General features: G+C 42.4%; 1 protein-coding gene across 3 annotated transcripts; it reads right to left on the minus strand.

The window, feature by feature from the left end:
• Positions 1 to 7245: 7245 nt before the first annotated feature.
• FBLN2 (fibulin 2) lies at positions 7246 to 116562 on the minus strand. Of its 3 annotated transcripts, none has more exons than XM_029996267.2 (17): positions 116363 to 116561; positions 86783 to 88245; positions 45203 to 45314; positions 40858 to 40987; positions 35891 to 36077; positions 34250 to 34456; positions 31603 to 31719; positions 31061 to 31162; positions 23533 to 23667; positions 21278 to 21415; positions 20811 to 20954; positions 17066 to 17194; positions 16411 to 16536; positions 15667 to 15783; positions 14701 to 14829; positions 10348 to 10471; positions 7246 to 9302 (listed from the first exon to the last, which is right to left on the minus strand). In XM_029996267.2, exons 2-17 carry the CDS (start codon positions 88161 to 88163, stop codon positions 8945 to 8947), a joined length of 3636 nt encoding a protein of 1211 aa, XP_029852127.1. In that variant the 5' UTR covers positions 88164 to 88245; positions 116363 to 116561; the 3' UTR covers positions 7246 to 8944. The 3 variants fall into 3 exon arrangements, with proteins under 3 accessions (XP_029852127.1, XP_029852126.1, XP_040974748.1); XM_029996266.2 differs by lacking the exon at positions 116363 to 116561 and adding an exon at positions 104465 to 104583; XM_041118814.1 differs by lacking the exon at positions 34250 to 34456 and having other exon boundaries at positions 116363 to 116562.
• Between the last annotated feature and the right edge of the window lie 27617 nt (positions 116563 to 144179).

The raw sequence follows: 144179 nt of genomic DNA on the forward strand, positions 1-144179 counted from the left end.
ATGGATTTTTGGATGTTTCTCTTTTTGACCTGTGCCCTTTTAAAAGGGAGAGAAGTGATGAAACAAAAACCTCCTGGCAATGGGGTAAAAGCAACACAACCCACAGGAGGCAACTACAGAAGAGGAGACGCTACAAGTGGAATTCATAAAAGGAAGAGATGAAGATTGTTGCTGGGTTAAAGGTACCAAAGTTACCAAATACACGGTGAAGTCCAGGGATTTCTAAGGATGGGAAAGTTGTGAAGCGGGGCTGACGGGGCTTTTGCAGTCTTGGGCTGGTAAATACTACACGTAAAAAGCAACTCGGCACCACACGCCAAAGGACTTAGACTCCACCCAAGTGACATGCAGATTACCTGCACCACGTACCCATGCAAGAGATGCGAACACCCACTACCTCCTTCTCTGGACGCTCCCCAGTCCAGATCACTAAACACAGGGACAAAGCCCCCAAAGCCCAACTGCCACCAGCCAAACTCCCCCCACACCATCTGCGTACAGGTGCAAGACTGGTGGAAGGATGGGGAAGTCTCACAGTGCACAGCCTGGCAGCTCTGATACTGTGTTAGTTTTTGAGTGTCCTTCCGAACTGGAGGCCTGGCCTTCACCCTCTTCTGATCACTTGATTTACAAGCCAAAAGACATTCTTTGAACTATGGTACAGGTACCTATATGGAGCAATTGTATTGTTATCTGCCTTCATTATTATATATGTCAGAGTCATCCAGGCATGATTCAGGCAACATTACAAGCGTCATATGTGTCTTTCTTCCTCTCCCCAGAGGAAAATTAAGTTATGATTAAAGCTGTGTCTTCACTTCACCTAGCCCATTCACTTCAGTGGAGCTCTGCATCAACAGCTGTTGGGAAACTGTAGAAAACTGCGGTTTTAAATTAAGTATTTTTCATAGGAAATCATTATTTTCAAGGTTATTGAGGTTGGGTTGGTTTTTTTTTTTAGCGCTACCTGAGTTAGCAGATGTGGTACACGGCACAGCCCACAACAGCTGTACGTTTGTGACACATGAGAACACACTCAGCCTCAGCCCCTCCAGCCACCAGCACCATTTCTGATGTCTGGTACGGGAGATCCTCCGGTGACAGGGAACAACCACTCAGTAGGATTTATTCCAGCCTCTAACATGGTAACAATAGATATATGACCAAAAATACTCTTATGGGGTGAAGTAGGGGGTTTACTTTATAACTCTTACACTGGATGCAAGGACACATAGGGGTTGTAACCATGTGCATCACAATTGCTTTGCGCCCAGTTTTCCATTTGGACAGAGCCCAGAACAGAGTCCAGCTCTTCCAAATCCCAGTCGAGTACTCAAGCCTTCCCAGTTAATGGGATTACTTGCATCAATAACTGCTACTTTTGTATAAATGGAGAGTGCAGACTCTTGCCTATGTGAACCGTAGAGCAACCGTTCAGAGCAGCGTTGTCTAATATACAGGAAAATACAGGAGAGTGTCTGCTCTGGAAAAGTTTACAAACACCTGCATCTCCTCCTACAGACTCCCCTGGTCTGCAAATGTAATAAGGGTTATGCTGACTTTGGGAATCCCTAAACTTTGTGACTAAACACCGCACTTGTGCCCTCCCAACTCCAGTGATAATCAAGCATGAGTCATTACAGGACTATCTTTTGCTCTTGTCAATACCACAGCACCTTCATGTCCATTTACATTGGGTTAAGCATTACAATACATTGGTATAATATTGCGTACTTGCACTAAATCTAAGTTAGACCAATACTTACAATGCGAAGTTCAGTTATTATGACATGTAGCTGGTGTTACACTAATGGCTAGGCCCAGTCCTTCCCCTACTCATAGCAGCAATTCTAGACTATACTGTATCATTACTCCAGAATTACATTAGTCAACCTGAAACTCTGTCTGAAATATTCCTGGTCAATGTGAAAGCTATTTCTTCAAGGTGCAACTGAAAGATAACAGGATAACTGTAATAGGCCTCTGCAAAAGGTCAGATTAACTGGGATTACTCTTATAAAACTACTGTGAAGAACATCCATAAAAGAAGAAAATGATAATTTTACGTTTCAATGGCTGCAGCGCCAGCATAGTACATCTTAGCTACAGGACACTCCCCAAATTTCCAATACCAGCATAGGAAGGCATATTCTCATCTACCCTGAGATGAGTTTGGGAGCTGGGCTTTACCATCCCAACAGTAGGAGGTCAGCGGGCACCTCCTCCACTTTCAAGGTTGTGTGAGCTGCATCCATTTGATATTCCAGCCAGTTAGACGTGGGAAACGGCCTGTTCAGTCTCCCAGCCACACTAAGGTCTTCCCGCTACTATGATCTTCATCCCTTGGTCAGAGCATTTGCTTTGTTACCACCAACAAACCCCAAACTTTTCATCATGGTATGTTACCTTCAAAAGGTCACTTTGTGTTAATCAGTCCTATATCACTAGCTGACATCGTTTACTCAAACTCCAAAAATGGCAATGCTCTACTTCAAATGTACTTCATTGAAGATTATCAGTCTTTTTCCCATACTGAAAGTATTCCATGTACATTTTTCTCCTGGCCATCAATGCTGGGGAGGATCTATCCTCTTTTACGGTGCATCTGGCTGCAACCAGTAATTCTGTAATCACAGTGAGTCAAAAACCCTCTCTGGACTGTAGCCCAGTGGAGTCTGTGTTGCCGTAAGGCACCCTCATCGACACAGAGAAAGGCATCTCCACCCTCCCATTCTCTCAGGGCATTTATGTCTCTACTTTGGATGTATTTTCCTTAAATTGGATCAGTTATTGTTACTAACACGTTTTGTAATTAGTTTCTAGAAATGGTGGCACAGAGGAGAGTTTAGTACTCTGCACGTTTTGCTATTATTCCAAAATAAAATTAGATTTTAGATCTCCCCCCCCCCCCCCCATTCTCCCCCTTCCCAAGGTTAGCATTCATCACTTGTTCTGTTGGGAACAATTTGTTTAACTCCTTCAGCGGCCCTTTTCATAGCATTTCTCTTCAGAAACTCGGTATTTCTCAGTGAGATTTGATTTAATGCTTTAGTTATAGACTATTACCACTGAAACAAATCTCCAGGAACCCTGGACAGAACTAGTTTCCACCTGCCTTCTCATACGTTATATGTTGACTAACCTAGCCCTAGATCACTTGTTCATACAAGGTATCATCTCAGCTGAGACCAATTCTTTACCTGGAGTGAACCCGGGGTTACCTTCCCATTGGGCTGGTCTCGGTCTGTTAGACCAGACTGCCCTTTTTGCCGCAGCAGCTCCCCCAAGCCCCGCACCACCAGTTCAGTTCTTCCAGTCCACCATTACACCACCCCAAGCGCCAAGCAACTAAAACATCCTGCTGTGAATTTATGCAGTTAGCACAGTTCTTGGCTACTACACAGAAGACTCACTAATGTACAAAGGATCTCCTCCTATCCCTCCCTCCACAATATGTAGGGCACCACAATTGCATCGTCTTCCTCTCCAACCCCAACTAAAAAAAGAAAATTCACAGCAGATGTTAGAATCTTTAACCCTGCTACAATGGGAGCCTCAGCTCACGGGAAGGCAATGTCACCGTCCTTCCCGAAAAGCCCCCTGGGCCGAGCAAGCCCCTGCATTGGGGTGCAGCTGGAAGAAACCAGTCTTCTTCGGGAGTTGGACTCGATGATCCTTATGGGTCCCTTCCAACCTGAGATGCTCTATGATTCCCACACTGCCAACAGCAACGAGAAAAGCCTGCGGGGCAGCCTCAGGACAAGGAGTGACACCGAGCTGGCCTGCTGCTGCCAGACAGCTCCTCCAGCAGCGTGTGCTGGGGGACGTCAGGCGGGAGCCCTGGAAGGGTGAAGCTTATCTAAAGGGCTCCAAAGCTCTGGAAGGGTCCTACGCATTGAGTGCTATTTGTAGAGAACTTGAAGAGAAAGCATTGTGTTTTAGAAGACAAAAGGCTCAAGTTTGTCACTTCAGTTTCACATCACTGAAACTGGATATAATTAAATCCTGGTTTTCAATAGCCACTTCAAAACGAATGTCTCTGTGATGCAGAGAACACTGAAAGTGGAAAGATACTTTTTATTTAACCTCAAAGGCTATTTTTACTCCAGAATCCTAATTCTCCCCGGCTGGAACTTTCTTTTCCTCCTGGCATGGATGGGAGCAATGGGAAGATGAAGAAAAAAAAAGAAAAATGAATGGGGAAGAACAGCCAGGGCCTCTCACATAAGCTACAGAGAATAAGGAGGGAGACAAAGAATAACCAACAGATTCCCTGCATCCTGCAAACCAGATGAAAGCAACTCCTTGCCTTGCAAAGGTCGTAGGGGAAGTACAAAACTTACCCACCCACAAAGGACACTGATTTTAATCACATACTCAAGACTTTACCCCAGAAAAACCCAAATTCAGCACCACAACCACCTATCACAGTACCAGAGAACTGCAAAATCTTACTTCATTTTTGTTGTTTTATTTAATTGTTCTTCTCCTTCACTTTCCATCTTGGGCACGCAGTTTTCAGCACTCCTGCTTCTGTCTGGACTGCGAAGAGCAGCGTTTTTCAGAGCACTACAGCCCCCGAGGCCGGGTGACCGAGCAAAGGCACGAGCACAAGCTGCCAACCAGCGGGTGCAGAGAAGAACTAGCCCCTCACCAGGGGCCCCGCTCCACCCAAAAGCTGAGCGCTGCCGGGCGCTGAGCATCTGCAAAGCCCTAGCAGCTGGGAGACACGGAGGCAGCCCGTCGGCTTCGTAATGACCCCCGCTCCCCAGGGCTGAGACAGAGTCCACAGGGGTGGGCAGCACGCCACAGCGCGCGCTCCCCATCACCAGGAGGCCGGTGGGCTTCTGGCCGGCTTTCCCCGGTGACGCTCGTCTGCCGTGGAGCAGCTCCTTGAGGGTGAAGGGAAGAGGGGTGAGGAGGAGGCGGCTCAGCTTCTCCCCTGCTCTCTGAAACACCAGTACCTGTGCTGATCGAGGCATTCTGAATGGGACCTTTGCAGAGGATGCTGGTTTATGCTCTGATGTTAAAGCCATTATTGTAGTACATCCCTCATTACAGCTTTGACCTCAAATGATCCAAACCATGAAATCCATAAGTTTGAAATCTGCTTCTGTCCTAAATCACTAGCCTAAGGAATAACTGATATAAAGGAGAAGGAAAAAAAAAAAAGTGAATTAAGTTCTGTTTGTGGGATCTTGGAGCTAATAGAAGAATTTTGGCCCATTACAGTTAACAGCTTACTCTTCTGTGACAAGTGAGCCATGCTCTGGTCCTCCAGGGTGAGGAGAAGGAGCAAGGCCCAAGCTGAGCACTCCGATGCCTTTTCTCTGCACCAGGCTCACAGAGGAATGCTAGCGCAGGCTAGTCAGCACCTGCAGTAATCCACGTACATGTATTTTTTACATACAAAGAGATTGTAAAATACTTCCTCCCTGGTGCAGAAAGGAAACAATTCAAAATACTATGTAAAAACATCTTTCTCACCCATCTACTGCTACTTCAACTATACGTTATGTAAATTCCAGTCAAAAGAAAACCTGGTTTCATTCTGTAATAGACCCATCAAATTTCCAGCAAACACAGATTTTTACTCCTTCTTCCTTCCAATGACACATTTGATCTTCTTCTGTCTCTGGGACCACTGGATCTCCCAGGGAATACAACAGCCAAGTACAGAGAGGTCAGATTTCATAGAGGCAGGAGTAAGTAACCTGCAAAGCTAAGCAGAACATGCATTGTTCAGACAGGTCACATAAAGGCCGTTTCCAATTTTGGGAACATACTAATCATCTGAGTTTTAACACATATAATCGTATGTCCCAAGTCTGCTATAATTCTTTATTAGGTTTGCAGCTGTTGTCTTCCTCATGAATTTATCAGCTTGCATAGTTCTTGGGTAGCTGTTCTTAATTCACCTCAACCAGGCAAGGGGTTGGCGGGGGTAGGGGTAGGGGATGGCCATGAATGAAGAAGCTAAGGGAATAAATAAAAGCTACTTAACTCACTTGTTAGAAATGGAGAAAGAAAAGAAAAAAAAAAAAAAGAAAAAAATATGGCTGCTCAAGAGAGAATTCAGGAAAGCTATTGCTGTTTTAAGAAAGTATAAGAGGTCATAAAGGTACAGCACAGGCCTGAACTCTTTTCACTGAGACCTCTTTTGTGTATGTGGATACACAGACTCATTCTTTGTCTAGGTTACCCAGCCAAATAAAGCAGAAGGAGCATTACTGAAGATGGGAACTGGGCCTTCTAGGAGCTACGCCAGTTGAAGGAGACCAAAATTCCAGTCCAAAGCCATTGTGACACAGCAAAAGCGCATCCTCACCAGTCAGTGGGTCTTTGGTGGACGTGTCTGTTCAAGTTCAGTCATGAGCACTGTCCTAAGAAAAAGCAAGGGATGCAGTGCTAACTGTCCCTGCACTGCAGCTCCTACTAAAACTGACAGGGCATACACTTTGGAATGGTAAGAGGTAAAAGATTCCTCTGGTTATTTTGGGAACAGAAGAATGTGAAATTATCTACCATAAGCCTTTCCTTGGCTTCGACCAATTGCACCGAGCAACTATTTCTAACCTTTTTGAATGCCTGCTGGACACAGTGCTGATGAAGACATGTTTTTTTATAACATCGCATTTTTCTTATAATAGTATGCAAAGCCTTACTTAAAACTTTCTTCATCAATTACCTGTCAAGAAAATGAAAAGTCGGTGTTACAAACTGCCAGATCCTTAATATGATTGACTATGGCTGGTTTTAGTCAGCAAAAGGTCTCCAAGTAACAAATGGCTTGTCCATTTGTTCTCTGACAAGAAAGACTGTCGAGGCTTGAATATCATTTACACTCAATCAAATACTAATGCTGATGGAAAACTCTGGGTTTTGGTGACTCTTGATGTGCCCCATTGGGGCATGGAGAAATGTATCGCCACTTAACATGTATCCTGCATAATGGATCTGAAGGGCTCTCCTACTCGTTGCTGCAGCTGCCTCTTCATCTTGCCAGGCCTGTAGCTGTAAGATATGCATTAACTGAAATGACAAATTGCATAAACATGCGTTTCTCAGTTGGCACTTCCCTGCTAAATGCTTATGAAACTGTTAACTATGGAAAACAAAAGATGGATGGAAGAAGATCACTTTTACAAAATGATTTTTATAGAAAAACAAAGAAAAGCTTGATGTATGCAAGCTCACAGATATCCCATATTTTACAGTTGGGTAGTAGCCATAATTTTTCCCTGGTAATGGGTCTTTATGATATCAGATACAGAAAGATTTGCACTTTATTACCGATAAGAGAGTCCAAATTAAAGAAGTGACTTGAAGTGGTAGAAATTGGCCTTGGGATATAGTCAATACGGAACATCTGCCCTCTCACCACATAGGTGGTGTTTACAAGACTTTAAGATACAGTTCAAACAAATATTTTACAGAATAATAAAATTGTTGATTATGGCATAAAAAGCCATAAGATTTGATTTCTCCATTTTTTTGTGTGTACACACTGGTCAAAATAAGATCAACTACAGAAAAGAACAGAATATTATTTTGCCAAGAAACACTGGGCCAGATGATCCTTGAGGTCCCTTCCAACCTGGTATTCTATGATTCTGTGATTATTAAACTGCAGTGGAGTAAACATCAATACATTGTAGCTATGTTTTTTCCTTTAAAACATTTTGCAGAATAATTATAGCTGGAACAAAGGAAGCTCAGAAAATTCCAACACTGGAGCTTTTGGGGGGTTTTTTGAGAAAAAAAAAAAAAAAAAGAAAAGAAAACAGCCATAAAGAAGTTCTGATATTCATTTCTAAATTCTGACAAATACTTTGATTATACTACGCTTTGCCACATCTGGCCTTCAACTTTGGACATCATCCAATTTCCTGTAGAACTAGAGGAAATCTAGCTCAAAACTTTGGTTGTGCTATTTTCTAAATGGCATAATACAAACTGCCAATTTAACTAGCATTTTCCTCTGCGTCATTTAGTAACGCAACTGCAGTAACCTTCCTGAAGAAGAGAAGCAACTCTTTTTTTGTTTATTTAAAATTGCAAGTGATTCCTCAGTGGCACACCCAAGCTTTAAAATAAGGAGCAGTAATTGATTATTTCATTATTTCCATGTTTCCTCTTGGACATTCCATTAAGAATTATAAAGCATCTAATCTGTACGTATAGTTACCTAAATAGAAAGAGTCTGTGTAGAGAGGAATCCCAGCACCTATGAAGACAACTACTAAAAATGGCAATGTGAGCTTTTACCCTAAAGCACGACATTCTCTTAAGGCCTTGGTCTTGCAAATATTTAGTATATGAGTAGTCCTACTAAAGCAAGACTCATTCATAGGCTTTTTCACTGGTGGAGTTTTCTTTTATTCATATATATTTTTAGGCAACATATTATGCAAGTTGGAAGGATGAAAATAAACCGGTAATATGAGGTGAGCTAATCGTCAGTGTACACGTACAGCCTTCGACACAGCATCTCAACACAGAGAAACCTCAGTGAAGTCAATGGCTAAGCCAAACCATAAGTTTGTGTAATAAAGAGAAATTGCTCAAGGTTTTTTCCCTTAGTGGCAAAACCCAATACTCCCAAGTGAACATCTTTCCTCTCTAGTGCAATACCCTGCAGATGTGACTAAACCTAAAAATAATTTCTAAGAAAAGATTCCAGCATTTAACACAACGTATGTATTGCCTTTCTAACCCTTCCTGCGTTCATTGTCAAATGATGATGTAAAGAATTGCATAAGAAAACAAAACAAAACAAAAAGATAAAAATTAACTTAATTTACACAACCAATAAAAAAGTTTAAAGCAATGATAGAAAAATAATATAAAGGCTAGATACATTAAATGCCAGTTCAACAGTATTAAGCTTTGGTAGAACAGTTAAAGAGCATAGCACCAATAAAATCCAATGTCAATACATGCTTCAGTACGCATGAGCTGTGATGAAAATGTAAATTTTGGCAAGAAAAGTAGTGTATGTTCCCTGACGCCACAGTTTCATTTCAACATCTAACAAAAAGTCTTTAGGCTCTTTCACTTGTCGCTGAAGATAGACAATGCCCGTGTACGAGTTCAGCCTTCGAGTGCTGAAGTAGTTTTCTTCATTTCCCTTGTTGATAGTAAGGATAATGTTGTCTCCAGCATAGGCAGGCGATGGTCCAATACGGAAAATATGAGCTGGGACCACGATATTGGTTTGGAAGTTCAGCTGGTAATAGGTAATGCGCACCGGGGTATTTTGGCAGTCCAGATAATTAAAACAACTGATTCGTTCACACCTCCTAAGAGATGAGAAATGAAGCACAATCAGTGTGCATGTAACAGCAGGTAAAAATATATGTATTTCAGAGTATTGCAAAACTATTAGACAAACAGGAGTCCCAAACTTCATCTGTGTAATTACCAGCTCCTTGTTCTGCTTTTACAGTGCCCATAAAGCATTTGTAAATGATGTAATTGTCAGTGTACAAAAGCGTAAGAAAAAGATCATGGGCATGAGGAGCTGTATTGGGAAGCTCCACAACGAGGAAAGAGCCAGAGTCATGCTGCAAGCAGCACAGAACTTGGAAGAGGAGTCTGTGATTCATCACTGACAGCACAAGCCTGGGACAGTGCTCCAAGAAAATAAGAACAAAACCACTTTAAAAGGTAGCTAAAACATGGGAATGGGAAACAAGCTCCTCAACTTGCAGAGCTGCTTAATTCTATAAAACAGGAAAAGTACGTTTTAAGTCATAAGCAACTAAATATGGCTTCCCAAAGCACTGGCAGCCATTGAGGCAGGAAATGGCTAGGGAGATTTTGGGGCTCCTGAGCCGCAGCTGCTGAGGAGCTGGAAGCTGTAGGGGTGTGCCATTCCCAGAATCCTGTAGCCTGGCAAGCTCGTTATCCTGCTTCCCTGCAACATTTCAACACTCTCTGAGGAACTGCAACCTGAATATTAAACAGGGAGCCCCAAAACCACTGTAAAAGTGGTGCACTGAGCAGCCTGGCAGCTACTGCAATGATATAAGCAGCATAGAAGATCTTATTTTTTTAAAACTTAATTATAAACAGAGCCCTTTTAGAGCTGCAGCAAGTAGAGCTGCAAGCTCTGATGACTGTTGTTAGAGCAGCAGTTGGAGGACAAATGGGGGCTTTAGGGCTTGGAAGATGGAAGAGGCAAAACCAGACAGAAACTCTATATGGGGAAACTCTATGTGCTCCAGGTGCTGAAGCATCTTCTTAGAGCTCTGAGCACTTAGACCCAGCCACAAACTAAAGCACTACGTAACATCCACAGCCACTGGACTGGGCTGCTGGCTTTGTTGCAATGGCAATACTTACATGTCAGATACTTTTCTGTAGTTGGAAGGGCACTCAAAGGACAGGCAGCGGAAGCTGCCCTGGATGTTATAGCAAGTCTCTGCAGCTGAACAGTTATGGGTTCCTATTGCACATTCATCGATATCTAACAAGAAGAAACACAAGGAAAAAGACATGCTAAGTTCAAAAAATAAGTAGTAATCACAATTCACGGGCTGTAATATGCTTATGGGACTCTCTGTGTGCATGAGAAGCAAGAGGAGTCTGTGGGTTCGGCTCTGCAAGCTGAGGGCACTGGTCTTCACCACTCAGTTGCTGCGTGTTACCTCTTCTGTACCCGTGCCTGCTGCCTGCAGACTAGGACTGCGAGAACCCTGCAGGAAACACTTGGGCTGTGAAATGCACATTCAGGTGAGGTGTGTCAGGTTCATCTCTCTGCACACAGACACTTGCTGGCATTTGGAGTGACAGGGTAAATCATGTTGATTCCAATTCTGCTAAAATTCATGTGTCTTCTGCGGAAAAAAATTTCCTTCCTTGACATTTTCAGTTAATAAGAGATGACTACCGCTCAGCAGTTTGTGCAATAAACAAGGGAGCCCGCTCTTCCCTACAAGCAGCTTGTGATCCTTTCCAGGTTGTTTGATAGTTCTTCCCCTGCTTGGCAGAGTGTGTGGCCAGTTGCAGCCACCCAGCGCATGGCCAGGGCTGGCTGCCTACAGCGGGGGAAGTTTGTTTCTTTACCTGTACTTTGCAAGCATTGGCACACCCCTGTGAACCTAGCTATTCTCGTTCCAAACACACCTGATGCAACACAGGGTTTAACTTTGTGAAGAATAAACATGAGAAGGAAAAAAAGTTCTCAAACCCCAAGATCCTCCTGTCTTGCCACTTCCCACTGCAATAAAAACCAAACACGAACATGTTTAGTTCAAACCAAACCTGAAGATCTACACAGAATCGCCTGTGTTGTCATATTCTCCCTTGCTCCTGAGATGTCAGAGATGTGTTGTAAGCAATACTATAAACTAGACTGAAAGGAAACAGAATAAAATAACTAGATAGCAGTAGTCTAAGGCAATGGAACCCTAAACTTCTCACACCAGCCAACCTGTCTGTCCTCGCAGCTGCTGTGTAAGCTTTCCCCAGCTGTTCTGACTGAAGATAGTTTTTAAATAGTTTCTTGATAGTGATGGGCCAATTTTTACAGCTTCCCAGGTCACTGGTACTCCCTGAACCACAGTTTCATGCTTAGAGCTAGCCTGTGTCATGCAAGGTGTTTTTAAACAAGCGTGGTGCTCCTATGCTGTTCAGCACGTGAGCACAGTGCACGCATGATAAGCTCAATAGCTGGGGGAAGCATCTAACTGGTTTCAAACAGCAGAGCATGTGCATGGACTTGTGCATGGTGTAGACACTGCGTGCAAGCGCTGGAGTATGAGGGACAGCCCTTGAAAGGTGGCCACTGCGATAAATCGCTCATACACTGCATAACGTGTGTGATCACAATGGCTCCTTCTTCACGGACAAGGCTGTAAAATGTCCACATATCCCGAGCAAACAAACATTCCCCCATCACTCAGCCTGCAGAGGGGCCTTCCCCTCCGCAGAGCAAACACACGTAATGGATGAAGGGACACCCTACGTCTGCCTACACATTAGCCATTCACAGCCTGTTGTGACAAAAGCTATCCCTCAGGAATAAACAAATCCCTTCAGAATGTAACCAACCCATGTTAAAAGCCAACAGGACCTTCTCACTGACTTTCTGAGAATTGAGAAAGCTGGTCTATGTCAGCAGAAGAATTTATCTATGCATGAAGGTTGCTCTGGATTAAAGCAGGAGGCAAATACAAAGCAAAGTAACCACTGCTGTACAGCTGCATGATCCAGGAGATAAAAGGTCCCCCAGATTATGATGAAATATGGGAACTTAAGAACAACACTTTAGAACAAGGCACACATTTTTGAAAATTTAAGTTAAATATAAATATCTCCCCATAATGAGAAGTAATGTTGCAGAAGACAAAAAAAGAACATTTAAAGCTCAAAGACTCATTATGGCCTAGAGCATAAACGTGGTTACCTAAATAATACATATGCACAAGCCCAAGCCACGGACCTTAAAATGCTGAAAACCAGATGCAATAACAAGGATCCAGCTTGAGCAGAAAATATTGGCAAAGATCTCACAGTCACATTGTGTACTCCCAAATGTCTAGACAACGCACGGAGGCTTTCAAATGAAATAAATGCTAACAGACAAACCATGTGGACTGTGTAGGGCTCTGCAGTTCTGCCAATTGTCACAGAGGAGAGAGACTCTTAGAGGAAAACTATAACCTCCCGCTCCTTCCGTTCCCCTGGGATGCGCACTGATCTCATACACTGAACTGACTTGTTTAAAAGTCTTGCAAAGAAAAGTATACAATAGGAAGTAGGAGACAATCAAAGTAAATTAAATCCCTTGCTGATTCTCAGAAGTGCCCCCAGGTGAAAAGAAAATTTCTTCCATATTGCAATCATTGCCATGAAAGCACTCACTTCACCAGTTTGGATGGGCTGCAAAATACCATATGCAGTTTCTCCAAAAAGATCCATATGTTGAGATGCTATTACACGAGATACAACTCATCTGTTTGAAAAGAAAAAAAGGTACAAAGAATGTACCACCAGTAACTCTTAAGAACTGGTCAGATGATGAGCAACTGGAGCCAGATCTTTAGCTGGTGGAAACCAATATAGTTGTCCTGAGTTTAGCGCAGCCGACATCAATTCAGACAGTTTCTCTGACCACGTTTTCAGAGAGACCTCAATATATAAGCCTGCCCAAACTTGTAACTACAAACTTTCAGAGCTCAAAAAAAAGGGCATATACCCGGTGGTTACTTCCAGCGCCTGACTAAATGCCAGCTCACCCAGCCACGCACAGAGCTGCCGCACGTGCGCCAAGTTTTGCGAGCAGACCAACTTCGCCCTCGAAGGCGGGTGCATGTACCAGGCGTCATAGATACTTCGAAAAGCTCTTCCAAGTGTTGCTGTACAGCTCGCCTAGCAGGGCTAGTCTGTACAACAGGAAGCTTCACCGCACAGGGGGAGCGTGCAGAGAGGATTTCACACCACACAAACAACGCAAGTGCGATCCATAGGTCTGTGTTGCAAAGCTTTTTCCTCCACCTCCAGCGCCTGGAGCACGCCAGGTGCCTCCGGCTCGGGAGAGCTGCGCTGGCCGATTAACGCGGTGACTCACGCTATTAACGTCCTCAGCTCAAATCTCACTGCTGGCAGAGGTGGCAACTAACATGCCAGCACTCATAGTTAGCAGGAAAAAAAACCCAAAAACCAAAGCCTCAGGAGAGTTATAGCTGCAGTTTTCTAAAGGTGACTTTTATGTACGAATTTAAATGCACATGGATATAACTGTATTCATACTTAAAAACACATTAAAAAAAAATCTTTTAAAATCTTTTCAAAAGGTTTTGTCATTTAGTCCGTTTCTCTGCTTCAAAGTCAGGATCAAGTATGCTCATGCTGTTCATGATTTACACAGTGTAAATTTACTGCCGTTACCACTGAGAAGAGAATTTAAGCATAGGAGATACATAACGAAAAGTTATGTGAAGGGTTCCTGAAAAACTAAGAGCAGGAAATGCCTGGTAGTTAGTGTAACCGACTGCAGGAATGCATGTAGAGTACATAAAGGTAATCAGATCTTCAATCATCATTACACAGTCAGTGCATCCTTTGGAAATGGGGGATTTTTTACTTCAAAAACAGACAGCTGTGCACCAGATGAAAAACACCAGACACCAAGAAGACATTTCTATGATTCTGGAGAAAAGAGGCAGGGGGGGGGGGGGGGAGGTGGAAGATACATGTCATTTACACTAACATTTACTAACACCAACGTAATTAAGCTTAGGTGGCAGACTTCTGGTTGTCCAAGTTCCCATTGCAGCTCCTACATCCACTCTCCCAGTTTTCTGGGGCAGGAAACTGCAACTCGTAATGAAGCCACAGATTTCTACATCTGGCACCTCTAAAAAAACAGATCACTTACTGCTGTGCCAAGGTGCACGTACAGCTCATGCAAGTAATCAAGTGCCCCAATTTGAATGATGAAGTGGGCTCCCTCAGGAACTCATTTAAACAATTAGTTCACATTGACAGCTGAATTGCCACGGTACTTTCTTCTAACACGGGAAAAAGTTGATATTGCAGATACCAGTATTTGGCAACTTTGTCAAATACTGGCTTTTTAACAGTGGCTAATATAAAACACGGAGACTTGATTGAATAACCATAATATCTTAGATCATTCCAAGGATTAAAGCTTCATGAGATAATCCTTTCAGTTCCTAAACTCCTCATTACCTCGACAGGTTCTTCCATTTGCTGCCATGGTATATCCCTGCTCAGGACAAGCACACTGATAACTACCAGGAACATTCACGCAGCGGAAAGTACAAAGAATGCCTGCACTCTGGGTGCACTCATCAATATCTGGGAAAAAAAACAAAATTACAAACATATGAAAAAAAGAAGAACAGAAAACTGAAAAGGGAAGCTGTAGAACACAAAGAGATTCTTATCTGCCGCATTTATAATATATTTTTAAACGAGAATGCAACCATGGAAGTTTGACATTGCTCTAGGACTGTTGGTGGTGCTTTCTGAAATGCTGAACACAAGACTGCTCCCAAACATACTGGTTGCAAGTAGCTGGGACTCATGGAAAAGAACAAGTCTAGGGCACATCTGAGTTGGAAAAACTCTCTCTGGTACCTCTGTAATTCTTCTAGGATTGCTTTGAGGGCTTCCTTGTGCTCGGAGGAATGTGGGTTTCTTCACCATTTCTTAAATAGAGACTGTCCAATATGTCAGTATTGGTAACTTCAAGAAAAGAGGTAAACCCCTTCCTTTCTCCATTCTGATCACTCTACTCCTCATTCACCCGCCACGAGCAGAAGAGCAAGCCTTCACTCAGCTGTGGCTGAGTGGAGGCTTTAATTGATACAATAGAGGTAAACGTATCTTCCCTTCTAATTTTTTCAATCATAAGCTCTAGCCCCATGAAACAATAACCTAACCAGTTCTACAGTCACACAAGTGTATTCCAGCCCCAGGTAGGAGGCATGAAAACGAACTGCATTTTCCAACAGCTGCAGTTACCTTCTGCAGCTTCTGCAGCAGGGTTAACCTGCAACCACCCTTATGTATCACCTGCAGCATTAGGTGCTGCTGAGAGTTAGACAGCACTTACTGTTGAAGAGTTAGACAGCCCTGACCGTTAAAGAGTATACACATGTTTACCTTGAGCTGACAAAGCAGCAGCCTTACCTTTACAAGAATGCCCGTCTTCCGCTAGCTGGAAACCTTGCCTGCAGTAACACTGATAGGAACCATAAACATTGGCACACTCCTGGCTGCAGGGACTAGTATCGCATTCATTCACATCTGTATCCAAAAACAAACCCACAGACATTGCCACAGTGGCTCAGAACAGCATCTTCCACTATTTCTTGCCCCTGAGAACAGCTACCACATCCTTCTAGTCAGAGTGAATAAGGATGGACTAAATTGTCCCAAGAAGATGTTTCTGCTCCCTAGGCAGAATGCCAAGAAGCGTGAGGATGTCTGTTGCACCTGAATTTCATTTCTATATATGCCAATGAAAACACATACACATACAAATACCTGTTTCAGACCTTATGTGATCATTGCCTTAAAAAAATAATGGAGAACTTAAACAATTTCCACTTAATTCAAAATAATTTTTTTCAAGTTTTGTCACCACCAAGTTTCATCTTTATTAAAATTTGAATGAAAAGTCTCCTGTTCTAACTTTGTTATGTTCTCCTTTTCTCTCATCTGGAAGGAAAGGAAAAAGTATGTGAGGGAAAGGAAGAAAGAGGAGAAACTTGTCAGCTCTCATTTGATAGTTTGAGTGTTCAGCTGAATACCTGCAAATTTGGGCACACATAAATCATGGGTTTAACTGTATTTATATTTCACCTCAACTCCTTCTCTAAAGTCCCTTAATTCACACTGCAGTTTCTTCTTCACGGAAAAAGTGTCTGGTACCTTCACAATGCTTCCCATCGTAAGACAAGCGGAAACCAGAAGAACAAGTGCAATGGTAGGACCCAGGGGTGTTCTCACATGTGTGCTGACACAGGCGTCCAGGGTAATTCCAGCACTCATTTATATCTGCCAGCATAACAAGCAAATATACAATCAACTTAGAAACAAAAGCATCAAGCAGGATGCAGGAGGATATTTTAAAAGGTGTCAGAGACTGATTTGCAGAGCATGAAATGCTGCAACCTTAGGTTTTATGCTGTCTGACTTTGCGCTCCAATTGGTGTACAGTAGTGATAAAATACAAAATACTGTATCATACATAGTCTTTTATGAAGAAACTTGTGAAATCTTCAGACAGATAAATTTCTACAGCAGCAGAAGCATAACCCATAGGAAAGTACTTCGCAGATGACTTTAATTGATAAATTGCAGCTAAACCAAACCAAGGGTACCTGGTCTGAAATCACAGCACGGAGTGGCAGAGCTCTAAATGGCCAGTCACACCGAACGACAGCTGCTTTGGAGGTGATTCCATTATCTTTTGAGGCACTGCATTGCAGAACTAATAACTGCACACCACAATGGTGCTAAATACTGCCTTGAGGTCCAAGGCTCAATCAATCAGTCATTTCATCTCATCTTGTGCCTTACATACCAATGCAGCTTCTGCTGAATGCATCGTACTGATACCCCATCTTGCAGTCACAACGATAAGCCCCAGGAAGATTATGACAAATCTGCCCTTCGCCACAACGGTGTACACCAGCTTGACATTCATCCACATCTGCAGAACCAGAGAAAGCAATTAGGTGAAATGTAGTTTGCTGAAAATCAATGTTTATGAAGAGAAAAAAAAAAAAAACCAACACAAAAAACCCAGGAATAGAAACTGTTAGGGTTGTCCCCTGGACAGAACAAAGAATATCAGTTTTTCCCACTGTGCTCTTCTCAGAGTCAGCTTTACATATCTCTAAGTCAAACTTTTGAAAAGCAATACATTATCTTAAAAATGAAAACGGTAACGGCAATGAAGCTTTCCCAGCATATTCTGCATTTCAATGTAAACACATTTTGATTCTGATCAAACCATGACATTTAAACACCCTATTCTGATGTTCTGCCACTACGTGAGTCACAGCAAGCCATTTAAAGCAAAACAAGAACTAGCCAGAAGTTCTGTTCATCCCTTCAATTAAAGCAATTGCTATTTTCATCTCCAGTTGCCCTTTCAGTCTTGCTTCTGCTGTCTACCTTTTGCTCTTTCCCAATGTTGATTTTTCTTTTCTCAATCAATTCACATTTTGATGTTCCTCATGGCCTCTCATCCAAAATCCAATACCAACAAATTAGTTGCTTCTCCACTCACATGCATCACTTCCAATCTCATTTTAAAAATCCTCAGATGAAGATGAGACTTTAAAATACACACTGATTTACAAGACTTGTAACATGACTAAATAGCTCATCAGTATCTAAGAAATCCCTGTTACCATCTGTGAGAAGAAGCATCAAAAAGTCTGATTAACCCTCAGAAACTTGTATTTCTTCAAGTATTCTGAGTTCTGCCATTTCTTAAGCCATCAGATCCTGCTTCCTTCCTATTATTGACATCTTCAGCTACTTTTACCACGCAAATCCCTGTTCATGTCATATTAATTAGGAGGGTAGTCTAAGGCTGGAGGTTCTCCACACTACCCTATTTGAAGTCATAAATTTGAGCACTATTTCATTTCAAAGGGTTCCTGGGCAGTTCTCCATCAAACAACAGCCTTAGAGAGTGCTCTGAAAAGCAGTCACTTGCTGCGAAAATGATAGGGAAGTGAGAGCAAGTTACTTATCACAGAAACTTGGATTTGGAAAAGTGGATTATATCAACCACGATAAGAGATGTTAACAAAGATGTTGTTCAGTATTTCAGCACAGATTCCCACCTACACAGTCCCTGCTGGCACCGGGGTTAGGGATGGCAAGGAATGCCACTCGCCAAGCAAAGAATTCCTGACGGGCTCAGATTTCTGCTGAAACACTGTCTCCTCATTTTCTTTTAAGATCAGACGTAGCGTCAAAACAAGGAAGTTTCTAATGTGGATACAAATTTGTAAAGTAGCAGTTTTATTTGTAATGAATTAACTAATTTCATTAGTTTGTCCAAAATCGTATATTCCATTGTGCTCAGACTTTAATTAGTTTGAGGTCATTACATCATCAGAAGTGTGCTATATTTCACAAGAGTTACAGTGGTTTTCAGTTAAGTGTAAGAGGTAGTTTTTAGTAACTAATTTACTAAATCAGAAAACATGAACTTTTTAAAGAGATGAATCCTCTAAACAGAGGTTATGACCATACAAGTGTAGTTCTGCTGGAGAAATATGTGCAGATGATGTATTTATTACTGTGAATAAATCTGAATCAGGAATCTAATTAGCTATTGTAATGCCTTAAAGAAACTAGTCTTTATCATAGGGAGGGGAAATTAGGACCATGTGCTTTTCTTTTTTCTTCTCCATGCTCTCTGCCTACTTAAAGAAAGCCAAACCAAAAAAATAGCATAAGATGTAGACTGCAGAGACAGAGTGCACACAGCAAAGACAGAGAAATCACCAATTAACATTAAACATTTGTTTTCCCAAATTAAAACTAGAGGAGCTTCTTTATACCTGCTCCCTAAAAGCACTGTCAGTCACATAAAGTAAAGTATCATCAGTAATTACAGCGCATTGTGTTATCTCATCATGCTTTAAAGATATAAATGCTCTATGAATAATGGCAATTTCCTCCTCTGTCACATATTTACACACAGTCACTCTTTTTTAGGAACAACTGGGGAAAAAAGCTGGATTCTTTCTATAAATCATCAGTTTGAAATTTAGGCATATAATTTGCCCTAGCCATTAGCAGGGCTTGAAAACAAAGGCTGTTAGCACTACAGCCAGGGCTTCTGAGCTGCTCAATGATGACTGCTGACTTGTGAAAAAAATGGTGTTCATGGAGATGTTGGCATGGTGGTAACCCTAAAAACAATTTCAGGGTCACCACATTTCAGGTGGTGCAAACGTACCTAGCCCAGCTGACTTTGCTGAAACAGGACTGATCGAAACCAGCTGAGGAACTGTGTCTTTACAGCAACTGACAGAGACAGGACTTTTGGACCTTCCCTTTGTAACAAATGAAATATTTCAGGCTGCTACGTAATAGGACAGCAAATGAGACCGCACTACTTTGCCCCAAATTTACAAAACACAACCCCCTAGAGCTGTATTAGGAAGCTTTCTCAGTTTCCTCAGTTACAGACATAAACTGTCCCCGTCTTCTGCTACTTCCAAATCTTCCCACCTTCTCACTGGCCAAGCATAGTCTGGATAGTCCTGGGGGTAAAATCATGAAGGGAAATACAGTGTAACAAAGAGCAAAAAGGAGAATGCTTAAACTTAGGCAGGAATGGGATCTTTTAGCTATACCGCTGTTTTTCACTACAAGTTGCTAGTCGTGACCAACACAGCTTCCACCCACCTGCAGCATCACAAAAGCATATTTTGTTTATTTTTTCATCCTTCCTTTTATTCAAAGGGAACATAAGTAGGAATTATTAGGATATCATCACCAACCAAAATACTGATTTGTCTTTTTTTTTTTTCCTGCCATTGTATAATTTCCTATTTCGTGTCATACAGAACACAGGGAATTCAAAAAGTACATAGCCAGCCTTGCCTTGGGCACCAAGGTCCAAGCTTTCAATCCATTTGTGCCTAGTGTGCTCATTTACAGAACAAATGCTAATAAGAGATGAAATTGCTATTCTGAGTCAGTAACTCCATGAACACATTGGAACAAATACAAATCAGTATCAAGCTGCATGCCAGCCTATATGAATATTTCAACATTCTTTTCACTAAGAAAGTAAGAATCTATCCTAAATGTACACACAATTGGATGTAAATGGGGAACACCATTCATAGCACTACAAAGAACATCCACTTAGTACTACTCTCCTAAGTCCACAAACTCAGTGGTTCTCATTTGCTGCATCCCATGGCTTCAGATCATATCGCTTACAGTAAGCGATACTGTAAAAAATAGCAAAGGATCATGGTTTTGACTGACAGCATGAGGTTAAAAAGTAACTAAATCACTACAGAACGGAAGCCAGTAAATCCCATATGCAGTCAAAACTAATGTCACCCAGCACACCCAGAGGAACTCCAGGCAGCAGTCAGACATCAGTGCAGCAGCCTGTAGTGCAAACAAATCATTGAGCTGCTCGGACAGCAAATGCATACAGCAAATTCTCATTCCTCAAATAAATTTAGGAATCTGGAGGTAACTCAAAACTACTTTTTAGAACTGTAATGTACTTTCTCCTCTGAGAGGGCACCTGACCAGACACTGGAGTCAGACCTTACCGATGCATCGGGTTCCCTCCTCATTGGAGTGGTAGCCTCTGCTGCATGTCAGCATGTTCCTTTGGCAGGTGTAAGACCCAACAGTATTGATGCAGTTGAATCCTGGTTTACATGGCTCAGGGAGAGATGTGCATTCATTAATATCTGGTGAAGAAAATGAATTAGAACAGTGAGAGAAGCTACTTAACCTTTCCGGTCTGTTTTCTTCCAGCTGTCACTTCTTTTCCTTCATTTCAATTTGTTGTGCTGCAAAGATAAGGCTGATGCAGGTCTGCTGTGGTAACACTTTCAAATTCAATATGCGAGTATGCATATTTTAAAAAGGACAGCAATGTTTAAATTAAATTCACAGCAGGATTTGAGGAAAACTACATGTGGTCAATATACACCGCTTGGACAGGCTAAAAGAAACAGGAGTTGGCCAGTGCTGCTGCACATATTACAAGCATATTGCTGGTCATGCTTACCAACACAGTTTCCCTCAGGGTCTTGTAAAAATCCATCCATGCAGCGTTGCTTTGACTCACAGTAGAATGATCCTTCTGTATTCTGACAAACGAAGTTTACTTTACAACTATGAGTTCCTCTCTCACATTCATCAATATCTGTTAATCAGATCAAAACACCAAATTGTGACTAGTTAAGCTGTAATTTTCAGTAGTCTTCATCACTAGTTAACTTCTCAGAAAGGAAGTTAGGAAGCATTATTTAATCCAGACACCCAACATTGCTTATGGGAAATCTGAGGTTTGCTCTTGGACAACCTCTTCAGCACAGGCTTCAGAATTTGTCAGGTCCTGCAGCAAATTTGATTCAGGTCCTTACTGCCTTGTTCACAGCATCTCTTGTAAACCACAAATACTGAAACATCTGCAGTTTTAAAATCCTAGACCCAAATTAAGACTAGGAATAAGGCACACATAATAAAATGTGTACCACACTCTTTCAAAAGCAAAACGGTCTCTTATTCCTCATATACCTCAGGAATTCTACATAGAAACCTACTTCCACTGAATTTGATACTAATAGGGCACCTCATTTGAACAGGGCTGGGATTTCACTGTGTACACTGGCACATGTGTGTATATATAAGTATTTATGTACACAAAACAAACACTTATCCAACTCTGAAAACTATTCTGAAAAAAATCTGAATGAGAGGTAGTAATATTACTAACAAATGCAGCTTTTTTTCTTACTCTGCAGCCAGAGCTCAACACAGCTTTCTCAATTTTTATTATTTATATGAAATTATTCCTCAAATTATGTTCACCAACTTAATGCTTGCTTTCTAGGCACATTGAAAACACTTCCTGCAAGTTTCAAACTTATAAATTTACACTCAACTGGTCTGTGTTGAGTAACTGCATGGATCAGCTGGTATAGTGGCATTGCTTCCATTTTCCAGTTGAAGAAACCCCACCTAGGAACAGAATTCAGTTTGAAATTCAGTTCCTGTGAATATTTTAAAATGCTGCTTTAACATGCACTGGTTCCTGAGGACACTTCCTATGATGAACACATTTACTAGAAGATAAAGACAAATGGAGGAAACTCCACAGTTGAGGGGTCCCCCCCCTGGGAAGAACTGCTGGTGCTTCTCGTTCTACCCTAACTCCTCAGTTAAATGTTAAGGTCATGAGGGAACATCACCAGTCTCCCAGAAGGTACTATATGGTCTTCCAACCATATTTATTGACTAAGAGAAATAAAAAATGTGGAATTCAGTATTTCATAGGCCTCTGCAAATTCAATAGTTATCTGCAGGCAATTTCCAGAGTAGTTCTGGAATTCTAGTCTTTCTTATAAGTCATTAATTTAAAGGCTACTTTGAAACAATTCATAAATTTTATAACCTGTTATAATCTAACTTTAAGACTAGAAAGCAATTTAGATTAGCAATAAATGTTAGAAATGCTATAGAAGAATCAGACAACAGAATAAGATGGTCACAAACAGCCTCTTCAAGTAAACCAAGGTTTACTTATGACAGCTGTATATAAAGTGAGATTTCTGATAATTTCTATTTTATAACCTCATATGTCAAGAGCTAAGTTCTTTCCTTAGGCATCTCTTACTCCAGCTGTCAGGAAACTCTTTGTATAAAAAAATCTAGGAGTAAATAACACTGACTTATGCCCTGGAAGGCAGGGCACATGTGTCTCTCGCATGCTCCAGTGCTGCAGAGCAACTTCTGCTGTGCTATGACTACTGACGTTACCTTCTCCATTAGACCTCTATACAGACCAAGAAGGGGGAGATGAAGAATATCTTCTTAACCCCATGACCATTCCAAATGTAAATAAATGCAGACAGACCTCCTAGACAGAGGAAGGACTGGACTGAGTAAGCCCCATGATCTATTCAGTATTCAACAGCAAACAGTGTCTATCAGCCCCTTCAGAGAAAAGCAGAGCTACGCAGAGGAGCATAATAGGAGTTTCTCCATCAGTGAGATCTCTCTCTAACCCCTTAAAAACAGGGTAAATCCGAATTCATAAGGTTTCATGCATTTTCCAAATTATTTGTAGCTATCATTAGAAAGTATTTCAAATAAATGAATGTACAGAAGGGGCTTATGAAGCCAAACATTTCCATGATGATCAGCTTTTTTTAGTTTTAATCTTGATATCACAGACCAGCAACAATAAAATGCTTTGCAATCCCTTCCCTTTCCTTTTTGGTAACAGCAACTGCATCAGCTGAAAACCACTTGTCTTACCAACACATTCTCCATCCTTAAGTTCATAACCTGGCTGACAGCTCAATTCCTGGAGACATTTGAATGATCCCATCGTGTTGACACAGTGCTCTCTCTGCTGGCAGGTATGTGTATCTGTTACGCATTCATTAATGTCTACAAGAAATAGTTAAACAACTCAGTGCCACATATTTATCAAGTGATCTGCCTCTTCCTGCTCTTTTGTAAGGAGTCAAAAGCTCAAGTGAAACCATTTCTTCCAAAAGATAGTCAGTATAGACTTTGCTACAGTGTTTGGATGAAAGACACTTTATTCCAGGATCTTTTGTTAACACAGAGTAACTCAAGACACAATTCACAGGGAGATTTCCTTCTCTCCTCTTCCCAAATGTGCAGTGGATGGTGCAGGCATTGAGGACAAGGGATGGACAGAACTCATTAAATACAGGGTGGGCAGAGGATTGATAATCAGCTTCAGATTCACTGGATAGAAACCTCCTGGACAGCTGAATGAGAAAGTGATTAATGCCTATTGCTCATTACCAGGTTTTCATAGCTCAGGCTATATATCAGTCCTGCTGCTTCATGCCAGGTAGACAGGAGCTGCTGGTGTGGAACTGCTGCAAGAGATAGGTACTGAAACTGCCTGCCTCACTGCAGGTGGAATCATGTAACATACTTATTTCCTAAGGAATGCGTCATTAGAACTGCATACACAAGAAAACATGGAGAGAGGAATCCTGAAGGCTCAATCAAGTTTGTAAATTTGTATTTAAATCTTTAAAGAGATTTGATTTCAGCAGGTGGAATAGCAGAAAAGTTCTTTTAAAAGAATCACTTAAATACCAGATCATGGAATGTAAGACACAAATCGGAAAGGAATATGCCACACCTTTAAAATTACGTGTTTTGATAGGCTTGGATGAAATAATCTCAAATTCAGGTTTTGCTTATTTTAATAATGAAAGCTAGGAATACCATGATGAGCAAACACTTAAAAGCAACATAAAGGGGTAGAGATGGGAAGAGAAACCTTTTTGCCATTCTCCACAAAATCTTACACATTCACAGTTCTATATAAAGCTAAGAAGTAATTCTAGAGCTAACAAAAGCCAAATATGACCATAACTATTACCAATCATCCAGCCTTTCTGTACATGAAGCTGTTTTCATACTACACAATAAAGCAAGTATCATTTAAATCAGATTTTCATTTTGGCTGTGGAACCTCACTCTCAGATAAGTACAACATCAAATATATTACTTCCCCTTGTGGAGCATGAAAACAGGACAGGGCATTTTAAAAGCCTTTTGTCTTAGAAAATGTATCATATTGTTTTCTACTAAACAGATGAAGACGAGCACCAAGAAATTTCCCTTCCTGCTGAAGTCAGCTAACTGGTGATGTGCACTGAGATTTGCAAGACCGGTATGTTAGCTTGGTGCCATTTCACTTTTCATTTATTTGTGTTTTCTTTTTGTTTGCCATTGCTATTCTTCACATGCTGTGTACTTGCTTTCCAAAGCCAGCTGATTAATCCACAGCAAGGTCACTACTGTTAGCTGGATATCTTTCTGCCTGTCCCACTTTATGTTTGTGTACTTCCACTGTTTGGCAGGTAATTGCCTACCCCAAAGTTTTTCAGGGTTATGTCCTCCTAATGCTCCTACAGTTTCCCATTTTCTACACATTAGCTTGAAGTGTAAGCAGCAATATTCTCATAAGTGGCCTTGGAAAAAAATCAAAACCAACAACAACAACCAAAAAAACAACCAAAAAAACCCTCATATGCTGGGAGAAGAATATGACCTGCTGTGACAGACTCCTCCCACCTAACTAGACTTAGTTCTTAAATAAAATTGAGGGTTTTTTTTAAACTTTAGAGAAAAATGGCAACGGAGAGCCACTTAACAGCATCCAAACCAGCGCAAGACTTTCTACTGATTTAAGAGGCTATACAACAGATCTGAGATTATCTTTTCTTGCAAACCACAAAAAGCCTTCTCATATAAACAAATTGTCAGCACTACACTGCATCATATGAACTTAAGTCAGTTCAGTATGATATCAAAAGAGCCACTAGGAGGAAAGCATGTTTGTCTGAAATACTACCCAAAGAACACAGGAAGTATTCCACCTGATTACCAGGTGTAAACAGGTAAAAAGGTTAAGATTTCACAGAGAAAAAAGATCTAATATAATTCCATGTTTTGTCTATATTTTTTGATTCAATTTTCAGATTTCTGAATACTTGAGAAAATAAGTAGAGGTGGCCAGAATGCATTGAGGAAATTAAAATTATGGAAACTGGAAGATTACATGCAGAATTTTTGCTTTCAATGAAAGTTTTGTGCATAAGTGATACATTGACGATCTCTAAAGTCTAATGAATGTGACCTGGGCTGAGATGCAAGGCTTAAACTATGAGCCATGCAGTATGCAAGGCTCTCCTCTGCCCTATCCAATGTTAGGGCATGAATCTCTATCTCTGATATCAGGCCAGTTGCCAGCCCACCAGAGTTTCCTTTCCATTTTATTAAGCAGACCTGCCCTTTTTTGTTCATTTTTCTAAACAAATTCCTAAACGGTCATGCCACAAAATGAGATCTCAGAAGACTTGCAGCATCCTTCTCATGAATTCCCATCAGTCCACGTCGTTGCGTTCACTATCAATGCCTACTGCAAGACAGTGTGCATCTTTGGGAATAGGGTCCCAGTTTTTGCTGGGGCAGCACACAAGCACCTGCACTAGCTCTGTTCAGCCCAGGCTGTACCTCGAATCATTTTTTGCTCTACCGTTATGGCACAAGGTAGAGGGGAGTGAGGACTGAATACAGTTTTATGAAGCAGGACAATCTCTTTCTCCTTTTTTCCTCCCTGTTGATTATCCATAAAATCACGAGGGCCCATAACCTGTCTCTCTTCAGTACTGGAAACCAACTCAACAAGTCAGTAAGACGCTTGACAGAGCACTAGGAAAAATATGAGTTATGTTTTCAGTTTGAAACGAAGTTAATTCCCAACATTGGACAAGCCGTAGTCTTCATCCAACACAATTAAGACTATGATGTAGGGCAAGATTATATTTATAAAGAACCAGGAATAATTCAGTAATATATTAAAAACAAGTCATACAGTCAATTTTTGAGAAATCTACTAGGTCTATGTGTGTGGCAACAACATTCCTCATTTTATGTCAGTAAAAACCAGAATGAAACGTTACTGAGAAATCTCTCTTTTTTTATCCTGGAATTGTTGTTGGGAACAGCAACATATACATGATCCCTGAGCATATCTGTTGCATCTAAGAAGCTGACATTTTTGCAAAGGAATATCAACATTTACCTACTGCTATTTTTTTCAACACATACTTCAACATTAAAATATTTTTTTGCATGTTTTATAAAAATGTGAAATGCATATGTACTTTCTCATGATTTTTTTTTCCTCTTCAAATTACTTCAGCTCAATTTGTTTTATGGAATACATCTGTTTTATCTAGACCCATTGTTATTTTGCAGCCACCCATCCTGTGCTCACGCACAGTCCCTATGGTTCAGCAATAAAATGACCACTTACTGCTCATTCTGGCAGGAGGGAAAATTTAAATGGGAGTAGCAAAGAAAGTAGCAAAGTGGTCTCCCATCAGTGTGCATGTGGGTGGTAGTAATGACTTTGCCTGAAAGTCACCAGGAAAAGCAATCCACGTTAGAAACACCCAACCTGGCTCTTATCACTGGAGAACGTGGAGCTTTCAAGCCTAAAAACATTTTAATATCTGTTCACAAAGCTACACAAAGGCTGGTGCGTGCAAGCTATTTAAACAGCTGGTGACTCTTCATTGTGCATGGTTGGCTTTCAGGAATTCTGGATATCTGCTCTTGAATGCACCTGGAATTATCATCTTCCACAGTCTGACTAAAGGAAATTCAACAGATAAAAGGTTATCAGCTGTTTTGTTGCTGTGCAAAGATTGTTCCTCCCGTCCCTAAAATATGCAAAGAGTAACATCATTAAAACAACAATAATTTGCAAACAAATTACCAAAGCTTTCCTCATGGTGCTTGAGAGAGCTCAAGATGGAGCACAAAAGCAGTTAAGCTGGAAAAGGATACCTTAGGTGAATGTGGCTGCAATGAGGCAGTTCAACAAAACAGAAACCACAGTACGCTTGTGGCTTTCCCCTTTGACTAGAAAAGTAGGAAAAACGTTAAATACAGCAAATGTTCTCCAGGCACCACACACAGAGCAGAGCTGTATACATTTAGGGTGCACACAGGGTGTATCTATCTGAAAAGAAAGAGAAACTTTGACGTTTTCTAGATTATTTACAAGGATACCTGTAAAAACCAGACTTGCATTAGAGAAATACAGAGGTTTGTTATTTAGTGAGGGAGAAGAGGATCTTTTACCTTTACAAATGAGAGTTGTTATCTTTCATTTTATTAGCGATGCCTGAGGTTTATCTTATATCAGTCACAATAAAACTCGGTTATAATGTCATGAGGTAGAGGGCAGGAGAGGAAGAAGGTGAATAAAAGGAAGTATTTGGCATCTTCTATAGCACCTTCTGCCAAAGTTGCTGCCAAACATGCATTAATTTAGTTTCAAAACGCTCCTGGTAGATGTAGAAAAGGACAGATATATCTCTGCTGCATAGTCCAGGAAAAATATCAAGGGATTAAATGGCAAGATTTTCAGAAGCAGAAAGCAAGGTGAGGCAGTTCCTTCAGCTGCTCACTTACTAGACCTTATATTCAGAAGTGTGGTACATGCAGCAGGCTCTGTGAAAGCCTTGAAACACACCATGCAGACTATGGCCAACTACAAATACCATCTTCCATCTTGCAATCTGATATTTTCTCTGTAAAGGCATCCCTCCTTCCAGCGGTGTTCCCTCAGCCGTTTGATTTAAACTAAATAATTTTATTAGTTTTCCATGCTTACCAGTATCTCTGATTTAAAAATAAATAATCTTAAAAAAAAAATTAAAAATCCAATTTTGACAATTTAAGGAAAACCCAGAAGATAGTAAATCACATCTCTGCTCTAAACTATGACAGGGTATGAACTTTCCTGCTCGTGCCCTCATGCCATATAATGCTCATTAATAAGATGAGATCATAGAGCTTTAAAAGATAGGAACAAAACCAAAGCTGTGATGGTCAGAAAAACGACCCTATAAATGCAGGGAGAAGGACAGGGGGGGAAGAAGGTAAATGTATTCACACATGACATTATAGTCACAGGCACTGCTGCTTTCATTAACAACTAGAGGTCTCCAGGTGTTCTGTTTTTCCAGGCATTACCACACAACACTGCTGCAGCTCAGGTGCCTCCTAAACCAGCTTCTAGAAAAGTACCCCAAATAGAAACTATTTCATAAGCTCAGGCCTTGCCTTTTTGAAGCAAATTAAATCCTCATAAATACACTTGTAAAAATAGATTGGTTTCTTATATGAACTTAAATAGCAAGGATGATACAGCAGAATTATGATGCATCTTGGCCTTTTACACAAAGAAATTTGTGCCAGAATCAACAAAAGACTAATCTGAATTTTAAAGTTCCATCACTTTGGAATGGATCTTTTCTACTGCCTGGACTTATACAGATTTCTTGAGCTGTATTTATGAAGTTTTGTTGTTTCATGATGTCTTGGGATTTGGCAGTATTGACACTGTCCAGAGAGATCAACTGCTACGTTTTCTTAGTCCAGTTTAATAGCCATCAGTACTGCTGTGGTCATCATACCTATGAACTTTTATGACTTTTGAGTAAAGTCATATGTATCCTGAGAATGTATTGCTAGGGAAAAAGCCAAATAGCATACAACTCATGATGTTAAGCGGCTGAGCAAATGGTGCACATGTGTTTTTACTAACTCATATTGAAATGTCATATGTAGAGATGGCCAGAAAGCCTTTTAGCACAAATGGTTTAAATGCATTGCAGAGCATGAAGAATTATGATGCTGTGGTGAACGGCTTACACCTATCATCTTACCAACACATTTTCTATGCCTGTTGAGTATAAAGCCCTCTGCACAGATCACTCTGTGGTTGACACAGTAGAATGATCCCAATGTGTTCACACATAATTGTCCTCTGGAACAAGCGTGAGCACCTGTGAGGCACTCATCCAAATCTATATCAACATGTTGCAACCAAAAGGGAAAAATAGAATTCTATTAGAACAATTTCTGAAATGAAACAACACTTCCTTCATGCTAGAGATGTCCAAATGAAGTGTGTTAGAGCTACCACATCAGCACCATGCTATAATACACACAGCGTTACACTGAAAATAGGGCTGGAATAAACCCTCGGATATCATCTAGTCCTTGCTTGCACCCCTACACTTTTGTCATTCCAGAAAGAGCCATTCTTAAAAATAGGCAGTCACACAGAGGCAACACACGCTTTTTGAGGGAACCCTGTTCCAGTATACCACCACCCTTACCATCAAATACTTACTTTAATATAGATTATAAATGTCCCTTGCTACAATTTAAACTCACTACTTCCACTGACATTTCTGATTTTTTTCACCTCCTGTAGGAAAACATTGAAATGCCCCTTTTGATTCTGACATTAATTAATCAAATTACCTTCCACCACAGTTGAGTAAGCAATGCACAGTGAATATTTTATCTGGTGATATTAAATTCCCATTTTCTTCACAGACTGTCTGGAATTTCATGAAAATGATTTGTTATTCAATAAGATCTGAGATTAAGAGGGATGTGGATCACTTGTGAGCAATTCTGAGCATCAGAAGCTTCTACTTGCATTTCACTGCTGGCTGTTATTGCTCCCATACTCACAGATTTATAATTAAGATATGTCACAGGGCATTGCTTCTGACCCCCAAATCTTTCCTGGGCAAATGTATCCTTTATCACTACCCAAACATGTTCATTTAAAATTTATATAATGCGAACTCTCATGATGCAGCTTTGGAATTCAGTGTTCATCACTGTGCAGGCCTGAGCTGCAATGTCAAGTGAAACACATGGAGCTGGACGAGCTCACAATGGCACATTTTTTGTAGCAGTGAAGACTCACTGAATTCAGGTTTTCAAGGCAAGCAGAAATAAAAACAAACAGAAGAGGTGACAGGGGAGAGCTGTAACTCTGAGGGCGTTCCTCAGGGCAAAAAACATGCCCACGTTCTGCTCACTGCTCCTGTTCTCAGGAAGAAAAGCTGCATGTCCATAGCTGTGTAGACAGACCTTGGGAAGGAATGGTAGTGTGAAGAGAAATCAAGAAGGCTGAAAAAAAGCCAGGAATGTCAGAGGAAAAGAGCACAAATCCAGGCTTGCCTTCACCCGAAGTCCCCAGGTAACAGGCACACTGGACAGTCGTGCTTCAGGAGTTATCTGTGAAGCAGCTTTGGTATTCCTTCTGCCAAATAGTCTCTGTACTGACAGTTGCGATTCACAATACCGAAAATGAGGAATCCTTAGAGAAACACCTAGGGGTATGAGATCAATGAGATCTATTAAAAGTGTTTTAACCAGGTCTCTGTGGTGAACCTGAACCACTTACCTTCACAGGAAATCCCATCAGCCATGATAGTATATCCAGACAAACAAGAGCAAACAACATTTCCTTCCACAATATTGCAGACGTGCTTGCAGGGGCCATTATCTATACAAAGCAAAATTGCAAAATATATTAGCTTTCATAGCACAGATCAGCTGAAGTTACAGACCTCCAGGTCACCCCAATATAATCCCAGCTAAGGCAATGGGGAATGCAGTTTGTAAACAATCTGTCCAGGCAGCCCTAATCAATACTTACAACCCACCACAGAAACACACCTGTGCCACTCCTACCTGTATTGTTCACATTATGCTGCACAGCTGCACTGCTTACCTTAAACTAAGTAGCAGGTGTGTAATAACCCTGAAATCAGAGTAGAGCCTCAAATTACTTCCTCAGGTTTCTCCTGATAATTCCTCAGTCTTATGCCAGAGGTAACAAATTAAGGATGTGCATTGAAATCAGATTGGTGTGTGGATGTGTGGAATTTTATTCCGGCTCTCTAAACATTCCTCACTCATCTGCAGTTTACACCTCCAACATACCTTTACACTTATCCTGCTCTTCTTGTAAGGTCATGATGAGAAGAGGCTGAGAAGGAGAGGCTGCTGGAGGGATGGTGGCTTCTGCTTTCAGCCTAGTCACCTGTCTTCTGTCAGGATCTGCAAGGAAAGGGAGGCAGAGAGAGATCAAGGATGGCATCATCTCCACCAGGCACACCATGGCAAGGGTCCTGGTCCCATTCATCCCACTCCATCATGGTTTGTAGGAGGAAACATTTTGGTGACCTGGAGAACTGTCTATGCATGGAGGTGAATAGTCAGTTTTGGAAGCTGCCATCTGTTTGATACGAACAACTGTCCAACAGCACGCACACACAGAGTGCTGCATGCTAATGGAGATGCTCACGAACGTTATGGATACAGATCAGGGAGCGTGGCTGAAAATAACTTCTTTAGAGTAAAATATTATGACACCTAATGAATCAAACAGAAAGTGGTTTGGGGTTTTTTTTTAAATGCTGCTATACTGTAAAGACAGTGGCTGTCTTTCATTTGGTGTATGATGAAAAAAATGTCAAACCCCAAACAAGTCTTTAAACTTACTCTGTACATCCTATTTCAACATAGATGAAAAGCAGATGCTCACCTTTACAAGCACAGGATACTCTGGAATGACTTTTACACAGCCAAGTGGAAAACATGACAGCTGCTATCTGTCATTAAAGATTTTCAATAAACAGTAATGTTAAAGGTATCAGAATAGTTAAAAAAAAATATGCTGTGTTACATCAATAAGAGTAATCCAGTTTGTCAAAATCATCAAAACGGAAGCCTAAATCCATAAGGCTAAATTCTTCTTTAAGAGGGATGTGTCCTATTCCTATTGATTTGAGTTCAAGTGTCACCTGGAGCAAAGTGTGAGCCACCAAACAATGACAACATTAAATGACGAAGCGTGATTACAATTCAGGTTTGGGGTACGGGAAAGGCAATTTCATTTAAAAAAAAACCAACCAAACACCAAACACCCCAACCCCAAGCAATCACAGACATACAATGGGCTATGACACAGAGGCAAATGCAAGACATCTGCTTGTGGCATACCCTAAAGCAGTTCCCCAGAGAGCGTGCAGAGAAGGAAGGAGTTTTTGAAGTTTCATCAATGTATGCTTTCTCCTTGCCTCACAGAGCCACTACAAGAACATCAATTCTTCCAAGCCTCATGAAAAAGTGTGACATGTTTTAAAAAACAAAAATTAAATACAAAACCAGTCAGAGTCCAGCAAAGAACAGGAAGTGTACTGGGACAGGTACAAATACAAGAGCATTATATCTAATCACAGCAGTAAAAATTACCAACAGCATGAGTTTTAAAACTGTCTGGCATGGGTCTCCATGCACAGACCACATGACAGAGACGTGCACGTACACAGAGGAAAAATGAGAAATAAAAGGCCACTGTGCCACGTTGCCAGGCAGAGCAGATACGGTTTAGCCAAGCGTAGCAAGTGAGGTTCCCTGCCCTGCCATCTCCCTTGCCCAGCTTTTAGTTTGACCCAGGACTCCAGAATGACAGTAGCAACCCTTCCTCGCCTCACTCTTCCTATGTGTCTCATGTCTCACTCACAGTCCCCTACCCTCGTCACAATCCTCTACCTCAACAGAGCTCTGTAAATCCCTCTACACTTCTTGGCACAGCCATAAGCACTGCAGTCTTGCAGATCTGCCAAGAATACTGACTACCCAGATACAAGATGTATTAACCCAAATCCACGCTTCAACTGAGTTAGTAGTGGGAGAAGCAAAGCAAAGCAAAGCAAAACAAAACCACATATATGCTCCAGGTGAACGATCAAGCCAAATTTTGCAGTGCTAAAATAAGAACCATTTTCTTGCCTCTTTTGGATTAGGTTCCTTCCCCAGAATTTTAATATAAACAACAGAGCACACAGCTGCTGCAGAAACACTGTCAAACACATCATTGATGTAAGCACTGTAACATCATGTTGAGAAGAATGACATAATGAATGCTCATTGTTTGGCTTGGCCAGAAAGGATTTGAAGTTTAAGGAACTTTGTCATTGGATGGCAACACTTATTTTGCTTGTTAAATACCTGAAAGCACTTGTAACTAATATAAGGTTTCAACTTTTCAAGTTATCTGATTTGAAATCTTGCCATTGGAGAACTCCAGACATTAAAACAATTACAACACAACAGACTTTCTTTTCAAGGCTTCCACCACACGAGAAATATTTAGATTTTGTATCACTGAAAGATGTTAATGATTTTAGATAAAAATCAAAGTTCAGGAAGCAATGTTGCCTGTCTGAACTCAGTAAAGTTTATCTAAAGGAAAGCTAACTGTGAAATACAAAATTACTCTAAGAAGAAAAGGTGTTTCATTAACAATCTTTACAAATCCACTTCTGAAAAGTGAAAACAGTCTTGATTTTAACATATTAAATAACACCCTGATCTCATGCCACCGATACAGAAAAATAAGGCGTAATTAAGTTTCCTAAATGGTTGTTTTTCTTTACGTTATTAACCTGTTCAACTTCTACAGAAAATGTCCATGCATCAACACCCATAAAAGACCTCACAGAAACTAATGAAAAGCTTGGTAGATCAATGTAGGTGGCACAAAGACACCATCATTCATGGTGTTTCCTGCCCATTTTGTCACCTGGAGAGCAGCTGGTCCCATCATCTTGCAAGGTGAATTCTGGAAAACACGAACACTTGTAGGACCCCATGGTGTTTATACACAAATGCTGACAGAGCTCGCCACCATAGATAAGACATTCATCCAGGTCATCTCCAGGGAGGTTATTTGACAGTTCAGCTTCACTACTAATGGACAAAGCTTCCTTGTGATCTTCCGTCTCTGAAACTACAACAGAACAACACTTGCTGGTTCTCTAACAGGTGTTTTAGCATGAGGACTGTATAGTATGGAGCATTTGGTCACACAAACTCCAGATACAGTCAAATTTACCCAAAACAGTTACTCCACAGACAAGAGCAAATAAACCCAACCTGAAGATAAGACCTTTGTGCTGAAGGTCCACCACCTCCTTCCGTAAGGCTAGAGGGACAGACATTTTATAGGAGCCACCGAGAAACAGGGTGACCCTGGGAGGTCACATGCTCACATTTCACAATAACACCATTATTATTGTTATTTGAACCAAGGTGTCACATTGAAGCCACATCTGAAATTGGCCCCACTGAAGAACGACACTGAGTTCCTAATTTCAGGAGAAAACTTACCCAGTTGGTTTGGAAACTCTTTTCAACACCACTATTAATTTATTGGCTACTTCTGTAGCTAGCATTACAGACATTCTGGGACCCACTTAATAATGACATGGCTATCCCTACCTACTGCTTTTAAAGACTGGCAAAAGGACTATCCTTTCCATTTCCTGACCAAGTTTGACAAGACTTTCTGCGATACTAAAATAATTGTTCAGTGATTTTCTCATCACATAAGCTTTTCTTAAACACATACATGAAAACTTCCTTGCTCAGTGAGGTCTCAGCTAGGTCAAAATCAACCCTTACATTTGTTGGTGAGAGAAAATACACATTTAGTTCATGAGAAAAGCATGGACAAAAATTGAAACCTAGCATATGCAGGAGGTTACCATGCAACTCATGCATGACAGGTGGCTACAGAGTGATGCTGGAAGGAGCGTGACCTTGGGCTGAGGGAGGAAGCATAGCTGTCCAAACTCCAGATTTGTCATGCTCCCTTTGTCAAGCCTCTTTGGCTGCAGGGATTTGATTTAGCTCTTCAGCATCACTACGTTCATATATTGAAAGAGTGAAAATAAACTTGCAGTGCTCTGGGGCTTCTCCAGAGTGTGCTGTGAGAAAGCTGCTGTGATGTTCAGCAGTACAATAGGAAATCTATTCCCAGGACGTTTCATTGGTATCATAATCCATGGGACTACTTTGTCTGGAAAAAACTCATAATTTGCTTTATGCAGAATCTTTCAGGATTGCTTCTGCTAAAAGATAAAGACCAGCTTCAACTTGCTTCTTACCAAGGGCTAGTGGCAGGTCTCTGTACTATGTGGCTTGGGGGGAAGAAACACACAAAAAACCCAAACTACTAAAGAAGGTATGTTTTTAAGGATCAGAAACACCTACGTATTTTTTTTCTTTTTCAGAACTGTTTTAAGAACAAGGAAGTCCTACTTGATCTGAGAGGGAAGGCAACTGTGCTCCTGTAGCATTACACCTTCCAGCACCTCCCCATACGACCATGTGAGACAGAGGCCTTATCTGCAATGTCTTCAAATCATAAATGGACACTTACCCTTCTCGGGTGTCACTGTTGGCAAAGGTTCAGGATGCCTTTTTATTTCTGGATGGATAAAGTGATCTCCGCCTTCACAGCAGGACAGCATCACATGACTGCAGGGGTAGCCCAGATTTATGTTGGACTCACAGGTTTTCCCCTCACTCCTTAATCGCAGGCCCAGGTTACAGCAATCACAGCATTGCTACAAAAGGAGGAGACTATCAGTAACAAGGATTTAAATACAGTCTGCTTCAGGGATGAGCCCCTACACACACTTGGAACTGATCTGCACTTTCTTTAACAGTGGAGCATCTGGAAAAGGAGTTAGGGTTTAGACAGTTGCAAACATCAAAGCTTTATTTGTGCTTGGTTTTGCCATCCTGCACAAATGGGTCAACTGCAACCAGGCTAAACACGAAGTCTCACTGTGACAATGCAACTTCACATGCAAGGAAGCAGTGGTGCCACAGATCGTCTCTTTCTAGGTCTTGCACACAGCCATTGCTTTGTATATAGTATATTATAAACAAAATAATACAGATCTATACCTCTTTGCATTAGATCTAAAAAAATGGTTAGCTATTTGAAGCAATGTGAAAGGAATTGTAAATATCTTGCCTGGTGTCCTCAGCTGTCCTGGCTGTGCCCCCTCCCAGGTTCCTGTGAAAATTAACTCTATCCCAGCTGAACCCAGGACACATGGAAATAAGGATCAGCAGCAGCATCTGAGCTCTGTCAGCATGTCAGTAAAGACTCTTTCCTCTATGCATCACTGCCCTGCAAACCTACTATGACCTTTAATTACCTGACTGTCCTGGACAGCATCCCCCTGAGACAGTGGCTAGAGAAAAGCCAGGGTATATTTTATGCGCTATTTGCCTTCCTTTTCTTTCCTGAATGCATCTAAGCAGCAGCTTCACGGACAGGTTGATGCAACGGGGCATCCCTGAAATGTAGTCTCTTGCAGTTTCCTCTGTTGCAGGTGGCAGACAAAAACTGTGTTATGCTTTACTCAGTGACATACAAATATATTGCACAGTCAGGCCACAAAAATAAGTCAATGATATAAAATTCAAAAAGTCTATCCTGCGTATGCATAGTTGATACCTAATCAAGCAAGGAAGCTGAGGAGTTGTAAGTCTCTGCTACAGAGACATACAGGGGCCACATATGAATTGAAGATGCCTGCCTGGATTTAAGTGTAAGTGTCCTGACATCATATGTATATATTTAGATGCTTTCACTGACAGTACAGTTATAAAATGCAGAGACTGTTTCCCTCTGCAACTCCTTTGATAGTCAAGACATCCATCCCAGCAGCACTCATTTATAGTTTGCAGCTACACTGAAACAGCCTCTCTGAACCAAGAGAAGTGATTTCAGCCTATTCAAATATTCAGTCTATGAAAAGGCATCAGACACATAATTCAAACTGGCAGCAGTTAGCTATGTCAACAGAAAGTCCAAGGACGGAACAGAAGAAAACTGAACTAAGCTCCCCCTTCCCAGGAGAGAGATGTCTGACCTGAGGAGAGCAAATAAGAGAAGCAGTGTTGTAAGGGTTGGACGTGGTATGGAAATGGAAAGGAAACACATTTCATGATTAGCAATCCTAGATGGGCATTCACCATTAAACCAGAGTCTGCCTCCACTAGGGAGACAGGGAAACTTGCCCACTAACAGCTCAATCTGCAGAAACTCTTCTGCTGAGTCACCTTTTTCAAGATTCAAACACTGTGGCTTTAGGGTTTCTTGGGCATTGTGCACACAATATGTATCCCTTGCATGTTCAGCCCAGTACCTATGACTACAGCTCACATTTTATGTCCCTGCTTTCTAATCTTGTAAATCCCCAAACATCATAAATAGTAGATGTTATTCACATTTGTAAATATGCACAGCCATAAAGAGTTGCCTTTACGTGCCCAAATACACATTTGTGAAAAATTTACAGTACAGGTCCTGAAGATGCTGAATTATTTTTTATACTAAATGGGCTAAATCATCTTTAAAAAAAAAAAAAAATCTAACTATAATGGATTGTGGTCAGGCTAGAAAAGAGAAAAATCCTGTTTTCATCCTGTGGTGGTGCAGCCCCCCGGGCCACATTGCGATGTCAGGACCAGCCAACATTGTGTTCTTGCACAGTGAGTTGGGACAGCCCAGTACCTTCTCATCCTGGCTATGGTACAGCGAGTCACGACAATTAGGCATCCCCTAATTGCACCTGAAACTCCTGTTGCCTGGATCCGTACCTGAGACTACTGCTGCTTGGATCATGACTCACTGTTGTGGTTACCTGACAAGAATTATGGCTGGAATGAAATCACACTGACCAAGTCAATAATCATCTTGCGAACCTACAAACAGCGGTCCCAAGTGAGGCCCTTTGAGCTCTCCTGGACCACAGTGGGCTGCGTCCAGCATCTCCCTCTGAGGGGGACACCTCTCAGAGCTCACAAACTCTCTTGTTTGTGAAAAATCGGAGGACTGTCACCAAAAGCTGACGACAGGACCTGGGCTGATATTCACTGCTTGAGGCTCAACCTTTCGCCCATTGAGAAACGCCAAGACATTTGACATGAATATTTCACTGAACTCAAGGAGAATTTTTAACAGTTATACCTCTGTTTATCTATCTATCTATCTATCTATCTATTTATCTTTGTATCTGTGTGCATGCATGTGTGAATTGACCTAGGTATATTCAACTGAATCACTTTGTAAATGTTAAATTAATGAGTGATTAAGTGTTACTAAATCTTGTCATTTACCTCAAACTGTAAATGAGCCTCAAGCCGCTGCTACACACATAATCCCTTAGACATAAACCATTGACCAAGTTTGGGACTAGGAGTGGATCCAGCCACACCTAAGCTCCAACAGGAGTTTAGAAAGCAAGGGGGTCTCCCCAACCTTTCGGTACCCCTGATCTTTGTACAAATCATGAAAAATCAATTCTAACTCAAATTCTCTTTTGTATGTTTTTCACTTACTCTTTTACATTTACGGTCTCTATATAAATCGTTCTAGTTTGATTCTAACTTGATTTTTCTTTGTACACTTCACCCATGTATTAAGTAATAGAGCGAACCTTGCCATTGAACTTTGTGAAGTCGCGCTTTTATAAATTCCTATTAAAACACTTTTGCTAATACCTTTGACGGTGATTCTTTAAGCAGTCCAAACCACTCATTCACGACATGTCCTCGCCAAATCCAGAATCCCCAAATTCAAAATTTTATGAACTGAAAATTCTACTGTCTGTAAATATTTTTAGGTTTGGTACAATTTTTTCAGCTTCAATATGCAAAATAAAAGAAGTTAAGGATAACACACGTTTTTACTGAAGTATTGTAAAATACTGGAGTATTTGCCTTGAAGAATATGGCTTTTTTCAGTCATAGTTTTGATTCACAATTTATCCCATGTGCAGGCATCACAGAGAGTATTAAATCAGTCATACACTTTTGGGTTCACATGTTTTCCAGATGAATACAAGTGTCTCATTTTCCAGTGGAAAAACTTGTTCGTCGAAAAGTTCCTGCTAAAATGCAAAAACTTGGATATCTTGATCTTCTATTAGCTACCTTTTGAACTTCATCAGAGTTCTACCACTGATTTAATAACAAATACAACTATTTTTATATTTAACTATGTTTAGCTATAATAAAATCAGAAAGCCTTTCTTAAAGTCTCAACAGTCTCAATATTTATTCATTTTTATTTTTTTTTTTCAAGCAGTAGCTGCAATGGCTAAAGGAGCTAAAGAGGAGGGCAAAGCTGTTCCTTTGGTAATTTTACGATTTCAGATGGTGTCTCTTGAAGGAAAACATTACATTGGAACTGGCACAAGGAGCTATTCCATCAGAGTATTTTGTAACTTTTTTCAGTTCAGACAGGAATGATAAAGCTTTCCCTCTCCACTTCTTTCTGAGGAATGGCATGTATGATAAGACTTACTCTACAGCTTGTGCTCTGTCTGGCATGCAGAAGACCCATGGTGAAAACCTAAGAATAATAATTCTGTCACACTTCAGAAATATTAATTGTCTTCTCTCAAATGCACAAATTCTCTTTTTCTTCTAATGGTGGACTCTAGACCCAAGTAAATCATAGTTCTGAAAATGACAAACTGGCATAGCTAATTAAACTTTAAACTCCACAGTAGACATCCATGTATTTTGCTTTTCCAGTGAACAATTATCCACAAGATCACCAATATATAAGAACAGACAGAACTAATCAGTTTCCTGCTGAGACAACGGAAGCTGCATTTAAGCTGAGATATAGCTATGTAAATTATTATCAGAGTGAAATGAATTCTGAAATGCACCCTTCTGGTAAAAACAAGACAAGCGAGCAAGCAAGATGCTGAATCTTCAAACTGGTTTAAATTGGTTTGGCTCCACTGATTCTCATAAAGCAAATCTCATTTATATAAGCTGAGGCTGTGGCTCGTGATTTGAACCATTCGTTAATGGTCTGCCTTTATTTATGAATAAAAGCTTCCATCATCATCTAAAATGCTTGTTCCTCTAGTCCATCGTTTTGTTTAACTGAGAAATGAGGCTGCAATTCAACACCGTAGCCAAGCAAACTGTTCAGTAATGGGTTTTGCATTACATCTGCGATTAAGTTTTGCCCTATCATTTTCTAAATTCTTCTACACCATAGATATAAAACCTAAAATGCTCTTTTCAGCTACTTCCAAAGTGAGGAAGTGAAAATAACACAGCAAGTTAAAAATGAAGATGGAAATAATTCGAAACAACATTATTGTGAAGTTTTAAAAGGGGCTGCATCACCAGGCAATTGAAACCTAAACGCAAACAGTGTAATTTCCCTGCCACTTCATAATTCCTGCAACTTTATAATTTTCTGTGCTCCATAATAATGTATGAAGAAATTACTGCTAAATGCAGGAAATGAGGACACCTCATATTCGGAACAAAACCAATAGAAGCATCAGAGCAACTTACCTTATATGACGATCCTCCACAGGGATCACTTTCCTCTGGTCCACACACATCTCCTTCCTTCGCAGCAATCATGCCAGCCAGGCAGCTGTTCTCCTTTACGGTGGAGATGCAACACTGCTTCTGAGCAATTCTGCAAAGGATCACGGAGGTCAAGCGTTCACTGACATTAAGACATCAGGAGGGGATGCAAAAAACCCCAGACCTACTGGATTCACAATACAATCCACAGATTTTGTCTCTGACATGTCAATACTAGTATAATACAGATGGTACCACCGACCTTTGCAGGATATACTTTTTTCTCATTTCTAATAAAAAGATGTACTGATAAATGCTCAAGGAGTCTTGTGTTTAGGTCACTGTCTCTCAGAGTCTGGTCACCAATATCCCTTACAGCTCATCTATGTTTGTGCAACAGATGTTTCCCTCTTCCCCATGTTTTGCTTCTCAGAAGCGTTCCGAAGGTTTCAGAAACAGAAAACAGACAGAAACCTTCTTCCCTGGAAAGAGGGGAAAGGGAAATGCACCTGTACACACTTACTTCCTCACCAACCAGAGGACTGAAGCTCTGGACAGGACTTAAGGAGAGTGTCACATCACAAAACCCCTATAAAATCTCCTTTAGAGCCCTGCAGATCGTAACCCAGGATTTAAGCTTTCCTCTAACTTCAGTTATCAAAGAGAAGGTTATGGGTGACTTGATCACTGTATATGAAGTACTTTGGGAACGTACATTTCCTATATACGGCTCTTCAAATCAAACATTTAACAAGATTCACTGAAGGTTGAAATGAAACAGATTGAAAATCTAAATGGCAAATTCCTAAATGAAATTTAATAGATGTTCACCGAAATAATAAAATACTCTTCCCTACTATTTTAAAGTCTATAGTGGATTTCCTCCCCATCCCTTCAAAGAGGTATGTGCTTCTTTCATTCATATCCAAAAGGGCTGACAAAATCACACAGTCCCTTTGGCTTTGCTCCATGACCCTCTCTCTCAATCCATGCAGGATGGAGACTAGCAGTGCCCCAGGAGGGGTCTGTGTCCAGTCCCGGGGTAGGGAAGGGCCCGTATGGTGGGGAAGGGCGAGTGAGGACTGAGAGCTGCAGGCCACAAGAATTCTCCTGAGGGGGTTAAGCTGAGTACATGACCTGTAGATTGGGCATATGTGACACAGATGAACATGTTAAAACTCAGATGAAATAATACATTATGTTATAAGTAAGGGCAAATTTCTGTTCTGGACAGATTTAGTGGCATGAAGGAATTAAGCAAAGTTTTTCTTTTTCCAAGCATAACCTTGATGTCTAACTATCTTTTCCTGATGCATTGTCACAGGGCACACTGCCTTATGGGGTACCCTGGTAATGATGAATGGGAGGCTGATACATTTTAACAGCCAGTGCCTCATAGCAAAGCAATTCCGCAACAGAAATATTTGCAAGTAAACAACTTTTGTCAGTAAGATACCATTATTACTGCAATAAAATACAGTTGTCCTAGGAAACAAAACCTTTTCTTTTCTGAGCAGAATATATTTCCAATTCACAGCTTCCATCCTAATGCTTCAATTAAAAAAAAAAAAAATAAGGAAAAAGAAAAAAAAAGGAAAGGGATGTCTCTTATTCTGGCAGAAACAAGCCAGTGACAGCCACTTGGCCGCTTTCCCAATACCAATGGCCTGTTGTGTCAGCTTTACATTGATATTTTTATGCTGGATACCATAAGAGAGGTGTAACCAGGAAGCAGTGGTTTGAGTTTGATTACAGCAAAGGGATTACTACCTCCATGTGCTTTGTTTTCAAGGAAGTTCTAATCCAGTATTAACCGTCAACTGGAGAAATACAATTTTTTGAGCAATGAATGGTTACTACCCAAATACATTCCAACACCAGTAATTTAACTATTATTGCTTACATAAGACATCCAAACTTTCATTAGAAAATTTAAAAAAACCTAACTGAAAGTTATTACCATTTGTAGAAATGACAAAATGCTACTAGAATTGTCTTTATATGTGCAAAGTGTTTACCATATTAAACCACTGAAACCTCTATAGGTTCATGTTCACGTGACATTTAGCCATGAGAAATTCCTTTCATGTACGAAATACATAGTAGAAACAGTACTGTCTGGAGCGCTGGAGTATCACTGGCCATTTTTTTATTTTAGTATTTCCTTAACTATCAGCACAGCTCAGTTTCAGCTACTCTATTACCAGAAAATGGATTGGGAACAGTGTTAACCACATTCTCTTGTTTCTTCTTCACAAACCTACTCTTCACAGACCAGATAAATGAGTTGTTGGTTCAAAGAAGATTCAGAACATTCCTGCTTTAGGGAAAGAGTTAATGAGTTAAGATCAGTGAAATGACATCAATGTATTAACTGATGTGGGTCTTTAATTGCGACACAGTGTTAGCAAAAAGCAGGATTCATACTTGTACAGCCGATGTAAATGCCACACAGATAAACGCTGCTCTATTATGATAAAACACATATTAATTATGAGATTATGGGTCAGATGAGATTTCATCTAGCCTAACATCCTATCTCTGATACAGCCACTGGTACAAGCTCTGGGGTTATTTTTACATCTGGCTATCAATTGACTAAGGATTTCCCGTAACTTGTTTTATTTGAAGTTCATTCACCTAGTTACTACACGTGATCTCTTTTAGGTAGTCCCAGTTCCCATCCTGAAGTTAGTGTTGTTGGTCACTACACAGAGGTAGGCCAAGTTGGCACAGGAATGTCCAGAGACATCGAGATACATCAATAAGTAGCTTTAACGTTTAAGTTTTTACCACTTGAAAACCCCAACATGGCATATGGGAACAACAGACACCTCAATCTGCAACCTCTGTATAAACAATCTACAACCTCAGCAGACACGGGAGGCTTCACTCATTTGCCTCAGCTGAAAAAAATCAATCCTTCAGTGCAGTGATGGTCACTTGTATAACCCAAGTATTTATAGAAAACTATCCTGGCTGAACAGTAACTGATTTTTACACTTAGTATCTATCTTCTACTTTTAAAAATCTTTAGATACTGAGTTGAATTAGTGGCAGAGTCTTGGGAACTTGCATTACTTGCAGGCATTCTGGCACACAAAACAGTGCACTTGAGGTTTGGATACGTGCACAGTGACCAGCTCCGCATGCTGGCACATCTCCCAGTGGGAGCAGTAAGTTTTTGTCTATGCTTTCAAGGTTCTGAGGCCACGGATTTGAATACTTTTTCACATGAAATGTTTTCTTTACACACAATATTTACAGGTGGTTTTAAATCTTTAAAACAGGGACACAACTGAAATTTTGAAAGTAAAACAACTGAACTCCTGATCTCTATTCTTTTAAATCCCAATAGATTCACAGGGACTGAAACATTTAGGATCTGGCTTTTTCATCTAAACCCAGCCTCAGATGTGCAGGTGCAACTCATTTATGTATTGGATTTGCACCTACTTAGGCCAAGGCTGGAATTTTTTAATCTGTCTTTACTTCATAGACATGAAGTAAAGTTGGTATGTGTCAGTTATGTCATGCCAGATCCCAGGGCGGGGAGGGATTTTAATCTCCCAGTAACTTCAGAAAGGTGCAATGATACTAACTTTGATAAAACCGATTATGCCAAGCTTTTTTAATGCTGAAAATGTTGGGATCACTCTTAGAGAAATCCATCTGTCTTATGTTGCACCGTGTGAGTCTCAGATAACTTTACCTGCATCCCTCCCTAAGGCTTGTTTCAGACTACGGGGGAGGAGAGAGAGATGGGATGAATTGCAGCGAGTGTAAAACGTTGTCCACGTTACTCTGCACCCATTCTTCTTTTCTTGCTGTGCAGTTTGAATCTGGCACCCTCAGTCAGACCTGATGCTACTGATACCAGCAGCATTATCAAGGCATATGATCCCCCCTCCAGCTGAATATAGACATCAGAACCAGCAGCCATTCATATCAAACAATAAATGCATGATATAATGATATGGATAATCACTGCACTTAGCACTTGCCAAATGGAAGACAAACTCTGCCCTTCTATTTATCTGCAACTCCACAGATGTGCATAGAACTGGGAAACAAAAATTTGTGCTCTCCTCATGGAAGATGAAAAGAAACCTTAAAAGTCTTTTATTTAGATTAGATTTTGTGGAAAGGGAGGGGGAAATCCTTCTTTCTAATTTGCCGTGACTTATTGCCAGTCTACCAATAATTTATAGAATGAATGAAACAATTCCCAGTCTCCTGGACATCCCACGAACTGTACAATCATTTGATTTCTTCTAAAGGACTGCTCTTTTTGTTAATCAAAAATGCTCAGTTTTGCCTTACATACCTGCAAATATCACCATCCGTTCCACTTACAGGGATTTCTGTGCACTCCCCGTTGTCTATAGCCCACTGCTGTCCAGCTCCACAGCAGCTCTCAATCAATTCCTTTGTGGAACCTGTATAAAACATACACCCAGAATTTTTTGTATGGAATGGATTGGTTTTAGCTCTGTTTTCTTAATTGAGAAGATCTTTAAGATAAAAATAAGAAAAAGCTGAACTATTGTTTTCTTTTTTTTTCTTTCCACATTTCATTTGGTTATATACAAAAAAAGAGGCAACTGGTACCTGCAGTATCTTGACATAATCAATCACCTGGTAATGTCTTTTAGGCAGGAACAGCAGAAGCAAACTAGAGTTTTAAATACAATAAAAGACATAACTGGTTTGAAGACAACTCCAACTTTGACGTCTCTGAACAAAAAAACCCTGAAAAGTCATGCTTGGCCACTTAATGCAAGTGGATTTAATAAGTCATTATGCTGTTGTAACAGTGCATTCACTACCACTAGCTGGGCTAGCATGAAGGTGTCCAAGTTCACAACAAACGAAACACAGTACACAGAGTGTATACAAGCTTGGCATATGGCGCACACAAGCCTCAGTAGTTCTCTTATACCAAACTGTAAATATGAAGTTTCACTGATGAGTAACAACAAACTGAAACACGTTTCTTGTCACGGTCCCTTAAAGTTCTTAGTATTTAGCAAGGGTGCTTTTAGTAGGTTTGACATATGTAGCTTTAAGAAATTGTTTCCATAAGGCAGAATAAGAAATTTCACTCCTCAGAATTACCTAGAGTACATATACCTAGAGTGCTCTACAGTTGAATATGAGGGTTCAGCTGGTTTAAAACCATAATGAAAAGGGTTTGAGAGACATAACTCTGATTCTGCTAATGAGCTCATGTAAAACACTGGCAGTAAGATGTAGTAATGCTGCACTAGTTTTTACATTTTTCCTTGTGGATTTCCACTTCAGATGTAAATTTTCAGGTTACAGTGAAATACGACTTAAACTAGTGGATTTGCAATATACTGCATACCTACTGTATAGAACAGATTCAGGCCACATCAAACTGGGCAGAAACAGTATTTTTTGGAGTCTGTACAGAAGTTTACTTCATGATGGGACATTTGCCATGCTACTGGGGTGCAAACACCAAACACTAACATAAGCCAACTAAACCAATGCTGGAGTGCAAGGAGCCTGCTTCGTGGCAACAGCTGGCAAGTGCTGTGCTGTGTCATCAGGAAGATTTCTCCTGCGACTGCTCACGCAGTGGATGGGCTCCATCGAACAAAGCACGCGGTCTCCCCCTTACCAGCTAATGGGTCCGCAGCAGGGGCTGTCTGCTTTGGGAACAGTTACACAGATACCGGGTAAGAAAATGATTAAGAGATGCCATTTAATGAGACATGAGGTGCATTACAAATGCTTGAGTGCTGTGATTTCCCAGTATTGTTATACATTTCAACACACATCATAAAGATGGTATGTATATCAGACCACAGGGCTCTGCTTTCTCCACAAAGAGTCAATGGCCCTGTGCTGATGAGTTGGAGCAGCACCTGCTCTCTCCATTGGCTCATCAGCAGTGCTCCAGTTCCTTTTAAAGCCATTTATATGGATATAAGGAACATTTTGTGCATTTTATTCATACTTCCAGGCCAGCCTCTGGCATGGTTTGGTGTTACCATTAAGAGGAAAGAAGACGGAACCACCTCGAAGTTGAGTTGTAGGAGATGTGTGGGTGCAATGAAACTTCGGTAGCTCCACATCTGAGCATTCCTTGACCAACAACCAGCAACCCACACTGCAGAACAACATATTTTCAAGAACCCTCAACCAGTTTTTAGATAAATCCCACCTGAATCAGTTCTGCTTACAGCAGGAAGGGGGAACCTTTTTTTCTACAAGAATTTTAGGAAAAATGCCATTGCTGCAGAATGGCACTGCTGAAGGTGCAGCACTCTCCTGTGAAGGCTTGGCAACAAAGCTAAACATTTGAAAGCCAGCATCTGCTGGCCTGGCCTTGCACAACTTTGATCTGTCAGGGAATTGCATTCAGGTTGATAGGAGGGACTCTGCAATCATCCCATTTGAACTGAGAACCTTCTCCTCCTGCGTGTAAACAGCAGTGTTAGATGGCAGCTTCTCCAATAGGCCAGGTTTGATGAAAAAGTTAATAGAATCCTTTCTTTTGTCTGCATTTCGTATGTGGTACCAAGTAAAATAAATTTTCTTTACAAAATTGTAACACTTAACTACAAGTGAGACATTTTTAGACATGGCTACAATTCAAAACATCTGGGTATCCATGCTGCACAATTCAGAAGAAAGAGAGACAGCCTACGTTACCAGTACATTTCTGCTGTCATGTATTTACAGCAGTTGTTCTATGTTTCAAACAATAGTAGAAGAACTTCATATAGGGTCTTGTAGAGCTAAGTAGTCATTAGATATCAAGGGTAAGTGAAGTGTAGCGCTGTCTTCAATGTTAAAATATATTGGCACTTACACAAACAATACAAACCTCCTCAGCAGAGGACTATTCCTTTATACTTGTTACAGTTAATTTAGGAGATAATATTACATTTTGGAAACTGGAAAGTTCTCATCACCAGCATGGCTTGCTTTATAAAAAGCAACTAGAAAAATTAAACACACACAAAATATACTGCTTGCGATCATGAAATGTCTGCTCACGAGAAAACAACTTTAAGAAACTGTATCTAACAGGAGGGAAAAAGAGGAGCAGAAAGAAAGAACACACGTCCCATTACTGATCGAGATCTTGCAGGAGAAAAATTACCAAATTCCATTTCCTTCTGTGTTCTTTGAACCCCGATAGGGTTCATTTCACACACTCTATAGCAGTGCCTTAACAGACCCGAGTTTGATTTGGCTGAGCAGTGTTGGACCACTCCAGTAGCCAGATGAAACACAGTTTGGGGGATAGTCTTGCAATACGATTAAGCCATGGTAACCAAGGATAGGTAGGGCTGCCTCTGCCAAGCCTGAGCCACCTGCAGAGGTGAGAAGGGCTCCATGGGGGCTGCTGCCTCACGCGCTACTCCCAGCTGTGCAGCGGTACCACAGGAACTTCATTTCCAACACAGACCCCGTGTTCGTGGGCAGATGGGAGCATTAAGCATTTCCAAACCACAGTACCTGGTGAAAATATTTCCACTTTTTAATTACATTTTTCACTGAAAAGAGAAAATGGTCTGTGGAAAAATACCTTCTTCATTGCTAATTCAGATGGCTGGGTGAGGGGAGGACATTACAGCAAGCAACAAGACATGGCTTCTCACAGCTGCAGCCATGTGTGCCCAAACCAGCAGCAACCTTGTGGCCCAGAGCACCAAACCCTGCGTCACCCACCACCTGACTGCCATCCTGCCCCAGCCCTTCTGCATTTTTTGTTAGTGCACCAATTAACAGTAACTCCAAAAAAGTAGTAACAGTTTTGACAGCTGACACTAAGAGGGAGAGTTGGGCTTCCAGGAAAAAAAACCATCCTTTTTGTGCCCACAAACTCCAGTTGCGCAACTCCATTAGGTTACAAAGAGAAGGGGAGAGGCCTTACGGCAAGTGAATGCCACAGAAGAATAGTGTGCACAGTAAGGACTGCAGATGAGATCCTGGCACAGCCAGCCTCATCTCTACCCTAAGTCCTTATTTACATGTTGGAAAAAAAAGGAGCAAGGGGGAAAAGACGGTGCACTTCACACCTTTGTAAAGTTTACTTTGTTTTCTTTTAAGGCTTCGAGGAGAGTCAACCCAAACCAGACTTGAAGCCAATGCATCCTCACCCTGTGCAGTCCAGCTGCAGAGGGGTTTTGATGACCAAAGCCATTTCTATCCTCCCACATTGCCACATTCATGCTCACATACAAGGGCACATAGCACCATAACAAACTGCAACTGGACTTCAGTCTATGCAATGCTTTCATGTTATGCAGCATGTTAACAATGTTAAAATTTTCTTGAGTCTTGAAAGCTGTATTATGTGTGAGAGTTGCTATATGACATGAGAGGGATGATATACGCAGTTAAACTAGGCCAGAAATACACCTGGTACCAGATAATTACAAAACATTGCTATAAAACAGTTTTTCTACATAGTTTTAATTCAGTCACTTTGTAGAAACTCCATTCATCTTACCAGGGGCTGAAGCAACTTTGTTGCTACAGTATTGCTAGGTTTAAAACACAAGAATACAGTAGAATTTACTAATCTATATTGCAGTAATCTACATGATTTACAATTCAAATAAAAATGAATTACTCATTCCTCACTAAAGATTCAATATCAGATTGCTGTACTGAAGTGCCACACTATTAAGCAGTCATATTTTCAAAATATATGGCCTTTTGTTATGATCTTATGAATAATTAAATCTAGAATGCACTTATAATAAAATGAACAAACTATTGCATTTTATCTCAATCAGGAATTAGAAAAACTGAATAATTCATAATAGGACTCACACTCATTAGGAAGGATTTATGATATTTTGATTATACATTAGCAAGAACAAATATATACAACCAGATACATGCACAAGACTGAAGGTCACAGCTTCTACGCTGGATGGAGACTTTAAGCTATATGTATAACAGACTTCGAAATACTTAAGCATTCAAACAGAGCTTTATTTATTTGGGGCTTTCATGATATTAGCAGATTTAGAAGTAGATTTGGATCTGCTCATGGAAAACAAAGTCATTCTATTTGAGAACACTATAATCCTGAGTATCTGTTATACTGTGTACATTTTTGATACTTCATAGAGTCATTTAACAAGATACCTGTTAACAGATAATTTGCTATTTATGAATTTCTTCACTAGGACAAAAAACGTATTTTATTTCAGGCTGTACTATAAAACAGCATCATGTCTCCTCACTCGTTTTCAATTTAGTAACTTATCTCCTACAATTATCAATCTACATCACTCTAAAGATATGAACTAAAGTACATTTTGGCCTAATCTCAAAAGTTTGTGTATTGTCTTTTAGAGACATTTAGAATTCACTTCAAACATTTAAAGAAACATTTTCCCCCCAGAGAATTTTAACTCATCCTTGACTGTGCCTTAAAACATCATGTCTCAATACTTGGTCCAAACCTGACTAGCGGTGGGATGGCCTCTCACTGATTCAGGGTCACATCAAGTTTTTCCATAGCCACATGATATCCATGCAGCTTTTACATGCTGCTATGCAGGAATTTCATTTTTCAGCTAGAAAAATCTGGTGGGGGTGGGGGGGGAGTGTGTATGTATCTTAAAAAGTTTAGCTGAAGCTCAGACATTACACTGACGAAAACACACAGTTAAAGGCTACTGAATTATTTTGCCCCACTCACACAGGAAACCATAAGTTTATTAGAATAACAAAGGAGACAAAAGGGATTTTCAAAAACCCTTCTCCCCTTCCCCCCCGACAGCGTTCACAAATTATGGTTTGAGAGTGATAAAACGTCAGCCAGCTCTATGACCAGTCAAGAAGCAATAGAATATTTCAGTTTCTTGCCAGAGCTTTTTTAACATTAAAGTTTCACTGATTTCAGCTTCACCTGAATTTCCACTCAGAACATTTAAGAGGTTTAACACCTCTGATTTCACTGCTTACTGCTGTTCTCACTTTAGTTTTGCAGCTCTGCAGAACATTTGCATCCATCCTGTTGTGCAAATACCCATTCTTTGAGCAAATGTATTGGCTCACTGACTGAGCTATTAGGCATGTTTTATCCACCATTCACCTGTCCTAAATGTTTATTTTGTCTAAGCAGAACAGAGACAGACAAACCTTAAGACTTCAGCACTTCTCACGCGGTGCAAGCAGTGAGCACTGACCCCTCACACTAACCAATCCATCCAAGCCTTCCACCCACAAGTAGCAAGCGATGGGTTAAATCTTGGCCATTAGCTTTAACACTACCAAGATTTCATTCAGTTAAAATAAACAATTATTTTTATTTCTATTAAAATTATTATAGGAGCCATGATGCATTAAAGAGATAAAGACAGTAATTTTTATCTACAGAGAGACTCATGTAGGCAGACATAGTGCAGGGGCTTGGATATAACCATTTGAGCCAAGATATAGGTAAAGTTCAAAACTTACATTACTCCCAAATAAGATTACCTATTATAGCCAGGGAAAGTAGGCACACCATGTTCCAGATGAAGCATGAATCACCAGGAAGATTGGCACTTCAGAGGCTGCGTGACGTTGTCAGCCCCAGGCAGCTACATCTCTTCACTGCTGGCTTTAATTTAAGCTGTTAATTGCTGGATCAGCACTCACATGCAAAAGAGGCAATGTTCATACCTCCAAAACTGAGCTGAGCTCTTGTTCTTATGATGAAGCATGCTATTCAGTTCCTATACCCGAGGAAAATAATTTATCTTCCTCAAAACTATAGTAGTTACTTTTTGGGCTGGGGGAGGCGAACTAAAAAACAACAAACAACCCAGGATCTTGCAAGGAAATGAGTTTGTGCACTAAGATTAATGTTGATGTGGAACCTTCTAGAAATGAGGCACTCCATTAAGATGCATCTTCATTTTGAGGATCTCATTGCTCATCCACATGGGAAGCTGACAGCCATGGCTCTCAAGCTATAACATAATTTTGAAAAAAGTCACTGCACAAACTGCCCAAGTCCTGAGCCGGCATAAATCAGCCACCCCACCGAGCTCGGTGGAGTGGCCTGGCAGCCCAGCATCACCTGCATGAAGGCAGCAGCAGCAGCCACCTGCAACACATCAGGTTAACGAACCAGCCTCTGAGAGCAGTTAATGAGTCTCCCCAGCAACACCTGTGGCAGAGTATGACTTCCCAAGTAGCAAAACATGAAGAATCACTCCTGAGGTACTAGAGTACACTAGCATTTTTCACACCTCAAAAGAAAGCTGTTATTTGGTATAAAAGTTGATCCAGTGGTATAGGTTGCTTTCACCTGTGGCAACCACCCTCACCCACCAGAAATGAGCGGAGAAAGCACAGAAATGGTACAGAGCAGAACAGGAGCAGTTTCCACCACCTTTCCATGAGCACACATGGTCAAGGAAGGGATCAAAGCAGAGTGCTGCTTTTCCTGTCTAGTCAAGTGCTTATGACTTGTTTCACACTCCCTTATAAAGAAAAAAAAAAGCACCTTGAAAATATGTTTATAGTTTTACATATGTCTATCTTTCCTTTTAAAGGAAGGGGTATACAGACCTGCAATGCACCCAGCACATATATTTCCTGAGAATTATTTGCTCACACTGGAGAAAGAGGTATTGCATTTCCTTATCAAATACCTGCCTGAGAACACAAAACCATATATTATGGCAAATAACGAAGAACTTCTTCACAGAACAACGATTAACTAGATAGAGTTCTTCAAATACTGAAAAATACCTGTTTCCAGTGGGTCTTTTTTTCTGCTCCAATCTCTTCATCATTTAAAGCTTTAATAAATTAAAAAAAAAAAAAAGTCCTGTAGCTTTACCCCTTAACAGGTTGTCATTTCTTATCTTATCAACAGTCTGAGAGGCTTTATTAAATTCCCTCATTGAATTTCACCATTTGGTTGTGCAGTGTAACATGTTCTTAACTTGATTTATCTGAGATGGCTAGGAAGACATTTTAATGAGTAAAGGTAAAGAGGAGAAGAACATTTATCTTGGCAAAGATAGGGGAGGGGAGAGTGACAACACAGCCCCAAAGCCAGCTGCTTTCACTTGAAACTGAACTATCACTTACGTCATTAGGACTGGTTAAGCTTTCTTCAGGACCTGTTCCCAGATAAATTAGCGTATGGTTTATTCTGTGCAGGTTACTGCAGGCTCCTCAAAGTGCCTCAGTGTTCAGGAGCACATTTGACCCTAAATCTTACTGAAATGAGAGTGGTGCTCATGTGTTTCCATGATCAAATCCTCAGTTAGCTCATTGCTGGGGAAGGGGCTTTAACCCACATGCACTCATTAGACTTTTAGGCTCCTCTCGTTGGAAATAACGAAAAAGCAGATTGCAGGAGAAATATAGCCTGAGCTGACAGTTCAACACACATCGCATGGCTTCAATCCAGTACCTAATCCTCTCCTCTTCTCCATCATCCTCTTCCATTCCTACTGGACTCAATTTGCCATGCCATCACCACAGTAATGTGAGGTCCATCACACTTGCAGCAACCTGCCTTCATTTTAAACTTCATACAGAAAAGCGTTTTTCTACGCTGTCCTACTTCCTCTGAAGTCACCTGCGTCTCTTTAGAAATCCATCCCACCATTCATCCAGGACAAGTTCCTGTTATATTGCCTTCACTCCTTGGGAGGCATCTGCTTTCCATTTCAACCTGAAAACTCTCTGTTTCCTACATTATTCTTTTTTTCATAAATTCCTTATGCTGGCTTGCTTGGCAAAATATAAAGAGTTGTGTCTGCCCAAAGGCACAATGAAAAACTGGATAAAACAAACTGAATGTTCTCATTTTACTATGCACTGTACAATAGAGACATACATCAACATAACCTCAGCCAGGATTGTTTGGCAGATTTTGTTCAATGTGTGAATGAATAGCAACCTTATATTCCCTCTGGCTTTAGTTCTGGATAATCCTTGTAAGTCAAAACTTGTATTACCTGTGCCAGAGGTCAGATAATTTAGACTATGTTTGGTCTTTAACGTTTCCATGACAGCACCCTTTATTAGCTCCAGGTTGGAAGAAGGGGGGACAACTAAATAAATTCTTTGACCTTTTTCACCAACTAAAAACCTAAGCAATTTCTCTTCCTGCCTTTTAAAAATTTGGCTCATTTGGGTCTATCCTTCTGTCACTGAGTTTAAAGTGAAACAGTTCATACACAATCATCCTTCTATTAGCTACAATAATAACTCAAAGTAGGCATAATGTTTCTTGCCCTTCAGCATAGTCTTGGCCGTATTTTCCTCCTCAACTTTCCTTCCTCAGATATTGCACAGAGTATATTTATGCTGTCTATTAACTTTCAAAAGAGCTGAGGCTTTGGAAAGCCTGGTTCTGATTATCCTTGTAATTCCTGCCTAAAGAATTTTATCTTGGGGGGGAGCATGCTCTTTGCATGCTCCTTTTTGTGGCTAGGTAGGCTCCTTTCTTCAGAGACAGCATTTCCACCAGCCCTGTTTCATTTTAAAGTTAAAATTAAGAGGCATAGTGCTTATAGGGGAATGTATTCATGGACTGTCTGTCAGAGCACTTGGGAAATTTAGGCAGGATCACTGAATCTGATGCAACTCAAGCATTTAGTAACACAAGCTCTTTCAGTATGTTCTTAGCCAGTTACAAATTGAGCTGAGGTTGTAATGGTAATTAAATTACAGAAATAATATTCCTTTTTTTTTTAAAAAAAAAAAAAGGGCAAACAAACATAAAGAGGCAAATGGATGTGTGTGTAAGGCCTTAAATTTAGCTTACGTGCTCCCCCTACTTCTGTGTGTTCATCTACAGAAAAAAATCCATTAGTTTCACTGTGAAACTAATTTCAGACCTACACACTGCAATACTAGGGACAGCTATCCATCAAGACACGTTGCTGCTTTAAATTTAAGAGTGTAGCAGTGAAAAAGGTCTTAGTTTTGGACTGGGAACGTTGAACGAGGACAAGCCAAGCTATGGTGCCATTTTGGAGTTCAATGGCTTAACAACGCTAGACACCTTAATCATGCAATCCATGTAAATACATAATTTGATCTCCTACCAATCACAGTAGAAATTGTACTTTTGTTTAAAGTCACAAAGGAGGATTGTACATTTGTATATGAATCGAATCATCTTCACTGGGGCACAGGTTACAGGTTTAGACACCGCAAACACACTGGCAGAGCTAACACACAAGAGGGAACTGGCTACGAATAGTCAGAGGAAGCCAACCCCAAAGTTCACTCATCTTTCAGGTTGCAGTTGTGAGATTTCAGGTATTTGAGTTTTGCAACTTTAGTAACTGAAAAAAAAAAATCCCAAACAGATGACCAGTGCTTAATCTGCTTCGATCAGTACAACCGCATCCAGCATAGACTAAAAATACACACTCTTAGCTGCACTCTAGGAGAGCCCATCCAGAAATTGTTCACAGAAAAACTCATGAATCATTTGGGGGGAAAAAAAAGGCCAAGATTTTCTTTCTCTTCATGACCAATTCATGTAAAGTACAAAAACAGTAAAATTCATCAGAGAAGTTATTCACTGTGAAATGAACGCTCATCTCTGTTCAGAATATTACTGAAACAAACTGGGAAAATTTACTCACTGACTCATCCCCAGCTGCTGGTGTCAGCTTGTTTTCTCTGCTACATTTCTCAACACAACTTTCAAAGTAACTTAATACAGTACGTTAACAGAAGCAGCAGCCCTAGCCAAACACTCTTGCACACCTTGAAAACGTAAGGGAAAGATAAGATTACACAATAGCATCAGTCAGTGAGCCGCAGCACGCCCCAGGAGCCTGACGTGTTCCTGGTGAAGTATGTGCCCTCCAGCTCTCTTTGGACAGGGCTGTGGATTGCTGACCAAAAAACTCTGAACATCAGAGGAAGGAAACCTCTGAGTTTTACTGAGTTTCTAATTAGTGCACAGGGATGCTTAAACTGAACAGAAAAGTTGTTGTAGGGCTCCAGCTCTCCTTATTTGGGTATCCTACTGTACTTCTTGCTAGTTCTTGTCAGGTTTATAATCATAAATTACATTGTTTATTTATTTTATGATGTTCTGAAGAGGTCTCTCATTTCCTTTGGCTTTTCTTTCTGAAGTTCTGCAATCAGTGTTTGTGCAAGAATTTCAGCAATAATGATTGCAGCCCAGGGCATTTCCTGGATTAATGACAGGCTGGAAGAGTTGATGGCCCACAGTTCTGCCTTGATCCATTAACCCCAAGAAGGTTTAAATTCTCCAGGAAGCACCCACTGCCAGAGCAGTTATTGTGAAGGAAATTCAGTGGGATACTTTAGTCAACAGCAAGAAAACAAACTTCCTTTTATCCCTCACAAATGTAGGAGAAATATTAATTTGAATGGGCTGATAATGATGTTTAGAGTGTTCCAGGGGAATTTAGCAGATGCTAGCAGGAAGCACAGCAGGAAATTTCTCTTTTGCCATGCAGTATGCAACAGAACCAGAGCTGTTTGGAACAAGGTTTTTCAATTCCCTAAGAAATTAATGATTTGGGGTGGAAATTAGGAAAATGGAGTTTTTAACTTCTAAATGAAGCACCTTGTTTGATACTGTTACTGTGGTTTCATACAGGAGCTACTGGGTGACTCATTTTGCTCATTTCCACTTCAGACTTTACCTCCAGCTCAAACTATCTGGTGTCCCATGGTACAGCTCAGTGTAACCCCACTGGAGCCTTTGGCCATGATATACCAAGAGAAATACAACGGCATTAAGTGTTTAATTCCCTAATTCCTTCCTGTCAAAAATCTACACCACTCAGATCACACACAAAATTCATAGGTTTTGTTTCAACTCCATGTTCCTATTTAAAAGTAGCAAGTCATGCTCACATGTGTTCATCAAGATTAACAATACTATTGTATACTTGCAAGCACTGTCACTGAAGTCACCTTCAAATAAGGCAACAATTTGTAAATTATTGTAAACTATGGCAGAAGTGGATGTTTTCACCTAAAGCTAGTGTTTGAACCAGTGCCCATGGAAGCCTACAGGCCCGGTCTGCTCCTTTACTAAAAAACTAAAGCACAAAGTCTTTGAATATGTAGCATAACTATGAACATGTTTATATTTAGGCAAGTCCTTAGTTCAGTAGCATTGATAAAACTTAGACATGTGCTGAAGTCCTTTGCTGACTCAAGTCCCATGAGGCGCAGTGAGATCAAGTAAGACAGTGCTTCCTACAGGGAACGTTGAACAAGTAACATCTGTCTCCTACAAAGTATGAAATAATCATAAGGATGTTGTGAATAGATTAGCATTTCATTAGCTGACAGCTTGTATCTGTCTCTACAGAAACTATTTCTTCAGCAATCTCAGCATTTTATGCTTTTTGTAAGCTCCAGATATAGTCGCAATACTTTTCTTTCTCAAGCTCTTGTGTATACACCACTCGAAACAAGCACAAACACAACTGGAAACACAGACCAGTAGTCCAGCTTAGCCATGCACTCCATACCCAGCTAGGAAGGAGATCTCTCTCTCTCATCCTGACCAGCCAGACTGTGGCCCACTGCAGCACTGGGGCAGGCTCCACAACCCCGCATGCAGCACCTGAAACAGGCGCAAGTTAAATCTCAGCTGGAATTCAATCTCCTGCAATGGACTCTGGCTACACTTCCTACTCGGAAACTACAGACTGCAGCCAATTTTAAAGGAATTTACATTCCTGAACATATTTTACTTTGGAACCAGAGATGAAGAGAAAGAAGAGAGACTGACTTGTGAAAAGCTCCAACTCTGTAATTTAAATGTGTTTTGGAGCATTTGGGATAAGGCGACAAATTCTAATGAAGGGCGGAGGAGTCTCTTCATCTCTCTCACAAAGGCTCATTACAGTTACTTACTGCTGGAGACAGCTGAAACAGAGTAAAAAAAAAATATTAAAAGAGGCAGAGCTTTACATACCACTTCATCAATATGTTTCCAAAAACCAGGTTTTATTATTTTTATGTAAATAAGTAGAGTCCACTGCTCATGTTCTTTCTTTTTTAATATTCAACCACCAACTGGGAAAGCAATGTCCATTCACACACATCACCTGTTCAGGCTGAGGAAACAGAAGCTAGATAAGGGAGGAGATGATGGAGAACAGAAGTGACTGAAAAACAGAGCAGGGAAGCGGTTTTAGTGCTTCCTTTTTAAAGACCAAATTGTAATTGAATGATCAAAGTATCCGGATGGTTCAATTCTGAAATTTCTTATCCAGGTTTCTAGTTCAAGTCAGCCTACTAATAGCTAGTGATAGGCATACAGTCTTAGTTCTGTACTGGAGGCTGTTGATAATAAGACCCATACAAAGCACTTTGTGGTGATAGAAACCTCTTGGAGGAGCACATAAGAAAAGAACTAAATGTCTATATACTTAAAGCCAGGAAAGTCTGGACGTAGCTGCAAAAAGAAAATAACTTGCCGAGTAATCATCCATGAAGTAGGGATCCAAGTGGTTGAAACACCAGGCTCTTGGTGGCTGAGAGGTTTTGGAGCACCACCAAATTGTACAGGCCCACGTAGACAAGCACAGTGCTTAGGAAGGCTAAGGTCCTTTATTCTCAGAATTTTAGTTGTAAGCTTGACAACCATGCTCCATTAGCTGAGCTTGCCAATACCTTCAAATGGAACAGTGTTTGTTTACAATCTTAGGCTACAAAATGTTGATGCAGTCAAGCTTTTTAATGTTCGCATGTGTTTAAAATTAAAGTTTTTCTCTCATCCCTCTTGAGTTCTCCGTGGTCTATTAATTTCTAAGGAAAATGAGCAAAATCCTTGCATCTTCACTGAGAAAGGATCAGCCCATATTTCCTGGAGTACGGAAAAATACATTCACAGCCCAATAAAGCATAAATTTTATCTTCATGTACAAGGTAATTACTTCATACAGAGCTGCTTGCATGCTGAAGAGCTACAAACACAAGCACAATTCTGCTAACTACTGACACATCATTAAAAGCATTGTTTACATAGTCTGCATTCAGTCTAGAGGTGGCTTCACAGACTGAACTGTCTGAAGTGTGTCGTTACCACCTCAACCGTGTTTCAATAATCCAGCTGCATGTCCACCCTTGAAATCAAAGGGATATATTTATATCCTGCACAGAGACCAAAATCACCAGGCAGATTTTGTTTTTTTCAGTGCTTTTTTCTTCCTATGTCAGTACACTTCATGAAAAACAGATTCTTTAAATAAGGTCAGAGAGTACTGAGAAGACGAGTGAAAGATGAACTCACCCGCTCTTGGTTTTTCAATAGATCCAGGCCAAGAGGAGAAATATCTTAGTGTTATCTATGCACATTGGCTGTACTAGTTATAAACACTGACATCATTCTGTTAAAGGGACTGTAATGTAGATTTTTAATTCTGTGGCAGATTTAATCTAATTTACTTTGTTATTTATGTACACAAAGGTAAATCGGCACAAAATAGGTCTTTTATAAACTACTCCATAGAAGCAGGATTGTACGCATAATATTTGGTCCCTCCAGCAATTTTAAAATTTTGACTTCTCGCTGAGATCTACTTTGTTTTTATTTGGATTTGCCAATTACACCTTTCTATGCTGTATCTGCAGTCTCAAATGGATGTGAAATGGATCTTTAAAAGCAAAATACAACACTAGGGAGCATCCACAGGCAACCTGTAGATCTCGGTAAAGCGCCAGTGGCATCCCCTCATTTTCTTCCCCTCACCTTCCTCATCAGATGCAGTTTCTTCCTATAAACCTCCAAAAAAAGCCTCTCTTCCTGAGAAAGGCCTCTGACAAACCAAGTAGCACATCCCGCACGTCCCAGATGGGATCTTGGAGGCACGAAAGGTGGCAAGTTCCTGTGGGATGGACCCTCCTTACCTCCGCCAGGCTCCAGGTCACATTTAAACACACTAACTCTTAACCTCAGTACCTGACTAACTCATGCAAGGGGAAATCCTCTCTCTTACAGCACTAAACCACAAATGTTTTAAGACTTCAGAGATGAAACCTGATGTGATACAGACAGGAACTCCGGAATAATGTGCTTTCCGATGACACCTATGAGATGAGAGCTTTGGCATTTAGCACTAGCTGCATTTCTACAAGCTCCAGAAGTGGCTACGCCGCTTTCCACCCTCCATTGCTGCCATCACCGATAAACTGATCTAGACCTCAGTGGGAAGGAGAAAGGGAGCAACGTGCGGGACAATGCAGAACAGTACAGCATGTTCTTGGCAGTGGCTGGGCACCAGCCAGATCCCTCCCCCAGTAAGGAATGCATCCTTCTTAATCAAGGGAGAGGTTCAACTTTGAACTTGCTGCTTCTCCCAGTCAACAAACACTCTTTGTTGACTGTCAGCTGTTTCCTAATCACTGCAAGACATCAGCTTTCACATAGGACATGGGACATGCAGGGGTGAGAGGCAAAGAATTGTTCCCTTCTACCATACTGTTGGAAATACAGGGTCAAAATCTGACTTCTGGTGTGGCTTTGCTACTCTGTATAAACCTGCAATGAAAATGAAGAGGGGTGGGGGGAAGATGAGGTATATATGACTACAGCAGAGTATCGGCACATATCTTCACAGTGTCTGCAAACCAAATTGAAACCCAGAAACTCTTATCGCATCAGATAGGCGAGTCCTTATAAAAATCTGAAGAAAAATCTGAAGAAAAATGTACTTGTTTCCCACACAGGAGTGGTCTGGAAGGTCACTCACTCAACTAGCCCAAGCTGCAGGTATCCAAGACGCATTTTGATTTGAAGGATTTTCCAGTCCTTTCCGCAGATGAGATAGAAAGCTTTCTGAGGCCTAACACTGTCCCTACAGCTCTGATGTTCAGTACAAGGGCACGGGAGAAGGTCTTTCTGTAACGGCAGCACAACTAAAGGTTAAAGCTGCCATGCCAGGGGGAGCTCCAAAGCTGCTGGGAGAAGCACCCGCTCCGAGCTGTGCTCCCTTCAGCAACGATTAGGACCACCAACGGAGTTTATTGGCAAGGCTGCTTTTAGGGAGGAGTTGTTTGTTTTTAAACTCAAGTTAAATGCACTGCAACCACATTATAATGAAAGATTGGCTATCTGGCAAAAGACAATAAAAAACCTCTTGGGACCACAAGCTTTCTAGGCAATTTGTTACAAAAACTTTCCTATAAAATATGAATATTCAGCTTTCAACAACAGAAAAGTGCCATCCACACGTTTCAGGTTAGGGCCACTCTTTTGAATCTTCTTGTCTCACCCAAATTACATGGGGCAAAGGCAGTGCTGTGCACGCAGCTGTGACCATGAGCCGAGTCTGCTGCTCACGTGGCACTGTACCGTATTGATAAAAGCATCAGTAACCCAGCTGCCGGGGCAGACAGAAGTAACTATAGCAGTGACAGCCCCCTACAACACTAGGCAATGTCATCTGTGTCCAGCTGGCTTCCTGTAGCTCTTACCCTGGAAGGTTTCTCTGTTTCACTACTGGTTTTCGTCTCCGAGTCCCTTAATCTTGTCCCTTTGCTACCTGCACACATTACTCCTATTTTTCTTGACCCTTTTTCCTTATCCCCCCCCCCAATGCTCTCTCTTTTCCCACGTCTGTTTGGAAACTCTCCAACAGAAAAAAACAATCCCTTTCCCTCTATGTCAGGACACAAAACAACCACCCAGCGAGCCCACAACTACTGATGCTACATTTACCGGCCACCGCACTGCTCGTATGGTTTACGTGTTTCCCCTAGCCCTTTATCAGTCTTAAACCCTTTTGCACATTCGCTCACTGACTCAGCAAAGCTTCTGATTTCAGTCAGGACTGCCAGTGCTCAGTGTATTCAAAGTGCTTTTAAAAGTGCTATTAGCCCTGAGCTCATATTCAGCAGGTATTAAAGGTCTGAGAAGAGGAGATCCATTATACTGTTGGCAGCACCAACACATACTGTGTCTGTGCTGCACCACCCCACTGCACTATTCCTGTTTGCAACCACCTCAAGCCAATGGATGAAATCAAACTCATATGATACTTCCACTGAATTCGTACATTGGAAAAGATTTTATTCCTGTGCAGCAGTTCGTTGACTTTTATAGGACTTTTAATCTCCGGTGTCTGCACATGAACTGACTAGCACTATAACTGAATGAATAATATTTCAAGAATTTGAGAGAACATGGAAACCTGCATTAACAGTTTCATGAATTCATAATGATATTAAGATGACTTACATTTACAGCATATGAAGTATAAAGCAAAACTGCGTGGTGTAGCGTAACAATTTGTTATTGAAGGCTAATTACTTTTCCACACCATCGTCTGTTAAAGTAATGATTAGTGCAACTCTATGCACTTGATTTGTGGATTAAAGTTATTTAGTGAGGAAGTAATATTGAATACTGAAAGGTGTGAAAAGAAGCCTTCTAAATACAATTTTGCTTTCCACATTCTCTTCCTCTCTACAAATTTTCCCATATTATAGTTGCTTAATTGCCTAGGAGCAGGGAAACTTTCGCCACTTCCGGCTTGCCAAGGCTTTATGTCACTTTGTATCTATGACATAAAAAAGTTTAATAACATCAATTGTCACTAAGAATCAGTTATTTTACAAACATCTGTACAGTGGGGTTGGCACATAAAAAATAACTGCAAATAAGAAAAATACATCGGCATTACATTAGCTCCCCAAGAGTCAACACCTGGCTTCAGACAAAACCAGCCCAGGACTAGCAAGGGCCCAAATTGCCCGGTTCTCTGCCAGCAACATGTAGATCCAACTTGAACGGGAATGGTACCAACAGGTAAGACTTTCTAAATGCTATTTCCATGGAATAGTTCCAAAACACTTCATATGTTTAAGAAGTCAATTAAATTTGATATGTTTGCTTGATATCCAGTGATATTTGCTAAAAAGAAAGACTCAACATTTTTAACTCTTGATGTAATATTTTCACAATCCAGTCTGGTATAAGAAAACAAGTTACAAGTTGAACATGAACTATGTACCCAGCACCATCCATTACCAACTCTGTTGCAGGAATGCAAGCGATCTGAAATTTTACAAAGTTATACCTACAATCAGCAATTAAAAAAATGATCATTGATTATAACTACAATCACAGCTCCACAAATGCTCAGCCTCTCATAATTTTTCCCCATTGCAATGCATCCACTTTTTAAGCAACTATTTTATTGCTTTAAATTCTGAGGACAGACTGACCCGACACTAATTAGAATGATTTCAAGCTGAGGATACTTTCCCTTCAATATGGCCATAAATTTAAATCCCAGCAGTCTAACTCACAATAATCTCTCTTTATGCATATCTTGAAAATCTTCTCAGTGCCTGAAGAACTGTTTTGGCTGCTAGCATGAGGCATTGTTCCCATCTATAAAGTTATGTACAGCATGGCTGAGGTCATCTTCATTTCATACAGATCTCTTTCTCAGATGACTTTTCCTTCCTTTGTCACCCCAGATAAACAAATGGGTCCATCACACATCACCTTTACAGAATGATTTTTTTTTAAAGTAGGACCCAAGCTAGCATGCAATTTTTATAAATTTTTTAAACTATCTTATCAAGGTACTTTTCCCTTAATAGTGGTAATCTTCACTTACCAGAGCTGGCGCAATACAAATCGCCCTCCCAACCCTTCTCTCCCCATAAAAGAAAAGATTATGTAATTTTTCATGTTTTATGAAAAAACACATTCATTTTCTTTTTGTAATGGGCAGGATTTGAAGAAAGTAGGGTACAGGGATAATGACAAAAGATAAAATGCAGTGGAGCTAACGTCCCCATGGGTCCTGACAACAGCAGGGAGGGACAGACTCCTCCAGACAACTAGGCAAAATATTTAAATTGAATTCCTGCTCCACATCACTCTCTCAAGCAAAGGTTGCCAATTCTTGTGCCAAAAGCCTTCGCAGGTGCCAAGTCACATCAGCTGCCGAGCCAAAGGGAGGAGAGGCTGCAGGCATGGCTCCTGCACAGGAGGTGCCAGCAAATTCCCTCAAGTTGGACTGATGGACCGGCACACCCTGGTCCTGGGATGACCCTCCAGCACTGAATGGGAGCCCTGTGTGCTGCTCCTGGGGGCCAGGACCCCCATTGCTGGTGCCTCGTTGCAGTCCCAGTGGCAAAGGGCTGCAGGGGACTCCAGGGCCACTGGCTGGCTCTGCTCTAGAGCAGCCCACATTCCTCCATCATCTGGGGAAGGAGCCGACAGACCAGCCTCTCTACGCTGAAGTTATCCTTTGCGAGCAATCCCCAGCTCTGCTGACACCGAGGAGTTCAGGCAAAACGTGTGCATTGTTCGCTTGATTTACTACAACTGTGTAATGCATTCCCACCTCCCCTCAGGAGACTTGGCTCAACTAGCTCCAGCTCACAGGTATGAGCATTATGTTAGTTATGATTTACTTCCACATAGTTACAAGCTTATTTCAGCAGACAAAAAAAAAAAAAAAAAGCGGCCAGCCATATGTCCTATTAGATCCAGAGGATCGTACTTTCTACAGCTTAATCTGACATTTTGAAAAATTAAGATCTGCCTTGTCTCACAGTACATGGCTTTTGAATGACATTCCCAAGGATTATGTTTGTAAATAAGTCATAATTGGAGTAAACTGAAGGACACAGGTCATAAAAAAGTGATGACCTGGGAAGAAGCCAACAAAAAGTAAGAACTACATGTACTACTAAGTTTCTTTCTGGCTTCCTTGAAAATGGATATGGATAGTCACCAAAAATCCCCCCCACTTTACTTACTATTCTGTGTTTCTTTAAAACTATCTGAGAATTTTCAGTGCCAAATATACCCATGTCTGTCAAACAGAGATGAAGCTGCAATTACTTACCTATTTCTATTACCCTGACACAATACTCCTTTGTTTTCTTTTTCTTTTTTTCACAGGATTTCACAAACTGCAAATGACAGAAGTGGACTTTTTACCTGCAGGGATTGATGCTGCTTATCATAACACAGTACCCAAAGGTAAATCATTTTGTGTACATTAATTGTTCATAGGAAGACCAGCCTTAAAACTGTAATGACAATTGTAGTAGGGATGCTGAGTACATCTTCAGTCACCCCAATCTCTATTCTGTAAGCCTCATGGCAGCTTTAAGCCTCTGTGATGCAAAGCTGTTTGCTTTGACAGACTGTAAGAAGACAGAGTTAGCTTTTTCTTTTTCTTTCCTGACTGAAGAGCCTGGGTCAATGACCTTACATTTGTCCATTGTGGAGTGCAAGCAATCCATGCAGCCTTGTGCAGGCCTCCTTGTTACTCATCACTCCCTCGGCCTACATGTCATCTACAGGCTTCATCAGCAGTAACTTTTAATTTTAAATTTCTGATTAGAAAATGCAAAAGAAAAACCCTAAATGCTGTTACAGGACCCCACTGGAACAGCATGTAGATTCTCCTCTCTTGGCTTTTTCACTTTCATACCTCATGTCAAAAAGAAATGCCCCACAGAACTGCACATTACATGTCTCTATAACAATTTCCAATCATCTCATACATTTTTTAACTTCTTAGCCAGACTTCCAGTTGAAGTTGCCAGAAAGATAGCGATATCAAAGATGTCAAGCTCCTGGAAACACTGTGAGGCTGGCTGGCCCAGGCGGAGAGAGGCAGCCCAACACGGTGCCCCAGGGAGGACCAGCTTAATGCCAGGCAGGACCTCACTGCAGACACAAAAAAATCCTCTCTGGGGCATTTTTTGAAATATCTGCCCTTCCGAGACTCAGCTTGCACAACCAGTATTTAGGACAAATAACACGATATTTAAGTGCAAAACAGGCTTTGATCTTTTTAAAATTGGTAGATCCACACCTCCTCTCTCTCTCACACACACACACTTTTTTTTCAACTTAGAGAGTGGAAAAGGAAAACCAGCTTTGCTAGACTTCGAAATGCCCTCCCCCATAGCAGTTTCCAAGCTCTGATGAAAGGAACGGTTGAACTAAACTGGTTTGACCAGAATGGAGATGATATTCTTTGGATCTGCAGCAGAACTGCAAGTGCCGGACACTGATTTACTGCTTGGAGAGGTCAGGCACCAAGCACCCAGGGGCTGAATTCACCCCTTGCAATTCAGTTCAGTTCCCTCCTTCCTTCCTTTCAGAAAACTTCAGATGCACATATGAATTGTTTCAGCAGCATTAAGTTAAATCACAGCTAGTTCTTTAGTTAACTAAAACTATTTTTATTTTCCACACAGACACACCACGTTGCTCATCCCCTGTTTCAGTCACAGAAATCCTTATCACATAGGAAATACCTCTGCCTGCCTTGGCCCTCCCCAAAACAGGTATTACAATGTCACAAGCCATCCTGTTCTCTCTCCACTCAGTGGTAGGATTGTTGTATCAAACCTCTCCCAGCCTGAAAGAAGCTCTCAGGGCAGAGTCCTGCACATCAGTGGAGCCAACCCTGCATAAACCCTTCTTTACTTGGGCACAGATGCAGCGCAGCCGCAAAACTTTCGTCACTTAGCAAAGCAGCAGCACATTTACTTATTTCATAATTCTCTCAACACACATTCAAGCATTCTTTTTGATCGTGACACGGTGACATTTCACTGCTGACGCTGCCGGACCAGGCGGATTTGCACTGCACTGGAGCTCTGCTGTGTAAGAGGCTTTCTTGGACCAGACTACTGCTCAAGTCATAGGTACAGGTCCAATGATGAACAAGTTCAAAATCATTACAATAAATGTAACTCCTTAAAAAATGAGGATATTCTTAAATTTTCTTACATGACTGTTTCCTCAAGTGGCAAAAACAATGACAAAAATAACATATTCATAGAGTTGGCAATCATTTAGGGGTTCATTCTGGCTGTACCAACTCCATCAAGTATCAAATATACAGTAAAAGAAATATCTCTCAAGTAAAAGAGAAAGTTTTTTAGTCTTCTTTTAGCTAATGGGGGTATTTAAAATCAAGCTCCATTAAAACCAATAGAAACTACCACAACAGCCTGCTACCTATCCAAGAGATAACAATTTCCATTTGTAAAAATGCAGCCCTGAAGTGACAACCTCAAGTTTTAGAGTAATAGACAAACCTGCTTATCTGCTCATTAAAAGACAATTCAAAAATAAATTTCTCATTCTGTTGAACCAAATTACTAGCAAACAGCTAGCTATTAAATGCTACTAAATAAATCTTTGCAAGCTTCAGACTCTTAATTTCTTGATTGTTGCATAATAAATACCAAGGACTTGAGGTAATACAATATGCAAGAGGACTGAATCATTTTTTGGCCATACAAAGAGGAGATAATTTAAAAACTTTACATAATCTTACCAGACTGACAGCTGAGGTAACCACCTCAAATGACAGATATATCTAAAGAACCATATGAAGCATGGCACTATCCCAAAACTCCTCTGTCATCATTCATTGAGTGAAAGCTATTGTCAGTGTGCAACTTTCAATACTAGAACCTGTTTTCAGTATGGAAAGAAAACCTTTACCCAAATATGACCTAAGAAGCTTAAATAACTGCCAATAATACAAAGAGTGGAAAAGTCAATTGAAAGTAAAGATGACCTGCTATCATGAATCGCATGTACATCTTGCATTACAAGTGATAAGAGGGTAACTCCAAGTAGGACAATAGGCGTGCCGATTCAGAGCGCATAACTTAAGTAATGAAAGCACTAGAAAAACGTAACAAATTATTCACTGCAATGCGCTGTATATTAAACATCAGATTCCATTTTGCTCATAGGAGGATGAGGGTGACTTAAAAAAGGAAAAGAAAGTTTACCTGTATGACTCAATGCTACTAATGAGTTGGACAATGAACCTCCTGACCAGTAACCCAGAACAACATGCAGAGGAAATACTGAGAGGAGGAGGAAAGACTCATCTGTGCAAGCAGCCTTCACTTGCTCCTCGCACACATCCCCATCACCCACAGGACTCCTGGCAGAAACTTTTGGTGTTCCTTCAGGATCAAAAATTTGTTGTAGCTTTAAACTAAAAGCAGAGGTAAGTTTTAAATTAGTATTTACAGCCAGGTAATTCTAACAGGAGTTACACCCTTATGACACCTGCACCCTCCACTCCTTTAGACCAAATTGCAAAGTGAGAGTCATAAAAGGTTCTGCTGTACACCCCAAAGCTGACAAACATGTCACACTAGCAATACAAAGATCACGTGAGACTTGCCTGCAGCTGTACCACAGCTCTGAGGGCTCTGAATTTAAAAGTGCTAGAACGTACTGCATGGAGGCATATAACACTTCAGAGTATTGTAGCCCTCTAAGCCGTATATTCAACAAGGATTTCTTTAAGTCCTGTGGTTTTGTTGCTTAGTACACCGTCCACCGATTAGCTTTTTTAAAACTTTATATTTACCTATAAACTTCAGTAACAGAATCTCAAACCTTGTTACAAAGGTGATAGCTGACAGGCACAGGACTCCACACAGACACATGCACCACCCATCTCTTTTAACCCCTTGAAGTAAAGTTTAATTGAAGCTATAGGATGCACAGATCACATTGAGAATTTATTATACCAGCAAACCACTCGCAGAAAATCTGAAAGGAAGAAAGATTTGTTCCTATTGTAGATAGAGATAAGGACTCAGAGGCATACATTTTTGCAATCTGGGCTTCTGAGCTGCAGGTTCAAGACTTGAGACAACCTAAAAATATGAAATGTGAATTTTTAACCAAAAACTTTCTTAAAACTTGAGTTAAATTTAAAAGTGTAGCCAGCAGTGCCAGTCATTTTTAAGCTGGAAGGAGAATGAAGTCCTTAGCGAGGCATACATTTTCACAGCACAATAGCAACGAGAGAAGATGCTGATGATAAAGAAGCTGAGTCAGATCGGGAATAGACAGCTTGAGAGCATCTGCAAAGCAGAATGGATGAGAACTCTGCTGTGATGAGTCACCAAAGATATGCAGGAAATGAGGATTACTCAATACAGGAACAATTATCAGAGCAACATAATGTTTTTTAATGGGAAATTAATGTTTTATTCAAGTGATGTATGCTAGATGTAATTCCTTGTATCCAAGCAAGTCTAGAACTCCAGCTCCACCTTTAAGACTTGGATCTGATTTTTGGCTCAGTTATGAACTCCCACAATTTCACAAGCTTCTTGAATGACAGACTGTGCCTTTTCACAAGCTGGGATGCTGAATGGTATAAATCGGATTTATCATACATAACATGATATAGACGTGGATGAATGGGGCTCTTTTTAATAGATGAAAGCTCTTTGGGAACAAACATTTATCCCAGTATATGGTGTAAAAGATAAACAAGCACTATAAAATCTTCCATAGATACTGAGAAAGACTGAACTACAAAGAACATTCAGCTCCAGCCTTATCCAGAAATGTAAACAGTTTAAGGGGGCTGCTTGTTGTCCACAGCCTGCAAGTAATTAAGCACTAATTCTCTACCACCTACTGAGCAAGAAATTGGAGAGGAAATATGACACAATGTTAAGTATGTACTTTTCAGGCCAGACTCAACTGATGTATTCTGTGCATCTCCATCATCTTCACCAGACCAGTACTGATTTGCCCTCTACATCTAAAAACAGACAGATGAAACTAGAAATCTCCAAAGGCAGAAGGACAGATTTTATCTCAAAGTGAGGGATTTCCAGTGTCAGCTCAAATTGTCCCAATACACCCAATGCCACCCACAAAGCAGAAGGATAGGGTGAAAGTTTTCCAATTCCCTTAAGTGGGGCTCATTCACGATAACCAAATCCTTGACAGGACCTTCATACATTTCACCAAAACATTTTACACTTTATTTGCAGATTCTTTTTCACTGAAAGAAGATAAAAGTCTTAGTGGCCTTATCTGTAATTAGACACACATTTGCCACACATTCCTGGGCCAAATAAACTGAATTTACCTTAACAGGATGCTTTTATCCAGCTGAACTACTCTAAATTTGCTGCTGCTTTGTTGCACAGTAACATTTAAAAAATAAAAATCAAACCCAGTCCCAGGAAAGCAGCATTCCATGGCATTTTTCCGAGCTCTACAGACCTCCTGGGGCAAAAAAAGGAGGAAAACGTTTGAAGCATGAAGGATTTTTCCCTTCCCAGAGTCTCCAGGCCCATGTGAACCCTTGCTGGAGCTGCTCAGTGACGTCAAACACATCCACATCCTCTGCGGCGCGGCTGAATCACTGACTGCGGCAACGCAAGCTTCAGCATGACTCCTCAAACCCACTCAGGTTTCATCACTCAGGTCCAAGTTTTGCTTTGGCGGACAGACTAAAAGCTTGGTCCAGACCTCTATTTTCAATTTAGACAAGTATCTATGGCAACTATGATACTATTTTAAACCATTCCTATTTAGCCGCCTCCAGGTTGAAAGTAAAATAGAAAAAATACTGAGCCCACCCCATCACCCACTCCTCTAACGGCTCATAGTGTGCGACAAAGTAGGACATACCTGTCTGCTAATCTCCCTTCCCTTGCTGAAATTTTCAGCAAGGTTCTGTTTTTCCCTCTTTAGCAATTTCTGTGGGTCTCAGCAAGAGAAATGCCTTCATTTGGCTCTCACTCTGAATTTGCCTGGCTCCTCTTTGGTTCCTCCTTGCTGCAGTGACCTTCCTATGAACATGTTCCAGGTGCACACAAGGAGAGGCGCTTGGAAAGACGGCTCCCCCCACGCTCACAGCCACCCCACCACGGCCCTGCCACCACAGCCCACACTGCCCACAGAGCACGATGGCTGGGGGAGGACTGCAACGGGCTGAGCAGAAACATGTACATGTTTGAATTCTTTTAATTTGCTGTCTATTTACAAGGTGGGGTGGGTTTTGTTTGTTGGCTTTTAAACACTTGTGATTTAAGTTTTTCTCTTTATGAAAGACTGTGGCTCTCCCACTTTTTTTTTTTTTTTTTTTTTTTTTTAATCTTTTAAGTGAAAGGTGATGGTTTTGGCCAGCCGCATGACTCTGGGAGACGGGACCTTACAAATAACCTCAAATATCAGATTATTTGAAACATGTTGTAGGATTTGGCACTCCTTCCTTAATTTTGTAGGTGATGTCCAAGGCATACATTTCCATGGTGGAAAGTGCTTATTAGTCTCCTTTACAAGCATGTGTGGCACAACACTTGACGAGCAACTTCACCACAGACTAGATTTTCACTCTTTCTTGTTCTGAACATGACTTGCTGCAAAAGGCAGTAATTTGCCAAATTAATCAATTTGCATAACTGGCAGTTATGGAAGAAAAAGCCAGGCAAGTCTGAGCTGCCAGAAATGTTGCAGTTAAACATGAAACCAGGTGAAGTCTTGTTTACATGTTCTTTTTATCAAGCTACAGTTAGAAATGCATTTGCTGTGTTGTTTTGGTTTTGCAAACTAGGACTTACTTTACATTACTTTGAGGATTTTCTGAGCCTTGGGGCTCAACTCAGTTACCGAAGCAAAGGCTCCCTGTTTCACTAGGGATACCTTGCCATATGGCTTGACCTCCAGCCACCAAACCCATGGGGCTCTCTGCAGCACTACACATTTAATTGACATGAATAAAGTTTACATCTGTCTATATGATAAGTCTTTACACTGAACTAGCAAGCATTCCTACAGCACTATGCAAACCTGTGGAGTAATTTTGCTACTTATAAACTCCTGCATACAAAACTTCTATTTTCAACTACATAAATTGTGGCAACAGCCATCACTACTGCAGAACCGAACTCTCCCCTGCTTGACAGACTGATTCAGAGAACATGTTAGGAAGTATTTTAGCGTCAGACTGAGGTGGTTTTTTTAAGTATAGACAAGTAGTTAAAAGTTGCTTAGCGGTTTGAAAGTTAGTAACCAAGTCTTACTACCAGGGCATAAGAAAAGAAGAGGGCGAACAAGATAAAGGCATTTTCCAGTCTTAGCACACAGCTCCCCAGCACACAGCTGGAAGTTACTTTGCACCTTTTTTAAGGCATGTGATACCCAACGGAGTCACACACAATCTGTACATCAGTGTTGGCTGTACTTATGCATTCATCCTGCATGCTCACCGTGTGTAACTTCTGTAATGAACATCAACTTTAAATTCTGTGCTATAGCTCAGCCTGCACATCTCTGCACGAGGGTACAGCTGTCTCCTTACTCTCCACCAGCTGCACACACAGACAAGCCCTGAAACTGGTCTGCAGGAGCCCACATGTAGCGTCTTCTCCTAATTAGATCAAGATAGGGCATAGATAAAGCCTGAACTTTACCTTTTCAGTCCCATGAGAGGCACCGCTGAACAAACCTGCACTGTACCACTAGCAGTACCAGAGCAGCAGAGAGGAGACAGGTTATGAAAGCAGATAAGCTGCTTTCCATTCTTGGGAGAATGCACAGATAGGGCAACACATACCCACAGTATGGAGTGTGCCACGGGTACGACACCAGAAATATCAGTCCTCTTAACACCTGTTGCTAACTCACATTCTCCTTGCACTGCACCAACACTTGCTCCTTCTTATTTGTCATCAGCTTTGGCAATTTTCAGGTTCTGAAGAGTCTGGAGGAGATTCAAGCAGCAAAAGAAAAATCTCAGCAAGGTGGCAGCAAACAGCCAGCCAAAACAAACAAGTCGGGTTTAGAAAACCTCTCTAGTTCATCTTTGAGAATAGAATCAATCACCGTTTCAGCAGTGTGGTCTTCTGGCCTTCCAGGAAATGGACTAAATCCTTAATCTTGCAGCATATATATATATTTTTGTTTCTTGCCATTAAAGAATATAAAATATGAAAGTGCTGTGGAGATTTCTTCGCTAGTACCAGGGCCTACCTGTGTTGCAATTGCACCAAAGTAAGCCAAGATTTGCTCCAAGAACAGCAGTATTTTAACCTAGTATGAAGGCAGTACACAAGGACAATTCTCATACTAACATCTTTAGGACACAGTGCAATTACTCTGGGTTTATTGAGTAGCAAAATAATTAATTGGTCTCTCTCCAATATCTGAAAGAGAGCTATATTCATCTACAAAACTGACCATAATCCAGGTACTTATGGTCAGGTGCATGATTAACTCCCTGGGGGAGCCTGGAATTTTCTGTGTCACATTTGAAACGCAGCAGTGTGAATCTCAGTTCTATTATACGGGCATGGATGGGGGAAGCATATTCATCCATCAACACCAGCTCTTTTTTTCTAAATGAATGTGGTTTGTGATGCTGGATCAGTAGGCATCAAGCCCTTTCCTGCCTGTCATGGGAAGAGGTGCTCATTCATGACCCTCAGCACCATGTCGTCCCATGGGCTCAGTCAGTGCTATCGACTGCATCTCCATAAACATCCATTACCCAGACATTCAATTTGTGGAATTTACAAACACAAAGACAAATGGCTATAATAATGTATTTGTATAATGATCGTACGTTTTATGAGGTATTTGTTTACTATAAATTAGCTGTAAGATCTGGGAGAGGAATTTGAGTCTGACCAAAAAAATATGACAAGCAAGTTTTTTTTTGTGACTGCAAAGAAAGCCTTGTGAAATGAGACCAACTGTTGTATGTTCATGTGAGATGTATGGAGTTCTTTCTTAAAGACAGCATTTACTTTTTAGAATTTCTAATGCTTAACAGTTGCCCTTTACTATTTTAAAGTAATATAGGAGGAAGCAATACGGCTAAAATGAGTGTATACCTTACTGAAACTAATGGGGTTAATTCGGCATTGACAGGACAGGATTTGACCTTCAAAGTATTTTTTCAAGAAATGTTGCTAACTCCATTTAAAAGCCCAATAACAGTGAGGAATCTCTCTGAAATATCAGGGTCAGATTTCAAGACTGCATAAAGCTGTTCACCATACCAAAATGGGATTTAAATATTACCCAATAAAGGTCAGATCCCATAGTTTAAAGGAGTGCAGACAAACAGCAGTGCTGATGAAGCGTTCCACCTTTGAAGTCACTGATGTTACCTTACACACGAGCTGCTTGCTCTGCCAGACTGTGCTGGCATTCTGCAAGGTTCGCACTCACCAAAGTGAGAATGGGGACTCAGGACTAAAGGTTAAAGGACACTTAGTTTCAGCCCCAAAGTGTTAAACTCATTTAACCTTAGCGCAGGAGTGTGAGCATAAATAGTAAGCCTAAACTGGCCTCTCTGCCACATGCCAGAATTTTTCAGCATACCGAATTATTCACACTGCAAAGCAAATGTAACTGGTTGACTCCAAAAGCTCCTATTCATTTTAACTGGTTGGTTATATTCATCAAGAGTAAGAAAACCAGTAGTATAACTCTTTTTTTCATCTAATTGGTTAGTTTCACCTAATACCAAGGCAGTGACAGTCCGTGCCTGTCCCACAACAGATTTCTCGGTCATGCCAGAGTACAAACCTGCTCCTACTGTCCCCGGGGCCATGCATAAAGGAGAAAGAGTGCAGACACTACCAGGAAAATTGCATCCCAGGGCCATAGGCTGAGCAAGGCAAAAGTCCGTATTTCAAGAACATATGTAAAGCACATTCATTAGTTTAATGCAACAACAGAAACTTCTGAGACCAGTGCACAAGATTTTGGAAAGTCTCCATATTTATCTTCCACCTCACTTAAAGATACAAGCAAAAACACAATTTGCTTGTGACCGCAGTCAATCCAAGCTGATTGAAATTAAACATTTATGTAACCTTCTAATGTAAAACCTAGTAACCGCTGATGTTTACTATACTTTTCTTTTGATTTCAATGCCATGAGTTAAGACAATGCTTATCAACTTTGATCCAGAACCAGTGAAAGTACAAGTTTTATCATTATTACACAAGACATTACTTAAGTGTATTTTTATGTTCAATGAAAAACAGTTCCTCAGAGTAAATCTCTTACAAAATCATTTGGCTAGAATACTGTAGTTTTGAATCTGGAAATGAAAACTACTAGTAGCTTAATGCAAGGCAATTCCAACACAAGGAAAATTAATGCACGTTGCAGAGGAAGAATTCTTGGATAAGAGGGAGAACTATACTGATCTTCAGCTGCTTATAGGCCATAAACAAGATGTTTTATAGTGGTAGCTGAAGAATTACAATTCGGTCTATTTGAGCTTTAGAGAGAAATAGGCATCAACTGAAAGCTTGATAGCCAAATACTGACAGCATTTGGCAGAGTTGTTGGGTGGGTGTAAGGCTTTCCATGCCACCAAGCAGATAATGGATTGACTTAATACTCTTATCTAAAAGTCCTCCTCCCAGTGATTTCTCAGAAACATTATTAAAAAAGACTCCTTAAACACCATTAAACTAGCTGAAAGTTTCCTATTCTGCTTGTTCAATGCAAAAGAGCTGTTTAACCTTATGGAAAGAGTCATAAGAAATGACCATTATATACAGTAAGCTCAATTTTCATTAAAAAGATGTGGTTTTAGTAATGAATTTTACTTTTTTAATGACAAACTACACAAGCTTGAACACGCATCTTCTCCAAAACCTGTCCTCCCAAAACACAACACCTGTATCAGGCACACAAGGCTATCTGCTTTCACCACTAAGGTAGCTGGTGAAGACAACACGCTTTTTACTTCAGTGTTTGCTTTTCAAGAAATTCTGCTCCCCACTGAAGCAAGGTTTGTGTTTCTGGAATTTCTTTTGCGTGTGCCATGTACTATCATTACACAGTAGGTTTGGTATTAAGTATAATAAATTCTATGTAAGAAACCACTGACAGCAAAATATAATTGTTTCCTAAGTCCTTGTAGGATGTCTCAATCAGAAGATGAATACAAGAAGCACTTTTGATGTTTCACTTCATACAAGATGTATAACTCTATAATATTAATCAATTTAACTTGTGCCCTGAAAATCATTCCAGTAAGTAGCACATACAATGTCTTTCAAAACTCAGACAGAAACTAACATATAAATAGTGAGAGGTGAGAAGAAAAGGAAACTGAAGTATAGCCAGATGTTCCTGTTGCAAGAGCTCATTCATTTTCTTCTCTATTCTGTTCCCTGCATATGAGCCAGCTCCAGTCAAACTCCAGCTCCCCTGCTCCAAACACAGCTGATGATGTTGCTCACAATGAATATAAGGAGGACATGAGTGCTATTACAGCTCAATGCCAGACTGTAGCTCTCACACGGTGCTATTGAGCTTATTACTCAAAAAACCACACCAAAAGCATCTCAGTGACATACTAAGACCAGAAAATATTGTGTAAAATTGGCTTAAAATTTCTTGGATTATGTATGATATCCATGGCAAATGCCATTTTTTCTTATCTGGTACTCTTCTGTCCCTTTTCAACAGTGCTCACCGATGATCCTGTACTGAGCACTGACTTGCCCTTTCAGTTTATTTGGGTTTTTTTGTAACCTGTTGACTTCCCTAACACCACTGGAGGCACATCTTCCTCCATTGCTTTCCTACAGCTCTCCCAGAAGAGTTCCTGTACTGGTCCCCAATGTCTGGTGGCCAGCACCAGGCTGCAAAGTCCCTGTGCTGGGCCACAAAGACCCCACGCTGGGCTGCAGCCACCCACAGCCATTGCAGCAGTCAGGGGCTGCCACGTCAACTCCAACCTGCAGCTATCAGCATGCCCCAGAGTGCCGACTTCAGGTGAAAGGAAACATTTCCTTAATTGCAAAGCCACAAAAGTTGGCTCCTCAAGGGCTATGGGACGGGGAGGAGACATGCAGCAAATGAGGAGTGGGAAAATCCACAATACGTTCCAGTGACAGCCAAAAAAAAAGCAGGGGAGGTAAAGGTGCAGCACAGATGGCTAACACAGGAGAGAAGATGCAAATTCTTCTTCTTGAAATAAAATTTCTACATAGTGACCTCATACAAAATAAAGCTTATCCTAAGCACTTGCCTTTTTTATCCTTGAGACATACTCATGTGCCCAATTCAAATAACCTTAGTGGAAAGGTGTACAACACCGTATACAAACCTATTACTTGTGCAGTACCGGGGTCACTGGAGATGCAAGCAATAACTTGCCCTATGAATAATAACAGTAAGGCTACGAGGTCCCATTTGACGATTTTCGTTATTTTTAAGATGTGTATTATAGACAGAGAAACAGTTCACAAGAACATCAACTTTCATAACATCTTTTAAAAGAAGTTACTGATGCAAATCCTCCCCTTTCATGCAACTGTTTATACTGCTGAAAGGTTTTAAACCCAGAGTTGTTTGAGCCATAAACATTTATTTTAGTACTTGGTAATGCAAAACTACGGTCAAGCAACTCTGAGCCCTTCTGAATGCAATCAGCATCCCTATGGTTCACAACAGCCACACAAAAAAAGCAACCAGCACTCACAGCAACAAGGGAGAAGGAGTTACTGTTCTGTGTGTTTTTCTAAATTGCTCCTTTTCTGGCATATGAAGGGGTTGAATAAGTTGCAGCCAGAACCGCACACAGCATGACCAAGCTGCAGAGGGGCAGGCAAGGCAAAGCAGTACCTCAGCACGCTGCCCACGCACCCCCGTTAGCCCCGCGCTCCCCAGGCTGTCCGCAAGGAGCGGCTGCCTCCCTCTAACACCCCACAGCACCCACGTTAGCAACAGCTACCATCTAATTAGGTACTCCATCACCATCAGTGCACCCCAGTGATGGAGTAAAACCCAGTAATTCCACCAGGCAGTGAACGATTGCAGACCCAGAGGCTCTGTAATGTCGCTGCTTACAAATTCATTCACTGCAATGTGTTTGGTGGGTCACAGACACTCCACATGTCGTGTCAGGGCAAAGGCAAGTGGCTCCAGGCGGGCGCTGCCGCTCCCTGCCCCCCCCCCAGGCAAAGGCAGGAAAGGGGAAGCTTTGCCGTGGAGATTTGCTGGTCCTAAAGATAGCACAATTACTTTTCTTCCCTCTAGCCCTCTCTCAGACTTTGGCTTAGTGCCAGCACCACCAGTGCTTTGGGATGGCGGTTTAGGACTTTTTGGTGGCTTTGGAAGAGAATCGGTCATCTCAGGCACAGCACAGACAGACTGGGAACAGTCAGCAAAACATAAAACCTCCTCACACATAAGGGGATCTTTATAAAATTCCAATTACTTCTGGCTTGTTACCTAAGAATCCCTAAGAGGTAAGAGATATTGCTCGCTGTGAGGCCCGGGGTAATGAAATTACAAATCCTTTCATGAGTAAGCATATGCTAGAAAGCTACGTTTATTTGGCCTACATATTTGAAACTGTTCAAAAGGTTATTGTCTCGCAAAATCTGGATCAGAAATTACTACTTGTATTTGCCTTTCTCTAACAAGGAGCTATATTCAGGGTCATTTTTAATTCCTCAGTGATCGATTAGAATACTACAAACATTACTGCAAAGAAGTCTCATTTAAATTCTGTTTTCTGAAGAAGTATCAAACATGCATACAAAAAAAAGAAAATAGTCTCAGATACATCCTATAAATAACCAGCAAATGTAGTCCCCTTGAGAAACCTGGTGAGCCCAACAGCCTTGTCTTTTCAAGTGGTTAATTAATTTGTACAAGAAAACTCCCGTCTTATTTCCATAGTTTGTCTCCAGCATGTTTTAATTTCAGAACTGAACCATGGATGGAGCTAACTTTTCACAAACAATTATGTTTACCTCTACAAAACAGTTACACGGGATGGGTTTCCAAAAATATTTTGATGCCATCACAGGTTAGGTGCTCAACTCCAGTTGAATTTATTACTTCAACATATAAGATTTAAACTATCTTGGTAACTAAATCCCATGAAGTTAAGGATCCTCGCCTGTGTTCAGTGTCACTGTGGAAAACCTGTCCCACACAGACACTGCCTTTTGGGCTTGTGCCAGTGCCGCGCTCCTCCAGGGTGGGATGGGACACCGATACTGCCAATATACATTCCCCAGCCAGGTGTGAATGTTTCATCCTGTTTCGCTTTTTCTTCAAACGTTCTCTGCACCTCCCCTCGGTGCCAACACTTAACACAATGAATTTCCTTATAAAAAACTGCTCCAGCCAACTGCATGAGTAATAGTCCTTGTTGCTGCTGCAAAAAGAACTCAGTGTATAAAATGCACTATCAGTGGATGGGAAATCTGACTACACCCCATCATCGCACCAGATGCTGGGAAAAAGACCTTGCTCTTCAGAGTGTATTTAATGAAGGCAAGACTAGCAAGATCTGAAGGAACATACATGTTTGTCCCACCTTATATTGCGCATTGTACCTGCTTGCCAGGGTCCCCAGCCCCATAGCCTTATCCCTAAGATCACACTGAAGTGAGGAGCTGTTATCTTCATTTTATGGGTAACTCAGGAAGAGAACGAGCCACCACCTCAAACACCTCTAGTTACTAGATTGGCAGGTACTGGGGTTTAAAAAGAAAAGACCTCAAGACCTGAGCATTTCTGTAAGTTTTTTAGGATCTTAAAAATCTGCATACATCTGACTATGACAGGTTATACAGGCAGTTTTTAGTGACACGTGGCGCTGAAACTTGGCATTCTGCATACCATGCTTGTGCTTGCACCAATTCACAGATCTTCACATCTTTAAGCAAGGATCTTCTAAACTATTTCCTCTAACTAAAGATCATGAGCTCCTCCTTCAATATATAGCTACCACTTAAAATACTCTGCAAGAGTTAAGGACCAAAGGAGCACCATAAAAGCCTGACACAAAAGTATTGCTAACCAGGAGCTCATGACCTTTGATTAATATCTCCATTTTAAGCAAGGAGATGCACATGATGAATGGAAGAAGGTCTGCAGTGAGGAGGGCTTAGGCTCACCGGGGGGGATTCTTGCAAAGAAAGCATGATGCTCCATATTCAGAGCCCGCAGCTTTCAGAGGCACACTGAAGCCCGGCCAGCTGGAAAACCAGCAGCAGTGGTCTGACCCATAGCAGTTCCCAAAACACAAACAGGCAAGCAGCAGTCATGCAGCAACACGTCCAGAGAGATCATCTAGACGCCGTACCATCAACACTGACCCCAAAAGTATGCTCCTGGGTAGGGCAAGTCTGGATACTCAAAATTCAGCTGCTGCCTACATGCCTAGGCTGGCAGGCTAGATCAGCCCTCCTGATCTGTGCTCAAATTCCTCAAGTGGGACTATTCAAAGCACTTGATTCAGGCCTAATGCTGCATCCACTGAAAGCAAGAGCTTTGGAAACAGAAAGCCTGGCCACATCTGGCAGTCCAGTGCCTGGAGATTTGATACTTTTGGCTACTGTTTATTTCAGAGTCTGCAAACAATTAGTCTGAATACACTCCTCCATGTCGTTGAGGCAGGCTTTGTTTTTCCTTGCACCCTTCGCTCACAAATTCAGGCCACAAGCAGTGTTTAGCGCACACACACTTGAAATTACTGATCTTGTTAAAACAGAAAGTGCCAAGAGGGCCCATCCCAGCACAAGCAGTTCCCTTCATCTCACTGTCCAACCTCAGCCCCTACTTACGCTTTTAGATATTGGAAGGAAGACAAAAGACAGGGAAACACGACTGTGGCGACTACTGCACTTCAGGCAGGTTTCTTTCCAAGCCTTGCGTGCAGGGAAGCAGACCTTGCCACGCTTCATCCTGCAACGCTCCGTTCAGGCACAAACTTGAAATGACAGGTCCACTGTCAGCAGGGCTGGCTGGCAGTGGCCCAGCAGCCCAAATCTGCCAGCCGGTCCGAGGAAGGTGGCTGCGTGAGCTGCTCACAGCTTCACCACCGGCTGGGCCAGTGCAGCGGGACGAGGAGGGGGTGGCAGCCCCGGGCCATGGGCGCTGCAGTCACAGCATTGAGGTGAGCAAGGGAAGGGGTCTCGGAAGAGGTTGTGCGCTATCCATGAGAGGATCATCCCCCCACATACCACACGTGGTATTTTTTAATTAGGAAAAGGTTGCATTTTTTCTTTTTCTTCCTAAACTAGCATCCAGCTACCCTATAAGGTATGCATGCCATTTTTGGCAGAACAGATAGATCTATTTTGCGGTTCTCTCTTAAAACACTTCTTAATTTTATAGTATTTTAGTATTCCTCTTTCTATAAGTATCTCAGCCTGCCTTATACCTATTCACGCTATCTTCCTCTATTATCTTACTATCTCAGAACTTTAACTACCAAAGAGACAACTGAACACTGTCACCTGGGACCGTAATTCATGCTGATTCACACTTGTGGCCCAGAGGCTTTTTCTCCCTGCACCCTCTTCTCCCGAGGTTTATTTTTATTCCTCAGGTATCCTAGTTTGAGGGCTCAGAGCTGATTTCATCCTGTTGCAGAGAGAACTGAGATGAAGTAGACAACATAGGATTAAGCCTGAGGTAATTCAAGTAAATGTGAAAGAACACCAGCTGATACCAAAAAATACAAAGTAATTGCAAACAGAGTTTGTGTTTCTGAAGCACCATCCATAGCATTCTCCCACCTCCAGTGCATTTTATGGTGGCAGTAGGAGGTACGAAGGGTTGGTGTGCTCAGGGAACGCCGTGGAAACCCTCACTGCTGGTCCGCTTTATGGATCTCGTTTCCTGTTTGTCCTCAGTTCAGAAATTCAAGGTCATCTTTCTTCATGAGCCTCAATATCAGCAAAGGCGCAGTAGATGGGTTGGTTGAAATCTCAACTACTTCCTTAGAAGTTACACAAGAGCCTCCCAGTACCTCCTACCTGATCATTATTCACATGCAATAGATGCCATTCTCGCATCCACTGATCTCGGCTCACAAATATTTACTTGGTGCAATTTACTTCAGCTGGACGGCAATTATCCTTATCTCTGAAAACAACCACGATAAACTCATCCACAACTGGTGATTTTTTTAAAGTGGAAAAATACCTCCATTCTGAAACACAATGGTTCCAGCTAGATGCAAATTGCTATTCAGCCTGCCAAAACCAGAATGCAAATCATAAAACATTCACAATGAGGCTGTTTGCTACCTGAGTTACATTTATCCAAGAAACAGCACTCTACTGGCAGAGCATAGGGAAATGGAAAAAAGTGGAAAAATCATAATAAAACTTGACAGTAAGATCTTTAAAGATGTTTTATTCAACCCTCCCCTGTTCAGGGCATTTTTAGGATGAGTAAATAGGAAGTACAGAAATTAAAACTCCCTCTGTTTGCTGCTCTTGCAGTAAGTGACAGGATAAGATCAATGTTTGGAAAGAGACTGTATAAAGAGAATAGTCTCCATCAATCTCATCCCTTCCCTTGGTGAAAGTACTTAATTTACACTTTCTCAGCTGAGTAATTGCCTCTACTTTACACTTACAGTTCCTTTAGGAATGGTGTAATTAGTATTTGCCACAGAAACTTCAATAGGTCTGTATGTTGCTGAAGGAAGTTGCTCTTTAGTCTACATTCAGGATCTATGACAAGGGCACTCGCACACCAAGTAAAGACAAATGTTTCCACAGCAGGGAGGGCTACGGGCCAGCACGGAGCACAGGGTGGTGGAAACCCCTGAGCAGCAGCAGCTGCCCCTGCCAGAGGCAGGAAAGCATCCACTGGGCTCGAGCAGCCCTGCAGAGCTGGTGCTGTGCTTTCCACCTTCCAAATGGAGAAACCAGCTCCTCAAAGTCACTATTTTAGCGGTGGGTTTGCAACAGGGCCCATTTCTGTGACAGCAGCGGCACCCGCATCCTCCCTGGGGCCACGAGCACTGCTGCTGCCCCAGAGAGCCACCAGTGAGAGGGCCTGGCCTCACACAGCACCCAGATCATCAGCAAAACGGCTGGTTCAGGAAAGCTCAGAGCAGCCAAAAAAGGAGAGTGGAAAAAAATTCCCCAAACAAATGGCAATTTGTTTCAAACAATTCACTGGAGTCCATGAGTGAAGATGCTAAGTAGATCATCTTAGCTGGCTGATGTGAAATACAGTGCAGTATTACATCTTGTTGTTTGTGCTTGTGTCTAACAACAGCAGGTTTTTAGATGCAGAGTAATTTCTGTCCCCGGGACGGGCAGAGCTCAGGACATACCCCAGGGTAGCCTCACCGGGGACGGCACCTCTCCTGGGGACCAACCCCCGTGTCAGCGAGAAGGGAAGCAGCGGGTGCCAGCCTCACAGAGTTGTACTGAAACACGGATGAAAAGCAAAGCACAAAAGGAGAAGGAGAATCAAAACACAAAATTAACCTTTCCAAGCACCAAAGTACTCCATGTTTTTTCCACTATTAGATTACATACGAGCCATCAGAGATTTGAGAGATGAAAATTCAGCTACATATAAAACCAAAGTGAGATACATAAAATATAAGTAATGAAGCCAAGTTTTTAACCAAAGGCATCAGGGATCCAACCACAGCTGAGTTCTGGTGCCAGGATACAGCTAATAGGAAGAACAAATGCAATAGCCATCTAACTCGGGCTGAATTTTTAGTGGCAGCAAATGTTTCTGTGAAGCCTCCTATACTTTTCTAAACTCTGGAGAAAAAGAAAGACTAAAAAAAAAAAATATCTAGAATGTCCCTACAGTCACAAAAATGTAACTCTCAGTGACTTGGGAACCTAAATAAACGTATGTTTCCACAAAAAAAGCAATTAAGATGAAATGTTAATAACCAACCATACTGATGATCTCAAAAAAGGAAAAACCCAAAATAAAGAAAATCCATCCCCATACACAGACTGATGAGAAAAACAGGAAAATTCAATTAAGTGCAAAAACCCCAAGCAATCCGCGAACCCAGCTCCCCTCTCCCAGGCAGCCGCTGCTGGAAAGGCACGGCCGCTGCCAGCCCTCGGGCTGCAAACATCTTCCCCGCGCACTGCGACCCTCTGCAATCACACAGCACCCTCGGAGGCCAAAACGCCCTCCCCGAGCTGCAAGCAGTGGCCTCTGCACCCCACAGCACCCTGCCGAGAGCTGGTCAAACAAAATCCGCACTCGCTCCTTCTGGGAGCCCCCGGGCAGGGCAGGGGGCGGCCGGTGGCCTGGGAGCGCCTACTTGTTTTGGGACAGGAGCGACTCTGCACCTGCCTGAGGCCTGGCTCGCATCACACCCCAAAGAGCCGGACAGGACCTGAACCCTCTCTTGGGGCCGTCCATGTGCCGCCTCCGAGGAAAAGCCCAACTGGACCCAGAGGCGCGGCATCCCCCGGCTGCCAGAGCGGCAGCCTCATTGGGAAACAGCGAAACGGCCTCACAGGTCTTAAAAATTAGGGGATTGATGCTGTTTACATCATGCTGCTGATTCTTGAGGGGAGAAAATAAGTTATTTGGCAATTCTGGTAGATTATGCCATTTTCTAGTTAGAAATACATGCACGAAATTTATGTTTTCATTCTATATCTGAAGGCAAAATTAATTTTTCTTTCAAGTCTGACTAATATCTTCACTCACCCTCTATCACTGGCTCAGGAGTCACCAAAGAGACAGAAGATGTATGTGTTTTATTACTTGAAACATACGGATCTCCTCACATGAGTCGCAACAGCATCAATTAAAGCAACAAAACAAGTGAAAATACAGCAGTCCCTAGGCATGAGTGCTGGCGCTAGCCGCGTCAAGGGAGATTCCTCATTTTTGGAGAATGTTCCGTAGTTCCTTTACAGCCTGCACGGATCTGCTTCCACCAACTATTCCTAATGGGAATGGTGGAGCGGATGGGATGCCTGGCCAGGCCCCACTTGCCAGAGGCTGTGGGGCGATGCACGTGGTGCCATGACACCGGCGCTCACTCCCAGGACGCGCAGCAACTCCGTGGGCCAAACGGAGAACCAGCAGCCTCAGAGCTGCATCGTCTACAGCCAAACAGAGTGCTGTGCTCCCAAAGGCTGTTTATTTTCATTTCTACATCTACAATATTTAAAGGAAATTTTATAGAGACAGAGATATAACTATGTAGCTTAGCTAAGGCAAAAATAGCATCCAGTGATTTCCAAGCCTGCTTCTGTAGGCTAGACAACTCATGCCTGACATGACATCCATGACATTTTGCTCCTATCCAACAGGCTTCCCAACCTAATCCAGACCCCAACTAGACCTATCTCAGCCAAGCAGTTCCCAGGAATCACAGACTGGAAATCACCCAAGGAGACTCTAAAATGTAGTAGGTAGCTCTGCTGCTAAACACTTTCACCCCAATAGGCTTTCTTAAACCCTCTCATTGAAAATTTCAGGATGGTTCACCCTTCTTTTCTTTTTGAGAGAAAAAAAAAAAAAAAGAAGGCAACTTAATTTAAAATAGATTGGTTTTAAGTTACATCAGAAAACAGGTTATTGCTTATTAGTCCTAACTCAGACCCATGTATTGTGCACAGCCTTGATGCACAGCTCATGTCAGATTTTGTGGTATGTTGCAACAAATATAAAGAAAGTTTTGTGCTTAAGCTGCATGGTAATACTATGCAGTGTAAAATCTGACTGCAGATGAACTCAGTGCACCATGTAGGCAGATGTTTTTGCCGCTTGCATTTGCACAAAGCAGATACAGGTCTTACAGACAGATCCTCTTATTCAGGCCACACAAACTGGAAGGCTGGAATCAGTTCACTACTCCCCTAGGATAATCAACCAGTCACCCCTGTTTGATTCATCTTTCCCATAACAAAAGGAGCTAGAAGTAAAATACAACAGGCATCCGTGAAGAGAAGGTAGGATGGAGGTAAGGCTTGGAGCACATTAACAATCTATTAAATCCTTTTGAAAATCTACACTTCCTAATGGCATCTGTCTGGATGGTAAGTGTGCTCAGCTAAAGTTTTCTCATTTCAAGGCATTGTGTTCAAACACTGCTGCCTGGTGTACTCCTACAATGCAGTGAGGTTCTTCAGGTAAGACTGATTTCTAGAGCATTCTTTTGGTGAAATCAAGAAGTTAAGATCTGACTGAGATTATAGCTGCTACCACTAACCGGGAGGTCAACATTTACAATAAAAACATAAGTGGAAGTGAAAGAAAAAGAAAATGGCTACCATCTCCATTCATGGACCTCGTACATCTTTTGTTTGGTAAACAGTCATGAGGTGCTGTTTGTGTTGGGACCTAGAGTCTCAGCTCCAAATCTGCTCTCCTCCTATCTCCCTTAAACTTCCTGAGTAGATGGACTAGGCAGCTCAAGATGTTTAAGGGCTACCTAGATAACCCAGGAAGAAATATCACTATCTAGGGAGTAATCAGTATTCTCTACTCAGACTGCAAGTATTATACATCTGAGACTCATGAGAACATTTTGTGCCACATCTTGAAAAGGGAGATATTACTCTTGATTTGATGAAAAATGAATTGGAAATATGAGCTGTGTATGTGCTAATTTACAGTGATGAAGTTTGCATTCATTACAGTAATGAGCATTGCATAAAGCATATAATCAACATTCACTGCAGATGTCAAGAGGAATCCAGAGGCAGAGAGGAAATATGTACACTTGCCACAGTTGATCACAAACACCATAAACTTCCAGCCCCCAAAAAACACAAAGCAAGAGACAGTCCTTTTTCTCCCTACTAGTCCTCAGGGTTATTTGAGTGTATCTAGCAACTTCTTGTACTAACGAGCTTAGACAGCCTTCCAACCATAGGATAAATATTACAACAAGTGCTGTAAATATTTTCGTAGTAGAAGCACAACTGTTTCACTTCCTCCCCAGCAAAAGACAAAAGCTACAAACGTGATTACATTCAGTTGGTAACTGGATGATCCAAGCAGATAACTAATTAAATCCTTTTGTGCAGAGTAAGATGTTTCTCTAACATCACATTAGAAATTAAAAGCAAGTAATAGAAGGAAAAAGTTGGAGTTTAACAAATCATCACCTGAAATAAAGTTAAAATACCAGAAAACACCATCCACAGTCTGCAAAATCAAAGCAAGGTAGGCAATAGTGAAATGTTATCTATTATATCAAATGAAACACAAACCATCTTCTGAAAGAGATGAAAGAAGGTAGCTGGAGGTTTGCTTGATTTCATGCCCATATGGAGCAATAGGAAGAAAAGAACAGTGGATACGCACCAATGTTATTATGAATAAATGTCTCTAGACATCTATACTAGAAGTAGTTCTTACCTTCTGGTAATCTGGGGTTAGCGTGAATAGAGTTGGGGTCCCCATCTTCCTCAGGATGATAACGATAAAGCGTCTGTGACTGCTTTTGGGATGACTGACTACGGTGTTCCTTTAGAGCAACAGGAGGAGAGGTTGTTGCACTGAACTTTACCTTGGGGAAAGTATTTCCCTCGTCCGTTTCATGGGAAGCTTTTGACCAACTCGGCTCTGTTAAATTCACCTCTTTCAAGCCTAGATGCATGCTGTTCCCTGGGTCTTCTTTTCTGGCATGCTTTTTCATTTTAGAGTGTGGGGCTCTTTCTTGCTCATGCCTCTCTTTGTCCCCTTGCTTTCCCTTTGGTCTCCTCTCTAATTCCTCCAGGTGCTTGGGTGTCTCAGTGGTAGCTGTTGTGTGCTCCGGAGGAGCACTGGTGGTTACTGGTGCTTCTTTATGCGTCGCTTGCTGGAGGGATGCTACAGTGGTGCGGGGCACCCTCTTTGGCTCACTTCTTTCTGTGGCACTGCGAACTTCAGAGGGGACCTTAGGCACCGGTGTGGTGAGCGGCACAGCCATTTCCTCAGTGTACGGATCGGCCGGAGCCAAAGCTGAAGGAGCAATGCTGGCTGGGAGGTAGTCATAATCCTCGCTTTGCTCTTGGCTGATGCTCTCTTGCTCTAGGTGGGAAGAGTAACTCCTGTATTTTTTTGGAGACTCCACCTGGGTGTTGTCTCCTTCTGGTGCCTCCTGGTCGTAGCTGTACGGATCGTCGTAGTGCCTCTCTGGTTCGCTATCTTCAGCATCTATTGGACTTGCAGTGTTCAAGGCGAACGTGTTACAGTCTGGAAGCTGGTAGCACATCAGCTCACCACCAGCATTCGGGCAATGGCAAACCTTGCAGGGGGGCATGTGGAAGGTGTGCCCCGCTACATACTTCTGGCCCTCATGGAGGCAACCTATCCTCCCACACTGAGGACACCCGTCAGCTGGCACCACTGCATCAATGCAGTTTGGGGGCAGCTCTGGGCACAGCATGAACTGGCAGCTGATCTTGCCTCCTCCCTTGGGGCACGAGCACTCAGTGCTTCCAAAGTCCACGAAGTAAGACTGCCCTTCAGGTACTTTGCCGTTGATAAAGCCCACGTTGACACAGTCGTAGTACTGGTAGCCTTCACACGTGCAGCCGTGCTGCAGACACGTGGCACAGCACTCGCCGGGCTCCAGCACGTCCTCGATGCAGTTGTCCAGGGGCTGGCACTCTGCACCCGTGCAGTCCCTCTGTGCACGGGAAAAGCCGGTCCACAGCAGCACAAGGAGGATGGCATTCAAACAGCTCTGCTGCCAGCTCTGGTACCTATCCATAGTCTTCCCAAACAAATATAGCTCCAGTCCAAACTTGCACATTTGATGGGCTTTTTTTCCTAGAAGGCTGTAGATTCAGCTCCGAATCTGCAGTGTTTTCCCGAGTTACCTTTTCTCATAGATCCTAGAGTTATGAAAGAAAACTCTGTTAAAGACTATACTCAGCACATATCCTGTTAAACATTAGAGGTCTTTAAAAGTTGGGACAAAATCCAACATCTGGAAACCTAAGCACGAAATTAATCATAATGTCTTCCAAGCATTGTAGGCACTAAGTTTGGAGTTACATGCTCCCCCCCCACCCCCATTTTGAAAAAGAAAGAAAGAGAAAGAAAAAAAGGTTGTGACTCTTCTCTTTTGAATCTGTTCACAATGTATATATATTTCAAGAAAAAGAAGGCCTTTATACTTCAACGCCTTTTTGTTAATCTTTCTAGCTAAAAAGAGAAAGATTTTTTGGCAGATAATAAGTAAATACACAGTTCTTCCTCTGCAGATGTACATTTAAGATAATTATTCTTTATGTTTCAAAGACCCAAATCTTAAAGATCTTTCTTAGACAAAACTTAGCCTTCAGATGTGAGAATTTGTCTGTACACATGTTAACTCAAAATAAGAGGAGGGTTTTTTCTGCTTTCTTCCCCCACTTAGCAATCTTTTGCCCTTCAGTCTTCAGCATTAACAGTGATTTTTTCGCCCCAGTGCTGCTAAAATAGAACTTCTTTGTATATTGCGGTTGCTGTGTGGTTAAACATCATATTAGCTATCCTGTAATACAGATTAGAGGCCGGATCCTCAGCTCACAGAAGTTGGCACAGCTCCACAGCAGGCCTGTAGCACACAGAGGGATCAACTGACTTCACTAGAGTTACAACTGTATATGCAGTGGATGTTTATACCAACTGAGGATATGCCACCATTGGCAACCACTTCTTTTATTTTCGACACCACCAGTAAATACTTTATAGTGAATTACTACACTATGAACAGAATAAATAAATATATATATATATATATATATAAAAATTAATTGGCATAACAACACTTTGTTAAAATGCATTGAGGAAAATAAAGTTGTTTGATTTTTAACTACTAAACCCTTTGACCATAGAAAGTTTAAGAGTTAAAGTAAATCAGCTGTTGTCCTTTATATCAAAAGCATGCTCAAAAAGCTACACAATTAACATGGAAAAGTAGTTAAAACAGAAAAAAGTCTACCTATAGAATTTTATAGAATTAGTGATCTGATTATTTTTCCAGAACCCCTCCCATCATCAAAAAAATAAAGACCCTAAAACATTTATCTAGGGGGTAAAATGTAGTCACATCACCAAGAACAATAAACCACACACGCAACAGGAATCCTGCCAAAAAATCCATTCAGAAAGATTACTTCTCCCATTCAAACTGGGCTTCCAACAAGTCTGCTTCGGCACTGCTGGAAAGCAGCCAGGCTGTGGGAAAAGCGTGCCTGTTCTGATAAGATATGGACAAACTGTGCTAAGAATTTCCACAGTTCTGCCCTGGAATTTGAATTACTTCAGTACATTGTACAGAGATATAATTCTTACAAATGTAGGTTCTTCTACTACTAATTTGAGTGTATTAGTTGAGTGTGCTAAAAGATACTGATTGAAGGAAAAATATAATTGTCAGAAAGTATAATAATGGCTTGGAAGAATCTCACTTTTTCAGAGCTGCTCTCAAAACTACGGTATTTTGTATGAAGGAGAATCTTCCATATGTGGTGCTGAAATTAATTCTTCAGAATCCAGCCTGCGAATTAATAATTCATCCTACTTTCAGCAGCTTTTCCAGGTAATCCAAATCTGTAATTATTACATAGCTTTAGGTGGGAAATAATGAATGGAAGGACAATGAAAGCTTACAGAAGCTTCTTCTGTGAGGGTCCCACAGCAGGATTTTGTCACCATCCCCTCCCATTGGTACCTCCTGGCTTTAATGCTTCAGTGCACGTAAGTCCCTTGGTCAAACTCGGTACTTGCCAGAGCACTGCTGGTGGCAGCTGAGCTCAGCTCTGCCCTGGCCCGCGCCTCCCTCTCCTGCATCAGTGCTTCCCGGGCTCAGAAAGCCCCAGGACCCCGATGAGGGCCATTTGGGTGTCACAGCCCCAGGTCTGGCCAGCCTCTGAGTGCACGAAGGCAGGGCACAGCATTGCCTTGGTAATCAGCTCCTGTGGGTCACATAAAGGGCAAGCTTGTGTGCATCACCCACTTCATATCCAAAACGGCAACTGCTCACAGTCAACTACTGCTGTCCTGGTGCAGCACAGCCCGTCAGGTCAATGTGACAACGGGAGCAGGACACCCCTGTGAACGGTGTTTGCCTGCCCTGCTCATACGTTCAGGTTTCCCCAAAACAAGCACTCACTTCTCAGGCATGAACTTGAACGCCCAACAGGAAACCCCCAAATTACCTCGTCTCCTGAAGCAAGGAGCAGAAAGCCAGTCATAATTGATATCTAGCATGCCTAGAAGTTCAAGCACAGCTGAGGGTTTATCATGGGACAGTCCTGTTTTCGTGAAAGGAGCTGCTTGACTGCCCTCCCCTGTACAGTCACCTCCTCCCCTCCTCATCTGCACCCACTTTCGGTCCAAGGGTTTGTTTGCTTGTCCAGGGCACCTCCAGTTTTTCCTCTGTTCTCTCCTTGCTCCCTTGCCTCTCACCCACGGAGAGGTTCGGAGAGCTCGTGGCCCCTCTCCCACAGCAAGCCCTGTCCCCGCTCCCCACCTCTCATGCTTTCTGCTCAATGCCTTATTCAGTCCTTCTGTAACCTTTCTCTTTTGATCACTTCCACATCCCTCAACATTTGGTTTCTCAAGCTACCAACCTCAAACTGATAAAGCTGAAACCCTTATAAACCCTTTTTCTGTCGGTAACACCACAATCTTCCCTATCCTCAGGCTCACTTTCCTTCAGAGGCTGCTTGTTTCTGGTGTAACGATTCCAACAAAAGTATCTCTTCCTATTCCTTGAAACCATTGCATTTTCCCTGTACTTTCTCCATCTGTTCCCCACACCCATCGCTCCCACCCATCCCCCCCCCCCCTCCCATAAACTTGCATATCAAAGAAACAGTCTCTACTTCAGGCACAGAGAAAAACAGCTTTGAGTGAAGCGCGCAGACATGACTATTGAGCCCTACTGAGAAAAAGCATCCCTCCAAACAGAGTGTGTGTGCTCTTGCCAGCCCACGCAGCTGATGTGCAACTGCCTCTGGATCACTGCCCTTCCCCACTGCTGAAACGATGCTCTAGAGACAGCAGCTAATTACTTGGTAATGGCATCAAAAGCTGGAGCTGTGAAATAAAGGTGTCTATACCAACAGGGTAAAAAAATGCGCTATCTCTGGAGGATGGGGGAGTTTCATACCAGTAGATATTACTGCAATAATTTGTTTCCATTAACTATTTTCATGCTTTCTTTAATGTCCTTTTACGCAACTGGGACAATACACAAGGGCTTCACCTAAAAGAGAATCAGGTCATTTTACTCTCAATTCTGTCCTTCACCCACTGTTATCAATGTCATTGACTTTCCCTGCTCAGTTGGGTGAGATGTCACAACAAATTAAGCCCTGCGCACCTAAAATAAAGGTCTTTCATAGTCTCTGTTGAAAGCTTTACAGAGCTCTACAGCAAGATAACCCAACTGTCACCCCAGTCCTCATGCATTGCTTCATGACCCAGAAGACTTCAATTTATGTCCTTTGTGCGGTTTCCTAACCTGCTGTGCTGCATATCCTGATCTCCTTTGGTTCAAGTGCTAACCCTGTTGGCTTTAGTGGAGTTGTACTGGGCCACTATTAAAGTAGCTGTTGCTGGTCCTGTGCACACAGTGCATCCTGAGAAAGCATGAGTGCCCACACAAGGGAGGGCCAATGCTCTGGACTGGGACTAAGTCCCTCAAAGTCAACAGAAGTAAACCTGGGAGGTAAATCAGCAGTAAAGAGAGGATGGTCAGACCACAAAGGAGTTCCTTATTCCTCAATTCCTTCTTTAAAAATGATTCCTAGGAAAGGCAACGCAAAGACGCCTTATGGAAAACCAGCTTAAAAAAGTAAGAGTCCAAATGAACATGAACTACAGGCACACATCTTCATGGAAAAGGAAATGAGAATGCTTCACATTGCAGATGAAACCAGTATCTGTGTGACAGGACTTCCAAGGCTCACAGCAAATACCATCAAAATTATAACTAACACTGGCTGAAAAACATCATATTCCTGTCTCCTGGCAGGGGAAGTGGGTAGAACAAAACAAGATTTCAAAATGCTTACTTCAATTCAATTTAGGGCCAAAAAGTTATAAATTCTGACATTTTTGCAAAACAATATAGTCAGAGTGATTTACTTCAATCAAAGCCATAACATAAAGTCGAAAGGAAGAATGTTGACTTGATTAAAACAGTTCAGCTGTATTACTTGAAAATGTTGATGAAACCAGTGTGTTCCCACAGAAGATCTAGACATTTTAAATGTGCAACTTCTTTAAATTAAGAGGAGTATTTTATTGGGAGATTCTTTTTCCAGATGGTTTCACTTCAGTGCTGAACCAGAAAGCTTATTCTAGGTAAGCAGAGGTGACAGGAGGCTCTTTCCTTCAAAGACTTCACACGAACACCATATTTCTGTGTGACGGTTGCCCCAGAGAAGGCAGAACAACTGCAGAAGGTGTGCATGTATGGAAGAGACACTGTAGGACCAAGAGCATTCTTTCAAATGTTCATGGAATAAAAAGATCAGCCATTTATAAACAAAAAAGCAATAAATAGAATAAATTCAGCCCACTGCAGAGGACAACACCTGCATGAGAACCCGCTGACCTCCAGCTTTGAAGATGTACCTGCGATTTAATCTGCTGCAGATCCCTACAAACAGGTTTAGATAGAACAATTCTTTTCTCTATCCTAACTCTCAATTCCTCACTAAATTGCCCTTTTCAAGGATGGTAAAAATAGAAATGCTGTTTTGATATACATCTCCTTTTGAACAATGTGCAGGGCCAGATGCAAGCCTGATGTGAAAGCAGAAGGTGGCATACAGCTGTGTGATCCCTCCTGTGCCATGTACTGGGAACACACTCTCTGCTGGGTGCAGCTGTGGGGGTTAGCCACGTAGTTCATCCATTAATCTATGCCCAGGTTTCATGCATACAAAAAAACCCTCTGTCTATGCCCCAAGCTGTGAGAAAGCAAATCCTGTAGTGGCACTCGCCACCTGTGCACAAAGCAAGTTCATCAACCCACAGAGCAGCTATGAACCATTCTCCTGGTCTCCCAGTGCTACCCAGTCCAAACTGGCTCTCCAGGGTCAGGCCGTACGTAGCCAGGGACCAACCACTGCCCTGGTCTGTGACGTTGAATCTCTTCTCTATCACTTTGGTGAAAGCACTGTAAAAAGCACAGTGGTAGGCCGAAGCGCATGTGCACACCCGCACCGAACAACAAGGCTAACGTATTTCACCGGTCTGTGTATTTTAGCACCTCTCCCCAGCCAGACCTCTCTGGTCTGCTGCAGCTGCCAGCAGCTCTTAAATGGCTGCGGTCATAGTTTAGACTGAGGAAGAAGGGAGGGGATGGAAGGAAATATCAATTTAAAAACAATCCCTTTTAAATGCAAGAGAAAATGGAAATTTGTGAGAGATCTTTCTTGTACGAAAAACAGAAAAAAACACCCCTAAACCCGGTAACTCCTGACTCAGCTGTGCCAGCCAGTGGATTAGCTCTTCCTTTCACACCCTCTCAATCCGGAAACTTGTGATCTCACCAAGTGCTGGAAGGGATTGCTGCTGGCTGCTCCCAGCCCATCTCCCTAGCAGAGGTAACTAAAGTGCTATTCACCAGACAGATGAATGAAAAGTGGAGACGGGTTTCCTTTACTGCTCTTATGCAACATACAGTGCACAGAGCCAGGCATTTCTGCCTGCTAATTAATGGAATTTGAGATGACCTGAAGCCAGCCTTCTCATTCAGGGCACCTGGGTTGGGGAGAAAGAGAAGAGAGGCAGGATAAACCCCAGTGTAAATCCGAATTCAACGAGCTGCTTTTTCTTATCGAAAGTAAAGCACAAGATGCTTAGTCACTTCAGTGTTGTCAACACTCCAGTTCTTGGCGAAATCAGCCTGTTTTCAGAAGTCATAGCTTTTGCAGGCGGTTTTCCTCAGCTTTATTTTCAATAAAAAAATCAGTTACTGTTAACCCTCTTTTCATGGAAAAGCTTAAAAAATGGACATTTGGGAGTCCAGAGGATCATTACTTAATTCAACAGAGAACTCAAGAGTGGGACAAACAAGGAGCAAGCAGCACCGGATCAAAACTCACGCAGTTTCCCAAAAGCGGCTCCGATAAGACCTCCCTTCCCAGCAGAAGCGCCCCTGGGCAGAGATGCTCCCGATGCTCTCCAGGACATTCCCCACGCTCAAATCCAAACAGGAACCTGACATGCTGCAGTAATGGAAAAGCATCACCCAAGGTATTTCAGCTGAAGTAGCCAAGCATTAGCAATAGTGACCAGGCAGCTCTGGGACGTATTCTTCCAGAATGTGCAGCTTTTGAAGCCATTTTTAAAGTCCTGGAGAGTGAAAGCAGCCTTTTTCCAAGTGAATGACAGGGCAGAGCCGAGGAGGGGAGAATCGTGCCTTGGGTCTATTGTGTCAGTGCTCCCCCTCACCCCAGATCAGCCCAAAAATAACAGGGCAGGTACTTGGCTCACTGGAGAGTGAAATTCTGTGTCATTGGGAGTCGCCACTGCAGCGGATCCAAAGTGACTCAGTGGGAGGATGGCAGCTGCAGAGGAGCAAGAAACGACTCACATGGGGGAAAGGAGGCAAAGAGAAACACCGTCCCACCCAGTGCACGTGGCTGGTCCTCGTCCCAGCTCTGACATGCTGGCAGTGGAGAGCTCAGCAAAGGGGCTGTGCATGGACAGGGCGACTACGGCAGCTGAAACATGCCAAGCGCACTGCCACGGAATCTCTGACAAACCAACTAAGATTCAGTTTCTCTCAGGACAATGCAAGTGCAGTGTCCGTGCACAGGAGGCTCAGCATGTACTTGCAGCTGGGCCAGGGTCACACAGCTCTGCAGAGCCTAACTCTTTCTAGTGAAAATAAATGTGTTTGTTATTGATACACTTTTTTTTTTTTTTACATCACCAAGTTTCAGGTGACTATATATGCATCTCAAAAACACAATTAAATAATCCAGCTATTTCCACAACAGCCAAAAAAATCTGGGATAAGATAAAAGCAAACTCAGCAACAGCCACTCAGAAACGTTTCCCAAGGCACAGCCAACAAAAACTTGTCAAAGCTCATAAGTTATGAACTAATTTGCACAGAGAGAGCTCTTTTGGCAGCAGGCAAGCAGAGCGTGTCCCTCAGCTCCACAGCACCTCGAGCAGCCGCACACATGTGGAGACAGCCACAGGAGATGTGGCAGCACAGCTCCTGCCCCAGGTCCTGTCACCAGCACCAGTTCAATGCGCTGGGCTCAGGTGAACGCTGTCAATACTGGTAGCTGCTCTGATGAGTGAAGGAAAGGAGTTTTCTCATTTACTTGAAGAGCTGCACTCCTCCCTTCCCTCTCAGGAAGAAACAAATCCCTAGTTTCCACTATGCTCCCCATTATTTAGATACTTTTTGGCAAGAAACCATAAGTAACTCAAGCAGAACATACCCTTGTAGAGTCTCATAATGGTGCTCCTCGAAAAGCATCCTTTCAAGGTCCTGGATTACATTTCTCTCTCTTCTCTTTTCTTTCCCTAATCTTCCTCCAGGATACCCCAGTCCTCTGCCCCTTCCCAGTGTTTTAGAGAGTTCACGTATTTGCAGGGCTGCTGCTGACTCTCACCAAGGAAAAAAAACAGCTGCAACCTCAAGGACAGTGGCATGCAAAATCTGAGCATCTCATTTCCACTCCCTCCGCGATCCCCTCTCCCCATTTCTTCTTTCCTCAATGAAATGACTACGATGCTACTTAGAACTTCCTGTAAGGAACAGATCTAGGCTTTGAGTTTGTTTGTTTTCTTAATCCAGCCTTCTATTATGCATGAGCCCTGCCAGCACTTTGAACCCCACTGCCTTAAGCAGTGACAGTCAGTAGTACAGATCTTCTCCTTTTGTTGGGAAGCATGTTGGCTGGAGCATCTGGGTACTCTCTACCTATTTCAGGCAGCCCTTTTGGAACAGTTGAAAATGACAATTCCCCACCCCCACCCTAAAATACAAATTAGGCAAAAGAAAGCCTACTATTTAACTGACAGCTTAGCAAGTGGCCTTTCCGGCCCTGTGCACCGCCATGTGCCAATTTGGAAATAATTAACAACTGTTTTCATTGAGGGAAGACTGAAGGGAACTGCAACACAGTTTTCCACAGTCTACCTGTGAGGCAAAACTGCTCACCAGCCAGAGGAGCGGCAGTTCCTGCATCGCCTGCGCTTCAGCCTCAGAATTGAAGAATTTGATTTGAGACTCTCCAGAGTAACTCGGAGGGGTTTGCTTCAGTCTGCCAATTAATTCCAAATGAATATCAAAACAAAATGTCAATACAGTAAGCTTGTAGTAAATAATTTTTCAGTAAATGTGTCCAGGCCTTGTCATTGTCAGGATTAATAATGAAATTCTATCTGCTGATGAGGTGAAAATAACACATATTGTACAGTGAACATTTTATAGTCTCTTACTAATTTGGTTCACAGTTTCTCCATAACTTTTATACAGAGCTCTGTCAACGTACCACTTCTGATCCACAACCCATACAGTTGCTGTCTACAATCAGGATTTCCCTAGGAGTAGGCTGTGAATCTTGACATGTTCCCCTCAAAAGGCACAATGATTTTTCACAATGTGGCAAAATCCCCAGAAGGACACAAGATCAAACTCTTTTCCTTTATGACTCAACAGGATCCAAATCTGTCCCTCAAGAGAGTAAACGTGCTCTCAGCAGCCAACTGTTGCAACAAACCAACTCCTTTCATTAGCTGTGCTCTGCTCCACAGCTGAGAAAATACATCTTCCGCTCTCCCAGCTGCAGAACGCACCTAGCTGAGACTCGCATGACAGTAGGTGAACCTCTGCACACCCACTGTCTTGCCTGTACTCTGGCTCTTAAATAAATAACACTTAGAGACAGCACACAAGGCCATCAACTGTCTTTGTTCCATACAGAGAGGGCATCCTCTGCCCTATTCTTCTGGATAAAGGCTGGGGGGAAAAACTGGAGAAGGAAGACTCCTTAGCTTATTATAACTGGTGGATAAAATGCTAGCTCAAATTTATCCATCGCAAGCACACCACTGCTTGCAATCCTTTCCAGGTTTTGGAGGCTTCATTGGTGTCGTCTTCACCTCCACCTCACACTTTGAGGAAGTATCTCTGTCTTGAGTCATTGGGATTGCGTTTTCTTTGTTAGAGAAAGTGTTCTCAGAATTTTTCATTTACAAAATTTTCAGCCATCTATGTAGCCCTGAGCACATTATTACTGCTGGAATCATCCCAGATTTGCTAGTTCTTCCCTTGACAGTGATCCTGAGAGTTTGCTGTGCTCTAATCTGAACAGAGAGTCTTCCTGTTAGAAGGCAGGGACAAGAATAAGCAGCACAAGAAGAAATAACTGTCCTGACCACTACTTCTACCCATAAGGCTTATCTGGAGTAAGCCTGGCATGAACCAAAATCTTTGAGCTTCACTGCAGGACAGGTTGCAGAGGACCTCCACTGCCAGAGGCCAGTCTGTGCCTGAACCTGCACACAAGAACCATGGATACAGGATGAAATGGAGGTGTAAAAAATACAAGGGTGGATGCATCTCCCAACAGAAACTGGTACCGGTATCACTAAAGGGTCATCTCCGCTTTGCCGCCTCTCAGCCCCATTTCTTGATTTCCCAATCTTGTGGTTTTCTACAAGCCACGAAGGAGGAGATAGGGTTTAGAAATCAACTCCACAAAGACAGGCTGGGTTAAGGATCCAGCCTTGTAATTTTGCATTGAAAAAGGTCCAGCTAATTAATCTGGTTGAGTATCTGCCCAGATATTCTTTGGTATGAAGAAAAGGAACTCAGATTTATTTCTGCACTCACATACATGCCCTATCTCCACCCACGCCATGAGACAATGGACTGCAGACAGAGCATATCTGTAATAAGTGGACTGGATGTACCATGAGGCATATTGCCAATTATAAATTAATGAAGTCCAGAAAAAGCAACAATGATCGTTCCTCAGGAACAGTTTCCTCTCATATGGTGACAAAGAAATCCCATATCAGGGTTATTATATATACCAATTAAATTCTTTAGCTAAAGCAAGAAATTATTATTTTAATGGAGGAAAAACTAGAACATTTGGTTAAAATGTTCTCACAGAAATGTTAATTACCACAGGCATTAAACAAATGGAAATCAAAGCCTACCATTTGTTGAGCACTTTGAAAAGTTTTAATGCAAAAAATGTGCTGGAAAGAAACCTTCTATTTTTCCTTATGAATGAAAGCAAATCCCTGTAAATGAAGCTACATCTATCACGCTGCTAATCAGTCAGCAGCCACAGATGTAATCCATCAATCAAAACTGTTCCTGCACAAACTTTCCATAAAAGATAATGGAATGAATTTGGTTTGTTGGATACCAAAATGCGAAAAGATGCCTGCTCTGCTATTTCATCTCAGAGCCTATCATTCAGAGACAACAATAATGCCTGATGTAACTAATAGAAGTTATGCTTGCAATTCCTCCCATCTTCCACTCTGTGTTTATTCTTCACTGATCCTCAAAGACTGTGAAGAGTTGTGTAAGAGAAGCTGAGAGCTGCTGTGTGACTCCCATTTTTGGAACGTAAACTAGCCTGTGCTTCACTGGCTGGGCGTGAGGTTGAGGAAGGTTTTGCTCCTCTGCGGCCGCGAGTGCTTGAGGTGATGGGACAAGCAGGTCAGGGTCCCATGCACCCAGCACACACACACTGCCTGGGACCTTTTATTATATCTGCTGTAGCACACAATTATATGAACCAAACTTGATGCTGACCAGGAAGATGTCTAGCTCCTACAGACAGACAGAATCGGTACTCTGCCAGAGAGGATCTTGATGGGTAGTGCTTTGAGCCCTATTTATCCTTCAAGAGGTGCCAAGGCCAGTAATGCTACCTCATTTGGTGAAGATTAAAATCTAGAGAAGTGTTTCAGAGGAGGCATCATACTAGATGTTGGAGAAACTCTGGTTCGTTTCTTCAGTGATAAGACCTCTTCTCTTCTGAGCAGCAAATTTATTTATAACCAACCTGAGTTAAAGCTATTAAGAGGCTGTCATAAAATGAAAGCACTGACCAGTACTTTGAAACTCGTAAAAGCAAAGTATCTAATACTAATTCTTGCTGAAGGGTTTCAACATAAACAGATACAGAAACATAAATATACATACTTCTTTGTACTCCCCTGGAATGCTTTTGCTCTCTAAGGAAGGTGCCCAACCCTTTTGTCTGCTGCACCTCTGGAACCCTGGATCCTGAACTCCTTCCACTGATTTCAGTAGCTTTGGACCAGATCCGAACTGTCTGAGGTGCAACCTTAATTTGGAGGATAATTTCCTGGAGATAGGAGCACTGGTTTTTTTCTCTATACTGTACAGAAACTCAAACTGACATACTCAGTGATCACCAACAGATAGTTTGCTGTATGTCTAAATACATTTAGACAACTTCTGCCCTCAGATGCCCAAATGTAGTTCTTGCATTCATAATGATTTGTGGTTCTGTACCATATTTACCCTACAAACCAGAAAAATATTAGAAGAGCAAGTCTTGTTTACTTTCTAAGTTATACATTACTTTTTCTATTACCACAGAAAGCTAGTATGATCTGCTGTGTAAATATGCAACACATACTCCTGAATATTTTAAGTTACTGATCATCAACAAATACAAGTAAACCCATGATACTTGCAACTAAAGGCAGAACAGTCAAAATTAGACATCTCAGCAATCCAGAAACACTGATACTGCAAAATTTGGCTTTGCTGTAATGGGGAAGATACTATGGGTTTAAGGTATCTAACAAAATGGAGATTTTACTTTAACTGCTGCCCCGAAGAGAACCCGTGTCATCACTGAAGAAACCAACCATACTTCTCCAACATTTCTGAGAAAAAGGCAGCTCCTTTCAAATATACTGAGAAGCAAGCTAGCCCCATATTCTCATATAAAATTTTGGGGAAATGAAAACACTAATGTTAACTCTGCTTTTCATGTCAGGCCACACCCAGGTATTCCTCTGATGCTGGAGAGAGAATCCAGAGCAATCAACTGATGAGAATGTCGTTTTTTGCATTAAATGATGTACATGCAGGTACTCCCACTAACATAAAATGCTGATTGAATATTCTTATATGTTACCTTATAGAGTTGCATATAATTGCATACAATACGAATACTTCTTTTCCTTTCACAACATCTTGTTTTTGTTGAATGCACTAACCAAACAGTAAATTCAATCTGATTTTCATTACAATGAACAATACTCCATGAAGGTGGTATTGACTAGTGCACACAATTCGTTTGGTCTTGGTATATTAAAACACATATGTATGTTTTGGTCACTTTTCTCCAGGAAGGAAAGGAAGCTATTTTATTTCGCAGCTGAAGAAATCCTGCAACTATAAAGATGATTTATGCAAGGGGAAAGAAATCATTAATACAATGGAAGAAGAATGAGCTGATACTCCCTCCCTCCACGATAGTTATGCACAGTCCAGCACATGACTGGCAAGAAAAATTAAGATGACAAAGTTACTAATATGTAAAAGATAAAGTCTCCCCAAATCACAGAACATTTGGTATTAAAAACCAAGACAAAACAAAACAAAAAAACCAAACACCAAGGAAACTAAAGAAAGTGAAATGAGAGGTATTCCTGCTTTCCAGTCCTCTCTCAAATTCCTCTGTTAGTGCTTCCACAAATACAGCCTCCAAGGCCTGACTAACATGCAGCCGTCCGGCAGAAAGAGGCACCTGCAGAGAGCCTTCCTGTGGCACAACCTTGCCTCACCCCAGAATGATTTTAAACACTTTGGCAGCCCAGTCAGACGTTCACACCCAGCTGACTGATTTTGGAGGCTGGGAGAAGGAAGATTTTCACTAGATTTCCAATAATATAAAGGTACAACTACTTTGCAGAATCACTTCTAAAAGCAAGTTGCTGATACAGTGATCTTGGGTATTCAAAGAACAAGAATAGAACAAAGGGGGCCATGAACTTAAATTCTCTAAAGATCACAGGTTCAGTTTAACTTCAGTTTTCTAGAAGTTACCTCACTGATGAAGCTTCCTCTACAGTCAGTGGAGAGGTGGTTAAAACTTCAGAGAGCAACTACTCTCACTAATAATCTGTTTATGATGGATGGATTGCCCCCTCAAGATGTGAGCTTGTCTTTATGCACCATACGGGGATCTTACATGATTAATTACCTTATTTTCAAGTAGATAAAGCTGAAGAGCCTGTGATTTTTCAATTTGCAAAGGAGAACTCTACAGGGAATGTGAACAAAATTTATAGAATTGCAAGAAAGACAGATAAACTGAAGGGGATATTCCTTCACCGAATGCAGACCACAGAAGTGCAGAGGCCAGTGAAGAGAAAGCAATCATTCCCTGAGGGGCAAACTGGAAGAATCGCAGCAGAGCTCTGAAAAATGATGGATTCCATCATCCTAGCAGTTCCTGGTCATTTAGAAGAACGGAGAAGGAAAGTGGTGCAACTTCTCACAATTCTGCCAATCCTCTGTTTGACTTGTAAGACTAACTTTTATGGAGGGTGCAAGATGTGCATCACGATGGAGATGTTCTGCTTGCTTCTGTAGGGTTGGCTACATTATACACTGACATGATAAGGACTGTCAGGGTCTGGGTCTTCATTGCTTCCACACTATTCTCAGAGAGCCAAAGCTCTATAAATCAAACAAGGCAGAACTTTATTGCATGGAGACAAGATGAAGACGTAGCCAATCTGTCTGATTATAAATGTAACATACTCCTGTTATACACAGACTACTGTCAGTATATATTGACCATGTTACATACTGACCACTGCCTTCCAAGTCCTGATGTATCAGATTTCCCATTTGGGATGTTTAACCAAAATAAGCGTTCACCTTTAAAATAATGTTAAGCAATAGCTTTCCACGTTACCTTCCAATGTGTACTACCACCTCAGCCTACAGCCACTGTTCTTCCTTCAGTATAGGATTTCAAGTTGTTTGACTCTACCCCGTTTATTTTACACAAATGCTATTCCTTTCTTACAGATGGATATGATCTGTTGAAGACCTGGAACATTTTATCCCATAGCAAAACTCATTCAAAAGTACCATCTGTTCTTCCTGCAGGGGCACAGTAATGCCAGAAACTGTTTAACATTCCATAAATAAAGACCATATAATGGATAGCTCATTGTTAAAGTGAAGCAAGGAATCGTTTGGAACCTGATGACAGACATTTTGCTGGGATTTTGCCTCAAAAATAGTATCCAATGTATTTTTTTTTGGTTTGCTTCTTGAAAAACTTCACATTCAACATTAAACAGCAAAGGCGTGTCACGATCTAGACCATCTTAATGCCTGGCTTCATCCCCACTTCCATCAGTGTCAGCAGGGTCCTTTCTAATAACTTCAGGGGAAGGCTTGCACTGGGCCAATGGGTTAGAACAGATTCACTGAAAAACCAAATTCTGTTCTCATTTACCCCAGTATGTGTCTGTTGTATCTGCATGATACACTTCCTAAGAGAACAGAACTCAATCTTCAAGTTTAAAAGCCATTAAAATATGTCTTATTTTATAGATGTTATGCTAATATATTACACTCACACACACATACACACACGGCTCCCCACCCCGCGTTTCACTTATTGGTAAGAAACCCTAGCCAGAAATGAACTGCCATTTGCTATTCCTTTCTACATCCAAATGCTAAGACATGCAGATGTTTAATCAATAAAAAGGCTGGACATAAAATCCTGCTATAAGTATGTATCATTTGAGTCAACATTAAAACAGCCTTCATTTGCCATTCATACAGAGAAACCACAGATTAAAAAAAAAAGTCTACAACAAAAAAAATAAAACACGCACAAAAGAAATCAATAGTGCTTAATTGGAAATAAATGGCATTATAAAATCCTCCACCCAAGAGTGGGACTCAAGTGGCACTCTGCCCGGTTCTCTGGGCTTCCTGGGGACAAGCAGTCCTCCCTAACATGCAACTCTCGTGACACGCGCTGGGAGCTGCGTGTGAGCTGTGCTCCAGCAGCTCAATTCAAAAGTTACACTTCTTAAATCAGAAAACTACTATATACCGGTGCGTATCAAAACCCGCTAGTGAAACAGATAAGCAGATGACACACGCTCTAAGTGATAAGAATTATCATCTAAAAATTGAGCTATTTAAGCCCATAAAGTCATTATTTAAGACTATGTATGTAAGCGTATACAATTACTATCATCTCTTTGTGAAGCTCTCACACTGCATTATTGCTATAATAAAATTTGCAGAAGCAAAGCACTTTTAGCCCAACCATTACTATTCCCACAGACAATGCATATATTTTTCCATCACATCAGATCCTGGATGGTGGGGGAAGGGCAGGAGTGGTAGGGAGGGGGAAATGCAACTTAAGAAGTGGTAAGTGTGTCAAAATCTAAATTACTTGGAGATATTTTGCAGCACAATCATCCTTTATGCTTGTGCAGCTCGGCTCATATGGCTCACATTCAGCCTGTCACACTGAATCATTGCTACTTCTTGACTTACATTAACAAAAACAAACCTAACTTTCGCTTCAGTACATGAGGTAAAATGCTCTCTGAATTCCCAGTCAAAAGGCCAGAAGCAGCATTAAAAATAATTGTTTTTGTAAGAAGCTCACTTCTGAGGAGAAGATAAAAAAAAGTCCATGAAGATCTGACTAATAGCACAAACACATGTGTTGCTTATGGAGTATTTTGTGAAAAAAAATCCGTACTGCAAAAAGCTTTGTCCATGAGCAGAGTAGACACAGCTTTAGCAGTCTTAACTAACAAAGCAAATCCGTCCCTATCTACTTAAGTCTTTAAACTCTATCAAACAGAAGATATTTAGCAAGAGCTTTAGAGTCTGATGAACAGTTAGAAAGTAAATCTGAAAACAAAGTACAAAATCAAAGAGAAACACAGCAAATACAATCTTTGCAACTAGCAGAACACAAGGCACAAAGCAAAGCCAGCACTCAAACAAAGTTATTTTACACTTCTCCCAGTAAATTTGCAACAAATGTCCAGTTAGGAAGGATTTCTGCTGACCTGTGGATGTGCAGCAATGTAGATGCAGTGAGTTTTTCTATCACCTTTTGTTCCCAGCCATGTCAGCTGTGCTCTGCTCCAAGTGCTGCTCACACTCCCAAATCCCCTTTTCCAGCTCTATCTTAGGAACTGCCCAGATTTTGTAGTGTAATCTGAGCAGGGAAGTACCATGTGCCTATGATATGGTTAATTCACTTTTTACCCCCCGCAAAGCCTAAGGAAGCTGCTTCACATTTCAAAGCCGTGCCTACAGCCGCCTGACCCAGGTACAGCCCGGGCAGCACTGGGGCTGCCTCCTCCACCCAAACGGGGCTGTTAAACAGCTCGCTCCCACCTACCGAACCCTGGGATGGGGTATTCACTGGGCCGCTGAGGCTGTTGTCTCCCTTTCCCTGGGTGCCCAGCGCAGACGGGACTACAGCCCCCACATCAAAGGAGGCCAGCCCTCCTTGCTCAGGGCCACCACCACCACAGGGGCCATCGCCATCCCCATGGCCACTACCAAGGCTCCCCACTGAGATAGCTCTGGTAAAGCCCAGTGAGGCCCCTTGAGACCCAGCGAAGCCTGGGCATCTGGTCCGGGATCTTTGGCAACAAAGACATTACATGGGTTGGGCTGCAAGACTCCCATCCGTTCCTCTCCAGTGTTGCCATTAGCTAAGTGAGAAACAATCTCAGGTTTTTTCTGCTAACGGAAGAAACCTTTCCACTACTACTACAAAAAAAAAAAAAAAAAAAAAAAAAAAAAAAAGGCTCTAAACTTTCTTAAATTAATTCTTCCGTTCTATTGTTATTCATCTATTTCTGTTTTGTATTTGCTATCGTCATCACGCTTAGTGATGAGAAGACTACACTCCAAAGAAGGAAATGCCTCTTCTTCACAAATTCTGCACAGGTAAGAGTTAAACCAGTTGCAAAGCTGCATACACCAGAGAAGGTGCAGAGAAGAAGGGGTATAGTCCTCAAGTCCTGTCACTCCTGCTCATCCAGCCCCAATCACACCATCACGTCCTAAGTGCCACGCACCAAAACCCAGGTTATTAACAACTAGCACCAACCTGGCGTAGGATTTTTATGAATGTTTAGGTCTTGAAAAGGGCAAAGTGCAAACTGTCAATGGTTGTGCTATTCCCCAACTTTCTTGAAAGCAAATTCCATGTAATGCCAATGTCAGTGTTGTCAATGTCTCAAATGCTGCTAAATCAAATTATGCAGGGAGGCTGAAGGAGCCCCACTTGGCAAAGAAACGGAAGGTTTCTATTACTCTCTCTGCCAACCCTAGGCAGATAGGGGGAACAGCTATAGCTGCTTTTAAACAGCTGAGAAAGGGGCCCTAAAAGAGATTAAAGGGGAGCAAGAGTCAGGGATCTTGGAAAAGGAAGGATGTAAGACACAAAGATGGCAGAAAATAGAGAAACTTTGCGGGCACTTTTAACTCTTGGCCAGAAGGCGGCAAAGCAATTTCATGTGAGAAACCTGCTTTTTAAATTCTTGGCCTTGTGAGTAACACCTGCAAATGCCTTGTGTGGGATTTCTAACAATTGCATTATGCATCTGTGGAGTTTTCCTTTCTTCAAACCCCAGACCTTTATTCTAAAGCAAAGGTGCTGGTTGCATCTTCCCTGTTGCATAATTTACTGAAACCAGTTACCTTTGAAATCAGCATGTCTGTAAAGTAAAACTTGAAATAATGTACTATATAGGAATATTTCAGAGAAAAATATACATTCTTCAATAATGAATTCAAGATCTCAGCTCACAAATTTTATCTTGATCAGTTATAATGACAATTGCTTACAAAAAAGTAACAAAAAGGAAGTGAAGTGATCTCAAAGGTCAGGAATTGCGGCCAGCAGACGTCTCTCTTGCTGGCTGTCTGCACTTATGTCCACAACTCGTACCGCTGCCAGGCACAGGCATCATCTCCATTGTGCCCTGAGCAGTGCTCCGTGGTCCTCACCCCATTAAATGGGACTCTACGCTCCTCATCCCTGATTCGTGTCGGTGACCCCTCTGATTTCTGTGCACCTCAAGCCCTCCAGGTCAGGGCCAGGCAGCGAGGGCTGCACAGCTAAGGCAGGTTACAGCTAACTGTAGGAAGCCAGCTCTTCGCTGCTTAATTTCATTAGCCTGTAGAACAGGCTATAATTTGCTGAAATGACGATTAATCAGATCTTATTTTTCTCTAAGGCAGTTAATGAACAGCCAATTAAGTGTCTCCGTAATTCTGAAATAACAAAGGAATACTTTTCAGAGTGACAACTAGCAGCTACTTAACAGCGCAAGCTAGCATCACAGTAAAAGCCAGTCTGGCTGAAAGGGCAGAAGAGACGTGACTAGAAGGTGCTTTCACCCACATAGTCACAAAACCACCATTTTTTTCTGGTTCAGACAGTCCCTTAGAGCTCAGAGGCCCTGTACTGGGCTGAGCACGCCAAGTGTAGGCGCACCCCCACACACACACTGCTTGTTCCCAGGGCTTTGCTTTTTCACCCCCCTTCCCAGCTGCAGCTCTGCAGAGGGAACCGACCACTGCCTCCAGCCCATCCCCTGCGCCCATTGCAGCTCCTCAGGCCTGTAACGGTGAGGAAGGCCAGGGAGCACTCACAGTGCCGCACAGCCAGGGCAGGGGCGACTCCGGCTGGGATGCCCGGGAGAGAGGGCAGCACGCTGCTATAGCAGCCCAACATCCAGCTGGAAGAGCCTGGGCATCCAGAGCCTGCAAACTCAGTAGGGCAGCGACTGTCTATCTTGTGGTTCAGTTCGTATCTTTAACAGACTCCAAACAAATCCATGAATGCTTAGGTTTGATCATATGAATCAGGATAAGATTAAGATATATAAACACAACTTAGTGCAGTACCCAAAAAGCAAGGAATGACATTTTTAAAAGAATCCATAATCTTGGTTTTTGAAGAATTTCTTCAGTGGGAATTGTGCTGGAGCAAAGAATGCAAAACTTAGAAGCTTCCAAGAGGGGGTCATGTGAAATTACTCTACTTCAAGATTTTTCCAAATCACTAACATTTTGATTCTGAAGAATTTTTGTAAGAATCTGCCAACAAACCGTTTTTCACCATCAAAACAGACAATTTTTTGCAGTTTCTAACTGTCCTTCTTTTTCCATGTTTAAAAGAAAAAGATTTTGTAGAGAACTTATGCAATTTCTATAGAAACTTCTGCAATCCACAATGACATTGCATATTTTTTCAAATAAAAAGCAACCCCCCCCACAAAAAGAACAAAGAACATCCTTTGTTTCAGACAAAGAATTTCAGGAGAAACCACAAAATGTTCAAGCAAAACATTAAACATTTGATTTTCCACCCATTTTGCCAACAGTCTAAGTTTTCCCATAGTTCTAATATCAGTGTCAATAAGGAGGGGAAGGGAGGTATGTCAGATGGACAACACTCACTCTGCAACTTAAAATATGTGCTAATTGAATGAGGATGAAAACAGGATGTGATTTGCAGAAAGCATTTTTCTTCTTCAACTTCGCTTTTCTTTTAATGAGGAAATGAGACCTACTTAATCTACCCATCAGGAAAAAATGCCATTGAAAAACAACTAGAAGTTGTTACTAGTATTATTACACAAATCCTGGGCTCTGCTCCTGCCCAAGTGCTTGCCTGCAAACACCTAGCTCTTCACCCCATCCTAGTGACTAATGTGAACGTGACATGCTTTGCACTCTCAGGGCTAGGGCCCAAACATAAGGATGTTACTGATGGCAGATGTTTCGTAGTCTCTTTAAATGAGCTTTAGAAAAGAATGCTTAAAAAGAAACATTTCATTTAAACCCAGGGGAGACTATTTTCTTTAAAACACACACATACTTGCCTGACACACTTCACTGCCTATTTTAGTGGGTTTTTTTCCAGTGCAAAGACATATCACAATCATGGCAGCACGTGGAACTTCAGCAGCATGTTAGAGTACAACAGTACTGCACAAGCATGCAATAAAATGCTATTTCTAGCCTCAGAGACAAGCAACCACAAACTATAGAAATGTAACCACGAATTAGAATTAAATATATGCAACGGTCTAGTCTAGAGATATGCTTCATTTTCATGATAAACACCAAAAAGTGCTAATTTATTTTTCCACTCTTTACAGAAGGAGAGATTTTAGTACATGTAAGTATATACCAGTGAGTTTCCTTTTTGATTACTAGCATCTTAGTTCATTCTGTTTAAATGTAGGAATAAAAGTGATGCACTCAAGTTAACCTGTTTGCCCAGACAGAATAGCTATTATTATGTTCTTGTTCTTTTACACATCCTAAATATTCAGACACTTGTAACACCCCAGGGTACAGTGTACTATGTCAACACTTCGAGAAGAATGAAAAAATCTTAATAAAAAAGAAGAGAGATTGCTTATCATGTGCTCCTGCTATTAACGTCTGCATTTTAGAAAAGTCCACAAATTATTACAGACACTTCCCATGGGACATATCCTTCTGGATATGCAAGCAGCCATGCCAGGAACCAAATGGCATGTCACAAAGCAGATCGCATTTTTGGTTCTGCTCTAAAGGCAAACTAATGTTTGAGAGCATACTGCAGTTCCCCTTACTGAGTGGATCCATTTACACTACTTACCAATTTGGAACTCAGGGGTAATCTCCCAAATCAATCTGCTCTGTACAGTATCAGATTATATCCTTTCCAAGTGGCCATCCAATTTCTATACATTAATCATACCCAGTCTTTCAAGATTATCAGACGGTATGTTATATTGATTATATGACAGAGCTCCATGCATGAGGCTGATTAGTTTAGAATATGAAAACATGATAGGCTACCAAATATAAGTGTTCTTGTTACAAAAATTGAGTAAGTAAAAGATAAGCGTCAACAGACCTGGTAGAGCCACTGGGCATGCCTCAGCAGCTCAGTAAGAAAGATGTTCTCCTTCAATAATGACTTGATTAGGTTGTTAGTAAGTCCATGGTGACTCTCTGCCCTCTCGGCTGCAGCTGTGCTGGTGAGGAGACCCTCAGCTGCCCGTCCTTACACCCAGCAAGAGCCCAGCTCCCTTCAGATGCGGCTGGTCAAGCAGCCTCTCAGAGTCCTCCCTAATTCACTTCAGGAAGGAAAGAGACAAACCCCAAAGCCAGCAGGATTATCTTCAATAGTCTAATTAGTGGCTTGAGATAATCCACTTGATTTTGCCTAAAGCAAATTAGGAAGTGCTCATGTGAACTATGCAACTAGCAGATAGGACTTACATACTGCCAGGAGGCAGTGACAGCGATGGGAGGCAGTGACCAGGCACAGCCAATACCAGAGGAAAAAGTCTGGTAGCGGTCAGAGGGGTCGGATATCTGCACAGATGCCCACCCTTGACTCCATCCTCAAGGGGTTTCAGAAGAAGGTGCAAGCCAGGTCCAATAACTCTGCCCAGTAGAGTTGCTAGCATCTTTTCTGCCAACTCCATTAAAAACCAATAATACATTCTGCAAAGCAAAACTATATTAAAAATAAAACAAAATGGGGCTTTGGTATCAAAACTAAAATCTGGTAGCCTGTTCCCATGCAAAATCCATCATGAGTGATACATTTGTGGAGGACAGCTGGAACAAATCCATGACATTTAATGACATGGTAAAAGCAAACCTTGAGCAAACAACTTTAAATCATTTGAAATACTACTGTGAATAGATGAAACTTTACAGTGCTCACATGTTACAATAATTAATCACTTCTAACAGTGTTTTTTAATTCTTAAAAAAAAATCATCATTTGCAGAAGTGATTTTTTTTTCCATTCCGGCCATATATTTAAAGGAGCATTTTCCTGTGAAAAGGTTTCAGGCTAAAAAACACTTCAGAGTCTTAAATGTATTCTGTTTCTCTCCTATCTAAAGATTCATGACACCAGCAAAACAGTGTTTTTCCACTTTCCATCTTCTTTTTTATAAGTAACCTGGCCTCCAAAGCCCACTGCACAGTACAGAAAAGCAGAAGTCCTAGAAGTTGTTTCTATAAAACACTTGAATGGGATTGTCACAGAAACACAGACAACAAATTGCCTTTTAATTTAAATGGGAATTCAAATCTCATAGGCATCCTCTAAGTCTCTGTCCATGCATGCATATCCAGTATCATCCTAAATGGTTCGCAAATCCTCGGGTAAAAGAACAGGTCTGTCCTTCCACGGGTAAAATAGCTGTTCAATCTGAACCACACAGACACCCTTAAGGAGTTCAGCTGGTCCCACTCCTGATGGCTGCTGCAGAGCACCAGTGACCTGTGAAATTTCCCAGAAAGAACTGTTAATGGGACCTGAGCTAAGAGCTGGGGGATAGGTGCCAAGCCGAAATGATTTAGGACAGCATGAACGTGAGTGTAAGGGGCACATCTTAAGCTGATTCTGTCTGACAAACGTGGTTAAGTTGATATTGAACAAATGGCTCAGCTCTCATTTAAGTAATGCCTGGGGGACACACAGACGGTCTCTCCTGGATGTGGCTATAGCAGGAGTTGGCCGAGGACCAGCAGCTGGCTGGTAGTCCCCCACCGCATGTCTGGCAGGAGGGACAGAGAGAACATTCACTGTGCTACTGCAGACTCAGCTAATTTAAGTCAAAAACAAAGGTGGTTTGAGCTAACCTGGCTGACTTTGCAGTGAGGTGGATTAAGAACACCCATAAGACCCCTTCTGCCAGCTATGTTGGGGATATAATCTTTGCTGGTTATATTTTCTACTTCCAAAAAGTCATGTATCTATGCCCCAGGAATTGCTTTTTCTCTCTTTCTCCATGACAAGTCTAGACACAACCACATTAAGATCCTTCTTTGACTATACATGTACAGGTCTAAGGGGTTAGCAGTAACTAAAATGTTTTGTGGATATAGGAAAAAAAAAGCTCCTTGTCTCCAAAGTGTGTTCACTGAATAAAGTCAAGAGTAAAAACCAGAACTGAACTAAAAGAAGTTTCATGCTAAGGATCAAAAAAAAGAAAAAAAAAAAAAAAAAAAAAAAAAAAAAAGACATTCCTACCAAAATAGGCAGGAAAGAGTCTGTGAGGTGAACAGGGACACTTTTTAAAACTTCACGTCACAAAAAGGAGTGTGTGACGTACTTCTTCATGACTTTTTCTCTCCAGGGTCCCCTGAGCCCAGACCACCTCCAGACCACAGAAACAGCACGGCCATCCATCGCATCTGGGGCTGGACATGCAGCTGTACCATGGTGGGATCGCCAGCGCAGAAGCACTTCTCACGCTCCCGTCTCCACCCACGTCTCTACAATACCGGATTCCTGGCACTGGTTTGGACAGCTCGGCAGTTGTTGCCTGCCTTCATTCATAAAAATGAGACCACACTGATGAAAGCCACAGGCTCTAGTGCACCCAGCAATAAATGTCAGTGACATCTCCTGATCAAACATTTACTTCCACAGCCACCCCTACGCGGGAAGCCTGGAGGTCACATCTGAACAATGAAGTCAGGGAGAGTTGCATGCATGGATCTGTGACAGTGCTTAAACTTCTCCCTGATTTTGGATTCAATCCACAATATTCATTAGCAAACAAGACAGACAGGAATGTATGTCCTTCTTAAAGCAGACCAGGAGATCTAATTAATGCAGCTTAATTTTCATGAATAATATATTAGGTTTTTAACACACAAGAATGAAAAGGTAACTCAAAGGGTCTGGTCTTGCTCTGATCATGTTCAGCAGAAGGAGTGGATCCAGGCCACAAGTGAGCTGCAATTTCTTCATATCTAAGTGGGATATATGTTTTTTTTCAACAGTTTGATTTCTTACAAAAAGACCACAATAATGTAAGCAAGAGAAAACAAACCACTTTTTGGAAAGCCCCTTTCAGAAGTCTCTTTCTTTTAGCTCCTGATCTATATGAACATGGAATTGGAAAAGGACCTCTTGGGATATTAAATCCACGCCCCTGTTATTAAAGGCAACATGTCACTTCCAGCAAAAAGAAAGGTTAATATTATGCCAATGAGCTGAAAGGAAATCCAAATTTCTAATGCAAGAGAATGAGGGGAAAAGCTAAACAAAAGTGAATGCATGAGACCGTATGACTATATAAGAGCCTTATTCTAAACACACGGGCTTTTGGTACATCTAAGAGGAGATAAGAGGCAGAATAATTAAGAGTCAAGGTTCTTTCTGCCACTAGGGATCTGCATACAACTTAGAAAAGAAACACCTCAGTACAGTTCAGCCCTGGGACAGAGGAGGAAGGGGAGATCCCAGCACGCACAGCCCTCTCCCGGGGTAGTGTGAGGCCACCTGAGATCATGGTTGCCTCAAGGTCAGAGGCTCATGGAAGAGGCAAGCAGCCCCAGCACTGGTGGGCCAGCTAGCAGCAGTCTGGTTTCTTCAGAGTATGATGCTGAAAAGCCAGAAGGCAGCTGTAGGAAAGCATGTGCCCACGGTAAGTCTTTCAGCAGCCACAGAAATCTCTGGATAGTTTAAGGGACACTTCTGGTTTTGCCAGAAGCAGTTAAATCCCACCTCTTACCCACAAACTAGGAGAAGAAATTCCCAGGCATGGAAAAATTTCCAAAGAACAGCTTGGAAGAGAAGACCAACACTGTAAACATTTGTCATCTCCCAGAATAAAGGAAAGAAGGCAGCTGTGAAAGGCATGGTTTGGTTTGTAGGCTTGGTTTGGCTTACAGGGGATGCAAAAAAATCTAAGGGCACAAGGATGACAAGGAAGGACAGCTGAGATAGCCTCCATACCCAACAGTCTCCATGCAGGCTTTGAGAACTGAGAGCAGATACCAGACACTACAGCAATGAGAGCCATAGGAGCCCTTAGAGGTTCCAACACACACCAAAAAAGGCACAAAAAGCATAATTTTTAACATGGAGTGAAAGCAGGTCACAGCCTGGTGGTGGGATGTAACTACTTGGAGTTACTCCCACAGCCTGGAGAAGGATCCGGGGAGACCTTATAGCAGCCTTCCAGTACTTGAAGGGGGCCTACAGGAAAGATGGGGAGGGACTCTTTAACAGGGAGTGTAGTGATAGGACGAGCAGTAATGGTTTTAAACTGGAAGAGTGTGGATTTAGATTAGATATTAGGAAAAAATTCTTCACTGTGAGTGTTGTGAGACACTGGAACAGGTTGCCCAGAGAAGTTGTGGATGCCCCATCGCTGGAAGGGTTCAAGGCCAGCTTGGATGGAGCTTTGAGCAAGCTGGTCTAGTGGAAGGTGTCCCCCCCATGGCAGGGGGGTTGGAACTAGGTGATCTTTAAGGTCCCTTCCAGCCCAAACCATTCTATGATTCTATTCTATACTCTCTGCTCCTGTGAATCCAGAGGAATGGACATCCGCAGGGCTGGGGCAGTTCTGGCAGCGTGGAAATGCCCCAGCACTGTCCCTCCTGTTGATGAGGAACTGTCCAGCAAAACACTGTATTTACAAAAAGTGTAGTAACAGGGCTCAGTACCAACCAGAGAGATAGCATTCGAGAAGACGCCATTTCCTCACTGTGCTGCTGCTCTATACCAATCTACCACCAGAGCCAAAAGCCAGCCTGGGATGTCTGGTGGGCTTCACCTCGCGCATATGCAGGAGTAAAGCTACACTCATGAGCACTCCAGTGCAGACTCCTGTGTGCTCATGGGCCTTTTCCAGTGGGCCAACTGATCCTCAGCTATGCCCACCCAACCAGCCCTCAGGTATGTGGGTTTTTGTTGCTCTCCCATGCTGCGTGCCTGAGTGGGACAGAAGGTGCCAATGGCACCGGAATGTCACCTTTAATGCCACCAAGCACCATGGGACTCGCTGCCCATCATTGCCCCTGAAAGGCTACCTACCACTCAGTGCACAAAATTGCCTAAAGATGGCTTCTTCCAGCTTCAAGTAGATCAGATAAATTTAGAAGTATATAATGCCACATTATCACCTAATGCAACTGAAAAGGTGTTAAAGTGGATGCACGGACAGATGGAAGGAAAAGAGTGAGATCTCTTCAGTCACAGAAACTGATTTGAATTAAAAGAAAAAAACATTTTTCCTAGTATTTAAATACACTGCAAGGCTAGCATTCACCTATTATTTATCCCAGTATAGCTTGCAAATCAGCTTACTGCAATATGCTCAGACCAGCAGTCCCACAAAAGTGGAACCCCCGAGGAGCTACCAGGACTGAAGGCCTCAGCTGCTCTGCCATCAGTTTCTTGTCTTTACTGGAGAAGGTAAAGCACCAGCCACCACACCGAATTCAATAAATCCTGCTCAGAGCCTTGCTTGTGAGACAGAATACATGGATACAATTAAAATAATATGGCAGTTGAAGAATAAGGCAGTGCTGGAAAAGGTTTGCCAACACAGTAATGCCAATTAAGGGTGTGATTTTTGGATGATATTTTTACGCCAACACGAGCCCAATTAATGCTGGTGTAACTGTCTTCAAAGTGATTTTGAAGGTCCAGATGACTCCATTTGGGAAAAGAAGCAGTTAAAAGATCCTTTTTTGGCCTCTGCAGGCCCCATTCTGCCAGTAGAGGAAAATCTTTCATATTAAAAATGGTTTCATCCATTCCATTAATAAGGGTGTTTTATGTCTAGAAAGCTGTATCTTTCTCAGATAATTTTACACCCATTAACTATATACCATAAGCCGTAGTTTTTGTTGTTAAATGACAGACTAACCAAGTAAAGCCACGTTTATGGGATGTGCCCATAGCCTCCCTCTGCAACTGAAAGGAAAAGGATGCCTAAAACAAAGATGTCCCACGAGGAGGAGCAGGAAAGGAGAGAATCCAGGTGCTGGTGTCTGTTAGAAAACCCTGGGAACAGATACACTCTCAAGCACCACCCCTCTACTCATCACCTATGGGTGCAAAGAAGCAAAACTCAGTACTAATATAACTCAGCAAAAATAACCTCTTTTCCTTCAGTACCAAAGGCTTAGAGAAAAAAACTCAGTGCCAGTGTGGCGCCAGTAAGCTCAAAGGACCTTCCTGCAGATGGTACAGACCATGCGCCCAACCCCACCACCTCTGGCCTCCTTCCCCGCCGGTGGCTCAGCTCTGGGCGGACCGAGAGGCTCCAGCACAAGCCTTTGAGTGACAAGAGGAAGAGATAAGGTGAGGGGAGGCATGGGGACAGAGAACAGGCTGGTTCTCGCTCAAGCCCTGAACATGCCGTGGGCAATTCTGCTGCTAGCGGCTGGATTTCTCCACCGATCCTGCAAGCCTGGTCCCCCAGATCTCCCCGACACAGCCCCTTGTTCCACTCTGCCAGGGAGACAGCCGGCGAGCGTTCACACCCAGAGCTGCTCGCTCCAGGAAAAAAAAGCACACCAGCAAAAGCAGGCAGAAAGCACTTTTCTCAGTTATCCCATGTATTTTCTCCTCTTCCTTTCAAACTTCCCCTTGGTTTTCGTTAAGCTCACACGAGGCGAGCAAGCCTGCACAACTTGGAGAACGCATTTATGGAGCAATTTTGCCAGATTTCCCCCCACCTCCAAATGACATTTGATTTGCAAACACTCCCACCGAACCGCAGCCTGCTCTCGCCTCCACCCAGGGAGTTGTTTTCAATAAAGCAACAGCTCTGAAACATCCACGGCAACTTTTTTCCTTTGACAACTTGCCACTTTCAGAACAACAAAAAAAAAAAAAAAAGAAAAGGAGAAAGAGAAGAGCAACAGCGTAAGGAAATATTTGCACATTTGTCCCAGTAGCCGGGAAAGGGCTCTGGATCGGGTCCCCCGCACCGAGGGGCTGCAGCCGGCTCCGCTCCGCCCGCCACCGGCACCGGGACCGGCGGGCGTCCCGGGACCTTCCGCCGGGCTCCGCGAGGGCGGCTCAGCCCTGCACCTCCGCGGAGCGGAGCGCCGGGGGCCGATCCGCGCCCGGGGGCTCCGCGCCCGCGCTCCCCCACTGCCGCACTTACCGCCCCGCTCCGCGCCGCGCCGCGCTGCTCCGCTCCGCGGGGGAAGGGGCAAGGGGACCCCGGGAGCCAGAGGGAGGGGCCGGAAAGCTGCGGCGGGGCAGACCGGCGGCGCGGGGTGTTTGTCTAACCTGACACCGGGGGCTGCTGCTGCCGCCGCCGCCGCCGCTGCTGCCTCCGCACCGCGCTCCGCAGCGCGGCCAGCGGCAGCCCCGGCGTCAGCGCGGGCCGGGCGGGAGGCGAGTGCCCGCCGTCCCGGGGAGCCCGCGGAGCGGGGCTGGACATACTGAAACAATGAGATCGGCTGTTTTATAACGCTCACGTGGAGGAGAAAAGTCTGCATCCTATTTCCTGGGGTTTGCAATTCAAAAAAAAAAAAAAAAAGAAAGAAAGAAGGGGGGAAAAAAGCGGGGGGTGAAAGCCGAGCCCCGTGCCCGCCGTGGGGCTGAGGTGCTGCACCTCCTGGGTTTGCCCAGGTTAAGCCCGCTCACTCGATCAAAGGTGGCTTCGAAATTGTGCAAAGAAGCGCTTTCAATTTTCTTTTCGTCCCACTGCTGCTTACTGAGATCTAAGTGGCCCCAAACTTACCTCGCCATAAGCCACCACGGAAGCATTTGGTGATTTTGATCCTAATCTTTACATCGAGAGGGTCCCGTTGTCACATTTATATGACAATAGAGACTGTTTATAGCAACCCATCCTGGTATGAATTAGACACAAGTCCCTGGGAAGAACAAAGTCACTGCAGCACTATGTCATCAAGAAAACATCCCTCAGAGGGTCTTAAGAATAACCCAGGGTGCCTTCTCCCAGCCAGGCAGCAGGGACGTGCCTGCAAGCACAGGGGGCTCGCTCAGAGGGAGCCTGTCTCACGCTGGATGGGGAGCTCTGGGACCTCCCTTTGGGGCGCCAGGCTCAGCTCCCCCCTGCATTTCTGCCCCTTCAGCACGAGCCGTTTCCAGCCCTTAGCCTGGCTGTGGGGCCAGCCCTGAACCTCTGCAACAAGCGCCTGGGGCAGGCAGCACAGGGAGACCCCGCTGGGCTGTTTTCCCACTGCAAAGCTCCTCCATCTTCTCGGGCATTTACTGATGGGAGAAAGGGACTGGCCAAACACTCCCTGCACGTCCAGGCCTCGCCGCTGATCCTGTTTGATGCCCACCAAAGCTGTTGGCAGAGGGCAGCTCTGCCCAAGCCTGCATGGCACTCATCAGCCCTCAGCAAAATGGCTCTGCACCACCAGCCTGCCCCTAGCACAGGCAATGTGGACAGCTGCCTGGAGCAACCCGCTGATGGACGTAGCAGAGCACCCGCGGTCTGACTGCTGGCTTTGCCTCTCCCAGCAACCAAGGGATGGAGCAGCATCTACTGCTGCAGTCAGAGGTGGTGGCTCCCTGCGGTGCTTGGTCATCTTCTCCTGTCACTGCCACCCTGGGGGAGAGGTTCCTCGTCATGCCCTCCTCCTCCTGTACTCTCCTCTCCTCCTCGCAGCAAATGCAGCTCAGCCCAGTCTGTGACAGTAAAAAAGCAACATTATCAAAGAAACTTTTGGGCTGCCTCTGGCTCTCAGTAGCTCCCATTCACAGGCAAGTTTGAAATCTGCACAGACAAAATGTGCGTACAATTAGGGAAAAGTAGCAGTGTAAGAATTTCCATTTCTGAATACTGTGGTATCCTGTCTCTGACACAGCCAAAGCTTGGGAAAGTGGGACTGTCTTACTGTGTGATGTTGCAGCGTGTGTGGGGAGGGGGTTTGCTGCTGATTGCTGCTGGACACCCTCAGGGCTAGACCAACTACACAAAATTATTGTGTAACTTTAGCCAGAGGGAAAAATGCTGTTTGCTTTGTGAGGAAACAACCAACCCTCCAAAAATGATCCTACCAGTCTTGAATTTCATCCGAAGGAAAAAAGAAAGCATAGAAAGAGCAGAGGACTCCGATTTCTCTCCATTTCTGCTAAGACGCAACGTGAGCATTGCTGCTCTGAAGGTAGCGTTTACAGTCTCCTTAAATCATCTGGTGACAGCCCATGAGTGCCGCTTGCTGTCACCCGGCTGTGCCATGAGCAGATGGGAAGCAGCAGAGCCAGCAGTAATGCTTCATCTGGGCTTTGCACTGGATTTGTGGCTGAACTGGGAGCGAGCCCATGTCTGCCAGTTCCACACCCTGGGGTCTGAGTCACGCGTGTTTGAGGAAGACCAGGAGAGACCAATGGAATCAACCCCAGGACTGTGATAAAACTAAAATGGAAATTACACGAGACTCCTGAAATCACTCCAGCAGTTTTTGCTGTTAAAGCCATGATGGCCTCAGCAAGCAAAGTCTGTAGGTAGGGGTAAAATCTCTCATCAGACCAGTTGATGCACGTGGAAAATATTCAAGGAGCTTTCAGGCACACAAATCCTTCCCCAGATCTAAGAGGGGGGTGCAAGCTGCACCCCTGACTATGGTAGATCTTCAAGGTGAGGTTTCATCTCCCTGAAATGCCCACTGACTTATCACCATTTTTGCTCCACCAACACAACCAACACAGCCAGAGGCAGCAGGAGATGCCAACAACCAGGCCCCTTAAAGACAGAAGTTAAAAATCCTTCTCACTACTTGTACAATAGCATCTCTAATGTCCTTGCTATGCTCAGACCTGAATGTATAGCAATGGGGGGGGACTTCAGGAGGAAACATGACCGCAGACTCAGTGTTTGTTGCTGCACCTTTAGGAGGGGAGGGGTGTGGGGAAGTCATGCACAGGGTCTCAGTCTTGTGTCCAGCAGCTGAGGACTGAGCTGAAGGAGAGCAATGGCACTATCAGGGTGGATAACTGACACAGGGAACAGACTCTACCCTGCTCTGCCAATGATCTCCTGCCATGCCACTAGGACAAACCAATTCATCCCTCTACATATGCATGTAAAACAGCAATAACAGATGCAACATAGCCCCAGAGGACCTTACTGTAGAGGACAGAAACTCCTCAGCACAGCAGAGCAAAATGGCTGTTAAGAACCTGCCAGCTCAGCTCTGCTGCGCCTCACCACGACACCACTCACCTGGATAAACCCAGGAAGCCCTAAACCTAAATCAAAAGTTGGAGTCCTATGCTGGTGGCCTGTCCTCAGGCAGTGCTTTCACTCAATTTGCCTGAGTAAAAATATGGCTCAGAAAGAGAGTAATTTTTTTTAACATCATAAGATCACTCAAAATATTTTGCTTTGACTTCAAGTGACACTGAAGAATTAATACATCCAGGATTTCATTAAGTGAGGCTAAATGGAAATATCCATCATTTCTGAATGAAAGAAAACTGACAAAAAAAACATTGTTTGGGGACTGAAAGTATAAGGCAGGTCATGTGAATCCACACAAAGATACAGAGCAGTCATCATCGTTGGTGGGATTAGCACATACCCACTCAGGGACTAGCTTTGGAAAGCAAAACTAACTCTTTGAAAGTCTGACTTAAAGAGGAAAAATGTTCTTTTGGACTTTCATCCAGCCATTTTTTTGCATCCCCAGCACTCCTGAAACTCTGAGCTCTCCATTGGGCACCGAAGGGGAGAAGGGTAGCACTGCCTCCTTCCAAGAGTCAGGTAGGAAACCAGAACACATAGAGAAACCTCTGTACATGGTGTAGTTAATCCTAGAGAACTTGATCCACTTAGAATCAGCTGGAGCTTTTCCAAATAAAAGCCCCAAAGAAGAGGAAACAAATCAGGAGAGAGAAGATGTGACATTTTAGAATTCCAGGGCTAACACAAAAAAAGTCTTTAGTGTTTCCTAAGCAACAGTTTCCTAATTGCAGACCAGTGGGAACCACACCACCAGTGTCCTCTACTCCTTTTTTGATGCCACTGTAAATTGTAGGAACTCTTTTGCCACGTCTCTTCCATGACTCTCTCTTCCATATGGCTACAGCATTCCCACTTTAAAGCAGTGCAACTCTGGTTGAATAACCACAGAGCAGAGCTGAACAATTGTCAAGTGCGGGCAGACTCAGACTGAAATATTTCCTCACACGTCCTCATCCAACCACAGTTTTTCAGAATTTGGGAAGATGTCACAAAGCAACAGAAAACAATGCCTACTTGGCCAAAGTCAGGCCATTCAACAGCATGCCTTTTATTGCAGTGTACAGTTGAGAAACATAAGAAAAGTAGAGCTCACATAGGAAAAGCTTTTAGCAGATGTTGCTGCTTTGAAATACCAGAGAGTCAATATTCTAACACATTTCAAACAAGAGAAAAATTGCACACTTTATAGACTACCCCAATCCAAACAAATCAATTACAATGTATGTCTACTCTGAACCCAGTGGAGAAAAGCTCATACTGTTCTAGAGATTTCTAATCACCAGGACTCGCAAAGATTTACTGTGACCTGCATGGTTGAATGCTTAACAGTGGAAAGTTAAAGAAACAGCCTACAAGAGAAGATTCCTGTGGTGCTGGATGAATGCAGTGTGAGAATTACCTACCTGGACAGTTTAGGAGGAAAACAGCATCGCCCTTTCTTTATCATCAACCAGTTTTTCTGCAGTATTTGGTCAGATTCAGTACTCTGCTATATTTCCTTCAAGAGCACTGAATCAGTGAAGTCACGCATGTGTAACAGAGTAAAGCATAATTCTTTGAGCAAGGAGCAAGTGTGCCCAACAGTAACTTGCTGTTAATTTAATGTACTGACAAACCAAGATCACTTAAAAGCAGCATTTGATAAGGCATTCTTTCAGATTCTGACATTTTACTGCAAGTGCCTGAGAAATGTACCCAAATCTAAGATCAAAGGGCTCTTCAAGACAAATGGCAGGAAAATTATCTCTATCTTGGAACCTGACTTGAAACTATTCCTTGTTCTCAAACTTTTTCACCATCAATAAGTACATAATGGAAAGCATGGCTCAGAAATCAGCACTCTGATGCCAGCAAATGTCACCTCATCGATGAACTTTTGGACTGCAAAGGCTGCTGAGACAAATCCTCTGCCAAGGCAAGCTCTTCCTTTACCCCATAGCCATAGAAATGGGTACAACATGCCCTCTTCCAGCGCTTGTTACCTTCATTTTTGTCACACATTCCCAAGAAACCCCAGCTGAGCATGTCAGACACACTTTAGTTTGGACTGATTTCTGATTATGCAGTAGTGGCTCAAATCTGACATCCATACAGATATGCAGTGAGGAGGTGCAGTTGCATTTCTCCCCAGTCGCCCCTGTTGGCATCTCCCATTTCCTCCTGGCCATCCCAGTTCCTCTCACAGGATCTTCAGTACCTGAAGATTTTGAGAGTGACGAAGTTGAGGATGCAATGGGAACAACGAGGGGGCTTTATTGTTTTCTTTTTTTGAAAGTGTTCAGTATTGACCTTCAAGTTTTGAAAAACAGATGAAGCTCTAGCTCTTTTTGTGGTGGATGAGTGACTAATGCAGACCGTTAAAGTCCACTTCAGATTTGCTGCAGCAAATTGCATACAGGTTGTAAACAAAACAAAACAAATATCCAAGATAAGAATGACCGCCAACATGCTGCATCACGTGAAGCTACCCTCCAAGTAATGCTTTGCATTATGATTCTGAAACATGCTCTTAATTTAGAAAGGATAACAGTGTTGAAATGTCATTTCAACAGAACATTGCAAATACTTAAGGTTGCCAACTAGGACCCAGAGCCCACGGGCTCTTTCTGTGTGGGCTCTTTTTATGTGGGTTTTTGCACCCACATACAACTCTGCTAGCGTCAGCAGGGTTCTCTGTGGGTGCAGAGATCTGTCAGCACTGCACCCAGCCTTGCTGGATATAGCAGTAGGTAGGATGCAGGAGAGCAGCCACTGTGAAAGCCAGGATGGCTACAGGTTGCAAGAAGTAAGCAAGCAATGGGAAGCCGGGCAGCCAGACCGTGAGCAGGGCCGAAATGCCCTGCGAAGCTGTGCACGCTCTACATTAGTGTTCTTGTAAAGAGCCACTCCAGTTTTCAAAGTCTGGAGACCTCTTACAGTTTTGTCCCCTATTGGTGCATGGAACAAATTCATGTCACAAGACACTAATTTGTCTGGAGAGGACTTACTGACAGGGCAAATAGGTGGCATTGCCCAGAGCTATTCAGAGCAAAGGAGGAATTAAGGATTAGGGCATCTCCCAAAGGGCACTGACCGTGCAACTGGCAGGCGGTAAAACCAGGAGAGGGACTGACAGCAAAGGAAACGGCAGCAAAGGGCCCCTGTCTGGTAACATTGGACTGTTGCTTCTCTAGGTCCGCTTAGGAGCTGAGCACGGACGCAGGGTGCTCCCAGGGGAGCAGGACTGCCACGGCTCCCTGCCCTGAGCAGCAGCGCCCGACAACTGCACAGTGAGGAGGAGGAAGGGCAGCAGCCACCTGCCAGGGAAGGGGAAGGGATGAAATCAGAGAGGCTGCAGGGGCATGCAGCCAGCCCCAGGCAGGGTGGCAGGGATAACTTTAAGTTCTCCTTTAAGTTTGTGTGGGCTTTTTTTTTAATCCCTTTGCCCTTTCAGTGCAAGCAAAGACTTGCCAGGCGTTTAACCTGAAGTGTATCTTCTGTCATTCCTTTACTAAGATGTTTAGTTTACATACCTCAAAACTGCTGAATTTTACCTGCTCATCTTCTACTGCCAGGAGCTTTTCCCTTTGTGGAAATATTTCTGGTCACAGCAGTGTGGTGGCTCATACTTGTATGGCCACCTTAAAATTAATAGTTCTCGCATTTGCTTCCAAGATGAGCACATATCCATCTTATGCCACAGTATCCTGTAGCTATCAGGAGGAGTTGCTGCTGCTAGAGTCAGCATCTTTGCCCCTGTGCACACTGCCCGCACCACAGAACTCCCCCAAAATGGCCTATGTGTGTTCGCCACAGCACAGACAGCGCTGCAGGCTTGTTCTTGTGCACTCATATTTCTGCTCTTGTAAAATCCAGGGTTCACTCCCACGTCCACAACATTAGTTCTGTGTGCTTTTCACATGTACCAGCCTATGTGGGATCCCCTTCTTTCCTTTCCAAACTATCAATTAATTTTGTAAAGGTTTCATTCTGGGCCTGCACGTTCCCATCTAGATTCCAGTCGCAAGCTTGTCATCCCCATAATACGCTCCATTACCAACCCAAAATGGGAAGATTGTGTCTTCATCCTTGAAGCAAGGTCTGATTTCCATCTGATAATTCTGCGTTTCACTGCATGGGAAGTATCATTTCTCAAGTTTCTGCTTTGCTATCTGGAGTTGCCCACCGCCTTTGCCCACTCCCCGAGTTACCAGATAATTGCCAGAAACATGCGGCCCTTCAAAACTGCTAGAATCATAAATAAGTCTACATCTATCTCATCTCTAGTGCTCACAAATGCAGAGGGAAACACTGTTTAAGCCTTCCACAGTTCTCTACTCTCCAGCAGGATCTCAAATCCCAGCAGCACTTTACATCATGTTGTTAACCCAGGCTGTTGCTTTGTCTCATCTGGTCCAGATATGGGTGTTGCTCAGTCCTCACATGTGACTCACACACAGGAATCTCTTCTAACCAGCACCTGAATTTTTGTAATAAGCCTGGTGTAACCCCAGCCACGGTGACATACCAGACTAAGGCACAGACCGCCACTGCTGGTGAGAGGTTTCTGGCTCAGCCCACACAGACAGAGACCAGCTGCCAACGAGCACAGGTCACTGTCAATAACCTCTGCATTTGGGAGGTACAGCATGGTCCCCTTTGACAAAGAAGTGCGTAAACCCTTATAATTACTTGACACAGATCATTGTTTTCCTCTGGTGGATAGCTCAAATAAAAATGTTTTCATTGAGGCCAAGAATGCAGGGTAACAATCTGCCCTAGTAACATCCTGCATTCATAATAAATACATACTATACAAATAAACCACCTGAATGGCTATTTCCCCAGATGTCACAAAGTTACCCCATACACAAGTTGCTGTTTGACACTGCCTGCTATCCTGAAGGAGCATGACGGGCAATTCCTTGCCATAATACTTTTCAGTAGATATTACAAGCCATTATCATTAAAACATCCAAGAAGCTGCCCTAGTCTGGGTGTGGATCCAGCCACGAGGCTGGCAGAGCTGTGCCACACTGCCTGGCTCTTCCCTCCAGTAACACACCAACGCGGGGATGGACTTGGCACAGGCTGCTGGTTTTACCACTAAATCTGTCTCTTGATCCCGCCAGGCAGTGGTGGCCACCACCAGAATACTCATCGTCAATTTCTTTTTCCCCCAAAGCTATTCTCTAGTAAAAGCATCAGCCTCAAGCTTTCAGCAACTTTTCCACAGAAAACTAGACTTATGTTAAAATAAACCAGTTGGGTTAGAAACTAACCTACTGTTATTTAGTATGCAATTGTCATTGCTGATTTCCTTGCTTGTTTTAAAATGCAAATGATCCAAAGAAACAAGTAAAATTGTGTTTTGACTGGTGTGGGGAAACGGGTGACTGTCACCAAGTGCTGGCAGACCATACCTCTCCTCCAGCCAGGAACAAGGCCTCATATTAGAGGCTTCCCAAATTGGATAAGGTGTGGAGCTAATAAAAACTTGAATCAGCCTAGAGACCTGATGATTAAATCTTGGAAAGCTGAAGGCCATGTGAGCCAGTTAGTACCGACTTCTACCGTGATGGATCTCTAACAACATGTGAAAGTTATCATCCAGTGAGGCAAAACATCCCCGTTGTTGGGCAGCGCAGACACACAGCTAGCCAAGTTCTTAGCAAAACCATCTCATGAGCCCCACAGGGACTATTTGGAGATATCATCCTGCACAAATATACCTAGCTCACACAAAATCATCTCAGTTCAAAGTTAAAGAGTAGTCCCAATGTTACCTGCTCTGGAAAGTCCAACTGAGATGTTTCCTTTCCTTTTTTTCCACTGTAGCTGAAACTGCAGCTTTGGAGCTGGATCCATGCAATAGGCATCCACAAACAGCACATATTCTTTGCTGAATTTATGGATGCTGCTGTATAGGAAAGTAACGAGGCTGTAATACTATGTGGCCCTGGTTAGTTAGTACTCAAAGGCCAACCCATAATTGCTTTGGATGGGGTTCTCCTGTTACTACTGAAGGGAATAGATGACCCTATAAAACAGACAGCAGCAACGCCCCTTTCACAGCTGTCTCCAGTTTCTCTCCTGAAATTTGGCTGGGTGTTTTCTTCAAGATTCAGAACACAGATGTAAACTGTTTAGGGATATCCCTCTTTCTCCTTAACAGCACCAGAGAGAATGAAAAATGTGGCCTGTTAGTTTTATAACCATCTGAAAGAAAAAAAAAAAATTAAATAGAAAAAAAAAAAAAACCTCTACAGTGAGGATCTGACCTGCAGCAGCCTGGTCTGTTTTCTCAACATGTTAGAGTTTCTGGGGAAGTGTTGCTCTGAAGAAGTTTTCAGGCAGCAGTGGGCAGGTCCCCAGCTGCCCACAGATCCCACTCTGGTGGTCTCCAGTGTAAGCCATGCACCTTTGCAGGGAAAAGAAAGAGTCAAAGAGAAAAGTTCGTTTGTTTGTTTGTTTTTCTGGGGGTTTGTTGTTGTTAAGATGAGATCTGTAAACTGAAAAACTGGGATTACCAAAGCACTGCGATAGCTGCTCATCAGAAAGGCCCCACTTACCTCTGTTACCTGCTCACCTCCAGGCTTTTCTGAAATAGTTACAGCTGGCCCACGCTTTGCCCCTGCACAGGGGAGAAGGAGAGGGAAAAAACTGGAGGGCACACGTGGAGCCTGTGCAAACCCCTGCCACCAAAGAATGAAGGAGGATCTCATTTTTCCCCCGATTTTAACACAAGCCAGGCATTAGGAGGAGGAGAGGTGACTCTGCACGGCTGCCAAAGGCCCCGTTGGCACGGTAAGCAGGGGAGCCCTTGGAGACGCAGGGCTCCTCTTGCAGGAGTGCCTCTCCTTCCCCAGCACCAATGCGTGTGGCCAAATGGGGACTAGATCCTCTGCGGCAGTCCCACTTGTGCAGGTGGCAAACCTGGAGCAGGGGTGCCCGCTGAAACGTGCCTTGGTTCAGGGTAAGAGGGTGGGGGAACTAATTAACGAAGGGAAAACGCAGGATTACAGCTTACAGCCACCTGAGGAGTGTCTGCCAGAAGCTGGTGAGCCTCTGACCACGGGGAAGAGTTTCAGACCGGGGAAAAAGGGACAAGTAGAGGGACAGTCTCCCAAGACGAATGAGTTGCACTTACAATTCCTACTGTATAAAATAACAGTAGCAGAAGCAGGGAGAGTGTACCCCTGCTGCGCGGCAAGGGGCTGGAGGAGCCGCAGCAGTCCTTCCCTCCTCCTGGCGCTCACCATTGCTCTCTGCTTTTGAAACACCTTTGGAGCAGCGCGGTGGCTTTCGCTTCTTACGGTTTCCACACAAAAATAAAACCCTTGTCCTTGTTTCTCCTCGGACTGGGTGTCCGTGGCAAGGCTGGGGGGCTGCAGGGGCCTCTGTGAGGAGAGGCCGGGGCTGCCCCGTGCCGGGCACGGCCGGTTCCCGCCGGTTGCCACCGGTTCCCGCCGGTTCCAGCCGCCTGCGCAGCGGCCTCGCCTCAGCCCCTCAGGGAGGCTGGCGGCACCTCAGGGGAGAGGTAGTTAAGAAAGGTTAAAATGCCACACGGCCGTGAGGAAAAAAGTGTTAGAAACAGCCCTGTGACACCCAGGGGAGATGAGGAGGAGGAAGGTGGTTTATTTTTTTGTTTCTGAACTTCTCTATTTTAATCAGCAATAAATTAAGTTAATTTTCCCCAAGAGTGCAATGCTAATAGCTTCTGTAACAAACAGGAAGCGCCAGTCACCTAGAAATCGGGAAAGATAATGAAGATTTCCCTCTTAAGCATTATTTACATAAAGTAGCACAAAACAAGATAGTTGGAAATTATTGCCATACATATTGCCTTATGACATTTGTGACGATAGTAGCTGCAGCTCCTCACAATTTCGGATGAAGCCAACCCGATGGCCAGTACCCCAGTAGCCTGCACCTCCAGTCGTGGGCAGCTCTGGCTCGCTTTTAGTCACACTGCTGTTGAATTTCACCCCGAGGTGGTGTGTGCAAGGTGTGGTTAATCCCTTATTTATCTTACAGGGGAGCTGTGATGTTTAAACAGTGCTTGGGAACAGCTTGGAGATCCTCCGGAGCCAAACCCTGTGGCAGAGAAAGTCACGTTTCCACCCCTGCATTGCCTCACACTTAGAAGTTTTCCAGCAGAACTTTAACAGTCTCCACATGAGGTTCAGAAGGGCTAAATTTAAGCTTGCTGTTATTTAAGAATTTTTTTTTTTTTTTTTTTTTTTTTTTTTTTTTTAATGAGACATATCTGTGTGCAAAGCACTTCGCGGAAAGTATGTGTGGGTTTGAGGAGTGGGAGAGAGCTGTGAATAGATTCAAGTTCTTCAGCAGTTACCAAAAGTCTGCTTGAGATGTAAATTCATCCTTAGCCCTTAGCACTGAGATCTTAAAAATGTGTGGAGACCAGAGCTGATATTGTCTTTTTTATTTTGTGTAGACCTTTATCTTCCAATAACAAACCGATGCTTTGGCTTATGCAAGGCACTGCTGAAGAGGGAGAGAAAATGTCTTTTATCTCCTACATTGTTGTTATGTGGCATCAACACAGCATTTAATAAAAAGCATCTTGATATAATAATAGTTTAAAGTTTGTTTTCCAAACAAAACTGTTGTTTGTCATAGTAATGTAAATTTGCAGTTCTCCTTTACACTTCACAGATGACAAGGGAAAAGGATTTTAAGATCTCCCCAAAGGAGAGATTTAATTGTAAAACAAAGCACTAAGTATGACATTTAGCTGAGATTGTAAAGGCTACAGTAATTAAAAAAGACTAAAACATATGGTGCACTTCATGAGGGTGCTTAATATGATCTCCCAAACTGAACCTTTTTGGTTACTGAGAAGAAACAGGAAAATACAGCTATTCTCCTCAATCTTGAATCATAAAAGAAGCCTTTGCTTTATTCCTGGTGAATCAGGAATGGCACTCCCATTTTAATTCAGTTAATCTGGAGGAGAATGATTTCCTTGCATCTGCTAAGCAAGATATGAACTACAGTTGTGATCTATTAATGCATTTACAATATGATATGAGGGAAGGAAATTGTCAGTAGTGGCTTGTAATAGTCTGTCAGCTGATGCCAGCACATGATAATGTCACACTTCAGCTAGAGGAGAGGTGTCACATAATCAGCACTTATGTTACATTTAGGGCACCCTCTGATTGCAAATGCTAGGTTATATTTCAGTGATATTATAGATGTAATATGGACCACAAGAAAACCTTTGTCAGCAGGGTCTTTGACAGGCTTCTAGCTGGAGATGTTGCAATGCAGTCAAATCCCTTAACAGCGGACCTGGAGATAAAAACAAAACAAAACCCACAACAACAACAACAACAACAACAACAACAACAACAACAAACTTGTGTAATCAGATAATACACAGAAGCTGAAAGCCAAATCCTTAGCTGTTGTTAACTAGCATAGCTCCAGTACATCTACACTCACTTTCTCCACTCTGGGCTCAGTTCTTCTTATTTCATAGTTTTTAAGCTCTACCTTCCCACTTCAAGGTGCAGAGAAACAGACTATAAACTTTGAGCTACTGGTTTGAAACTGTGACATGTGAAAATCTATGTTTGGTTAAAACACATAAGTGTCTTTTCCAAACATTTACATCTTTTGCTGCTGGGCATCAGTTGGGTACACGCAGCTTGGCCTGGCAAAGTGTCCGTTTCTGACAGCATTATCAGTACCTGCTGGCCATTTAAACTTCCATCTGAGAAGGCACTATGAATTAAACTAAATGTGATGAATATTCACAGCTTTTTGGCTTTCACGAAGGTAGTCCAAAAGGAAGCCAAGCTGATAAGAATTACTGTGGCAGTGATAAGAGACGCTCTGGCAATAGTGCATTTTCCAGGGCATTTCATGGGCGCTGTAAGGACAGTTTCAGTGTGTTGACTCAGTGCTGCAGCTCGATGTATTCTGCGGCTGGGTAAAGGAATACTTGCATTTAACTCAGTGGTGCAAAGCAGAGCACTACCCTGATGAGTTATTGCAATGTGTCCTACCCATGGAGAGGGAAATCAGAGAAGGCCGGTAACCAGGAAAAGGGTGTATTTCTTCTTTCTGCTCCCTGAAAGGGAGGTCAGAAAGATAACAGTATCAGCAAAAGGCAAGTGTATATATATATATGTGAAAAGAAAAGCAGATAAGAAAACACATTGGACTGCCATTAGGCCAAACATTACTTAGTATCACACACTTGCCCTTATGACCCAGGCATGTGACATATACCTGGTATATTACATACACCTCATGATACATAAAGTGTATCACAAGAAGTCCATCTGATGCTGAGCTCATGCTAGTCCCCAGTCCAATACCTGGTATCACTGGTGAAGATGGCATCCATTACACGAGCATGCGAATATGGCATTGACCAAGGACCCTCTTCCTCAGCCCAAGCAGCCACTACCACATAGAATTCCTTCCCCGATCTCCTTTTGAATTAGCCGCAAATTCACAATTCAGCGACATTGCTTTTAATCATAAACACCAGCACCCAGGAGCACATGCTATAATAACCGTACTCAGCATAACTGCAAGCTCCATCCTTGCATCTCAGCAGGCAGAAGGGCTGGTCCATCCCACACAAATTAAGTTGGTAGCTCCATTGATTCAAAGTGGCACCTTCAAAGGGAAAGAGACGAATTTTGGTATGTTTTCCCTGGAGGGTAGCCTGAAACTACCTAAGGGTAGCCCTCTTCCAGCAGTATTTATAAGACATAATTTGCCCAATTAAATGACATCACTGGTGGAGAAAGGTGGGCTGATCTGTCAAACCTGCAAAGCAATAAATGTCGGTGACAGCAGCAGCTAGAAGAGCAAATGCATAGCAACAAGTAGCCCAAACCTTTAGCAAAGGAAGGAAAATTCTTCCCCAAGATATACCTTTCCTGAAAAAGTAATATCAAGCTCATAAAAGCTGGTGGGTTTCTTTCTCTTTCTTTTTTTTTTCTTCTTCTGTATAAGTAACATGGAAACAAAACAGGAGAAAGAGGACAATTTCTCTAATATTAAAGTGCTTTCTGACTGCAACTATTTCTGGATTCCTCAAATGGGACATTTGCAGTTTCATCCCAGGAGAAAATTGTGTGGCTTGCATTTTTAGGAAAAAAATTCTCGGATGAATTTGTGCAGACTTGGATATAAATTACTTTCAGGCTCAGCTTCCATCACGATGGCAAGTCTTTTTTGTGAGTCCCCAACTGCCTGCAGTCTCCAATAATTGTAGCAGCCTGTAGGTATTCTCTCAAGTTGGGTTTGCTTCATTCATTTGAGTATGAGCTGAAAGGCAAAAATATGTTCTCTTCTACCAGACGCCTTATTTAGATGTGATTTACATAATGGAAAAAAGTGTGAGAAATATCAATATTTGCATTTTAAACATGATTTGAGGATGTCTGTCATGGCTCATTCATCTGCTTTTTGGCTCCTCAATACATTTAGTTCACTTTTATTTGACTGCACAAGCATATGGGTCTCATTAGCTTAATGGCGTGCTTATTTATTCTTCATCCTTGCTGGCACTTTTTAACTCAGTAGGGGGGTTAGGTGAACTATGTTTATATTCAAAATTGTCCATGTCATAGCTAACCTGATTGGTAACTCATTGATCCTGGCTAAATACCCAAGGAAACTTTAGGTGATGATCATCTGGGTTTTCTTCTTTTCAAGTAAGATGTGGTACCTTTCTGCTAAACAGAGACTTTGGAGAGGGAAGGCCATCGAGGGCAGCTGGAAGTGTTCCCTGAGGCTGACTGGGGACTCATAGCCTCCAGGCATTCATGTTCAGAGCAGGCTGTCTTGGGTCCAGTGCTGCCACATAGAAACCAAGTATGAATGTTTTTCCTGCAACTGGACAGTGAGAATACATGTCCTGCTCAAGCAACCAGGCAAAATGCTGGAGAGGAGAAGCACCTTCCACAGGTGCTGGACGTCCCCAGCTTAACACAGGCATTATGTGGGCTGGTCACTGCACCGGGTGACACTGGGGTGCCAGAGATGCCTGCCTGGAGCCCAGGGTAACCTCCAGCACAGAGACACGCAGTTATTATGGAGGTCCTATGGCCACCTCTAGCTTCGGTTTCAGCTCTGTGACAGTTTTCCTTAGAGATCTATGCAGGTTACCTAATCCCCTGAGTGACTTCAACAGGAGCATGTCTTTAACTTGAATAGTGTCAGAATAGCAGATCTTTTACCTTTTCTCTTCCCTGAAGGAAAAGAGATATAGATACAGCTACAGATATATAAAATCATTAAATGACTAAGCCAACTCCTGGGACACAGAAAAAACTGTGTGCTTAGATATGTTCAACAGCCTGTGAGCCCCTCAGAGAGAAGGTGGGAAAGGGAGGAGTGCTGCTTGGAAAAGCTGCTGAGAAAAATGAAGTAGCTGTCTTTGCTAAGGAAATACTGCAACAGCCATTTAACACTCCAAGCTGAGCTCACATGTCTAGGAAATACATGGGTAATTTACCACTTACCAAGTATTAGTGTTGCATCGAGCCTAGCAGTTCATAACCACAGACCTGCTAGCTATTTGCAAAAACACTCCCAGCATATCTCATCTTTCACTCTAATCCAACTGATAAAAATAATAAAGCAGTTTTGACCTCCCTTGTAAAATGTTTACATTACTGCTGCCATTCCTATTTGTATTTCTCTTTCGCCCTTCTTCCACCACGGGTGATGACTGACTGTTGCAGGATCACAGGCTCCCTTCCAGGAGCAATCCTGCACTGCTTGGTGCCTGCTATCCCTCACAGCTGCTTGATGCCTGGCTGTGGTTGCTGTCGCTCTTAGACTTTTCTGTTCTTCCTAGCGAGTCCCTGTGGTGGTAACAACTTGAAAGCATTAACACCCACCTGACAAGCCAGAGATGAGAAAATTGTTGAAAAATATAGCAATTGAATTTCCTAGCTTACCAAGTGGTGTTGAACAGCCTTCCCCCCATTCAAATTTCACACAGAAGTCTCTCACTTTATCTTTCTATAGTTCCATCAATGCTGACAAGTTTTAAATGTGAAGTAGGTTGTAGCAATGGAGGGCTTGTTTCAAATCTCCCATAAACCCCCTGCCATTGGGGCTTCCTAGCAGGGGCACTGAAAAGACAGCCAGTTTGGCTGACCTGCCCTCATTGTGCTTCCCAAAACAGTAACCCCCCAGAGCTCACCTTATCAAATTCCATCTTGTAGCCTGACAAAAATATCTTCTTATTTAAAGTCTACCTTTTATGTTATATACAAGAGCATAATTTCTGTAAAGAACTACTTTGCATAATACAGAAAGAGAAATAACACATGAGAAGGATTAAATAGAAATTTGGTTTTGTTTCAAGAAATCAGTTCCATGACAAAGAACCATCAGCTTCCAAAAGCAGATATATTGTTTCCTTTCAACTTTCTGCATATAGCCAGCAGGAATATCTAAAATAATTCCACTAAAATAGAAAAAAAAAGGAAAAATAATAATAAAAAAAAAAGCAGTCTGCAAGATAAACTCTTCTGTATGCAAGAGCAAGTGAAGCTGATAAATTTTTACGGTGAAGTTCACTCTGCTGCAGAAAGAATGTCCCCGGGGCCCAGGGATTACACGGTTTATCCAACCTGTCCTACTCCTTGCTCCCCTCTGATTCTGCATCTTCCAAACCAGAGGCCCCATCAGAGCTTAGGGAGTTTGAGTTAGCAGGAGTTTGCATCTGACCCCTGCTGAGCAGTCCCACAGAAACTGGGGGGATGCTCAGAGATCAATTTCTCTTCAGCTCAAGAAGATAACACAGAATTCTGAGCGTTTCTTCACAGGGATGTTTGGGTTTGCATAAATCAATAGTTACATCCTAAGTGGATCCCAAAGGCAGAAGTGCTCCACTCTTCAAAGGGGCCCAGTGGGAAGACAGGCAGTGTCTGGCAGGCCACATGTACTGCAGACCTCCCCCCAGCATCCTGGGCGTTGCATTATTAATCTTTATCCAATTTCCCTAATTGGATACATGGCCCTTGCCGTTTTTGTAGTCTTCCGTGTCCATCTTGGGCCATAATTTAAAAGGTGTCTACCTACAAACCGTCTAATAAGGGGTCATTAATGGAGAAAGCCATGAACACTATTACACTATTCTTACATAGAAAACTTAGAGAATGAGCTAGCTGTGGTGAGCCAGCTTGTCACCAAAAAAGTCACCCTGACAGCCAGGTCACCCAGTGCGGGTTAAAAGCCCAGGAGCAACAGGATGGAGGGTTTGGAAAGTGATAAAAAGGCAGAAGCAGTCTCTGGTCAGCTATTCCCACCAGCTCAGGCTGAATGAAAGGTGCCAACTGATGGAACTGTCGAGCGTGGGGTGCCACCTCCTCCACTGCAAGCACAGATCTTCAGGGACTGAGAGAGGAGGCATGTGGTAGTGGGAATCCATGCTGAGCTCGGACCAGCCGCTGCCTGGGGTCCGTTCTTCTGCAATCTACCAATTCCACGCTCCATCTTAATAGACGACCTTAAAATGCAGGGAACAGCATCACCCGTCCAGAAAAATAACTTAATAAAGCAGTTGGTTGCTGACATGCTCCAAACTTTTTCCAGTTACAAAGCGTTATGCACAACTATCAGTTTCACAGGAGCTGGGATGTGAGCAATAAAACAGTAGGTAACATCATTATGTACCAACGTAGAGAAGAGGGGAAACGAGGCTCACTTGAAATTCTGTTTGCACTTCTGGCACGGCAGTAATGAATGCAGCGAAAATGCCAGGGCAGCTCTAAGCCTGGAAAAGAGGAGAATCTCACAGGAATGGCCGAAACTAAAAAACAGAGCTAATGAATGCAGCTGCAGTACCATTAGTACTAAGGCTGCATTTTCTTCAAACTCAGGCTTGCAGGCAAAGTTAGTAGTGGTTTTAGTTATACAAGGAATGCTGAATAGAGCATTAAATTGGTCTGCTGTGACAACAGAAAATCCTACATAGGAGTTAAGCAATACAAGCATTAACAATGAGATATTGCAGTTCTGGGCTAATAAAAAATGTAGACACCACAACGCATAACAGAAAATCCAAACCTCTCAGTCTAAGCCCAACAAGTCTCTTCTACACCGACAGTCCCACTTTGGTTTCCTACTGTCCTAGTTTCAGCTGGAATAGAGTTAACTGTCTTCCTAGTAGCTGGTACGGTGCTATGTTTTGAGTTCAGTATGAGAAGAATGTTGATAACACTGATGTTTTCAGTTGCTGCTAGTAGTGTTTAGACTAATGTCAAGGATTTTTCAGCTTCTCATGCCCAGCCAGCGAGAAAACTGGAGGGGCACAAGAAGTTGGCACAGGACACAGCCAGGGCACCTGACCCAAACTGGCCAACAGGGTATTCCATACCATGGCACGTCCCATCCAGTATAGGAACTGGGAAGTGGGGGGCGGGGAATCGCCTCTCGGGGACTAGCTGGGTGCCGGTCGGTGGGTGGTGAGCAATTGCACTGCGCATCATTTGTACATTCCAATCCTTTCATTATTGCTGTTGTCATTTTATTAGTGTTATCATTATCATTATTCGTTTCTTCTTTTCTGTTCTATTAAACTGTTCTTACCTCAACCCGTGGGTTTTGCTTCTTTTTCCCGATTTTCTCCCCCATCCCACTGGGTGGGGGGGAGTGAGTGAGCGGCTGCGTGGTGCTTAGCTGCTGGCTGGGGTTAAACCACGACACCTACCTACCCTTACACAGAGGATCTGCTTAGCCAATGGTGCATTTTGCATCATGGTTTAAACTCAGCAAGCTGTTTTGTATCTCTTTAACGGAATATGGCCCAATATTAAGAAATGTTCCCTTAATATTTTGAGAATTAATGATGCATGAGTAATGCAGTATTCTGATCCAAGAAATGTTCCAGTATACTTTCATATTATCAAGTTTTTCCAAACACCTAATTTCACTAACTACCCACAAAATATTGGAAGTGACTAGTCACCATCTGAGGAAGCAGTGACTGCGGTTTTAGAAGTCAAAGCAGCCGAGGCCAATCCAGTCCCTGCCAGGCTCACTGAAGGTGCAGGGGAGGGGATCATGAACAGGCATCTGTAACGTGCACTCACTCGCTGGAGGCTGTACGGCTTCTGAAACTCACTTGAACAACTTATTTGCATTAATTTAGAATTTGCAAAGAAACTTTCCCAATGCAGGCAGACAGAAAGATGTACACCAGCATATTCACACCATTTCTGCAGCAGTACCCACAGGCACCAGCTGACTGTGCAGTACAGCTCTTCCTCTGCTGCCTGAGAAGTTACAGTCCTGTTTGCTTCTGCGTCGTCAACCACAGGATTTCTTTTAACTAAAAGCCTCCTCCTAATCGGCATTTTTTGGAGTTGAAGAGTTTTTGGAACTCAGAAGATCATATGGGGTTACTTAATGAATTGCATGTTTTGTCTTTCTTCTGCTAGTTGCTTTTTTTTAAGATGACATTCCTTAGTCTGCCTCGATCAATAGTATCTGTCAGCTGTGCCGTACATCTCACCAAGATGTTAATGTGGGTTGTGTTACAATATACGCGACTTCCTTAAAGCCTGATGTTTCTTACCAGAAGAACGGCAGCAGATACTTGGCTTTAAGAGTCTGATGTGCTTGCTTTGTTGAAGTAACCAGAAAAAAGCATCATTACTTAGCATGAGTTACCACAGAGACAACCAATAACTGAACACTCTCCAGTTTAGCTGCATTTCTCTTTCCCTTTGCAACCATTACTGACAGTTGCTAAATTTTGTGGTGAGGACACCAGCAGTGTCCGTATGAACTTGTATGCATATTTTCAAAAGAATGGATATATTTGGGCCTTTTCAAAAGTCTTAGCAATTTTCTAAGAAGTTTTTCATGCAATACTTAAAACTGATCTACCTGACACTGTCCAGTAGCGGAGCTGGTGGTGGCAGACACAAAGGTGGGGTTGCACAGCCCCCCAGTTTCGCAGGACCGGTTGCACGCAGACCACACTGCCAAGGCCCTTCGTGCTGCTCTTCAGTTCAGCTCCGAACTTTTGTTAGTGACCTCTTTTTTCCACTGCAGTTCCACTCTGCAGTTTGACATTGGGAAGCTGGCCTGGTGGTGTTTCATAATGATCTGGAAATCCATGGGAAATGATAATGTGTGCACAGTTCACAGGGTGATTTTTTCTTTCTTTTTTTTTTTTTTTTTTAATTTATTGCTAAGACTACAAAACCAAATCTGGGATCTGAAAGGCAAGCTGGATTCCTTCCTTGTCATACCCTAGCAATAAAGATCTGTAGAAAAAACTCGCTTAACCCTTCTGCCTAATGAAAACCATGCAGAGCTCTGTCTCCTGAAGCTCTTCGTGCTCAGCTGTTGGGAGGGATGAGAGGGCAGGGCAAGGGCAGGGCAACCAGCACTGACTGAGATTGTACCTTCATTGAATTTGCACCTTAAAAAACTAGGCAGTGCTTTAAATAAACCTAAATATTTTTTAATACACTTTTTTTTCAACAATGGAAACCAAAAACTATTTCTAGTGAAAATTCAGGTGATTATTAGATTTTCAGCGTCACTGTTAGATTCTCCACAGTTATTTAAACTGCCTGGATAAAAGGCAAAAGCTTTAACAGAGCAAAAACAGAGATTTCATCTGGTGCTCTCGTTTCCCTGCTTTAGTCCCAATCTCACTTTTCAGTCTTTGCACCACTCCCCAAGGATTTTATCTGTCGCTGGCTGATCTGAATTTTTGTTATCAGCTTTCTCTATTTCTACCCAAGTTCCCATAGTAAGTCTCTCGGCCATTTATTACTGTGAGCCTCAGCCCTCTCTTCTTGACCTTCCAGTCTGTCTCCACCTGATTGCGAGGCATTTAATATATATAATCCTCTTTCAAAACCTTACCATTTAGCAAAGGTAGATGCAATGGTTCTGCTACCACCTGCCCTATTCCAACTGCCAGACTGTCAGAGCAGTAAATAAGCAAATATTTTGTTTGGCAGTACTGGTTGCAGTAGGAACATTGTTTTGCAAACTGCATTTAGTGTCCAGAGCAATGAGTTCCTTTTTATAATACAATACAAAGTGTACAGGACAGTATGCTCAGTTTTCTGTACCTAGTATGGAAAGAAAATGACTATAAAACCCATAAAAATATTAAATCCGTATATCAGTTGGTGGCACTACTCCTATGAGATGAGGGACACACTGGTAGCTGCAGTTTGAGTATGTAGGTATGAAAATCACACCTCATTATATTCATAAATAAGGAGAAGCAATTACTTGAATAGATCCCTGAAGTGCAAAAGAAAATTACCCCTTACTTGTAAGACAAATATGACAAATCAGTAAACAGTTATATTTCAAAAAGATGTGACCAAAAATGCTGAAGCTGCTGTTATAACCTTGACAGACAGGCACAACCGTGTCAACGTTTCCCATAAATCCTTATGCGGTGTCAAAAATACATGTGGTTTATTCCGCTCCTGGAGAGCTAAACAAAAAATTGCTTCATCCTTATCCCAGAGCAGTTCACTGTGCTATTGTGCAATGGAAAGACATTTCAGCACAGTGTAAACTTGGAAGTGGATTTAAAAAATGTTGGGGTTTTTTCCCTTCATGGTTAATGCTGCTCTTCTGCAGAAAAGAATAGTCTTTGCTGTTGGCTTCACAGCCTAGAGACCTCTGCATAGGAAAGATGTGAGTATTTGTTATATCACACACACACACTTACCCCATTTACCCTTCACTTGGAGGTGAGGAGCAGTTCCTGGGAGACTTGTTAAGTGGGAACTTAGCATGGAGACATGGATGATCATGCTACAGAACTGCTCTCCATGTAGATCAATAATTAGTAGCCAGAGGTGCCCCATTTCACCAGGGCAGTTAAGCACATGCAGCTCTCCACATCTGCTCCCAGTGTCAGTCCAGAGACCCTCCTGCTCCTGCCAGGCTGTGCAGCTCCTGCTGGGGGTGAGGTTCAAAGGCACAATCCTCCCCTCACCCACATTACTGTAAGAATATTTTCTGCATTCATGTAAATACCAATGGGTTTTCCCAAGAGGCAGTAGTGGTCGTCTTGTCTATCCTTTGGTCTAACCAGTCACAAAGAGTCAAAAGGCCAATTTAGCATTGAAGGCAGTTTAGCAAACAGATTTGGCCCAATGCCTCCCTGCAAATCCTGGGCACACCCACCTTCCCATATTTTTCTTGCTGCAGGTTGATTGCATGGCAGCCGTTCTTGCAAGCTGGCCTCCATCCTGGGTAATACTGGGAGGACATGCCCACCACTGTCACGGCTGCCAGCTGAAGGAGCCTACGGCACCAGCACAGCCGTATAAATTACAGGTGTCTCCTTATGGTTCATGCAGCTAGAGGAAACGTTTTGTGGCTGCAAAAGATTTAATACAACTTGATGGAGAGCCTTTGGACTTGGTTTTGCTTATTTTTTCATGTGGTATATGGAGGAGTATGACATCTGGGGGAATGAGGTGCCTACAAAAAAGTTTTACCATACAGCTGGTTCTGGAGCCACATAGGTTTCTGGAGGCAGGAGAAAGCTGAGGCTTTGCATACAGCATGCTTTGAAATTCTTCTTTATCACATTCACATTCCCCACTAACAACAGAGGCATTTCTGACACAGCAGTGGCCAACTGGCAGGCGCATGCAGAGATCAAAGGCTTTCCTGCGGCTCCGTGGCTCTCCAGTGGATGACTCTCTGCAGGTCAGGCCAATGCTTTGTGCTGTGAATTGTGTGACCCTCATGAACCTGCTGAATCAGGACCAAAAAAATGTTTGTCCCATCCTTGCATCTGTAAAGTCTACAAAGAGCGAAGCTATTTTTCATTAATTGCCAACTATTCCTCTTGGCAAGCTAGTTTTCCTCCCACTTTTATTCACTTTGAAAAAATTATCAAGAGCCCATTTACTCCAACACCACAATGGGGCTGATAGTGTATCCCTAGTTTCTCTTCCAAATTCCCATACTAGCTATCAAATGTTGGCAGGTAACAACAACTAATCCAGTGTATCACCTATGTGGAATCTGAGATAACTATATTTTTAAAGATAGTGTTTAAACGATCCTTAGTGGTCAGTTAAAAACAATACCGTGCCTCAAAGAGAGAGCTGCAAGCCCAGGTGTAACCAGACACGGTGAGGAAAAACAGTCAAACCCATCTTTCACTTATAGCAAGGGGAGACTGTTTCTGTGATGACAGCACAGCTATTGTCACGGGGACAGGATTTTGGAAGCTGGCTTTAGTTAGCCACATTTGCATCTGGGACTTTCCAGGTCACTCAGCTCTGGGGCAGCTGTATGTCGTGGACTGCTCCTGAGCTGAAGCTGCCGCAGCCTCCCGCATCACCAGCTTCAAACTCCTGTCACTTCCAAGCCCTTTTTTTCGCCAGACAGGACAGGATGGACAGGAAACCCACAACCGACAAACATTGGGACTGTGTTTCAATGGGAGCCTAATCCTGGTACCCACGTCTTCCTTCACAGTTTTCAAAATTAAAAGCTTTGGGTGTTGGGCTCTGGTATTTTCCTGCCAACGCAGAAATATAAAAAATTCTGCTAATTGCTCTGAAACAGAATTTAGCACTCTGCAGCCTCCCCAACAGTGAAAGTGCTGACTTCTGATCAGTTTTAGTCACGGCCCGATATGTCAGTCTGTGAATATGTTTCTGATACAAAATGTAAATTTCCTCTTTCCTTAATTTCATGCTAATTTGCCTTTTTACTTTACATAATTAGTTTCTTCTCACTGGTATTTACGAATTTAAAATATTTGTTCCCTTTTAGTCATCCATTAAATATCTGGTTTGTCTACAGTGCGAGTGGAATGCAGCACAGCCGTTTCTTTGTTGCCTGGGAAACTTGTTTAAGAGTTACCATCGAATTAACATGTCAGCAAGGTCCTCTTCTAGACATTACCCAAAAATAACTGAGGATTGCAACAGACCAACAGCACTCATCTGAAATTCACCTTCCCCACTTCTTCTCAGGAGTGAAGGTTACACCGAGTCCATGAGACAAGTGAGGCACTCGCTCATTGGAGAGGAGGGAGCCAGCAGCGATGCTCAAAAGGTCCATATCATGGTATCGATATCGAAGCAGTCCTCAGGACAGTCTAACCCACAATATCTTGCAGGAGATTTCTTTTTCACCCATCCTCTTCCACAAGATTGAAATCACAGCATGCAAAATTGTTTGGATGCAGCAGAAGCTGTGCCTCCCAAAACTCCCCAGGCCTTAAAACGAGAGTTATGCAGTTTCACTCTTCTTCACAAAGCTCAAGGGCTTTGTTTTAACTGATTTATTTTTATACCTTAATATCTTCCACTTCTCAAAATAATTTCATGTAATTACAGTATAGATGATTGGAGGGTTGTTTTTTCTCCCTCATTCACAAGTTGTCTCTGGATCACTGAGCTCTTTGCACAGTGAACACCGCCTTCAAAGCTGACTGAACAGGGCTTCTTTTCTCCCAGCAATTGGAGTTTAAATTTTGATTCTGATTTTTAAATTTGGGAGAAACACTCCTACTTTCACTTATAAAAACTGGGGTGGGGGTGGGTGGGTGGGTAGGAAATTTACTTAATAGTTGCATGTCCTGACCCTCTCCTAAAGCACCTGGTAAATGTGTCCTCACCAAGGTAAGCAGATCAGCAAAGATAACCATCAGCTCTTTCTGGGTAGTAGACTGCTCTTTTTACTGGTTTGTCGATTCAAATAAAGGTCTTGAAAAAGCGGTGACCTAGGATAAACACATAATTAGAAATGCTGTCTGTTTATGAAATGTCATTTGATATCCCTGAGACAGACTCAAAATAACCCCTTTTGTAAATACCCATTGATCTTGTCACTGACTAGTAACATTGGCATAATGATGGAATTCCTGTCTCTCATATGTAATATTATATTAGGATCCATTAGAAAGAGCAAAACCTCCCTAAATTTTTAAGACCATTGTAAATAGAATTTCCTTAGTATGTTCACTGAATGATTAAAGCAATCCAAACAGGAAATAAGAAAATACTATATAGAGCATAATTACATAGAGAATATATTAAAAATTTAATGCAAAACCAGTGTTGCTGCATGTGCCAAAACCACAGCATAACAGTTTGTAAGAGCATATTGTATACATGTGTACCGGTCTAACCTACAAATCTTTGGGGACAAAAAGGCATCTACCAGCGTACAGGATAGTATTTCATCACTAGCCACCACCTTTGGGCAATACTCCATGTTCTTGTTGAGTTTTACATTAAATATATTGTACCTAGGGGATGAGAAAGATGTAAGAGAAAAATCTTGATGATGAAAAAAAAAAGTTAGGTACTTTCTTTTGAGTTAGTAGTTTATGAAGTGCCTTCAAGGCCTCTACTTCAATTTTGTGATACAATGCTGGAAGTCCATGCAGCTAGCATCCCATACAGCCGCAAGCGGTGTTAGACATCCCAAGACAGCGTTTGCTAGACAAGAGTGGGCTTGGCCTTTTTTTCTTTCTTTTTTTTTTTTTTTTTTTTTTTTTTTTTTTTTTTCCCCCATAGCTACAAGATCCTGTGCCCTTTAGATCATCTGGCTGACCTACACTTGCCCCAGGGCATACAGGAGCTGCACAATGTGTGATCAACTGACCCCCTTCTTAGTGTAGCTGAAGAACATGAGGTGCTGAAGCAGTCTGCTTTTGCAAGGAAGCACATGGGAATTCATTTAGAGCCTGATCAATCACCTGTGTAAAAAAAAAAATAAAAATCAGCAACCAGATCTTCTGTAGCTATTGATTAGACTTACAAAGAAACTGGGAGGCAAGGTTCATTCCAAGCAGCTCCCAGTGAAACAGCAGGTATCAGCAGGAAAATATTTTACAGGGAGCTACTGTTGTTGCAGCATTTGCCCTGAGTATTAGAAGACCAGGAGGGTTTTTTCCCCTGCAGGTTGTTTCAGCTGCTGGGGTACTCGGAGCTGCCAGGGAACTGCTGCAGCGACCAGAAGCAGCAAAACAGTCAACGCATATGGAAAAACACCTTGGGGGATGACGCTCAACTTATCTCTGCTCCTGCTAACCAAGAGTCCTCCACAGGTATCAGACAAGAGGTTTTGTTCTTTAATTGGCCTATTACTTCTTTTCAATCATCTCCAACCAAGTTACCCAATTAAACTGAATTTAGATTATACTGGAGTCATACGGTTTTGGTTTGTTTTACGAGTGGTATTCGGCCCTTTTCTTTCTCACCTAACTTCACCATTGCATCCTGTGTACGCTGCTAGTGAGTCTCGAGCGCTTTCCGGTGGCGTGTTGGAGCAGTTCAGAGCTTTGAGGCCGTTCACTCTCTATATACCTTTGAAGTGGTCATGGTGCTGCAGCTCTACCCAGAACAAAGACATTCTCATCCCTTGACACGCTGCACTGCCGAGGAATTTCGTCTACGAGATGGACTGCAAAGTGAAGAATCGCCACAGATGAGAAGTAATTTATGGTCTCCATTAATTCCTGCCACCAACCACACTGACTGGCATTTATCAGCAAGAAATAGATGAACAATTAGTCACAGGAATAAAAACGAGGGAGTAGACCCTTGAAATGAAAAGAGGATTATTACTGTTTAAAAATCAAAATTATATTGGCTCCTTTTAAAGTGATTAAGTGGAGAATTTTTAGGAGACTATGCCAAACACTCAAGTGTGTACCTGTTTAATTGTGGGAAAAAATTATAATGGGTCTATATGCTTTGGTGGGTACTGTCAAACTATTCCTGGTATGAGACATTCTTCCAAGATTTAAGCAGTGAGGACGAGTTGCCTTCAACCCTTATTGCCAAACAGTCATTAATTTGTACAGTTATTATGGGGGAATTGCAATGCAAGAGGAAGATGAAATCCAGCCCTGGGACAGGCAAAGACAGCAGCACTGGCCCTCCCACATTTCCCAATAGCCCAAGTTCCCACAATCTTCCCTCAGAAAGGGATGTGCTCAAGTGCTGCTGCACTTGAAGGCACTTAAACATGGCCCCGAAGAGCAAAGTAGTTATTTTAGACCACTAAGCCCATGCAAACCCCAGCCCATGTCAGTGTCCCTCACCTCCATACCGCCTGGGCTGCGTCCCAGGGCCTCTGCAGAGCTGGGCTCCAGACACTTGAGTTTGTTTATCCCAAAAGTTCTGGCGCTTTCCACAAATTATATTCAGAGCACAGCACTTCCAGGTTAAAAGATTATATCTATAAAAATGTTGATATGAGATAAATATTCCCTATGGGTTTTTAAAGAATTACAGAGTCTTTCCCTGAACTACGGTTTATATCGTTTTCTTAATGGAATGCAGCTGGCTTAATGAATAGAAATATTCAAGAATAATTTATTCAGTGACTGATGGGGGGAAGTATCCCAAATAATTTATTTATATTCTATGAAACTGATCTATTAATGAAGGCATTTATTCATAAGAAATATGTTCAACAATGATGGTGAAAATTAATCAAACACGTTATTAGCAATTATTATTCCACTGTTTCTAATTGAGAGATAAAATGTCCTTTAGCTATAGTTTCTATATAAAGTGCACAGTGAAATAATTATTCAGGTACCCACACAGAAATAGTTCAGCAGATTTCAGGGGCAGTGGGTGCATCAAACAATATCAATTAAACCCATTCTGGCTAAAAATTGCAATGTTCTCCTTGGGGTTTCTGCTACTTTCTAGTTATTTTGCATTATTAATTTGGAGTAATGCTAACACAGAATACCAACAGGAATTTGACAGGAAATTAACGTAGAGAC

Source organism: Aquila chrysaetos, chromosome 20 (assembly GCF_900496995.4).
Source record: "Aquila chrysaetos chrysaetos chromosome 20, bAquChr1.4, whole genome shotgun sequence".
Lineage (NCBI taxonomy): Eukaryota > Metazoa > Chordata > Aves > Accipitriformes > Accipitridae > Aquila > Aquila chrysaetos.

Excerpts from the sequence above, each read along its gene's own strand:
- FBLN2 (XM_029996267.2), bottom strand. The coding sequence starts at position 88,163 with ATGTGCAAGTTTGGACTGGAGCTATATTTGTTTGGGAAGACTATGGAT. Across the intron at positions 34,457-35,890 it reads AACAGTGACACCCGAGAAGG|TTTCAGAGACGGAAGATCAC; the intron begins GTAAGTGTCCAT and ends GTTCTGTTGTAG. Across the intron at positions 20,955-21,277 it reads CCCTGAGGGAAACTGTGTTG|ATATTAATGAATGCACATCT; the intron begins GTAAGCATGACC and ends TTTCTTCACCAG.